This window comes from Barbus barbus (genome assembly GCF_936440315.1).
Source record: "Barbus barbus genome assembly, chromosome: 26".
In the NCBI taxonomy this organism is placed as follows: Eukaryota; Metazoa; Chordata; class Actinopteri; order Cypriniformes; family Cyprinidae; genus Barbus; species Barbus barbus.
The window spans coordinates 18,181,412-18,325,590 of NC_136754.1; the positions used below are offsets into that span (position 1 = coordinate 18,181,412).

A 144,179-nucleotide genomic window follows, 5' to 3' on the forward strand; every position below is an offset into this window, starting at 1 on the left:
CAGATGCAGCTCAAGTCTTGGGGCAAAAACACCACCGCTTGACCCAATTCCAGTTGACTTTATCGTCAAATACACTAGAAAATATAATGCATTGTACAATGTTTTGTGTGTAATGATTATCAATTGGCCTGAAAGTAGTAGTTGTAGGTGGTGATGTGGTGGGTCAGCATTAAATGGAAGCATTTTCTTTCCTGCTGTGATGTATATCTGAGTGAAACAGCTCCTCAAATCAGGAAAAATATTGTGTGGGATTTGATTTTGTCCATCTTGGATTGGATCATTGTCGTTTACTAATTGCTGTGATTTTATTGAAGTGACAGGTTGCTGGGGGGAGGGATTATTGTCTCACACACATCATCAGAGAAGAGATGTCATCAGGTGAGGAGTTAACATTTTTGATTAAAGATTATGAGTGCTCCTCAATCGGAAGGGTGCATTTCTCAGCTGCCATGTCATCAAGCGCTGTTTGAAGGATCTTTAGTAGGCAGTCTTCATTTTGTGTCCTTCGTTTCACCTGTTTTGAAGGATGCATCAGGTGTCCTTCAGATACCCACAAACCTTTGCACACATTCAGATCCATGAAAAATAATAAGTTAAAAATGAAACGGCACTGATCTTTTCCAGTGTAATGCATGAAGCCATTGTTTTCTGTTGTTTTGTTGTAAATAAATCACATAATACTAAACAGTGCATAATGGGAGACCACAGACAATTGCTTTAATAGAAATGTTATTGCAGTAGAAATGCTTTAATTTACATTTAAATTACATTATTTAGCAGACACTTTGATCCAAAGCGACTTACAAATGAGGACAGAAGCAATCAAACTAACCATTAATAGTAAATATAAAACTTATTCTTCAGATTGTAATTTTTTCGTAACAGCCATTACTAGACTGTCTCATTCTAGTGTTTAATGTTGAGCAGGACTCTAGCCTTGAAACCTCAGAAGGACTGGACTAGGAAGGATGCATCCTCACTAGGATGCACCCTCCTGTTTGAGAAGCACCCAATGAGGGCACATGGAAATTAAAGATGTGCTTGGATAAATCGTTTATAACAATCACTGCAATATCCAAAACTAAGAATGGTTGGTTCTGATTTCATGGTGACTTTGTTTGTAGCTATATACAGGTCTGTTGCCTCTATTATCTGTGCACTCAAATCTACACTAAATAGATTCATTAGGCTTAACAGCATAATGCGATTGCATAAAAATTAAATGTTTGACAAATACAGTACAAATAAACTACTGCATAGCCTACTTGGTGCATGAGCTGGATACATCAAATATAGTCTATTAATAATAATTTGTGATAATGTCAAATAAAAAGGTATATGGGTCAGAACATTTTTGCTACCCACTGGAGCCACACAAGTACAGTTTGGGTCAGATTACTTTCTTTTAGTTATTTTAATGCAATGAATAGGTTTAAAACTGTCCTCCTTTATGGATGCATTGAAATAAACTGGCAGTGGCACGCCTGTAAGAATCTCAGTGTCAATGCACATACTCACACTGAGGTGTTCATGAGTCAAACACAGGATTTTAAAGGGTTGGGTTGTGTTGTAGTGAGAGGATTAGCTCGCTAAACATAGACAGATAATAACTTACCCGGTCAACTACTAGAGCAAAGCATGAATGAACTTCCACTGATCCTTAGGGAAGAATCATTATATGAAATAAACATTTTATGTGGAGCCCTCACACCTATAGGAGGTCTGTTAGACAAAACCCTCATCTTTTAACATGAGAGTGTTATTTTTAGGAAATTACTATTAATGTTGCACGCTATAGCCTATATCCTATTGTATGAATTTGAAAGAGATGATTAGATTTAATTTAATTTGATATGATTAGACTACAAGCATTGCAAGTCTTACCAGGATGCCACAGACTGTTTATATTTGGACTAAGCCGTTCACTTGGTTGATTAGTGTTACCTAAGCGTTCCAGGTAGCGAGAAAAATCGCTTCCAAGTGTCTGATTCAGGGCACAGGCGAACAGCGACCTCAGCACGATGGAAAATTGACAGACAGTCCATTTCAGCATCGTGTGTTCTTCTCATGCGAAACAAGACTGATGGAAGAGACTGTGAAGATGACAAATCATAAAATCGGGTAGCGGAAGTTGGTCGATCGATCAGAGTAAATCAGTTTGCTAGCCGAGGAATTTAATGTGGGCTGTTCAATTGTAGTTGTTTCCCTGATTGCCTATTTACGTTTCGGCGAACCTGTTTCTGATTTAATTCATCTGGACTTTCGTCGGAGAAATGAGCTACGTAATGTTAGTGTTGTTCGTGGGGTGTTTATGTAGGCAGCTTCAACCAGTGAAGTTGCAGCGTTTTGTGCTCGGGTCAAACAAACATGCGAGACGTGAACGTGTTTGAGCGCTCCTCCGTGTTCACCGCGGAGATGATGGAGGTGTTTGATCGGACTCCCACGGAAAAAGAGCTCGTCTCTCAGTCCAGGGAACTCTGTAGAGCCTTCATTCACTCCAGAATCGTAAGGGAAGGACTGAGTTGGTCAAAAGTCGAGTTTGATCTGCCCGAGCCACACGGAGCTCTTGTAGATATATCTGTGGTGCTGCTAAAACTGGGTAAGAAAACCAGGAGTGAGTGTGAATTGATGCTCTTAACGGGTGTGATGCTATTTCAGAATGTATCATCCAGATAAATCAGGACTATTTCATAACACAACTCAAAATCAAAAGTCAGCCTTCTTTCTTTTGAATCTTTCATAAACCTATATTGTGATTTATAGCAACTGTGTATTAATGCAGTAACCACATATTGAGAGGACCAAATGTTGATTCTATCATTGAAAAAAGCATTTTGGTTGACTACTAAATATAGGAAGTTTGGGGGAACATATACACTCAAAAGACAGTGAGAGGGACATTTAAAGAGTTTTACAGGTGTAGTTTTGTTTTACAGGTGATGAACTGGAGTGTATGCGCCCGTATGTGTATCGTAATATCGCAAAGCAGCTGAACATCAGTGTAGCAGTGGAGGCTGTGGTGTCAGATGCATTTCTCTCTGTAGCAACTGAGATCCTAGTCATGGGTAAGTGATCTGGAAGATATTTTAAAATGTGTTTTATAGGCAGTGTTTGTGAGCGTGACCTCACTGTCCCTGCATTGTTTTAAAAAATTAACAAACAAAATGAATAAACATTTAAGTATTTTTTTTTTCTCTAGGTATCTTGTTGTTGTTGTTATTGCTAATTCAGTACCTAATTGGCTATTTTGAGACCAAAAAAAAAAAAACCCACTGCATATGAGGACATCACTACTATAAATGGAGTGAATTTGCAGATGTGGGATTTGTTCCAAATGTAAATGAAGCGATGTTAGTCTGAGCAGGGTTTGAGGTTTAAAAAAAACATTTCAAGATATTAATTTAATTATATTTTTATTAAATGACAGTAAAATTGTAATCTAAAACTGGAAGAGCTATTGACTTTAGCCTATTATTGGATTTCAGTGGTGTGTTTGAGAGGGGCACTTTGATCATCAGTTTAATGACAAGTTCTTCAGTGGTCTTTTTTCGGAACATGGAAAAAACCCTAAAAAGGACATACCCACATTCTTTCCTTTGCACATATTTGGTCACATATTTTATCTGGGTTCTGCTTCTATTGATGTACATGGTGGTTGCAGTAGTCCTAAACCATGGCAGTATGGTTCCACTCTGCCTGATGATCTTCTCATAGACCTTACTACAGAGGATAGAAAGTTGGAAGATTTTTGAGGAGGTATCCTAAATGAATGCTGAATATGAAGGAACATAAACAATTGGAATAGTCCCTGACTCATGCATTATTAATGAAGCATGGCAGTGTGTCATGTCAGATTTAAAGGTGTGAAAGAAGACATGGCCAATTTAGGACTTGCAACCTCATGGAATTCTCATTATAACCTGTTATCTGAAACACTGTATGATTATGATTAATGCAAAAGTGTTTGAGCTGCTAAAAATGGATGGCTCCGTTTTCTAGTTCTTCTTGTGGAATTGCTTTTACTTTCAAGGGATCACATGGGGCAAAGTGGTGGCCATCTACGCTGTAGCAGCCGGGCTGGCGGTGGACTGTGTGCGTCAGGGCCATCCAGTCATGGTGCACACCATAGTGGACAGTCTGGGAGAATTTGTACGTAGGAACTTGGTCCCATGGCTCAAAAAGAGAGGAGGATGGGTAAGTGTTCATTCTCTTTATTGCCACCTTCATGAACCAAGACTGGTCCTGACCTCTAGAGGCTATGTGAGGAATGAAGTATTGTTACCCATCTGTAGCCGTGCTGTGTTAGTGCATTTAATTATTTTCTTTGTGCTACTGCAATTCCATACTGTAAATGTTTTTTAAAAGAAACTGTTACTTTTATTCAGCAAGGACTCATTAAATTGATCCAAAGTGACGGTCAAGACATTTATAATGTTACAAAATATTTCTGTTTCAAATAGATGTTCTTGGTTTGTATCATAGATTACACAAATATTAAGCAGCAATGTTTTCAGCAATGATGATAGTAATAAGAAATGTTTCTTGAGCAGCAAATCAGCATAGTAGAATGATTTCTGAAGGATCATGTGACACTGAAGTAATGGCTGCTGAAAATTCAGCTTTGCATCACAGGAATAAATTGCAATTTAAAATATATTAAAGCTTACAAAACAGCCATTTTAAATTGTAGTAATGTTTTAGAATTTTATAGTTTTTACTGTATTTTCTGATCAAATAAATGCAGCCCTGGTGAGATTCTTTTTAAAAATATTATTGACCCCAAACTATGTGAACTATGTGATAGCATGTCAGATGTTTCCTTTTCATCTGTCTTTCCAGGGGGACATTTTAAAATGTGTGGTGAACATGGACTCTAAAGCTCGTGCCCACTGGTTATCAACAGCTGTGTTCACATGGAGGCAGTTCTTAAAGACCATGTACATCTACCTGACGAAGTAGCCTTGTGCAGGAAATCATCCTGTTGACTGACAACTGAATCTTTCCCTCCCAGAACTATTTGAATGGTCCATTGTACTGTTTGTGGAGTAAACAGCCTCTCACAAAGGTCATAACACGTCACCCGGGTTCAACTGCACCTTAATCCTCTTTTACCTTTCATTATTTCTTTAAAATATACTATGTATAGACTGAAACAAATACTATGAGCTGACATTGTTGGGGGTGGCACTGTGAAGGAATATGTGGTATATTCATTACTGGAGCATATAATATCTGTGTTCCTTAGTTTAAACTGACCCAGAAATATGGTATGCAGGTACTGGAGCTCCTTTTGTGCTGACACACTGCGTGGATTCATTCCACTGAGATTTTATACTGGCTATATGTGGTGATGAGTGAAACATTTTAATGTTTGACAAGCTTCAGATTTTTATTTTTACAAAATTGCTCAAAATTATGTTTGGAGTGTCACTTTGCACTTTCAGTTGTACAGTTTGTGGTGTGCGTGTGAAACACTGTTGTCACCAGCTGTATACATCTTAAAATAAAGATTTTCATGTGTGAACTGAGAGAGAAGTTGAACATTTATAAACAGAAAGGGTTCCAGTGGTCATGGAAAACATGGAAATATGAAGAAAATTATAATCTTCAGTGTCACGTGATCCTTTAGAAATCATTCTAATATGCCGATTTGGTGCTGATGAAACATTTCCTATTATTATCAAATAATTGTGCTGTGTAATATCTTTTGGGAAACAGCGATTCATTTTTTTTCAGGACTTCTTGATAGAAATAAATTTCAAAAGAACAGCATGTATTTGCAATATTTTTGTATTTGTAACAATGTAAAATTCTTCACTGTCACTTGATCAATTTAAAGTATTATTTTTTTCAAAAAACACATGGTTAACGGCAAACTTTTGAATTATAGTGTAGATTTGACTTCACTGACTCTAAATCCATAATTTTGAGTGCAATCTCTATTAAACGATTTCTTTAAAAATCTTTTCCTTTTTTTCATGATTACTAAAAAAGCCACAATGAATTCAACAAAAGGTAGGGACCTTTGTTTCTATTAGTGAATGAATGTATCTCCAATGAAATACCATTAAACATAAACACTAAAAGCTTCTTGAGTTATGATTGGAGAAAAAAATTATTTTGTTCAAAGAGTTTGCCATGAAAGACAATTTGAAAAGACAATTTTATATTTTTATTGTAGTTGCTCTATATTATACAAAATGACCCGTTTATATATTGTAACAATATTTGCAAAGCTTGTTTTGTTGAGAAGACAGGTCAGATCACATCTATTTCTTACTCACAGATATATTACCATCACCCACAGGTTGCTATATATAAACCATCAATATTTTGTGTCAGATGAGTACATTAGTACAAGTGCTTTTCACAAACACGTCTTCCTCCCACATGACAGCCAGTTAATCAGTCCTGCGATAAGTGATGTGCAAATGCTGCGTCAGAGGCTGTCCTTCCAGTGCCATAGAGATCGTCTGTTCCAGCCTTCCATCCGGCTTCAGCTGGATGTGCCTGGAGATCTGAACACAAATCTAAATTATTAGTGGAACATTTATTCTAATTATGCTAGTTCAGCAATATTAAAGACATTTTCTTTATGAAAATATCGCTACATAAGAGCTTTTTGTTTCATTAATCTGACATGGTGCACATTTTGTGTTACGAGACCTGTTGAACATAAGGCTGCTTAGCAAAAGATGTTCTAGCCAGGGCAGTACTGTGCAGAGTCAGCTGCTGTCCAGTGAGTTCCCCCTCCTCAATCTCTACAAGACCTGGAAGAGGTAGAGACAGCTGATTTAAAAAATGCATGGTACTATATAGTATAGACAGTGCTGGGTAGATTACTTTCAAATTTGTAGTTTGTTAATGATTACAAATGCCATTGCAACAATTGTAGTTAGTAACGCAATCTATTAGATTACACATTTTAGGTAAAGCACTCTTGACTACTTTTTGATTACTTTAAGAATCCGTTCGAATAGGATTATTCATATCAGAAAATTGTATTATAATGTATATAAAAAAACTAGAAACGAATCATATAAAATTATATAGTTATATACACTACCAGTCAAAAGATTCATTTGGACAGTAAGAATTTGAATGTTTTTTTTAAAGAATTCTCTTCTGCTCACCAAGCCTGCATTTATTTGATCCAAAATACAGCAAAAGCAGTAATATTGTGAAATACTGTTACTATTTAAAATAACTTATTTCTATTTGTATATATTTTAAAATGTAATTGATTTCTGTGATTTCAAAGCTGAATTTTTAGCATCATTGCTCCAGTCATGTGATTCTTCAGTATAATAAAGTATAATAAAATTATAAAGAAAGAAAATATATTGCATTTTTTTCAACATCAAGGACCCTAAACTGGATGTTGTGCAGGAAAAGAAGAGGGTTCATAAGTTAATGAAAAGCTAATCATTAATATAAATGAGTAGATGTAATATATTCATAAAATGTAAATAAATAAAAACACTAAAATGAAATATTTTATTTGTCTGCATGCATGTCAAGTGAGCATTAACAGAGAACCGATTATGAATAGTGTTCTCCTATTGTGTAAATACTATGTAATAATTTAATCAATAAAAAGTAGCTGTAGTCTGATTATGAGTATATTAAGTAACAATCCAATTACAAGCACTTCATTTTTGGAATCTGATTATAAGAAATGCTAAAAAACAAATCAAACACCTGAGTTCTGTGCAATGATGAAGGCCACCCTGTTGGTGCCTGGCTGAATCCTGATGAATCCACACTCCCTGTGAAGTGGCTTTTTGCTCTCAGCATGGAATGCATTAAACCTGAAATAAATTAAATAATTTCTGACTGTCTGCCTGTGGGTCAGCACATGGCATAAAGTAAAAAAAAAAGCCTCTGGGTTGTTTTGTTACTTACATAAAATTGATCACGGGTTGTCCTACATGTGAGAAATGAAGACCCTCTGTGTAGCGAAAAGGCGTGATGGAGGGGAAGGATCCCTCTCCTGGCTCATCGGACTGCCAGGTTCCCAGGAGCCAGTCCAGCGGCAGCACTGCGGGGTTCAGCTCCGCTGTGGAAACACGGACAGCAGGGGAAATAAGGTCGAAGCACGCTTGTTCGTGATGTAAAATATCTTCACGATCACATTCTGATGCACCTGCGGTTTATTAAATGCATGTTTAATTTTAATTGTAATACATTTGACGTTTGACCTACAGAATACAGCTCGGAAATAATAAGCCATTAGAAATAAAACAAAGGTGTTTATGAATTTAAATAGAATCATCATATTTTCCTACCAGAGTGATTGAATGGGCATGACATTCCGCTTGAATATTTTCAAGTAACCACGAATTTGATCTATTTAGGTGACACAAAATTTATTTCACACTGCTGTTGAACTACTATCTGTTTGCCATCGCAGTGCGTGTCTACTTCCAGATTAGACACTAGGAATTCTGGGAAATGTAGTTATTAGGCGCTCTAACGATACACGCGGAAAAAAACTGAAAGACGAAGAATATAACACTTTTGCTCCACTACTCCTTTTACTGTAGGCTATAGCTCATTGATATATATGTATAAAAATGTATATTTAGATATTATATCAAGTTAACACAAAAATTAATACAGGCTCGTCTGCAAATAGCTGAAATTGCAAATAATAATAGCTTTATGAATGAAAAGACTAATACAACCCAAATGAATAGAGCTACTCAGTCATGATGTTAATATGTAGGCTAACCCGGAAGGCTACTGTTCACTTTTTATGTTTTGAGTATGGACTAGAGTATATAGATTAATTTAATACTCATTTAGTCATTACATCGACTAAAACATAAAAATACACTCAGAGAGAACTAAAACAAAATGCTACATTTTATTTTCAGTGAATTTACTTTACTTTTTACTTTTATAAAAGCCTACTTTTACTTTTATTTTTGAACACAGATGTAACGACACCCATAAAAAATAAAAACATAATATTAAACAAAATAAAAAGAAATTAAAGCTGCTGAAGTGTTGTTTTTAGTAAAATGAATATATGCCTACATAACAACACATAGTAACATAGTAAGTTCATTGTACATTGTTTATTGTCAAACTGTGAGAATCCACAGACACATGATTTAAAAACATTGTAATATTTAAATTTTTATTTGATATAATTTTACTTCAATATATAATTTCACTACTATATATATATAATTTAAATTTTTGTAAACATTTTTATACATGTACATGCCATTTTATTTCTGCAGAATGATTTTATGATCCATATAATTAAACATTTAATTTCATTAAAGCTGTTGAAGTGTTTATTATAGAAAAAATACAATGCCTATAAAAAGTATTCATACCCCTTCATTTTTCTCTCTCTCACATTTTACGTTGCTGCTTTATGTTAAATATCAATCTACACTCCATACACCCTAATGGCAAAGTAAAAAACAGGTTTTTAACATCTTTGAAAATTTATTAAAAATAAAAACTGAAACAAGTACATTTCGTAAGTATTAGAGCTGGGAATCTTTGGGTAGACAGTGAATTGATTCGATTCATGTTTCATAGGTTTTCGATTAGATTGAAGAATGATTTTTGCAATTTGATTCGATACACAATTAAATTCGATTCAATTCGATTAACGATTCGATTCTGCATTCTTTAAGTGCATTCACAGGGTTATTTAAATGCTTCCCCTAAATTCTTTAAATGCTTAGTCAGGGGGCAAATTACACAGCATGGTTTAGAGAACCATAAAGAACCATACTTTTGTCTATTGTTAGATGCTAGTTTAATGATGCAATGGCATGACATGACATATGTAGAAATTTATGTAAGCCAAGACTTCAAAAAAGAGCTTTTGAAAGTATTATGTATAGGCTAACATTTTGTCACACCAGTTACGCAGCCATCATTTCAGAAGTGACAGAAATGTCAAATACAATACTTTTATGTATATATAGGCTATATATGTAGGCTATGTATTATTTATTATTATTATTATTATTTATTTATTTTTTTTACAAAAATTATTTTCTTATCTCTTACTTTGAATTTGCTTTAAGAAATCAAATACACTGCTGGACAATAATCAATCATTTGTTATTATAATTTTTTTCCTCATGGCAATTTTATGATTGTTTTATATACTACAAACAATTATTTCAATTTTCTGCACAGAATAAGGTAGAAAATATACTTTATAGCTTCTGTACTGTAATAAATGATATGTCAATAAGCACTGCATCATTCATTAATTGTATTTATTTATTGTGTTTATTGTTTTAACATTTTACCAGTTCATTCTTCTTTTTATTCAGCTTAGCTGCAGCTGCCTTTGTCCATGTTAGGCATTTCCTGGCATGTCTTAAGTTTAAATTTTACACTTTTATCCACTAAATGAGCTCATTTCAAATTTGATGCCTGCTACAGGTCTCAAAAAAGTTGGCACAGGGGCACCAAAGGGCTGAAAAAGCAAGACATTTTGAAAAGAACATCTAGCAACTAATTAAATTAATTGACATTGGGTCTTTAGCATGATTAGCTATAAAAGGGATATCTTAGAGAGGCAGAGTCCCTCAGAAGTAAAGATGGGCAGAGGCTCTCCAATCTGTGAAAGAGTGCGTAAAAAGATTGTTGAATACTTTAAAGACAACGTTCCTCAACGTCAAATTGCAAAGGCTTTGCAAATCTCATCGTCTACAGTGCATTACATCATCAAAAGATTCAGAGAAACTGGAGAAATCTCTGTGTGTAAGGGACAAGGACGAAGATCTTTGTTGGATGCCCGTGGTCTTCGGGCCCTCAGACGATACTGCATGACTCATCGGCATGATTCTGTCATGGACATTACTAAATGGGCCCAGGAATACTTCCAGAAACCACTGTCGGTGAACACAATCCACCGTGCCATCTGCAGATGCCAACTAAAGCTCTATCATGCAAAAAGGAAGCCATATGTGAACATGGTCCAGAAGCGACATTGTGTCATGTGGGCCAATGCTCATTTAAAATGGACTGTTTCAAAGTGGAAAAGTGTTCTATGGTCAGATTAGTCCAAATTTTACATTCTTGTTGAAATAAAGAGGAGGGAGACCTTCCAGCGTGTTATCAGCATTCAGTACAAAAGCCAGCATCTCTGATGGTATGGGGGTGCATAAGTGTATATGGTATGGGCAGCTTGCATGTATTGGAAGGGACTATGAATGCTGAAAGGTATATAAAACTTTTAGAGCAACATATGCTCCCCTCCCCTCCATATGCTCCCCTCCAGATCTTTCACCTATAGAGAACATTTGGTGCATCATTAAACGAAAAATAAAAAGACGACCACGAATTCTTCAGCACCTGGAAACCTATATCAGGCAAGAATGGGACCAAATTCCAACACCAAAACTCCAGAAACTCATAACCTCGATGCCCAGATGTCTTCAAACTGTTTTGAAAAGAAGTGGAGATGCTACACCATGGTAAACATGCCCCCATCTCAACTACTCTGTGACCTGTTAGTAGCAGGCATCAAATTTGAAATGAGCTAATTTTGTGCATAAAATTGAAAAATTTCTCAGTTTAAACATGTGTTATGTTATCTATGCTCTATTGTGAATAAAATAGTGTATTTGTAATTAGAACATTGATATAAATATATTACATTAGACATGACAGAGGACAGATAAATGAAAAAAAGATGAAATACAGTAAAATGTAAAAGATTTTAGAATATAGGAGGGAAAAAACAATGGCAAAAGCACAAAGTAATGCACTTGTTGAAACCAGCGAATGCCAAAATCTGCCTTTATTAAAACAGACAAGCATTTAAACAGAAAACAGCACAGAACAGACAAGCATTTACCAGACAACTGACAATTTGTTTACAAAGTTGAAAAGTGAAGTGAAGTGACATACTGCCAAGTATGGTGACCCATACTCAGAATTCATGCTCTGCATTTAACCCATCCAACGTGCACACACACAGCAGTGAACACACACACATCGTGAACACACACCCGGAGCAGTGGGCAGCCATTTATGCTGCGGCGCCCGGGGAGCAGTTGGGGGTTCGGTGCCTTGCTCAAGGGCACCTCAGTCGTGGTATTGAGGGTGGAGAGAGCGCTGGACATTCACTCGTCCCACCTACAATCCCTGCCGGCCTGAGACTCGAACCCGCAACCTTTGGATTACGAGTCCGACTCTCTAACCATTAGGCCACGACTTCCCAAAAGTTAATGATACAATGATTTTTGCCTTAAAGCTTTCCGTCAGCTTTTGAATGTGGTCACATTATGTTTCATACAACAGCCTGTGGATGAATCATAAGACTAATGCCAATAACTAGCAATTATCAAAGGTCAAATACTGTGACTTTTTAGTTAGGTCAAATGAAATGAAAATAACATTTTTGGTTATGTTATACAATATTGTGTATACAAGTTGACAGTTTATTTTGAATAAACAAGTGTTTTATTTGAAATGCTCATGCTGTAGTTACTGCTAAAAATACCTAGAGACTGGACACACTTTTACAAATCAGCAGGTCATATTAAAGTAGTAACACCATGTAATACGGTCCCTGTGCGAAAGTAATTTTTTTTCACATTTTGTTTTGTTTCTGCCTTATGTTAACTGCTTTAACCCCCCCCCCCCCCCCCCCCCCCCCGCATCAATCTACACTCCATACACCATGATTGTAAAGCAAAAAACTGGTTTTTAGCATCTTTGCAAATTTATTAAAAATACAAAACTAAAATGATTCCATAGCATAAGTATTCATACCCTTATCTGAGACAGCTGAAATTTAGCTCAGGAGCATTCGTATTGCTTGTATATGTTACTATACTTCAAGTGAAGTTAACCTGTGGCAAATTCAATTGAATGGGTATGATTTAGAAAGACACACACATCCTAATAAAAGGTCTAACAGCTGATAATGCATATCAGAGCAAAAACCAAGCCCTGAGGTCTTTTTTAGAGTTGCTGTAAAGGATTCTTGACACATTTAACACTACGTTGTGTAAGGATGTTCTTGGTTTAACACTGAATGTGAATGACAAAAAGAAAAGTTGTTATATGTTGGCAAAGAGCTATCAATTTTGAAAAGGCTGAACTATATTTTGAGATTTAATATTTTACAAATATTGGAAAATTGCTTTGTAAATATCACATGAAATAAGATTTTTAAGACTGACAAAATTTTCAGAAATTAATGATAAAAGTTTTTGTCTCTGTCTTTTTTTTTACCCCACAGTGTTCTTTTAGCCGTTGGGTTAGTAGTTTTAATTAGCTTTATATAAAGATACAAGTCTATGATAGCTGTAATACACTTTAAGATGTTTACTTCTGTCTTAAAAATATATCAACCTTACAGAAAATCAGCAATTAGTTTGACTCTTTTTTTCCTCCTCTCTTCTCCATTCTCCGTTAACTGATGAAAATGTTTTGGGCTCAACCAAGCAAATCAGCTGCATCATGTCAATTATAGTTGTGGCAAAAGTTTATTATAATTTGAAATAAACAGCAAATTATTTACAATGATTAGCTGTTGAATCTTAAGCACCTTTGACACTCCCTGTGTCACACACCTTATCTGGCCAAGTCACCCATATTACATTCATTACAAAACACTTAACACATTTTAACTGCAAATATCTTCAGAATTCAAAAAGATTACTTCAGTTCATCAGTGCAAGGCATTACATAGGTCTGACATAACTGACAAGAAATGTTTTTTTTTTCGTTGATTAAATTTGTTGTTGTTCTCCTCTCATTCTCTGGAGGTGACAGTCTTCATCTGCCCCACTGCGCTGGGCTGAGGCATTGTAAGCATAGCCATCTCTCGTATCAGTGTTGCTAAAATAGAACATGCTAGTTAGCTTACAACCCATCAACCTAATATGTGTCACAGAACATCTGTTTAGATAGATAGATAGATAGATAGATAGATAGATAGATAGATAGATAGATAGATAGAAGGTCTGTGTTGGAGTGAAACTTACATTTGCATTGTTTTGAATGCGATGCATTTCAAAATTCCTCCCAAAAGTAACAATGCTCCACCTACCCAGGCTATATAGAGGGCAGGACCAAATGTGTACCTGACCATTCAAAACAAAGAAAGAGATAACAGGATTCAGCACTTAACAGACTCCTGTGAATCATATGTGAGTGAAAAATCTTTTTTTTTCTTCTTACCTGGAAGCAAATGAATCAGTTCCTTCCATGCCCCCCATACCCATGTCTGCACCCATGCCTGCGCCCATGCCCTCGCCCATGCCTGCGCACATGCCTGTGCCTATGCCTGTGCCCATGCCCGCGCACATGCCTGTGCCCATGCCCGCGCCCATGCCCGCGCACATGCCTGTGCCCATGCCATTTCCATAATCTATTCCTCCTTTCTGTCCTTGCTTTTGATTGTATTGGGTTGGGTATTGCATCATGAAACTAGGCACTATTTGATCAGCATACACTGATGATCCAGAAATATCAAAAATCCCTGAAAAGAACAAAGATGATGTGGACCATATTGAGAATTATTGTAGCAATAACAGTTTGTAAACATAATAGAAACAAATTGAAAGATCAGTGGGGTTTAGTTTAGATACTGAGTAATAATAAGCTTTTGTTTACCAGCAATGATAAACAAAATCCCTGCGCTTAGCACCAGTTTGCCCTTGGTCAGTAGATCCATTCTTCTCATATTGAAGCACTTTAGGCAGAAGATTCCGATGAACACTGCAGTCACACCTACTAAAATCGCCATTATCATCAGAGCTCTTGTAGCCCGAAGGATTCCTGAAAAAATACAGGGATATAGAATATTAATGCTTTTGAATCAATGCTTTTGTTTTATTTCATCTTTCATCTTTATTTCATAAACTTATTATTAAAGTGATAGTTCACCCAAACATGAAAATTCTGTCATTTATTCAGTCTCATGTCATTACAAACATGCATGACTTTCTTTTTTTTCTGTGGAACACAAAACAAGATATTTTGAAATTTTGGTTCCTATTGACTTTGATTATATGGTAAAAAAATATAATGGAAGTCAATGGGAATTAAAACAGTTTGATTACGAATATTTTTTAAATATATTTTTTGTTCCATACAGTGATGGTGAATAAATGCTGACAGAATTGTCATTTTTGGATGAAAAATGGACCTCAGCAGATGACAACTCCTCCTCAACGACATGGAAAAACTTTATATACCATTATTTTTTAGACTAGAAATGTTTAGTGAGAAATATCATTTCCAGCACAATTTTCAAATTTTAGGTTCAGAAATAAACTTGGTTGTCATTATTGGGTTTGTACACAGAAAAACACATTATGTTAACCTACTTGAGTAGCTCAGGTAGCCGTTGAGAGGTTGGCACTCGGTGAATCCAGTCTGGGACACCTCGCAGTCCTTCCACAGGCCCGTATAATGGTGGATGGAGGTTGCCTCGTGCTCCTGCTGGTCTTCGGTGCACCACACATCCATGACCGTGGCAGCAAGAACTCCAACTGTACCGATGGCTCCTGATACAAAACCTGTGGTCTGTAGTGCTGTGGCACTCATTCTGCCTCTGTCTTCGTTTCTCGTCTAGGATCTGGTGAAGTTGGTGGTGAGAAGTGTTGAGGCTGACTGAGGCTGGACAGGGTCACACTGTTTTTATAGTGTGAAGGCTCACATGCACACTCATAAAATGATGCTTGATATGCATTGGGTTGTCATAGTTCCACCTACTTTCAACAAAAATATAAAAGGAGTAATAAAAGGAGTCATCATAAGCAACATCTCTCTGATACTCACTTGATGTGTAATATCTTAGAACAGTTCAGACAGGCCTTACAATGCACACCTAATTACTGGATCATTTTGACTTAGTGAGTAAACATTACACTCGAGACAAAGTCTTGTCTTTGCCTTTTCTTCACCTCTGATTGTTCCTCTGCTTAATACTTGACAATTACTGATGCATGAAGAATCAGCAGAGGCTGAAAAGAGTCTGCTAACAATGAGTAATTAATGACATTTGTGAGGAAAGCCAAGAAAACATGAGCCCTTGTGGATTGAGCAAGGATTCAAAAATAGCATTTAATTGCATTAAGGTGCATGTGATAAGATGTATAGTACTGTACATCATCCAATAAATTATGAAAAAAACAATGAACACCTTTATGATTATGCATGATATCATACAGTTGTAGCTTGTTCATTGTAGTTAATCATTTGGATATGTAGAATATGTGTGTGTGTGTATAGTGCTTTAGAGAGAAATTAGAAATGTTAGATGAACTGTATATATATATATATATATATATAGAGAGAGAGAGAGAGAGAGAGAGAGAGAGGAGAATGACACTATTTCGACACACTATTTCCCCGTCTAAATACTGTAAAGCTGATATAAAGCCACCCAGCTTTATATCAAGCTGATGTAAAGCTGCTTTGACAAAATTTGCATTGTTAAAAGTGCTATACAAATAATAGACTTGACTTGACTTGATATATATATATATATATACACACTTTTTTCAGACCTGTAGCAGGCATCAAATTTGAAATGAGCTCATTTAGTGGATAAAAGTGTAAAATTTCTCTGTTTAACTATTTGTTATGTTCTCTGTGTTCTATTGTGGATAAAATATTGGCTCATGTGATTTGAAAGTTTTCATTTTATTCAAGTTTTAAAAATGTCCCAACATTTCCGGAATTCAGGTTGTACTCTGCAGGCGATGAGCAGAGCTGGTTTCCTTCAAACATGATGCTTAGAACTGAGGTTCATCAGACCAGAGAATCTTGTTTATCACAGTCTGAGGGTCCTTTAGGTGCTTTTTTTTTTTTTTTTGCAAATTCCAAGTGTGTTTTCATGTGCCTTCACTGAGGATAGGATTGAGTTTGGCCACACCGCCATAAAGCCCAGATTTGTGGAGTGTTGCAGTGATGTTTGTCCTTCTGTAAGTTTCTCTGATTTGCATATATGATCATGGAGCTCAACTAGAGTGACCATCAGGTTCTTGGTCACCAGTCTAACCAAAGCCCTTCTCCATCAGTTGCTCAGTTTGGCAAGGAGACCAGCTCTAGGAAGAGTCCTGGTTGTTTCAAACTTCTTGCATTAAGTATAACAGAGACTACATGATTCTGTGAACCTTCAATGAAGCAGATTTTTTTCCTTCCCCAGATGTGTAGCTTGATGCAATCCTGTTTCTGAGCTCCACAGTTAGTATTTTGACCTCTAGGCTTGGTTTTTGCTCTGATATGCGTTTTCATCTGTTAGACCTTCTATTAAGATGTGTGTGCCTTTCCAAATCAAACCAATTCAATTGAATTTGCCAAAGGTTAGCTTCACTCAAAAGTGTAGTAACATCTACAAGCAATATGAATACTCTTGAGCTAAATTTCAATTGTCCCAGATAAGGAGCTTGCAATGGAAAATCATTTAAGTGCAATGGAATCATTTAAGTTTTTTATTTTAAAAAAATTTGCAAAGATGTTAAAAAAGTTTTTCTTTGTTATTATGGTGTATGGAGTGCACATTGATGTGGGAAAACAAGTAATTTAAAGCAGTGTAACATAAGGCAGCAACCTAACAAAATGTGAAAAAATGAAGGTGTATGAATACTTTTTATAGGCACTGTAAATACAGCGCAACACAAGACATCAGCTATTCTTTGTCATTTTTTTATTGTCAAACTGTGAGAATTCATTAACTTGATTTCAATTTGATATGTTATATTTGCATTTTCATTTGAGATCTTTATTTGAATTTAACTCTAAAATCATCAGCTACTTTCTAACTAAAAATAAAACCTTAAATCTAAACAATCTCTTCCCTCTTCCTTCAGTAATCTTGTGAGGTCATAGGCCATCAGGGCAATCAATCAGCAATGAGAGCGAGTTCAAACACCTTAAACTCATCATGGCTACTGGTCTTGGCGAGTTTCTCCGCATTTTAAGACGAGGCCTTGAGAAAGGTGAACAAAATTCAACTGCGCGTGGAGACACTTTGGAACGCCTATTCGATAATGACACACTTCATATAGCTAGACTGAAAGTTTCTTTTTGATTTGTCATAGGTGGAGAGATCATGAACTTTGCGCAAAGGGCAGCCATGGAAATGATATGGAGAGGCAAGTTAATGCACGTGTAAATATTTAAGTTTGCATAAGATGTATATTATTGCATATCATACAGCAAAGCTGTACTGCATGTTATTAGTCCATCTTAGATTGCCTTCTGAGATCATCTTGAAGATCCTTTCCTTTCTGGATGCCTCCTCTCTGTTCAACATCAGCTTTATCAACAAGCGGTTTCATGATCTGGCTAACGGCAAGTGAGTTCATGATATAAATATTTTGAATAAGGAATCTTATATATTAGCATGGACGTCCAGTGCCCTGTGGTCTGTGTTGTATGCTTCTGAGATTGAAAAGAAAGTGTGGAGACCCCAAGTAAGCATGATTAAAGAAGTCGTGAGCGGTACAATTGTGGAGGAGAAGCCTGCTGGATACTGGAAGAAGCTGCTGCTCAAGGAGATGGCTACAAGGACACCATGTGGAAAACCGAGCTAAAACACAAGAACCTGAGCACGGGCATGCCAACTCTGACGGAGCATGTTCTCAGGTAGAACATAAGTGCTCACTGCTTATGATTAGTTCTACACAAAAGCATTTTTCATTACTTGCGTAATGTGTATTTTATCTTACTGAGAACTGCAGTAGACCATATAAGTAATTGAGCCCTTTAGCAAAACCAAAAATGTATGAATGCATCAAAATATCAACCGAAGAGACATTTAATTAAAAAGAAAAAACAATGCATTTCAATCAAAGCATTTATGAAACTATTTGTATTATTCAAAATTGAGTTGAGATTAATATACTTTTTTTTTTTTCTGTCTGATACAGATGATTTTTATATTTATGTGTTTTATGTTTGTTCAATAACAAATATAAAGAACCAATTTGCAAAATACACTGCCCGTCCAAAAAAAAAGTCACCACCTAGATTTAACTAAGCAAATAGGTAAGATCCTCCCATTGGATTATTACTGCATGGATGATTGTTATGTGCCCAAAGAATGAGGTCAGTTGACTACCTGAATGACCAGGATATGATTTTTTTTTCTTCCCTGATGGCACAATGACAATGCCAGGATTCATCGGGCTCAAATTGTGAAAGAGTGGTTCAGGGAGCACGAGCCATCATTTTCACACATGGATTGGCCACCATAGAGTCCAGATGTATAACATTTTTGTGAAGCCATTTTTACATTTATTCCCCTCCGTACTGATTTTCATCAAATTATGAACAACTTTTTGATATTTATATTATACGATGTGAATAATATGAATGTTCTTGGGCTTCACAGTGATGTCACAAGGGGAATTTGTGCAGTTAATCGCCATTGATTTCGCCAATGTATCCGAGCACGTGCCTGTGGCGAAGATCAGTCTTCCGTGGCAAGCAGAGGGATTTCAGGGAGAAGTTGAGGTACCTATGATTCTATTCCTGATTCTTATGCTCATTGGACACTTTATTTAGACTTCATTTCTCCCTGGAAATGACTGGTTAGTCAGTGCTGGCATGCTATTCTTAGGACACTGTCTATATAAATAGATTGGTAGGTATGGGGAACATAAACAAGGCCAAATACTGAAAGTCTGAAGTTAAATGCACTTTATGTGCAGCTTTGAGTTGATAACTGGATTTACAACCTGAGAATGTAGCAATGTCTGAAAATATGCTGCCATGCTGTTTATTGTGTACTTTATTTAGATATGCATGTCCTTAACTTGCTTCTTTTATCAATGAATAATTAAAAACAGCAATGTTGAAACTGTTGCAATGCCTAGCTGGTTAATGTTTAGAAAAGTTGAAATTATTCTGGCAGTGCTTTGAGTTGTATATATTCAAAGATGACTTTGAAATATTTGTTCATTTTTCAAGCTTATTTGTTTCTTGTTCATGTAAATTAGCGTTTTGGCAGTTTAATGTAGATGTCTGAAATGCTTTGTCGAGTTTCAGAGGCATTGAAGTTTTGCTTTTTTCTTTTGTTTTTCTGGAAATGCCAAAGCACTAGGCCTATTTTTATTTCAATTTAAATTTGGTAAATGTTGTCACAGTTTATTTTTGCATTATGTTTCTCCTATTTAGTCAAGTAATTTCCAAAAGGAGAATAAATAACACAATGGTTTGAACATCCTGTGTACTGTGTAACTCAACTCACATTGTGAACCCAAATGCTGAAATTATATTAATGATTTATTAGTAATGTTTTTATAAATGTCATTCAAGTGCTGGAGTGATGCTTGTCGAAACTTTAAAAAGGACATTGAGAAATGTGTTCAAAACAGCTGGTTTTTGGTTCAATGGGAGGCATAATGCACAATTTCTAATCGGCTAAAATTCTTCCTCATTATACCAACCATTATGAAACTTCATATATAATAACTCTTAGTGTGTAATTTTCGCACTACAAGCATCACCATTTGAAACTGCAAAAAATATACAGGTCAACAGTAGCCTTCAGGCTTTGGACTTTCGACACTGCTTTAAAGCGTCTTCCAGAGCGCCAAGAGCCATTGCAGCATTGGCTTTGTTGCAGTTGTATCCCATGAGCCCAATCCGCAATACCTAGAAAACAGTTGAGTGGATGATTATTCAGTCATGTAGTTGAATGCATTATCATGTTTCGTTGACAAGCTTTTACTCACCATGCCAACAGAGGGCCCTAGACCTCCTGTAAACTCGATTTGGTGATTCTTCATGATATAAGCCAGCAATTCTTTCCAGTTATACCCTTCAGGGATGGCAATGGTGGTGACGGAGGGTAATCTCAGATCCTTCGGGAATGGATATGTATTTTAATTGCTTTCTCTTTTAGGTTATATTATTGTTCTGACAATTAATAAAGTGAAGTCACCAATAGTTACCTTGTCCTTGATAAACAGCTTCAAGCCCAGGTCTTCCAAGCCCTTCCAGAGATACTCTGCAACGTCTGTATGGTGCCTCCATGAGTTCTCAAGACCCTTGAGCATACATTTTAGAATTATTAGACATCTGTCATTTAAAAAAAACAAAACGAGTATAGTACTTGCCTAATAGTAGACATACTATGAATACACTTGTAATGGATATACACTATCATTCAAAAGTTTGTGGCAAGACTTCATACATGCATACACACTTTTATTGAGCAATAATGCTTTATATTGATCAAGAGTGACCTTAAAGATAGTTATATAATTACAAAAGATTTTAATTTCAGTTGTTACAAAAGAAATTCAGCTTTGCCATTACAGGAATAAATTACATTTAAAATAGTTGAAATAGAATTTATTTTAAAGTGCAGTAATATTTCACAAAAACAAAAAAAGGGAAGTCGTGGCCTAATGGTCGAGTCGGACTCGTAACCCAAAGTTCGTGAGGTCGAGTCTCAGGTCCGGCAGGGATTGTAGGTGGGGGGAGTGAATGTCCAGCGCTCTCTCCACCCTTAATACCACGACTGAGGTGCCCTTGAGCAAGGCACCGAACCCCGAACTGCTCCCTGGGCGCCGAAGCAAAAATGGCTGCCCACTGCACCGGGAGTGTGTTCATGGCGTGTGTGTTCACTGCTGTGTGTGTGCACTTTGGATGGGAAAAATGCAGAGCACGAATTCCAAGTATGGGTTACCGTACTTGGCCACATGCCACATCACTTTCTTTCACTTCCACAATGTCAGTGTTTTACTGTATTTTTAATTGAACAAATGTAGCCTTGGTGAGCATACGAAGAAAAATACAAAACTTTTGAATGCCAGTGTATGTGACATCACAGATTTGTATAAACACCCGACTTGTTATAGTCTTATAATAGTAGACGTTGGGACCAAAATGTTAACCATCATAGAGTGAATTATAATGACGAACAAGGTGTTAAATGTTTACTTTGAGTAAAAAATATACACATCTAGCCAATACCGTTTCAGCAAGGATGGCTAGACTTTCCCTCAGAGCAAAGAAACCAGACACAGGTCCTGTGTGATGGTATCTGAAACACAGGTTAGTTAACTTTAGACGATCCTTAACACAGCTCTCTACAACAGGTCTCACAAGAGCAACAGTTTGCATTTACAGTACTTACATTCTTTCTGGCTTGCCGTCATTGCCCCAGTAATTGGATAAGTGGGTCATATCAAGGAGGTAGGATACTGGCTTTGTTTTCCTGTTAAACATCTTGTGGCTATATCACATTTGAGAAGAAACTGATAACGTTAGTGGATTTCACTAACTGTTTGAATGATTTAATGTATGCAAGCACATACACAAATATTTCTTCTCACCATGCTCTTTCACTGAATGAAATTGGTGCTGTGCCGGGTGGAGCATTCAAGGCCTTTTGGGAACCAGTATAGAGAATATCAATATCTATGAAGGAAAAAGGTTTGAACAGTTGAAGTCAATCCACAAGCTTTTGCACTGAGATTTAGAATATGGACTTGGTAAATAACATTGTGGTTTCATGCTCATAAAATTTCATATTTAAATAACTTCATGCTTTGATCCACTCACTTTGTTGGTCCATTAAAAGCGGTGCAGCTCCCAGTGACGCCACTGAATCCACTAAGAGCAAACAGTTGTATCTGTAGAGACAAAACCATGCAAGAGAGGTATATGAAGTTAAGGAAAGCTTGAAAAGAGGATTTGGGGGAGCAGTAGACAATGTATATGTGTAAAATACTAGATTACTGGTAATGAAAAATATGTAATATAAAATAACAGTAATACTGTGTACTTGTAATGTAGAAATTAACCTTTTATTTTACCCTTATGTTCTTAACCTTTTGCTTGAATATGTTTATTTATTTTTAACAAATAATCAATTGACAGAAGTGTATCTGTACAGTTAGCACCAATCAAAGATTTGACAAAAAAAAGCATTTAGTCTCATAGTAACTTGTGCAACAGTGATTGTAGAATATTCTTACTTGTGACAGATATCACCAACGCCGTCCACAGGGTGCACCAGACCAGCTGATGACTCTCCATGTGTGAGAAAGAAGAGAACTGGCTTATGTTTAGCCAGAGCCTGTAGAATGTAAAATGTTATAGAGCAGAGTTTACTTTACTAGTGATACCAACTTACAGTGGCATATGGAATTGAAATGTATATATCACTAATAGTATAGTTATGTAGTTTCACCTGTTCAATTTCTGCATTTGTAAAATGTCCTCCAGGTGTTTTAACCAAGGTGTGAACCTTTGCACCTGGGAAAACAGAAAGATGTTAAAGAGTAAGCATACTCTCATACTCAATAAGGGTGAATTTCTAGAGAATGCCTGTGGGCTGGTATACCCATCCGCTCAGCAATGTCTGCAACTCGTTCTCCCCAGATTCCATTGATGGCAACGAGAACACTTTCTCCAGGCTCCACAATGTTGAATACTGCACACTCCATCGCTGTGTGTCCAGAGCCACTCATGGTCAGTGTCATGTTGTTACTGGTCTGAAAAGCGTACTGGATTCCCTTCTTGATATCATTCATAATCTATGACAAAATATGTGCAGTGACTGTTCCAAACATCCAAAATTGCAGTTCTGATACCAAAATTACACCGTCAATATATTATGCTTTTTGTAGATCTATTAATCAATTATTCCAGCATTTGATAAAAAAAAGTTTATTTAATTTTTTTTTTTTTTTTTTAAATATAAATAAAAAATGAAGCTATTTGGAGATTCTGCTGCTGTTATAAAATGTCATGAGTTGTTTGACATGATCAAATTTATTTCTTAAAAAATAAGCAGTGAAGTGCTTTGTTTTAAGATCTTATAGCATTAAAATGTAAAGTATTTAAATTATTTCTAAAATATTGTTGAATACTTAAACTTTACTAAAAATAGCTTTTTTTATAGAAAGGCACGTTTTGAATATAAATATTTAAAGAATAGCCAAGGCCTAAGCATTTAAAGATGATGTTTTTGAGAAGCTTTTTTTTTCAAGCTTTTTGTAGCCTAACTTTTTGCCTGGCTAAACTACAGATCTTTAAATGTATTTTGATCATTAAATTATTGTTTTAAAGCTATTTTAATGAAGCCAACAAGAATGCAAGGATTGGATTCTTAACATTCAACGTGTGTGTTTTAAACTAGATTTTCTTAGAAAACGTTATTTGCCTTCGATCCGTATTAAAATAGTAAAATGCATTTGTGCGTAAAAATGTAGCGTGAGATTTACCCCGAACATTTCCGAGTGCATGTGACCTATTATAGGTCTCCCTCCTGCTGCTAAAACGCGAGGCGGCACATTGGAGGGTCCTGGTCCAAACAGGTACCGGAATGGAGCCTGGAGCGGCCGGAGCATGCACGCTGGTGGCGGGATGGTGACAGAGGACATCCCGCGGTGGACGCTGTGTTTAGTGGACCGCGCGCTTTCCAAAGGCATCTGCTGCGTCAAGCGCGCACACCTGGATAGGACGCTCCTCGGCATCATGTTTCCTCTCTCTGCTGTTCGTTAGAAAGACAAAACTTTATGTTTTTTCAACATTTTAAACAAACGAGTCTTTGACCCCTGGAACACAGAGTATCATGCGTCATGCTTTTGGCACAAAATGCCCCCGCCCTTCATTTTCCAAAGAAGGTAACGGTCCAGAGGTGGATATGAGAGATGTTGATGAATGAACGGGATTACAAAATAGAAAAAGCCTAAAGCTAGAGAGGGTGTCCTGTATTATTATGTAAGGCTCTATGTTTTTGTTTTCTCTTTAAATCAATATTTTAATCCTTAGTTTCCTGACACCTCACAAAAATACTTACACAGAACACACGTGTTTATCTGAACTTTTTCACAGAGTTGAACTGCCATGTGCCTTTGATTAGTCAAAGGATTTAAATGGAGTATTGTGTATTTTTAATATCCATATTTATCCATATATATATTTTGTTTTTTAGATTTTGTGATACTGTAAATAAGTTTCATAGCCTACTGTTTAAGTTAGCTTAAAAACCTTATAGTAAGGTCTGTCTCTCATCAGGTAAAAAGAAAAATCTTGAAACACATAAGGACTGCATTTGAAAAAATAAATAAAAAAACAATAAATAATCAGACAAATAAACAGACAAAAAGTGAGTTTTGTTTATATCCTGGTGAGGTGCTCTATTGATTCATTCATTCTCCACTTGTTTACCAGCTCAGAGAAGGAGTGTACCTTTCTCAATACAGTTGATTGGCTGATGTGAAGAAACACACACACACACACACACACACACACACACTGATAAGATCAACTCACATTTCATTTGTGCCTTGCATGGTCAGTGCAGCACATTGTATTAAATGTGAGCATGTTAGTGTAGGCATGACTATTGCATTACATTATTTTTTAAATTCTTATATTTCAGTTTACAATCTTTAAGCAGTTTTGTTATTTTAAGGTCATTTGATTCTTATTTTTTTGTAGTTTTAACTGAGTGTTTATAAACAGCTAAATTAAAACTCATTTTTATACTGCTTAAGAAGTAATTTAGGTAATATCTAATATGGAAAACAGGAAGTGCATTTTGCATTTGAATCATTCATTTCTAAGAAAGTCTGTATCTTGTAGTAAGTTTGTATTTTTGTGTGATTTGTTTTGCACCCAAAATTTAAATACACTGTATTCAGGCCATCCAAGATGTAGAAGAGTTTGTCTCTTTATCAGAGCGGATTTGGAGAACTTTAGCATTACATCACTTGCTCACTAATAGATCATCTGCAGTGAATGGGTGCCTTCAGAATGTGAGTCCAAACGGCTGATAAAAACACCACAATAATTCACAAGTAATCCACACCACTCTTCAGTCCATCAATTAATGTCTTGTGAGGCAAAAAGCTGCGTGTTTGTCAGAAACAGTAATTAAGGATTTTAAACTCTAAACTGTCATTTCTATCCTCTATCCAAAATAACACTTTCGCCTGTAAAAACAAAACAAAAACAAAAAAAAGTCCACCATCCAACATTTGTTTAGAACTGTTCTGGACTATCTTGGCTTATAAACAGTACTTGATCTGTGCATATTTCTCTCCTGATTCAGACTAGAATGACTTTTTCACTAGAGAAAGAAATATTATTGGATAAAGGATTCGTATTTTAGCTGGAAGCAATGGTTAAATTATGTTTTGATGATGGGTTTGTTTCTTACAAACACACAGACTTTCACTTCACAAGTCATCAACTGATGGACTGGAGTCGAGTGGTTTACTTGTGGATTATTGTGATGTTTTTATCAGCTGTTCTGATGGCACCCATTCACTGCAGAGGATCAAGTGATGTAAATGCTAAATTTTCCCAATTTGTTTTTATGAATAACCAAACTCATCTAAATTTCGGATGGCCTGTGGGAGACTACATATCATTCTTGAAAAAGAAAAAAATAGTTATTGGATAAACTATTCCTTTTTGTAATATTCAACTATGTTAATTACTCTTACCATATTTATATAACTAACAAAGTCTTGAACATGAACAGATTGTACTGTTCCCATTCAGTTAAAGAATGCTTACTCTGTACAAAAAGTACCTGATCAGAACATAGTGATTCTCTAAAAGCACACTAGTTGTGTGTCATAGGAAGCAGATGCTGATGTCAGAGCAGGGACTTTGACCAGAGCACTGGTCACCATCACTTATCCTGCAGTAAATAATTAGTCTGCACAGTAAATAAGTGGAAACGCAATGTTTACCCTTGTGTGCCCTTTGCACTGTGGTGGGGCTCAAACACCCACTTCACAGGCCAGAGTAAGAGACAGAAGTGGCTCAACTCTTGCCATGCGTTTGTGAAAGACGGGACATGTACCCTGATGTAACGCCAATGGAGCAATGGAGATGTTCAGGCAGACATAGATGACCTTGACCCTATTAAACTACAATTCAAAAACTAATTCAAAAAAGTTTGTTTGTCAGCTACCATTTGAATTGACGTCCTTGTGTAATGTAGTGAGCAGAATGTCAGCTGCCCAGTAGATGGGGCTGTTCTGCTAAATCCATTTTAGTCCATTGAAGTTATAACATTTTTCATTTTTTACTTACTTACTTACTTTAGTACAATATAAATTTATCTTTAAAAAAAAAAGAAGAAAAGAACTTTGTCTTTTTTTTTGTCTTTTTATGGAAGCCTGGTTATGCATCAGAGTGAAAAAATGTAATTGTGTTTTTATATCATATTTTAAACCATCTAAAAAAAAATATTTACCTTTTTAATTTTTGCTTTTAAATTTTAATAAGGTTCCATAAATAATGCAACCGTGATGATTGTTTTCTTTATTATTTTTATTATTATTATTAGTCTAGTTCAGTTTTGTCACCTAATAAGCAGGATGTACCATAAAGGACCTTAATGGACCCTCCTTGTCTTACGACCTGTTTCAGCCTTCCCTGTTGTCCCTGCTTGACACTGTTCCTAGTAGAGTCAATATTCCTTTGTACAGATATCAGTGAAATTTACATGGATGTACAAAAATATTGTTAAGATACTGGTTAAAAGTTTGGGGTTGGTAAATGATTAATGATTTTGAAAGAAGTCACCAAGGTTGCATCTATTTGATAAAAAATTAAGTAAAACACCCCCATCTACATCAATGGAGCTGTAGTAGAGCGTGTGTCGAGTTTCAAGTTCCTTGGCATCCGCATCTCTGATGACCTCACCTGGTCCCTAAACACCTCCACCCTGGTCAAAATGGCGCAGCAGCGTCTTTACTGCTTATGGAGCCTTAAGAAAGTTCACCTGAGTCCCAGGATCCTTGTGGACTTCTACCGCTGTACCATTGAGAGCATACTCACAAACTGCATCTCAGTGTGGTAAAGCAATTGCTCTGCATCAGACTGCAAAGCACTCCAGCGGGTGGTGAAAACTGCGGATCACCGGCACCCAGTTAACTACTATTGAGAACATTTATCACAAGCGCTGCCTGGGCAGTGCAAGGAACATCATCAAGGATGCCTCACACCCCAACCATGGACATTTATCCTCTTTCCATCTGGCAGGCCTTACAGGAGCCTCCGCTCTCACACTAGTAGGCTCAGGAAGAGCTTCTTCCCCAGGCTGTGACCCTTCTAAACTCCACACCACCAATCTAACTTGCACCTGCTCTCTTACTGCATTGGTCACAGTACTTTACAAATATGAATTTGCACTATTCATATTTTGCGTAGATTGTTCAAGCTATTACATTGTACATTCTAATATTGTTACCGTACAAAGCACAGTAAACTATTCCTATAAAAATATTATTGTATTACTGATATTTTGCTTAGACTATACATTGTTTAACAATACTATTGTACACCAACTGCATTTATTAACACTGTTCTTCGTTGCTGCTGTTCATACTGTACATATAACCCTACACAGCACTCCTATTTATATTCTGTACATAATCTGCTTAATAGCAACTCTACTGTACACACTGTAAGTTATAGCTTCACTTACTCTGCACTTATCTGTATATAAAACGTTATATTCTTGCACTTCTGTAGATGCTAACTGCATTTCATGCGCTCTGTACTTGTATTCTGCACAATGACAATAAAGTTGAATCTAATCTAATCTCAAATGTAATCTATTCCAGTCTTCAGTGTCAGATCAAAAGCTGAAAAGAACAGCATTTAAATTTGAATCTTTTGTGAATATCTTCACCATCACTTTTGACCAGTTTAACACAACTTTCCTGAATCAAAAAATACAGACCCCAACTTTTGAACTGTAGTGTACATTTTAGGTCTTTTTTTTTTTTTTTTTTTTTTTTAGTGAACACGACTTGTTTGTCTCCTTGCATAAGCTTAGCTTGCATCCTCAGCCTTCATGATGAGTCCATTGAGAGGGTCTGTGCTGTGCATGCTGAGATACAAACCCTACTGGCTGAGCTTAGAATTTCAATTGAGCTCTTTGTGCTTTTAACACTGTGGTTTGTATTCGTGGACACGGAAGCAAATCCATGAACCGTAGTCTTTTTTAAGAGTGTCCTGTGATGCTGTTAAGAGTGTGTGTGGTTCTCTCAGGCTCCCTTTTCCCCTCTCTCTCTCTCTCTCTCTCTCTCCCTCCGTTCCTCCCTCCCAATCCGTGTGCTGCATCTATGCCGCTATCTCCCACACTGATGATGTCATAATCGACTCACGGCTGATCAGCATCCTTGGCTCCACCATAGAGCCATTTTGTGTTAGGCTGAAGAAACACTGTCTCTCAGCGCTTCCCCACATCCATTAACCCCTCCCTCGGCTTCCTGACGCACCACTGCGTACCAGGCCCTGCAAAACCAGACTCCCTCAGTCTGATGCTCTTGCCAGGGGGGGCTCCACCTGCATTGATGGTGCTGAGCTAAGGAGAGGCTGAGAGCCTATAGGAAAAAATAAAACAACTGGGTGAGGAAGAAGACGGCGGATGGAAGCAGACTTGATGGAATAACCCACTGCTGTCCGCAATCTCTACAGGATATTGCCATCAGGAATCAGGTATGTGAGATCTTGATTGTTGTTTGTGTGATTTATGTGTTTTAAAACCATTGTTTTTCACGTCTCTTGTGAGAATAAGGAGGGTGGTGCACTATGCCTCTGTTGTCCTGTCCGGAAAGTCACAAAGAGGCTGTTGAAATACAAAAGAGTAGGAAGAAAATGGGAAAGATCTTTAAGGAGATTTTATTCTTTTTAAAAAAAGAAAAACTGTCTACACACACAACAAAAATATATATAGAATTATTTAAATTTTATCTTGTACTATCATGCTATTTTAGGATTTATATACTATAAATATATTTATTAGTAGTAGTATTGGTTATCAATAGACATGTAATGTAAAATTGCTTTATTCAGTCTTATTTACATGCATTGACAGTCTTGAAACTGGCTATAGTGCTGAAGGATGCTGTTTATGTTTGCAGGGTGAGGCCGTGTCATGAAATCTGGGCCTTTTTCACAATTAAGATGTTTTCAGTTTCAAAGGCTAGACAGTTTAAATGAATAATTACTGAGGGAAAGGCATAATCTATGAATATATATAGCTTTTTTATTATTAGATGCGTTACTGAGGGTGAATACAGTGCGGATCAGGAAACGATTTACTTATTTAATATCAGAAGTCCTGTATATTTGCCTGTATTCTGCTCTGAACTAAAGATTCTGACCAAATATTGCCATAGTAACAGACGCGTCACACTTCTTTCAAGTCTACGGCGACGCGATAAGTTGAAACGTTCCGAATTCGCGTTTATACAATGTAACTACATGACGAAGATGATATAAATGCGTAGATTTTGTTGATTATATTGGGAGCGTTCCTGCATCCCGCGACGCTGGCAGTGTATATTGGGTGTTGCTGCCGCATCTCAGCTACGCAGAGGCAGCTCTAAATATAAAGAGTTGGTATACATATAACCTTGTTTTGTACGGCGAGTTTGCTTAATAACCGTTGAAACACCTTCATTGCGTTTGTTTTGCCGGCTGAGCTGAAGCTGACGCAAACGCGGGTCCATCACAGCTGATTCATGACTGTAGAGCCTGACGGTCTGAGCAGCCATTTTCAGGAGACTGTGAGGGCTGTATGTGATAAATAAAATTTGCTCAACGCGCCGGTTTGTGTACAAACGTAACTGTGATTTTTTATTTTATTTTTGCTCGTAGGATGGCACTTAGCCCAATCTTTTTTTCTGGAAAGAGATAGTGTATAGACAAGCATTGTCCAAATTCATCAAGCTTGTTAGCCTACATTTTATTTTTAATTCTGAATATTTCACTATGAGTGGGCATCCCATATTAAATTGCCAATAAAAATTAAGAGGAAAAAAAAAAATCAAATTGTAAATGAATTGGAGAATTTTGCATATTAATTGTTGTAATAAATGTATTTCTAAATAATTTTTATTCCTCGTGCCACCTAAAGTAAATTAGTTAATTCTTCTTAGAAAAGAAGAAACTAGGACAGTTTTTTTTTTTTAAATCCATCATCATGTTTAAAACCATGATTTGCAGAATCAAAGAATTTACATATAACTTCCATTTTTCCATTTTTTTCTGACATTCTTTTAAATGGATTACTCTATCCACAGTAGGACAGTTATTAGGTTATGGTGGATATCATAGACTTTGTGCAGAGCTGTTAAATTAAATGTCACTTATTTTTAAGATGTTTTACATCATGCAGGTCATTGTAACAACCATATGCAATTCCCATATTTATAAACAATAACAACCAATGTGTGGTTGAAACCCATATGAAACATTATTTATTGCAAAGTATCTCAGGAGAATGTAAATTTAGTTATTAATTGATTAATGAAATAATATTGTTTTGTGGTACTTTGTGATATAAATTTAGTAAGTATATTACAAACAAGAAAATCTGTAAATTGTGGCATTTTCAGCAGTTTCTGATGTTGTGTCTGGATTGGTTATCAGAGCTCTTAATTTGGTATCATGAAGATCAGGTATCTACAATATAATGAGCATGAGTATGAGGTTCACAGAAGCACATTACCATCAATCTTTTGTTGTGAGATTGTCATGTCCACACACAGATAGAATAGGGAGAGATTTGTACAGTAGATTTGATACAATAGTAGTTTTTAATGATCACATTTTTAAAATATTAGACATCAGTCAAGATATTTAGGAGTATTGCCACTGATACCAAAGGTTCTCTCTGCGAGTCTTAAATAGGCCTGAATTTTGCTGACTAACTGACCTTGCTGTTGGATTCTGATTTGAACAATCAGTTTGTTTGTTCTTTTAATAAATCTGCACATATGAATCCTAAACCTGTTTGTAAGCCTGTTTTAGAGGTTATGAGGTCACATAGCCATATCTGGTGTACAGTAATCTACTGAATGTGATAAAAGTCCTGATGAGTCATGGTCTGGATCTCAGAGAGCTCCATTACCTAAATTAGATTATCAGAGGTGTAACTTAGCCAGTACAATCGCCTGAACAGATTTATAGGGATTTTCTTTAATTATCTCTTGTGAAGATTCAAGATTCAAGATTTTTATTTGTCACATACACAATTATACAGAGTATAACCAGCAGTGAAATGTAGGTCAGGTCCGCTCCAAGGACAGTGCAATTATAAAGTATACAAATATTAAGAAAAAGAATACAAATGTTAAGATAAAATAAAATAAAATAAAGATAAAAAATATAAATATAAATGTGCGGGTCAGTATGTTGTTGACTTAGATAATAATAAGAGGAATGTGCAAAAAGTTGTACAGGGTATGTAAATAGCAGCAGTATGAGGTAGAAAAAATTCTGAAGCTTCTGAAGTGAATTGCTAAGGTACTAAATCTAAAGTGTAGGCCTTAACACATTTCTAGCCTTGTTTTACAGAAGAAGTGCTGATTGTTGATGAATCGTCATACAGCCTTCTTCACTATACACTGTACAAAAGTTTCACAATGCCTTAGAACAGGGGTCACCACACTCGGTCCTGGAGGGCCAGTGTCCTACAGAGTTTAGCTCCAACCCTAATCAAACACTGAAGCAGTTAATCAAGCTCTTACTAGGTATACTTGAAACTTCCAGGCAGGTGTGTTGAGGCAAGTTGGAGCTAAACTCTGCAGGACACTGTCCTTCCAGGATCATGTTTGGTGACCCCTGCCATAGAAGAACCTTTTTTGTCTAAATGGTTCCGTAAAGAACCTTTAAGATCTGAAGAACCTTTCTGTTTCACAAAATGTTCTTTGTGGTGAAAGAAGGTTCTTCAGATTATAAAAAGGTAAGAAACTGAATGAATCTTTTTTTTTTTACCAAAAATGGTTCTTCTATGGTATGGCTGTGAAGATCCTTTTAAGTACTTTTAAGAGTGTACTCTTAATTCTATAGTGAAGTAAAATGCACATATATTCTTTTGAGATTCTAGCATATACAGTAGCATGTCAGTGTTTCTCTCTACAGGTGGCCTCTGATTCCTGGCTGGGCTCCGTCCCATCAGATCCTGTGCAGTAGCAGAGCACCAGCACTCAGACACCATGGCAAGTGCCTCGGTGAAAGTAGCCGTGAGGGTCCGTCCCTTCAATTCACGAGAGATGGGAAAAGAGAGCAAGTGTATCATCCAGATGTCAGGCAACACTACCAGTGAGTGCTCTTTCAAAATACATATTTTCACTTGCTGTCAGAGGTTATTTGAATTCATCTGATTAAAAGGTGATTCTCACTGTTCTGTAGGAATTATTTATGACTCTAATGAAATATTTATTCCCATTGCCTCTCATCAGCACCCCCATGAGCGAGAATATTAGGTCATCTCTAGGCTTACAGGTTTGAAAATATCAAAGAGGTCATCCTTTAGTTTTTAGAAAAGGCTTTTTAATTGATTAGGTGTGCAGCCTGTCACCATCTGACTAATACATTTTTTGACCTCAGCCTTACTGTACATTGATTCTCAAAACAAGTCAAACTATAAAATGATGTGCAATGTTTTACATTAATCCATCAAAACATAATCACTCTGAATCACATTTTTAAAGTTTCACCAAGAGATGGAGACTGGTTCATCTGACAAAATTTTCATTTCATGTGCCATTAGCAAAAGTTTTGGATATGTTCAGAAACAAAGTCCATTTGATGCCAGGAATTCTGTGGCATTTCAAGCCCCCATTTCTAGAGCAGCTCCAAAAACTGTAAACTGCCCTGTTGTTCTGCCTGGGAAAACCGAGTCAGCTGATGCAGAGTGTGAGGTCAGACACACTGCACGGCTTTGTGCTGCTGAGAGGATGCAGGGAGGTTCATGACCTCATTCCAGAACCCAAGGGATGGCATGATTCATGCTTCCTTGGACTCATCTGTCCTGAAACGTGCCTACATATGCATATATTGCCTTATGGTATATTAATAGTGCAGAAAATGCTGTTATGATGACTATATTGAGATAACATTTTTGTCTTTTTTTTGAACATGGCTTATTTATTTAGAATATACACTGTTGTGTAAACATTTTTAAAGTTTTTTTTTTTGTCTCTAATGCTCACCAAGAAAAACACAGTAAAACAGTAATAATGTGAAATATTTTTAGAATTTATCTGAACTGTTTTCTATTTTAGTATATTTGAAAATGTAATTTATTCCTGTGGTGGAAAGCTGAATTTTCAGCAGCCATTAGTCTTCAGTGTCACATGATCCTTCAGAAATCATTCTGATATGCTGATTTGATGCTTCAGAAACTTTTGTTGTTATTGTCATCAATGCTGAAAACAGTTGTGCTGCTTTTTGTGGAAACAGTAATACATGTTTTTCTCAGGATTATTTTAAAAATAAATACTGTTCTTTTGAACTTTTTAAGGGAATCTTTTGGACTGTTATAAATGCCTTTACTGTCATCTTTAATCAATTCAGTATGGCCCTGCTGAATGAAAGTATTAAATTCTTTAAATAAAAGTCTTACTATTATGGTATAAATACATGAATAGTGAAGTTCCTCTGTTTTCATCATGAGGTTTTTAGTATCATCTTTTGCCATGAGATGCTTCAGGTATGAACATGATTGAAATGAAATAATGTGGCTGAAAATAGTTTTATATAGTTTGTTGTTTTCTTCATTAGATTATAGATTTATTCTTATAGACATGTTCTCTTTGCTTTCTAGCAATTTTAAATCCAAAACAGCCAAAGGAGAGCAAGAGCTTCAACTTTGACTATTCGTATTGGTCACATACAACGGTGAGTTTCTTGATATTAACTGGTGAATCTGCATCTTATGCAACTCACTGCTGCTATTTTTAATTCTTCTGTGATCATGATGGCTGTTATTGAGACATTTATGATGATTTCCTTTTGTGCTTTGTGCGTTTCTGTCTTCAACAGCCAGAAGATGTGAACTATGCATGCCAAAAGCAGGTTTATAAAGACATAGGGGATGAAATGCTTCTGCATGCTTTTGAGGGATACAACGTCTGTATCTTTGCCTATGGGCAAACTGGGGCCGGAAAGTCATATACCATGATGGGCAAGCAAGAGAAAGACCAAGAAGGCATCATCCCATTGGTAGTACACTATAATCTTTGATATTGTAGCAAATACTCTAGATGACTTAGATGCTGGCAAGTTTGAGGTAAAACGTTTTTAATGCTGAATCTGTCTGTGACAGCTGTGTGAGGACCTGTTTACCAAGATCACTGACAATAATGACAACAGCATGGCATACTCGGTTGAGGTAAGAGCAGCACCTGCATCATAAATTGCATTCTTACCGTAGAATCAGTATATCAAGTCAAGTGAAAATGTTGTTTTATTCAGGTCAGTTACATGGAGATCTACTGTGAGCGTGTGCGGGACCTTCTGAACCCAAAGAACAAAGGGAATCTGCGTGTGCGAGAGCATCCTCTGATGGGACCATATGTGGAGGACTTATCCAAACTGGCCGTTACTTCCTACAATGACATACAGGACCTGATGGAATCTGGAAACAAAGCAAGGTGAAACAAATTTCTGAATATAGAAGAGGTTAGCCTCTGAATTACACTACCATTCAAAGGTTTGGGGTTGATAAAATTTAAAAAAATGTTTTAGAAAGTATCTTATGCTTACCTATGCTACATTTATTTGATCATAAATAGAATACAATCAGTAATATTGTGCAATATTATTATGGTTTAAAATAAGTATTTAATATTTTTTCACCACTCAGTACTTCAGTCTTATCCTTCAGAAATCATTCTAATATGCTGATTTGGCGCGCAAGAAAATGCTGAAAACAATTGTGCTGCTTGTTTATAGAATTCTTTGATGAATAGAAAGTTCAAAATAACAGCATTTATTTGAAATAGAAATCTTTCGTAACATTATAACTGTCACTTTTAATAAATTTAATGCGTCCTTGCTGAATAAAAGTGATACATTTTTTTTTTTTTTTTAATCTTACTGACCCCAACCTTTTAAACTATAGTGTATGTACCTCTACAAATAATTTTGAAGGAATGGAAACTGGGGGAAGATAGTATTTATCTAAAATAAAGCATAAATTTACATATTTATGTATGTAATAGAAATCAAATCATTCACCACTGTGCATCGGTTTGCTGTTATCAGGACTGTGGCAGCCACCAACATGAATGAGACCAGCAGCCGCTCCCATGCGGTGTTCAACATCATCTTCACACAGAAACGACATGATAGTGACTCAGAAAACACGTCTGAAAAGGTACCGCATTCTCTCCTGCAGCCTTTCCCACCAGACCTCCATGTATGCCAATGTTTAGTGTTGTTCTATATGAGAAAAAGTGACCACCTCTACAGAAATAGACTACAATGCAAAAATAGGTGAGACTCACTGCAGTTCAAACTACACTGATGGATGTTGGCAGTTTGACAGTTGCTGAAGTTGCTGGTATGTGCATTAGAGCGCTTTACCGTTCTTAGACACAACATTTCCATTTGCAAATAGGTCAGCAAAATCAGCTTGGTGGACTTGGCAGGGAGTGAGAGGGCTGATTCTACTGGAGCTAAAGGCACTAGACTCAAGGTGGGTCACTTAGAGTTCAACAGAGTTACATGACAATTTGTCATTTCAGATGAGTGTATCATATAAATATGCGTGCTTTGTACCTTCTAGGAAGGAGCCAATATCAACAAATCTTTAACAACACTAGGCAAAGTTATCTCTGCTCTGGCTGAAATGGTAAAAATTCTTTCAATTTAAATACGAATGTTCTTAAAAGAAAATGAAAAAAAAGGCAAACATTTAAAAAATATATTTATTTTTTTGTTTTTAGGATTCTGCACCAAACAAGGTGAGGATCAATTTAACTATTCTTTAATAATCAAGCATTTTTAGCTTTGATAATTGACACCACTTCTCTTCTTCCTACAGAACAAGAAAAAGAAGAAAGTTGAGAGCTTTATTCCATACAGAGATTCAGTTCTGACATGGCTGCTGAGGGAAAACCTCGGTATGAGGCTTTATGCACCATCCACATACCTTCTTAACAATAAACATTTCTTTCCATCCCATAAAACATTGCATATTACAGTCAATGTGGTCAGTTTAACTGTGATATGGTGCCAAAACATTAAAAAGATTTCCGAAGGTCACAGTGTTTTTCATTTATCAGGAGGAAATTCACGAACGGCTATGGTAGCAGCTCTGAGCCCTGCTGATATTAACTACGATGAGACGCTCAGCACGCTCAGGTATGAACCACCACTGTACTTTAGACTAATAACCTAGGGTCATGTAACACTAAAAATGGTATGTTGGTATGTTAAACGGATAGTTCACCCAAAAATGAAAATTCTGTCATTAATTACTCACCCTCATGTCGGTCCAAACTAGACCATCGTTCATCCTCAAAAGACAAATTAAGAGAGCTTTCTGACCCTGCATAGACCGAAACGCAACTACCGTGTTCAAAGCCCAGAAAGGTTAGTTAAACTAGTCCATGTGACATCAGTGGTTCAACTGTAATGTTATGAAGCTACGATAATTTTTTTTTTGCACACAAAAAGTAAACTTTATTCAACAATTTCTTCTCTTCTATATCAGTCTTCGACGTGGCTTCACGAGAGTACCACGATACATGTTATTATTTTTGGTTTCACTGATGTCACATGGACTATTTCAGTGATGTTCGTACTACCTTTCTGGGCCTTGAACATTGCCGTCTATGCAGGATCAGAAAGCTCTCGGATTTCATCAAAAATATCTAATTTTTGTTCCAAACAAAAGACTTACGTGTTTGAAATGACATGAGGGTGAGTAATTAACAACATAATTTTCATTTTTGGGTGAACTATTCCTTTACTGGCTATGCATTACTATGAAGACTTCATCCATGTCATTAGATGTCATTAGCCTCAGCAGGTAATGTTCTGAATGCTGAACTATTTGGAACATTCTGATACTATTATGGATAGATAATAGCAATATCAATGTCACAGGTATGCTGACCGAGCCAAGCAGATCCGCTGCAACGCCGTCATCAACGAAGACCCCAACAACCGCCTGGTGCGTGAGCTGAAGGAAGAGGTGGCCCGTCTGAAGGATCTGCTCTGTGCTCAGGGTCTTGGAGACATCATTGACAGTGAGTAATCTGTGATGCACTTCAAACTGAGGAGCTACATTTTTTCACTCTACTTAAAATGACAGATTTCCTCTCAGATTCAAATGCTGTGAAGAGAGTTATCCTATGAATAAAACAAACATTTTCTGTACTTATATTATCAGAAGCCAGTGGGTCAGACAGCTCTAGGAATGTGTCTGAAGGACTTGTCTTCTCTCTCTGTTTTTCTCAGCATATCGGGCACAGGCTCCTGGAATATCTGCTCTCAAATGTGTGTATTTTGGCACCTTAAATGCTTCACAGCTTGTGATAACTCAGGGGTCGGCAACTTTTGTTTTTGTCTTTTCTTTTACATGAAATGTAGTTTTTAAATTTTATTTACAGTATATTACAAATCTATTCATAGCAGTTTTATATTGGTAATAAAAATGTATTGTTTAAAAAAAAAAAAGAAAAAAAAGAAAAGGAGTGCCAAAGTGTCACCCATGCAGCACTGTGAACAGAACTGTGTAACTCACAGGACAGGATTTATTTAGGTGACTCACTATTGCGTGGATCAGTTTTTGCTTTGATACATCATGATTTTTCTTTGGTGGCGATCATTCATTAATCTTTTATTGTAATCGTTCACATCACATACCAACATTCACTCTCCAGAGCCTATTTTACTCATATTTGCTTGATGAGTGGTAATTTTGGAATCTGACTTCAACATTTTAAAATAAACAGTTAAAGAATATTACAATCATATAACAATCATACAATAAATCCTCTGTCCTTTTTATGTGTGTGCCAATATTGACCCTTTCTAATGTTGCCGACCCCTGTGATGGCCAAAGCAGAAATCTCTGGACCACCAAAGTCTATGCTGTGCAGTTTCAACTAATCAGTTTAAATAAAACAAATTAGTCTGACAGGCAACACTATTTTTGGACACTGCTTCTTTGATGGTCCAAAGGTGCCTCCATGTGAAGCACAGGCATGTGGTCATCCATGCGGTCTGTGTAGTCACAGATCAGTATTACATTGAGTGTTCAATTCATCTCCATGCTCATTATCTCAAGCATGGTCCAATGAATTTGAGGCGTGAGGGAAAAATCCATTAATAATAATAAAAAAAAGCTGATATTCTAATTTGCTTGAAAAATAAAACCACACAACAGCGTCCTCAAATTGATGCCGTCTGCCCTGCAGCTTTATAACCTTTTTAATTAGCTTTTCAGCTTTGTTTGACACTTTCTACTCTTCCTTCTTCCCCTTCTTTTCTGTTTCCATGGTTTTCCTTTTCTCTTACCAAAATCTTTACCAACCTGTTGTTCCCACGTTTTGCCCAGACTTGTCCAGTTACAAGACTAATCTCAATAGCATCCAGGCTGTCAATCAAAGAGGTGATTTCTCCACAGTGACCAATGCCATGACAGAGATGAGCCCCTCGCCTTCTCTCTCCGCCCTGTCCAGCCGAGCTGGCTCCATCAGCAGCCTGCATGACCGGATCATGTTCAGCCCGGGAAGCGAGGAAGCCATTGAGAGGCTGAAGGTGAGAGAGAGGATGATGGGATGGATGGTTTGATAAATTAATAAGGACCAGTGCTGATCGTTGTAATGTCAACCTCTTTTCCAATTAGGAAACTGAGAAGATAATCGCAGAACTCAATGAAACTTGGGAGGAGAAGCTTCGTCGCACTGAGGCCATTAGAATGGAGAGGTTGGAGACCTGAGAGGGCTTTTATCTTGAAATGAATCTGAAATTTAAGTTGTGTACTTCATTTGTTAAATAAAAATCTCTTCTGTTTTCATTAGGGAGGCACTTTTGGCTGAAATGGGTGTGGCGATGAGGGAAGATGGAGGAACCGTTGGAGTCTTTTCACCAAAGAAGGTTCGAAGATCAAATATGTTTTCTAAAAGGAAGCTAGTGAAGTCATATGCTTCAGTCAACACTTTATGATTTGACTGTTTCAGACACCTCACCTGGTCAACCTCAATGAAGATCCACTGATGTCCGAATGCTTGTTGTACTACATTAAAGATGGAATCACCAAGTAAGAATGTTGATTATTTACAACCAGTATTTTCAACCATGGTCCACAAAGACATTAAATGAACAATACTTCTACAGTGTTTATTGATGGTAATCTCTACATTTACTAAAATATTTTAGATCAAAATCTGAATCTGTTAAGGTAGTTATTCACTGTGAACTAACTTTACTACTGTTGTAAAAATATATTACTCATTGTTAGTTTACTTTATAAATTAGCTAATGTTAACACATTATACCTTTTTGTAAAGTTACAAATTGTAAACATTTAAACAATTTAGCATTTCTGATTATATGACCAAATGATCTGTAACTAATGATCTGTTAAATAAATACACAAAAACTTTTATAATATTAGCTAATTGTAATATTATAGCTATAGATTATAGTTATAGAATTTATTTATTTTATATATTTGTTTTACACCAAAAATTTTTATTTTTGGTATTAAATGATCATCATAATGAAATTTTCAATACTTGTTTTGTATTATTTTTAGTATCTCTATCTGTTTCCCTTCATTCTGACATATAGCCTCCATATATTCCTGCAGGGTCGGCCGCGAGGATGCCAGCAGTCGACAGGACATTGTCCTGAGCGGCCACTTCATTAAAGACGAACACTGTATCTTCACAAGTACTACAAATGTGTCGGGAGAGGGTACGGTGATTCTGGAGCCCTGTGAGGAAGCAGAGACTTACGTTAATGGGAAGAGAGTGACAGAGCCCACTCTACTCAGATCTGGTAGCTCTTCAGTTTCCAGGCTGAAAACAAACCCAGTCTGTTGAAAAACTTTTTTTTGGTGTTTGTAAGACGTTTTGACCCTGTCTGTTATCTATCTTAGGTAACCGTATCATTATGGGCAAGAGCCACGTGTTCCGTTTCAATGACCCTGAGCAAGCACGACAAGAGAGGGAGAGGACCCCATGTGCAGACACACCTGTCGAGCCAGTGGACTGGGCCTTTGCCCAAAGAGAACTACTGGAAAAACAAGGCATTGATATGAAACAAGAGATGGAGCAGAGGTACAGTAGCACTTCTGTCACTAGCCCTCTTGTGTTCCTAAACCAGCAAAAATCAGATCTAGATATGTGGAGCTAGGGGAGGTAGAGGGTTTCAGAACTGCAGGACTATTTAGTATCTAGGTTTTGTGCCTTCATTCTGATGCTTACATCATTTACAGGTTACAGGAGCTGGAGGACCAGTACCGCAAGGAGAGAGAAGAAGCAAGCAACCTTCTGGAACAGCAGAGACTGGTAAACCATTTTAGATTAGTAAGATCTTAAAGGGATAGTTCACCCAAAAATGAAAATTCTGTCATAATTTACTCACCCTCAAGTAGTTCCAAACCTGTATGAATGTCTTTGTTCTGCTGAAGAATGTGGGAAACAGAGCAGAACATTTCTGGGGCACCATTGACTTCCATAGTATTTGTTTCCTACCATGGAAGTCAATGGTGCCCCAAAACAGCCTGGTTACAAACTTTCTTCAAAATATCTTCCTTTGTGTTCGGCAGAACAAAGAAATTGATACAGGCTTGGAACTACTTGAGGGTGAGTAAATTATGACAGAATTTTCATTTCTGGGTGAACTATCCCTTTAAAGTGGAAGTGAAGCAGCCAGTCAAGTTTGCATGATTTAGTAAAGTGATTTCCACTTTAATTAAAAAATATATAACAAACACAATGAAACCATTTTAAAGAAAAAAAGGATGTTTTGTTATAGCTTTTAGAGCAAGGGCACTGCCATTTTTTAGTACCACAGCATGTGACATCACGGGGTTGGTCCTCTCTGTTGGCCATTTAAGTAATATAGGCATTTATTTATTTCTTGAACACGTTCAAATGTTATTTTAAAGGTGACATATCATGAAAACCTGACTTTTTCAGATTTTAAGTGCTATAATCAGGTCCCCAGTGCATCTACCAACCAAGGAAACGTGAAAAAGATTAGCCCAGTAACTTTGTTTTAGTAAGCCTTTTTCTGCAAACTTCTGCAAAAACGAGCGTGTCTGATTTCGCTCCCCTAGTGATGTGGCAAGGGGATCTCATTATAATATTACCGCCCCTTAATCTGTAAATTTCCACCCACTACGCCATCATTTTGATTCGCAAGCGACAGCAGTGTACCAGTTCTAATGCCATGGTGAAAGTTTGAGCAAAACATAACTTTTCTGTCTTTGGCTGACCAGAACAACACTATTTACGTTAGTCCCAGCCTCAGAAAAGACAAGACAGCAGTGGATTTATTTACTGTATGCTGCTGCCATATAAAATAATCACGCGATTTATTTCCCAGCTGTACACAGACATAACTGACTGTTTTTGTAACTCGTGTGTTTTTAACGTAAACTTGTGTGTGAATGAGAACTTAGTTCACTCACATGCTGTGACAGCCGCTTTCTGTCTGTGTGCTACGGATGTGTACACTCAGAAAACCGCATATCAGAAGTTTAAACTAATATGGTTTAAAACGCATGATTTCAGTGCGATAAACATGATAATCAGAACTAAAACAGATGTTTTTAGAGCTGAAATGGCGCAGCTCTATTCTGGAAAGGGGGCGGGAGCAGCAGCTCATTTGGATTTAAAGACACAGGCACCTGTTTTTCAAAATGCATTTTCATTTTGAAAATGATATAATAAATGATCTGTGTGGTATTTTGAGCTGAAACGTCACAGACACAAACCTCTGGGGACACCAGAGACTTATATTGCATATTGTAAAAAGGGGCATAATATGTCTGTCACGGACCACGGTACGCCGTGAAAAGACGAGGTCAGGGTCCAAGTGCAGGTAAGGCTCTTTTAATTCAAAACAAAAAGGCCAACACAGCACAAAACAAAACAGAAAAGGACTGGGATACGAGACGGCACCACAATGCATGTATCCCAGCCCAGAGCAAACACTAGAAACACACCAAGCATATACATGAAAAAACAATTAACGAACCCAGGCAGAGTGGTGAGAGAGGGGAGACTATACAGGTCCTTCTCAAAAAATTAGCATATTGTGATAAAGTTCATTATTTTCTGTAATGTACTGATAAACATTAGACTTTCATATATTTTAGATTCATTACAACACAACTGAAGTAGTTCAAGCCTTTTATTGTTTTAATATTGATGATTTTGGCATACAGCTCATGAAAACCCAAAATTCCTATCTCAAAACATTAGCATATCATGAAAAGGTTCTCTAAACGAGCTATTAACCTAATCATCTGAATCAACTAATTAACTCTAAACACCTGCAAAAGATTCCTGAGGCTTTTAAAAACTCCCAGCTTGGTTCATTACTCAAAACCGCAATCATGGGTAAGACTGCCGACCTGACTGCTGTCCAGAAGGCCATCATTGACACCCTCAAGCAAGAGGGTAAGACACAGAAAGAAATTTCTGAACGAATAGGCTGTTCCCAGAGTGCTGTATCAAGGCACCTCAGTGGGAAGTCTGTGGGAAGGAAAAAGCGTGGCAGAAAACGCAGCACAACGAGAAGAGGTGACCGGACCCTGAGGAAGATTGTGGAGAAGGACCGATTCCAGACCTTGGGGGACCTGCGGAAGCAGTGGACTGAGTCTGGAGTAGAAACATCCAGAGCCACCGTGTACAGGCGTGTGCAGGAAATGGGCTACAGGTTCCGCATTCCCCAGGTCAAGCCACTTTTGAACCAGAAACAGCGGCAGAAGCGCCTGACCTGGGCTACAGAGAAGCAGCACTGGACTGTTGCTCAGTGGTCCAAAGTACTTTTTTCGGATGAAAGCAAATTTTGCATGTCATTCGGAAATCAAGGTGCCAGAGTCTGGAGGAAGACTGGGGAGAGGGAAATGCCAAAATGCCTGAAGTCCAGTGTCAAGTACCCACAGTCAGTGCTGCTGGTGTTGGTCCACTGTGTTTTATCAAGGGCAGGGTCAATGCAGCTAGCTATCAGGAGATTTTGGAGCACTTCATGCTTCCATCTGCTGAAAAGCTTTATGGAGATGAAGATTTCATTTTTCAGCACGACCAGGCACCTGCTCACAGTGCCAAAACCACTGGTAAATGGTTTACTGACCATGGTATTACTGTGCTCAATTGGCCTGCCAACTCTCCTGACCTGAACCCCATAGAGAATCTGTGGGATATTGTGAAGAGAAAGTTGAGAGACGCAAGACCCAACACTCTGGATGAGCTTAAGGCCGCTATCGAAGCATCCTGGGCCTCCATAACACCTCAGCAGTGCCACAGGCTGATTGCCTCCATGCCACGCCGCATTGAAGCAGTCATTTCTGCAAAAGGATTCCCGACCAAGTATTGAGTGCATAACTGAACATAATTATTTGAAGGTTGACTTTTTTTTTTTTTTAAAAACACTTTTCTTTTATTGGTCGGATGAAATATGCTAATTTTTTGAGATAGGAATTTTGGGTTTTCATGAGCTGTACAATAAAAAAACAATAAAAGGCTTGAACTACTTCAGTTGTGTTATAATGAATCTAAAATATATGAAAGTCTAATGTTTATCAGTACATTACAGAAAATAATGAACTTTATCACAATATGCTAATTTTTTGAGAAGGACCTGTATAGTCCGTCAAATGGAGAACAGCTGGGAGTGTGATGAGTGTGACAGGTGTGTGTAATGGTGCGTGTGATGTGGCAGGTGTACGTGATGTGGCAGGTGATCGTGATTACGTGAGGTGAGTCCGGGAGGAAGGGAGATGGTGACCTCTGGTGGCGACAGGGAGAAGTGCAGGGCCTGGACTCGTGACAATGTCGCCTTTAACACATCAATATTTTGGTTTTCACCATAATTTGGATGAATAGTCAACATAAATATCTATGTCAATATCTATATCACATTATCTAGGCCTATTTCACAAAGTTTTGATCATTAAGTTATATCCCAAACATCGTTTTCATAGTGTGAGGCACAACATGATGTAAACAAACAATGCTTCATACACTATCCTTCATGTGGCACCTTGTTATGTCAGACCTTTCAGACATATTTACATTACACTGGCTCGATCACCAGTATTAGTATGTAAAACCTGTGAATATACCTGCTATTAGGAGAATGCAGTGTTTTAACTGATCACCTCTCTGAACGATCGGGCTAGTGCTGCTTTATCATTTATTGTGTTTTAAGCCTTGTCAGTTCAAACATTAAACTGTTTTAAGCCATTTAAATTGCGAGTCAGCACGAAAGATATTTCAAACAGATTGTTTCTTTGCACACACACATGCAAAAAGCACTCGGCTCGGACTGCACGCGAGTACCAAATTGAATCCGCTTTCTTGCCTGTTTAAGCCAATGCAAAGTATATTATTTTAATTGCTGTTTTGATGAGTATCCACATAAACGTGATTTGTTTCCGACCCGCTTTTCACCCCAAACCAGAGCTGATTCACAACTTCTTCCACCCGCAATGGCAGTAATGCTCGGCCCCCTCGCCGTATCGGCTCAAATGCATAAGCAGTTGCATTATTATGGGCTCAACAGCCCTTTCAAGTTCGTCTTCCTCCATTTAAACAAGCGTGTGTACAAAAAGTAAAGAAATGCTTGTATATTACTTAAATGGCCAACGGAGCGAACCAACCCCCGTGACATCACACACGGTGGTACTGCAAGATGGCGGTGCCCTTTAATCGTGTTTGTTATATATTTTATGATTAAAGTGGGAATCACTTTACTAAATATTGCAAACTTGACTCCACTTTAATTAGTTTTTAAGTAGTAGAAACTCGAAGAAGCTTGCAGTGAAACCAAATTTCACACTGATTTTTTGTTTAGGACTATGAGAGTAAGCTGGAAGCTCTTCAGAGGCAGGTCAACTCCAGATATTACCCAGAAACCACAGAGGAAGAGGAGGAACCAGAAGAGGAAGGTGAGTAACATAGTTTAAACCACATATGTCCATATATCAAATGCATAATCACATTATTATATGACTTCATGTTCTTAAAACATGCAGTGTTTACTTGTTTCTTAGACATCTCATTTGTAATGAGTTCATATTTTGGTCCTGCAGTGCCATGGACAAAGCGAGAGACAGAACTGGCCCTCTGGGCTTTCCGGAAATGGCGATTCTATCAGTTCACCTCTCTCAGAGACCTGCTCTGGGGAAATGCAATTTTCCTCAAGGAGGCTAATGCCATTAGCGTGGAGCTAAAGAAAAAGGTACACTAAAATAATTTAGGTCAGCCTAATGATTGGACATGCCTAATGAGTTGGATAAATTGTTCCCCTTTTTCTTTGCAGGTTCAGTTTCAGTTTGTGTTACTAACGGACACACTGTACTCCCCACTGCCTCCTGACCTCCTGCCCCCCAGCATAGCCAAAGACAGGGAGAAAAGGCTGTTCCCTCGCACCATTGTAGCAGTAGAGGTTCAGGACCAGAAAAATGGTGCCACACACTACTGGACCTTGGACAAACTCCGGTACAGCGAGACTAAACATACACAATATGCACAAAATGCCAACAAAGTGAGTCTAGCCCTGAAGTTAACATGAATTTCAAGCCGGAGAGGTATTGATTCCTGTACTGTAAAATGAAAAATCTACTCTTATCAATGCTTAAGCCCTTGAATGATGGCCAGTAGCCTTATATTTACATAACAGTCATGAACCATTATTTGGCATTGCTAATCAAAGGCAGGTGGTATTAGGTGGACGTTTATTCTCATTCTAAAGAGACAAACATTTGGATACACCATATGTAGAATGAACCATGAGTATTTTTGCTGTTTTCCTAGAAGACAAATATTTAGCATTTTAAATGCATGTAGCTGGTAAAAGTTCATGTCACCCTTTAGGAGAAGACAGACCAGCATATTGATGATCTCAAAGCTAATAGGCTAAAGCTAATGGGGTTTAATGCATGTTAGCCGCCTTTTTCTTTTTGGTTTATGCTTAAAAGGTGAGCATGTAAAGAGAACATTGCAGATAACATTACAGAGCATGGTTTGTTACTTATGCTGATGCATTACTATTGTCTCTGCAGACAAAGACTGGATTTGATGAGAGAAATGTATGACAGAGCAGCAGAGGTGCCCAGTACTGCAGTTGAGGACTGTGATCATATGATGTCCGGTGGTGACCCTTTCTATGACCGCTTTCCATGGTTCCGTCTGGTTGGTCGGTGAGTAATCAATCAGTCAAGTTTGTATGCTCTAAAGTGCTAAATGGATGCTGGTATTCTCACTGTACATGACCGGAAACTGCCTATGATTTGCATTGTGCTTTTAACGAGGGTTCCTTCACTGTTTGAGTTGAATGGCTATGTGCAGCCTTGGTTCAATGAGTTTCGCACTAATTTTTCAGTATTCAGACACTTCAAACACTAAAGCTAAGCTTGAACACTCCTCATCGAACACACTAGAAGATCATTAGCCAAACACAAATTGGGAGGCTCGTTTATGCTGACATATTGTACATGTGAGCGAGTGTTTGCAACAGCGTGTGCGCGTGTGGTGTTGTACTAACCTAGTTCCCGTGTTTTCGGCTGCACCAGCACTCCCATTCTCAACACGTGCATGAGCGAGCGCATGAGTGACCTTACCCTCTCCCCCACCCTCTCCGACCCCGACTCTGATATAACCGAGCTTGCCGATGAGCGGCATTATGGGAAAGTCGAGGAGGAGGAGTTGGATGACCTGGACGATGAGATCTTTATGGAGGACCCTGGCTCAGAGCTTGGGAGAGAGGAGGAGGAGGAGGAGGAGGAGGAGGATGGTGTAGGGGAGCACTGCCCAGGTGTCAACGATGGCCAGGACCCCTTTTACGACCGCTGGCCTCTGTTCAGTTTAGTGGGAAGGTTGGTGAGGTTTCAGGAGCATGCTGGCAGAGGAAACTAGCTCTTTCACACTGAGACAGAGATAACAGGATCTATTACTAGAACTTCCTAACAGGGCACCAAATACAGAAAAAGCATCGGTAGGGGTTAGAATATCTATTGCCAAGATAAAGATCAGTTTGGTCATTTCCTAAATGTATACTCATGGATTCGGGTAAAAAAAAATCTACTTTAGTTTTCTGCTAAACAAACGTTACCACCATATTTTCTTCTAGTGTTCTACATTCTAAAGTAAATTTCTTGGATGGCATTTATTATTACTATCAATAAGAATAATAAGGGTTTTGATTTTATTTTTAAATAAATGTTGATGCCATTCTGTTATGTCAAGTGATGGTCCTCACTGCAGAACACAAGATCCAGGGGCCGTGGTTGGATCTAGATCCAACTCCTCCCACCTTACATAAACCTAAACCCACCCATCCCCACCCCTAAACCTACCATCTCCACCCCCTAGATGTGGATCCAACCCCGCCCCCTGGATCTTTGTTCTGCAGTGAGGGGCTACTGTATGTCAATGAAAATATAAAATATAATAAATGTAGTTATGTATATATTAAATGTGTATATATATTGTGTAATTTATAGTAAATTATTATTATTATTATTTGGATTTTTAAAAATAAATCAATATTGATGCTGTTGCATAATGTCAACATAAATATAATAAAATTTGTTACATTCAATAATAATAATAATAATAATCCAAATTTTGATTTTAATAATAAATAAATAAACAAACAATGATGCCATTCTAATATGTCCATATAAATATAATAAATAAAATGTAAAATAATAATAAATTCTTTATAGTCTGGCTTTCAAGATTTATTTAGAAAGTGTGAAACTCTTGACCTGATCTGAAGGCAGTTTTAATGCCTCTTTCTCTATGTTTAAGATGCACAACAAAAAACAATTACTTGCACAACAAACCTTTTACCTTTTTTTATGCATTGATAAATGTTGCATACAGTGTTGAAATGCACAATTTCAGTGGTGTCTGAGGTTTTCAGTAACTGAATGAGAGGAAATGTCAAGATACTGACTGTGAAACACAGTAGATCACTGGTGACAGATCCCTAATGCATGTTTAATGTAACAAAGGGCAACTTTAGAAATTTTAAGGCATTTGAACATGGGTGGCTCTATAGAAGAAATTAGTAGTGTTGCGAATGGCAATCACGTCAATTCTGCCCTGTTTTGAAAGATACGGCATTGTATGGCAGCATAATACGTTTTTGTCTGCTCTTCTCTGAAATGAAATTAGTGTCCTCTGCAGAATTACGTTGTTTCTGTGATTTAGTATAAATCGGTTGATTGTTTTGTCTGAAAAGCTACAGCGCTCAAGATGAAAGAGCTGGTTTCGACTACAGCAGTCTCAATCAGGCATGCCAGAATTAAAATTTGTACAACAGTTTTGGATTGGCTCCCACACTCTCACTTCCCTACGCACATGCAACATACAAGATTTGTGACGTGTGTTGACTGATTTATCATTTAAGTTGATGGGGGTCAAATTCATGTATGTTAATGTCATTTCAATTTTTTGCTTTCCAGTTTGCATATGGCCCAACAAGCCAAATTTGGATTTTTTTTCACTAAACATTTTGTTTATCTGAGCATGCTGTATTTACGCCTCACCAATCTTGTCGAAAGCTCCTCCCCTCTGGCCACACCTCCTGCCACTCTTGAACCCTGCCTGTCAAGCTTCGTCCAGCAACACATTGGGATCAAGAGGGTAGATCTGAATTGAATGAACGTATTTTTCTGAACGTAGACAAGACGTAGGCCAATCTGTCACCAAACTTACCTGCATTCGATATCTATTCAATGTCTTGTTCAGGGATTTCATAGACGCATATCTGAGACATGGAATTGTAATTAAACCTTTACTCAGTTACTGAAACATCAATTAAAATCAAATGTGTGACAATGCATTTCCATATCTTCATCTATGTTTATGGCTAAATAATTTTTATCAGTCAGTCAAAAGTTATAGTGTAAAATAGCTTGTAGTGCAGTTCTCTTCTACATGCATGTTCTTGAAACACTTTCACCAACCACCACAGAGACCAAAATCCTCGCTACCATCACTTTCTGTATCATTTTATGATAATGGAGGCTCTAATAGAGTATTCACAGATGAACCACAGACTTTTTGGCTTTCACTGGAGCAGCTTCTTGTTTGGTTGCTTTTTTTGTCTGATGTTGTGTTGTCTAGTGGCTGTGTGGCTGAGTTGATCTTCACTGACATTTTCCCATTTAAACTGTTAAAAACTGTTACTCTTTTTTTTCTTCTTCTTTTTTTTCACCCCATCAACTGTCTCAAATCCCTCTTCTTTCTTCGTCTCTCCTCCTTTTTCCCCATCATCCTCTCCTTCTTCTCCCATAGGGCATTTGTGTATCTGAGTAATCTGCTGTACCCTGTGCCATTAGTGCACCGTGTGGCTATTGTAAGTGAGAAAGGCGAGGTCAAGGGGTTCCTCCGTGTGGCAGTACAAGCCATATCAGGTAAATTCATCTTCATGATGCTTTCACAAACCTATTTTGAGCAGATTCCAGAGCTAACCTGCATGGTGCATCACTTTACATAAATTTTTGTCACTTTACATAAAGGATTGTTTGATATTTTTTTTGTAATAGTATAGGAGTACCACACGGCTCAGTATTCAGACCAATTATGTTTTCATATTTCATTGGTAAATTCTCTTGTTTTATGAATAAAATTTAGATATATGCATGTATGTACTGCATGTATTTTCTTCCTTTCTCTGATTATGTTTAGAATTGTTTTGTGCACGCTTAAATATAATGAAATCTTAAATTGTTGCCATAATCTTTAATTTCTTATCACAGCTGATGAAGAGGCTCCTGATTATGGCTCAGGTGTGAGACAATCAGGAACTGCCAAGATCTCATTTGAGGATCAACAGTTTGAGAAGGTTGGTTGTTTCACTCATTTCATGTAATTGATTCTGTTTTATCTTGGCAAATTAATTCTCATAGTTATTATCTCAGAAGTTGAGCTGGGCTTTTTAGGTATTAAATTGTTTTTGTTGAAGGTGAGACACCATCAAGAATTGTTTTTCTCTCTGCTCAGTTCCAGACAGAAACATGCACCGGTGGGATGTCTCACACAAACACATCTCAAGAGGAGTTGCGCATTGTAGAAGGAGAAGGACAAAACTCAGAGATGGGCCTCAGTGCTGATGAGGTCAACAACAACAACTGTGCAGGTAATATGCTTTTTTGAAAAATAAATAAATAAAATAAACATTACTGGTGGCCTCATTTATTTATTCATAAGTGACTAAAATAAATTTTGCACAAGAAGAATTTATACATGCCACAACAAAATAATTTGCCTAGTAATCATGCTGTGATATTTTTACTATTAAAGTAGTTGTAAATGGTAATATAAGTGACTTACACAAGAGTTAGACAGTATTTGTATTCTAATCTGATCTGATATGCATTGCTGCGTCTAGCCTCTCCTGATGTTCCTAACAGTCCTCTGAAGGGTGATCTGGAATTTCCTCTTGAAGTGACTCAGGAAAATTCACTCCAGCATTTGAAAATAGGCAGCAACTTCACCTTCAGGGTCACAGTGCTTCAGGCCTCTAGCATCTCTGCTGAGTATGCAGATATCTTCTGCCAGTTCAAGTGAGTAGATGCTTCTCATTCATAGATTTATCAGGATGGATTTTCCATAAAAACTGTGCTGTGCATCTGACAGATTTTAGGGGTTAGGCAAATACTTATGCACGTTATGTATTTCAGCCACAGTGTTTTAGATGAACATTGTTTTCATGCTGATAAATTTTTTGAAAGTTGCCACTCGAAAACATTGTGCCCCTCTGTTTGAATGACACCTCTGCAAACGCTCATCCAGGATGCTCATAAGACATCTGAAGCAGTCTCATCTCAGTTGACCTGTGTCTTTTTCCAGCTTTATTCACAGGCATGACGAGGCATTTTCCACTGAGCCATTAAAGAATACCGGCCGAGGTCCTCCACTGGGATTCTACCATGTACAAAATGTAATCAACCTTTGTGACATTTACTAATGAAGTAGTTCAACCATGTTTTAGATGTTAAATCAAACAAAAATTATCTGTGCGGTTTGCTGCTATTGCAGATAACCGTGGAGGTCACCAAGTCTTTTGTGGAATACATCAAGAGTCAGCCAATTGTTTTTGAGGTGTTTGGCCACTACCAGAAGCAGCCTTTCCCTCTGCTCTGTAAGGACTTAATTAGGTGAGCAACTTTTTATATTTTTTATTATCATACATTTTGTCACCTACAATGTCAAATAAAATGTTCTTTCCCTATAGTTCATTACGTCCAACAAGAAGGCAGTTCCCTAGAGTTATGCCTTTGTCAAAGCCAGGTGAGGTGATGATTTGTCTCATTTCTTGACCAGTACATACAGTGCTTGTGGTCTGTCTGTGTCTGAACTCTGTCTCCCCCCAGTGCCCGCCACTAAACTGAATACGCTGACACGCTCAACTGCTGGCACCTGTCACTGCAAATATGATCTTATGGCATTCTTTGAGATCTGTGAGCTGGAGGCCAACGGAGAGTGAGTATCTGATAAACACATTGTGGTATATCAGTTCCTAGTAAGTTACTCATTGAAGCCTGTATGTATGGTAGGGTATTCATATATAATGTAACCCTTGTACCTGTTTGTGTACTTTTTAGCTACATCCCAGCTGTTGTTGATCACAGGGGTGGAATGCCCTGCCACGGTACATTCCTGTTGCACCAGGTAAACATGAATCCATCAGTCCCTATCAACCCATTAAATGATAAAAGTTGGGGGTTGCTTTATTTTTAAGATTTATTAATGTTTTTGAAATAGGTCTTTAATGTTCACTATTTATTTGATAAAAAATAATAAAGTATAAACAGTTAAATTGTGAACATTATTACAATAGTATTTCTTTTCTATTTTTGTACATTTTAAAATGTATTTTTTCTAGTGCTGTCAAATGATTAATCGCGATTAATCGCATCCAAAATAAAAGTTTTTGTGTACATAATGTGTGTGTACTGTGTATATTTATCTATATCTAAATACACACTCATACAGTATATATTTTGAAAATATTTACATGTATTTAGATGTACATATTTATATTATATATAAATATTTAATATACAAATATAATTGTTTTCTTAAATGTATACCTGCATGATTGTGTATTTATATATACGTAATAAATATACACAGTACACACACATATATATTATGTAAAAATCACGATTAATCGTTTGACAGCTGAATTTTCAGCATCTATTACTCCTGTCTTCTGTGTCACATAATACTTCAGAAATTATTCTAGTATGCTCATTTGGTGCTCAAGAAACATTTCATTGTTATCAATGTAAAAAAACAAACATGGTGTTGCTTAATATTTTGTGGAAACCGTGATACATTTTGTTAGGATTCTTTGATAAATTTATTTAAAATAGTTTGTAACATTACTTTTGTAACATTATAAATATCTTTACTGTCACTTTTGATTACTTTAATATTTCCTTTCTGAATAAAGGTATTAATTTCTGTGAAAAAAGGTTTTTACAGACCCCAAAATTTTAAACTGTAGTGTAAATTGAGATAAAAAATGGGGGTTTTGGATTTTCACCTTTGAAATATTGTCCGCAGGGCATCCAAAGAAGAATTACAGTGACTATTGCCCATGAAACTGGCAATGATATTGAGTGGAAGGAGGTTAAAGAGCTTGTCATAGGTTAGTGCTATTTTTTCTCTCAAAAATACTTTATGCTAGTTAGCACTTAATGTTATGGAAGCCAGAGATTCTGATAGAGGACAAATGGAGATGTTATGTCGAATGTTCAGGCAAAGTTTCAGATGACTCAGCATTTCTTCTGTTCTTTTTTAGGGCGTATCCGTAACACACCCGAGGCGGATGAGACTATCATCGACCCCAACATCCTGTCCCTCAACATCCTGTCTTCAGGCTACATACGACCATCTTATGATGACAGGTACACCACTGATCTTTCCTCCAGTACCTCTCAATAACACAATGCTTTTAAAAGATGTTTTTGCTATTTGCAATATGACTACTGTCAGTACTGCGTCATAATAAAACAGCAATGTTAGCAATAACAAAGTATTTACATGCATGACATACATTCAGATTATTTGTGACCCTGGACCACAAAACCAGTCATAAGTAGCACGGGTATATTTGTAGCAATAGCCAACAATACATTGTATAGGTCAAAATTATCGATTTTTCTTTTATGCCAAATATCATTAGGATATTAAGTAAAGATCATGTTCCATGAAGAAATTTTGTAAATTTCCTACCGTAAATATATCAAAACTTAATTTTTGATTAGTAATATGCAATGCTAAGGACTTAATTTGGACAACTTCAAACAGCAATATATATATATATATATTTTTTTTTTGCATGCTCAGATTCCAGATTTTCAAATAGTTGTATCTCGGACAATTATTGTCCAATTCTAACAAACCATAAATCCAGTGGCATAGCGCAAATCCGAGGAAATTATTGGTGGAGCAAATTAATTGTAATATTAATTTAATAATAAAAGCAACCTAATAATAATAGCCAGGATGTAACAGGCCTACATTAATTGGAAATTAATTTAATGTTAAATTAATTTAGTGTTAAATTAATTTAATTTAGTATTAATTTATACTCTTAATAATGACCATATTTAATGCTTTTGACAATATCTCTGCTCTGCTTATCGTCGATACATGATCATCGTCTTTCAACGCACATCATCATGTTATTGTGGGCCCCCCCCACAGTACGTGCCTTGCAAGCCCGTCCGCTACGCCACTGCATACATCAATGGAAACTTATTTATTCAGCTTTTAGATGATGTATAAATCTCAATTTAAAAAAATGGACCCTTATGACTGGTTTTGTGGTCCAGAGTCAAATTTGTTTTATGTATATATAATGTCAATTAATTAATATATATTAATCAATTACTCTAAAACCTCATAACTAATTCACATAGATGTATTTAAGTGTTGTTAGCACACATTTTAATTAATATTAAATTTAATTATTTTCTTAATATTATAATAATTTTCTTAATATTATAATTTAATAACATAATTAAAATTAGTGAGTTTTAATTCACTAACATGGTAGTTTCTTTGTGTCCTGTCAGAGTGTCATTGGGAATTGACCATAGGTATGTTTTTTCGTAAGCATACAGATTTTTAAAATTAATTACTTTTTTTTTGTTGTTGTTGTCATTGTTGTAACCCACCTTACAACCCACCTTGTACAAATAAAGGAAAAATATAAGCAGTGATATAATTCTCAAAGCTGTTTGCAACTTTTCAGGACATTTTACCGCTTTGAGGCTGCATGGGACAGCTCCATGCACAACTCCCTCCTGCTGAATCGTGTCACTCCATATGGAGAGAAAATTTACATCACCCTCTCTGCCTATCTTGAGGTGAGGAAGACCAAACTAAAGTGATCAGATTATGACATTTTATTAATGTGGGAGATACTGGAACAAATCAGAAGCAGTATAAACCAAGTAACAGTAAATTCAAGCGACACAGTCAGAGGTTTAGCTTTGAATTTGATTATATGATGTTCCACTAACTTGCTGCTGTAATGTTTAGATGGAGAACTGCACTCAGCCCACTGTCATCACTAAGGACTTTTGCATGGTGTTCTACTCAAGAGATGCTAAACTTCCTGCATCACGTTCCATTCGAAACCTTTTCAGCACTGGTGCCTTTAGGCCCTCTGAGAGGTGAGGAAAGTTTGCTGGCCTCTTTTTGCAGTCAAATAAATTGATTTTGAGTTAATCAATGCACTATTTCTAATCTTTTATGCTCAGAACTTGATATCTAATATCACTTGGACTGTCATTGTAATTGGTTTGTCTTTTGTGTCTCAGTAACCGTGTGACTGGAGTGTATGAATTAAGCCTTTGCCATTTGGCTGACATTGGAAGTCCTGGTAAGTTATCATGTATAAATTCAAATGTACAAATGATCTTTATCACATAAATATGCATATTGAATCGTTTTGTTGATTTGCTATGATGGTGCAGGTATGCAAAGGAGGCGCAGACGGGTGCTGGACACCTCAGTGGCATATGTGCGAGGAGAAGAGAACCTTGCGGGTTGGAGGCCTCGCAGCGACAGCCTCATCCTGGACCATCAGTGGGAATTGGAAAAACTTAGCCTTCTACAAGAGGTAAAATATGGTGCATCTGAATGTTTAAGAGCTTTTATTTTTGGATATAGTCTGATTTTTGTCTTCAGTCAAGTAAATGATTGTGAGCTGTTTGCTTACAGGTGGAGAAGACCAGACATTACCTTCTGCTGAGAGAGAAGCTGGAAGCATCTCTGCTGCTGGGACAGGGCTCTTTCTGTAGCAAAGACCTGATGGACTCACCTAAGGCCTCCAGCCCCATGATCAACCCAGTAGTCAGTCTGGATCTGGACAGTCCCAACGAGAGGCAGAGGGAGCTGGCTGCCAAGGTGAATGTTGCCGCTTTATGTCCACATACAGTAACATGACACTAATAGCCTATTCCCATTAAGTCTAGTTTGACAAAACCAAACAAAATGTAATATTTGCACAAAAACAAATCTGCAAAAATCTTAATTAGTATTGTTTCTCAGTAACACCGTGTCTACACCGGACACGAGCGATGTGACAAAATACAATATAACCTAATATGCTGTTTATACAGGATGCAGCGCGGTGCGACACGACAAATCCCCAACAGTAAATTGATGCCGCGTTCTATTTATGACGTACTGACATAATGTTCAGATGATTTTGTAACGGTCACTTTGTCGTGTCCAGTGTAGGCAAGGCGCGCTGTCATATCCGGTGCAGACACAGTGTAAAAATATCATCCTTAAGACAAGATCAATTTTATTTATTTTATTTACTTTCATATAAGATATCTTTAAATATGTAATTAATTTATAGTTAATGCTGTTACGGGGTTGACGAGACGTGAGACATGCGGATCCATATGCGAGGCTTTATTACAAAACATGGTCAGAAACAGGCAGGGTCAGACATCGGCAAACAGGTATGGTGGAGGCAAGACAGAGCAATCCGTGGAGCAAGCGTGGGTCAACGATCAGCGAACAATATCCAAAGGGGCAAGGCAGAGAGATAATCCAGAGACGAGAGCAATAATCCAAACAGGGAGCGAACAGAGTCCAAACGGCAGAGGCAAAGGGGTAAATCCAGTAAACAAAGGCAGGGTCAGACACGGCAAGGTAAACAAGGCAAGGCAAGACAAGACTAAGACTATGGCTCTGTAAAGTAGCTATCGCTTGGGGAGTGATAAATGCTAAACAATACTCGGACCTGAGCAAGAGCAAGTCCCAGGCTTATATGGTGTGTGGTGGTGATTGGAAAATGGTGATCAGGTGTGTGTGATGTGTGAATGGTGACAGCTGTGATCTGTGCAATGGATTGTGGGAAATGGAGTCCAATGTGCTGTGAGTGTAAAAGTCACTGTGGTGAACGGGTGACCTCTAGTGGTGGTTGACAGGGAGAGCATGGACCAGATTCGTGACATAGCCCCCCCCCAAGGAGCGGCTTCCAGACGCTCTTATATAGTCCAGGAGGGCGGTGGAGCGGAGGCGGAACAGGGGGAGGGACGGAGGGCCAGGTCCATGAGGAAGTGGGAAGACCGGGGACTGAGGCAGAACCGGCAGAGCAGGACACCCAGGCGGAACCGGAGACCAGGACAGAGCAAGAGCCCACCAGGGCGGAGCAGACGGACCAGGAGCCCACCAGGGCGGAGTAGATGACCATCAGACCGGAGTAGAAGACCACCACGGCGGAGCAGACGACCACCAGACCCGAGCAGAAGACCCCCACGGCGGAGCAGACGACCACCAGACCCGAGCAGAAGACCACCATGGCGGGGCAGACGACCACCAGACCCGAGCTAGAGCCCACCAGGGCGGAGTAGACGGACCAGGAGCCCACCAGACCGGAGTAGAAGACCACCACGGCGGAGCAGACGACCACCAGACCCGAGCAGAAGACCACCATGGCGGGGCAGAGGACCACCAGACCTGAGCAGAAGACCCTCGCCAGGAAGCAGACTGGGCAGGAAACCATGGCAGAGTCTGAGATCTGGGGGAAACAGAGACAGACAACACAGGGAGAGCAGAGACAGACAATACAGGGAGAGCATTCATGATCTCAGGGGGCGTGGCAGGGCAGGACGAGGATTCATAGACTGCGTTTATAGCCGTGACAGGACAAGGCGTGAGCTCACAGACGGCATCTTTAGCCGTGACAGGACAGGGCGAGAGCTCACAGACGGCCTCTTTAGCCGTGACAGGACAGGGCGAGAGCTCACAGACGGCCTCTTTAGCCGTGACAGGACAGGGCGAGAGCTCACAGACGGCCTCTTTAGCCGTGACAGGACAGGGCGAGAGCTCACAGACGGCCTCTTTAGCCGTGACAGGACAGGGCGAGAGCTCACAGACGGCCTCTTTAGCCGTGACAGGACAGGGCGAGAGCTCACAGACGGCCTCTTTAGCCGTGACAGGACAGGGCGAGAGCTCACAGTTGGCCTCTTTGGCCGTGACAGGACAGGGCGAGAGCTCACAGACAGCAAAGCATAGTCCATAAATTTACTGAGAGATGAACGGGGACCCTCGCGGATTAACTGAGACTTGAGCGGCTGATTAATGCCCTCACAAAAAAAGTCTATTAGTGCATAGTCTGGCAGATCAGAAAAATAGGCGAGGTCTAAGTACTCCTGTATGTATTCCTCGAGCGGTCTCAAACCCTGCTCGAGGGTTAACAACAGTCGTGCAGTGTCCATACCTGGCCAATGTCCTCTGGAAAAGCTGCTGGATCCTTGTGTGGCCGAGTATTCTGTTACGGGGTTGACGAGACGTGAGACATGCGGATCCATATGCGAGGCTTTATTACAAAACATGGTCAGAAACAGGCAGGGTCAGACATCGGCAAACAGGTATGGTGGAGGCAAGACAGAGCAATCCGTGGAGCAAGCGTGGGTCAACGATCAGCGAACAATATCCAAAGGGGCAAGGCAGAGAGATAATCCAGAGACGAGAGCAATAATCCAAACAGGGAGCGAACAGAGTCCAAACGGCAGAGGCAAAGGGGTAAATCCAGTAAACAAAGGCAGGGTCAGACACGGCAAGGTAAACAAGGCAAGGCAAGGCAAGACAAGACTAAGGCTCTGTAAAGTAGCTATCGCTTGGGGAGTGATAAATGCTAAACAATACTCGGACCTGAGCAAGAGCAAGTCCCAGGCTTATATGGTGTGTGGTGGTGATTGGAAAATGGTGATCAGGTGTGTGTGATGTGTGAATGGTGACAGCTGTGATCTGTGCAATGGATTGTGGGAAATGGAGTCCAATGTGCTGTGAGTGTAAAAGTCACTGTGGTGAACGGGTGACCTCTAGTGGTGGTTGACAGGGAGAGCATGGACCAGATTCGTGACAAATGCATATGTATAAATAAAATTTTGTTCAAAACAAAGAAAAAGCCAATTGGGTAGGCAAATTAAAATTAATTCAAGAAATATTCTTAAGTTTTTTTTTTTACACAGTTGCTTCTCAATTAGTTATAATGAATAAGAATTTGCCGTTTTGTTAAGGAGTACCACAAGGCTCAATATTCAGACCTATATGCAATTCAGTTTTTCAAATCATGTCCCTATGTTAAAATTTGGCCCTGGTGAGATTAAGTCATACATCTTTATTACTGTTAACTGCTCTTGTATTAAATTGAAATCCGCCACTCTGAAATTATACAACTTTTATTTTTATGTATTTTATTCCATTTTCCTACGTTTTTTTTCTCTTTTCAGTGTGTGCGACTGCTTATGCACACCTTCAACAGGCAGTACAGCCAGGTGAGCAGCAGTCTCAGTGAGAGCAAGGTGAGCCTTTACTGCCCTAGTGTCCATCCAGACCTTGTCTCATTCTCTTGCCCATGCAGACCAGATATCTCTCTCTCACTCTTTCTTTCTTCTTATGTCATATTAGCTGTCTTTTTCTTTTAACTGTTTAAACTTCACTTCTCTCATTCACTCATTTAGAGTAGAGCAGCATGATTAGTGTAATAGATGCTTTAAAGGATTAGTTCAATTTCAAATGAAAATTTCCTTATTTACTCACATAAACATCTTGGATGACATGGGGGTATTTCTTTCTTCATTCGAAAAGAAATTAAGGTTTTTGATGAAAACATTCCAGGATTTTTATCCATATAGTTAGTCTCAATGGACTCCAAACGGTTGAAGGTCAAAATTACAGTTTCAGTGCAGCTTCAAAGGGCTATAAACGATACCAGACGATGAATAAGGCTCTTATCTAGCGAAACAATCGGTCATTTAAAAAAAATAAAATGTATATGGTTTATAAACACAAATGCTCGCCTGTTCTGCGATACGTGGTAATGACGTTGAAAAGGTCACGCCTGACGTAGACTGCATCTCATCTTCAAAATCGTCCGACATCATTGTTTTACCTTGTAAACTCGTTGCGTAGTAACTCCATTTTTTTTGTAAACGGTGTTTGACTTCGTTTTGCACGTTCAAATTGTAAACACTGTCTCTGTGCTTCCACCTATGTCAAGCGTGACCTTTTCAACGTCATTACGTCATGACCGCGTATCGCAGAGGAGGCGAGCATTTGTGTTTATAAAGCATATACATTTTATTTTTTTTAAATGACCGATTGTTTCGCTAGATAAGAGCCTTATTCATCGTCTGGTATCGTTTATAGCCCTTTGAAGCTGCACTGAAACTGTAATTTTGACCTTCAACCGTATGGAGTCCATTGAGACTAACTATATGGATAAAAATCCTGGAATGTTTTAATCAAAAACCTTAATTTCTTTTTGACTGAAGAAAGAAATGCATAAACATCTTGGATGACATAGGGTAAATTATAAGGAAATTTTAATTTAAAAGTGAACTAATCCTTTAAGGGTAAGCATGGCATTTTCTGGAATATGATGAATGAAACCCTTTTAATGCGTTGCCAGCTTTATCATCCTGTGGTGCTCTTTTTTTTTTTAGTTGTCAGAGATGTCTGCATCGCTTTTAAGAGACAGTTCTTCTTCCCATCTGAGCACTTTAACACCCTCCTCCACCTGCCCGTCACTGGTGGATGGTCACTATGGCAGTCCAGACCTCAGGTCAGTGAATTTTCAATACAGAACACAAAAGTTCCTGTTAGTATGATAATACTAGTTCTCTAGAATCAGCCTATACGGCCTCAGAACACCTCAAATACTTTACAACTAACAGTACTTTCATGTTCTATGTGATTTTTACAGAGGTGCTGAAGCAAACTCTGGTTCCTCTAGCCCTGATCTCGACCCCTTCAGCCCTATAGAGAGAAAACCCAGGAGCTGCACCTTCATCCCGAACATCCAGGAGATTCGCGTCAGGTAGCATCCCAAACTGTCCCGGAAATTTACCACCTCAACTCAATTTTGACTTTAAAAGTGCACTAAAGCTTTGTGTAAGCGGGCAGCAAAAAAACTGACTTTTTGGTGTGTTTAAATGAATGTTTTGTATAACATTGCATCCACACCACTAGGTGTCAGTATAACATTCAAGACCACTGTTGAATATCTCCTGTCCTTAATACATTAAACATCCTAATGTATCCTGTTATTGATTACCCTGTAAATAATGCAGTATATATCTGTTATATTCCTGACTACAGCCCCATTGTGTCAAAGAAAGGCTATCTACACTTTCTCGAGCCACACACCAATGGCTGGGTGAAGCGGTACATTATGGTGCGGCGGCCATATGTCTACCTGTACCGCAGTGAGAGAGACTGCGTGGAGAGAGCCGTCATCAACCTGTCCTCTGCTCAGGTGGAGTACAGTGAAGATCAGCACTCCATGCTGAGGGTGAGGCCATTTATTTATACCCCGTCCAATGACAAACACATAATTACTGAGGAAAGAGTTCTGCTAGCAATAGTTGTCCACTGATTTTGTTAACCCATGTGATGTTTGGTTTCCAGGCTCCTAACACTTTTGCAGTGTGCACTGAGCACCGCAACATTCTCCTCCAAGCAGCCAATGACAAAGAAATGCATGACTGGCTGTACGCATTCAACCCACTTCTGGCAGGAACTATCAGGTATTTAAAATAAAATTATCCTTTTATTTTATTTCAGCATTTCACCACACAAAAACTGTGGTTGCAACAAACCGGCCAATCTCTTTGAATTTGTTTTTATATTTTATTTTATCACATTGCACGCATAGTTGACACATAGTTTGTGTTAAAATAATTAAATATAACTTAATTAAAGCTGAAATAAAATAAAATACAAATATTAGAACGATATCAGCACATTTTCACCACTGGATAAGGGAGAATTTATTTAGGTTATATAACATTTTAAAAAGTAAAATTAAAACAAATTTCAATGAAAATATAAAAATAAAAGCTGATTCAAAATAAAAATGTAATAGTATATAAATAATACTCAAATAACACTCTTGTGTTGGCATCTGCCTAATTCTACCAGTAATTTGAACCAAAATGTCATAGAGTTAGACCATCGTTGTCAAAACAGACTCTGGACCACTTTTTTTTTTGAGTTTCAGCTCAGCAGTTGAGAACCACAGCCTTAACTGGTCATGGTCACTGATATTGCTGAATTTCTCCTAATCTCTCTCCCTACCAACAGGTCTAAGCTTTCCAGGAGAAAATCAGGACAGATGAGGATGTGAAAGCATTTTTTCTCTGGCTGAAACCACAAACAGATAGCTAACAGGCCGTTGTGATGTAATTAGGTCATGTGATCATAAGTGCCCTATCCCCATGTCATCACAGCTGCCTCTTGCCTGCCCATCCCAGCATTCCCCTCTCAGTCTGTACATGCCAACCATAGACTGTGGGCCTGGCTTCACAGAGTATGTGTGTGTTTATGTGTGTGTGTCAGGCCATATTTAGTGTAAATTTACAACATTGAAATATATTCAGCACTTCCCGCTAACATAGCTAAAAGCTAGAATGGCAAAACAGCATCTTAGACACGGCCCTACTCATAGTTCATTTGTAAATACGACTCAACGCTCTGTTTGTGTATGTGCTTCTGCAGAGTAGATGTCAAGTGCTTTTACCTGGGCTTCAGTAGTTGCCTCTTGGTTTTGATCTGTCATGATCATTGTGCTTTATGAAGGGATGCAGAACTTAATTCGAGGTCACCTTTTATGCAGTGGATGACAGAAGATTGCAATGGATTTTAGACTAAAATAGAGGACAAAAAAATGTCCGATATTTTGACAAAAATCAGCATTGGAAAAGTGCAAAACGTCTACCATACAGAGGTTTTTGTTTTTATTTTCATCCGTAAAGTCTTTTTTACATTACATCTTTACGTTTACTTATTTATTAAGCATTGTATGTTTTATAAACAATTTATTAAGAGGTCACTATTTGTAGTGTGCTCCGAAATAATCTTTCACCTTGCACTTTTGATAATGAGCTTTATATTTACCAGGTTCATTTTGGTTTGTTTGCACAAGAGCTCTGCTGCTACAAGAATTAGCTTCTTTAATCTTTCTTTATTTACAACTTTTCATTTTTTTGCGCACAGAATTTGAGAGCCGTGATGCTAAATGACCTGATACTGATACACTGAACGCAAATACATTAGAGCACATTAAATTCTGTTAAATCACATATTTCAAATAACATTATGCAGGAAGTTTCTGTAGCTTAATTGCATCGTAGTTCCTTATTTGTAACTGCTATGTTCAGCTCATCCTAGCCTTACATGTTATATATTGAATATCTGTATTCAGACCTCTTACACAGTGTTTCCTAGTGAAGCAGCAATAAGATCAAGTCTTGTAAGAGATCCAGTTTAAGTGTTCCAATATATAAGTCTGATGGCTTTTACCAAACCAATAGAGTCATTTTTATTTAGCTTAGCTAAACGGTTCATTATTTTGTGAGATGCATCAGTTATAAACAAATACACATACACCTGGTTTTTGCTCCACCCTTTGCCTTGAAACTAAGTATAGTAAACTGTCCTGACAGTTACATCTTAGAGGTATTACCTGAGGCCGTGTATGAATCTCTCGTTTGGCTTGGTTTAAGCTCATGCTATTGGTTAATAAGCCATTTAGCATGTTGCTCATGTTATTGTTACAGATATCATGAAAGAGGATTGATGTTTTGTGCCATGGGCCAGCCAACCCAAAGAGCACAATGTAGCAGCAACATCTAGTTGTGAACGTAGCCAAGAGAGTTCAGCAGTTCTGGTCTTTACCGTTCAAAATGGTTTCTTCATAAGCAACAGTATAAGTATGCCTTGATAGACTCTTACGTGCAATATGGATCTGAAATGTAAATTAGAGACATGTTTAGGTTTTGGACAATGTTGACAGTCATACAGTATCTCCCAGTGCCCTGACATTTTTATCCATTCCTGTCTTTGATAATGCTATGTATATGATAGCATGCTGTACATATTTATTCAGCTTTTAAATGAAATGTATCAAACGAATCTCATTTACCTCCATACAGTATAAGAGTAGCATTTACATAAAGATAATAGATTAGATAGTCGTATTATTTTACCAAATTGAAGGATCACAGTCGACTATGAGCATGTGGTGTTCACATTGACATGGTGCCCTGAAAACAAACCATTCAACAAGACTCTGTCAGCATACATATATATTGCAGATAAACAAGATTTTTAAGGTTTGTAGTTGATAATGCGTCTCTCTTTTTCTCTCTTGTGTTACCATGTCTTTCCGAGCATCATTTCAAATAAACATGTTTCATCCATCCAAATATTCCAAATTTAAGAAAAGAAGGAACTCAATATAAACTAAGTGTACCTACTGTAATTGCTTCAATATTTCTGTTGATTTGCTCTGTATATAAACCCAAGTGTGGTCTAGCACATGGCTGTAACCACTTTATACCATAATGAATGGGCTGTAGTGTACTCAGTGCTCAAGTTCTTTGAGTGTTGGACCTGTGTCTTCTAATGTCTGTGGACACTTAACACTTTGTCAGGTGTGAAATAAATGTGAAATATGTGCAACGTTGCTCGAGTCTGGATTATTTTTTAAGTCAGTGGTGCCCCAACTTTTTAATATGGCCAAAACTAGGGCCACAACTTAGATTCAGGGCCATGGTCTGCATGTACAATAAATGCTGCATTAAATCTCTATTACAGTATATTAAAAAAAATAATTTGAATAATAAAAAAAATCATCACAGGCCAACTTTGGCTCACAGACCCTAGTTTGGTCAACTCTGATCTAGATGTCTAATTCAAAATATGTTGTAATAGAATATCTAATAGTATTCAAGCCTCTTACATGGTGTTTTCCGAGCAAGGTGCCAATCAGATAATGTCTTGAGAGAACATCCAGTTTTGGCATCTCTGATCTAAATGATAAAGTAATTTAAGATATGAATCATTCTTGCATAAATCTGGACAAAAAAAAAGCATTTTAGTCAAAAATTACTACCTGTTTCCTTGATCTCTTATGGCCTTTCTAACTTTTCAAAGTAAATGGGAATATAAGCAGATGTATATTATCACATGAGGGCTCTTTTTATACTTCTAATTATAGCTTAGTATCTCATGATCTCAATTAAAAAAAAAAAAAAAAACAATCTCATAATTGTGATTTACCAAAGCATTCATTTTTTTGTCACATAAGCTTCCAAAGAAAGAGGGCTATTTAATAGTTGTTGCATATGTATGCTATTCAGATTTTATTAATCAGCTCATCCTAAACAGTCTTCTCTCATATACAATGTAAAAGGAAAGTCTGATTGATTCTATAATAAATCGATTTATCTGCAACTCTTTTCGTTCTCTGAGCATGCGAAAGTCTGGTTCATTCTTGTGAATCAGTTCATTTGGATGATTCGTGTAAATGAACCGATTAAAAAATTATTCACAAGCCCTGGTTTTGGCATCTCTAATCTAAATGATCTATTCTAAATATATGATATTAAATACATTTAAAATATGATCACTTGCATCATTTAAGGATAAAAAATTAGCAATTTATTCAAAAATTACTTCCAGCTTCCTTGTTCACTTACGATCTTTCTAACTTTTCAAAGTAATACATTGCTATTGTATCAGGGAATATAAGCAGATGTATGTTTTCACATGAGGGCTCTAGTTACATTTCTGGCTCAGTGCTTATACACCCCTTCATCTCTCCCATGGACATCTGTCAGCAAGCTCAGGTATCATTTTAGAGAGGGAGCGAGGGCCGAGAGAGATAGTTGGATACAGCCCAAGGACCCCCACCACTTCTGTTCTGACTGGCCGAGGTCTAGCATGGTGCTCCACAGGGCCATTCAGGCTGCTCGTGATGGGGATGTGGAGGCTCTGAGGGCCCTGCATGAGTCCGGATGTCTCAGTCCGACCATCACAGATACCCAGGGAGCTTCTCCTGTCCACCACGCCGCCCGCTGCGGGCAATTGGACTGCCTAGATTTTCTGGTGAACGAAGGGTGTTTCCCCTGCCACACTCGAACGAAGAACGGCGCCACGGCCGCCCATGATGCTGCTGCCACTGGGCACGTGCGAGAGCTGCAGTGGCTGCTGAGACAGAAGAAGTGTGGGATTGAGGTGAGTGCCATGATATATCGAGAGATAAATGACATTTGACAGCTGGCTTGATGGTGCTTTTTAGGATGGGCTGCTGTGTCAGTTTCCTTTACTGTCAATTAAACAGGTCATTGATGATGGATGTACAATGTGAGTAAAGAAGCACCTCTTTTATTAATGTCACTGATGGTATAATAGCGTATCAGTATATTGAAAGGTCATTGTGATGTACTACTTACTATGCCCATAATTCAGAAGCCTTCAAACTGGGTACTGGATGCTAATGTTCATCTTCGTGTCCATCTCTGGCCTACAGGATCGTGATGGCGAGGGTGCGACGGCCCTGCACCTGGCTGCCAGGTTTGGCCATGCGGAGGCAGTACAGTGGCTGTTGTTTGAGGGGGGAAACATAGAGGCAGAGACGGATTGTGGAGCTCGACCTGTCCATTACGCTGCAGCCAGTGGAGATCTCACTTCCCTCAAACTGCTCATGTCCTGCTCCCCACGGTAAACCACACAGACAGCTATGCCATCCTGATTGGCTAAATAATTATTCATTCCCTTTTAGTGCAATTCACAAGACCAGTGTACTTTTAGCCTCTAGCTTGTCAAGTTAGAAGCTACTCATAATTTCAAGTAGTTGAACTGCTCTTTAAAAAAGTGTCTGGCTGCAAATTACTGACAACTTACTATGTTTAGGCAATTTAAAGGGATAATTCACCCTAAAATGAAAATTCTGTCATCATTCTTTCACCCACCTGTATGACCTGACTTCTTCTGTGGAGCAAGAAGAAGAAGATATTTTGTATATCGTAGTAAAGATCAGCAGCATATAAATAAAAAAAAAGAAGTAAATAGTTGTTTTTTTTGTTCAGTTCATTTACATGAACTGCGTTGCTTCTGTTAAATGTGCCAGTGCTACATGTGATAGTCATGTGTGTTTACATGAGTCCACCTTGAGTTATGCTTAGCAAAGTATACATAAAGACAGCAGCTTAGAGTCATGTTGCCATTTCTTGAGAGCTGCTGCTCATCAGGGAGGCTAGGGAAAGGTCATCTGACACGTCAAACTCGCCATCTGGGCTCTGTCCTCTATAATACATGAAGAGACACTTGCCTGCCACATGTTCCCACCTGTGGGTTTACTGTACATCTACACTTACTTGATGATGCAATAAAGCTAATACCTCCCGCTAGCTACATTAACATGATGCAACCAAATAATCCATAAGAAATCGGATTGAAGGGTCTTCTTGTAAACACCTCAATCGATCTTACTTAAGTGAAATTTTAATGGGATAGGAAGGGGTGGTGTAGATATGAAATATTTTGATTAAGTATATTTAAGTGCTTGACTCAATTGGATTTAAAATACTATTTTAAATTGGATTCAAAAATACCTTTTGCACATGTGCAGTGCCCTGATCCATATATTTACATACGTTTTACATTGTAAGGGTCGGTCACACTACACTTTTTGTTCAGCTTTTCTTTTTAATAGTTAAATATAACTATTTTAAATTATACCAAGTTGATTACTCACTAAAACTCCCAGAGATCATGATTTCAGGCCATTTTAAGTCTTATTTTGATGTAACAAAGTGGTTATATCTAAGTTATATATATATATATATATATATATATTTATATAAGTTATATATGTTTTTACTTACTTTTTTAAAATTAGTCTTCCCATTAAAGGGATAGTTCACCCAAAAATGAAAATTCTGTCATTAATTACTCACCCTCATGTCATTCCAAACCTGTATGACCTTTGTTCATCTTCGGAACACAAGTTAAGATATTTGTGATGCATTCCGAGAGCTCTCTGAACCTCCATAGACAGCAAGGATCCTAACAAGATCAAGGCTCAGAAATGTAGCAAGGAGATCATTAAAATAATTCATATGACATCAGTGGTTCAACCATAATTTTATGAAACTACGAGAATACTTTTTGTATGCAAAGAAAACTAAAATAATGACTTTATTCAACAATTTGTCTCCTCCACGTCACCCTAAAGTACTATTTTGGAGAGTATCACACACATGCATGCTGTTCTGTGTCAGCAGCACCGTATGCGGATACACTGTTTACTTTGTTTACGTTTTGATTTGAACGTAACATATCCATGTACATATACGTTGCATACGTTGTTTATGTATGTGATACTCTCTCTTACGTATGTGATACTCTCCAAAACGGCGCATAGTGTGCTTTTTTAAAATAAGGAAAACAAACAGGTTGCGCTTTCTGCCGTCTCGGTCTTGAACAGGAGCGCTTTGCAAAAATGAACCGAAACTCAGCGAATATTTGCCTCACAGACATGATAAATATATAGGAAGCTTTAAATTGCTTTAAAATTAAAAAAATCCCCTAGTTTTAATCCAGTCCTCTTTTTTTATTATAACTCTTGAATAAGACGAAACACTGTCTACTTGCGTTGTAACCCAAATAAGGTCTTTTACCTTGTTTAAATTAAAAGAATGGTTATTTTGTGCTTCATTGATTTATATCTTTTTTTTTAAAAAACAGCAACAATAAAGACAAACACTTATATTAAGCAAATAAAACAAAAGTTGAGATTTGGATCCGCCATCATCGTGTAAGTGTTTTCACATCACTCTCGTCCCGTGCACCCATCACGCCCACCCCCTCACCCCGGTTTTATTTCTCAGCCCCCCCCCAGCTCAAAATACGTTCCCGTGGCTATGGTCAGAGAGCTCTTAAGGGCATGGACTCCCACTTTATGTTTACACTTTTTTATTAAAGGGCTACTCAACCCCAAAATGAAGATTTTGTCATTAATCACTTAACCCCATGTCGTTCCAAACCCGTAAAAGCATTGTTCGTCTTCAGAGCACAATTTAAGATATTTTGGATGAAAACCGGGAGGCTTGTGACTGTGCCGTTGACTGCCAAACAATTAACACTGTCAAGGTCCAGAAAAGTATGAAAGACATCATCAGCCATTTTGGCAATAAAGCTCTTTCTGATTCTGATTCAGAATAGTCCATCTGCCATCAGTGGTTCAACTGTAACTTTATGAAGCTACGAGAATACTTTTTGTACATAAAAAAAATTTTAAATAACGAATAACTGCCTCCCTTGCCTCCTTCGAGGAAATACCCCTGATGTAAACATTCCTTACACTTCACTGAAATGAGCTGTAAACTTAAAGTGGCTTGATAATTAATGTAGGTTTGAGAAGGGATGTATGTTATGTTGTTAGTTTAAAGATGCAAAGTCTAAAATGTATTATTGGTGCAGGTGTGTGGACTGCCAGACAGGAACTGGGGCCACTCCACTGTATTTGGCTTGTCAGGAGGGACATCTACATTTGGTTGAATACCTGGTGAAGGACTGCGGTGCAAACGTCCATGTGCAGGCCAAAGATGGCATGAGTGTGTTGCATGCAGCTGCCCACATGGGACACTATGCCCTGGTGGTCTGGCTGGTGAGTTACAGCTCCTTCAGTCACTTTGTCATTTCTCTCAGGTTTTATTGAATATGTAAGTTAAATCTAACTCTCTGATATGGATCTTCAGGCCTCCTTTACAGACCTGGATCTGTCCTGTCAGGATAAAGATGGAGCCACAGCACTGCACTTCGCCGCTAGCGAGGGCCACCATCGCATTGTGGAGCGTCTTTTACTCATGGGAGCAAAAGTCCTGAAAGACCTCTGGGGTGGGACCCCCCTGCATGATGCAGCAGAGAATGGAGAACTGGAGGTGTCTGTCACCGTTCCTTTAGTTCCAATCACAAATCCTTACCATGAATGCTCAGAGGGTTATACAGTAGTGTTTGAAATGCTTTCATGACAGCTCTAATCTCTCGTTCCCTCAGTGCTGCCGAGTGCTGCTGAATAATCACATCAGTCCACTGGAGAGAGATTCAGATGGGTTTACTTCAGTGGATTTGGCAGAATACAATGGCTATCATGACTGTGCCAACTTCCTCCGTGATGCTGATGCTCATGTAAGATAATTAGTACTTTCTTCAGCACAACTTATTTAACTGAAAGCACATTTTTAATTAGATGTTTTTATTTTCACTAATTTACATAGTTCTCTTCATTTTCATGCAATTTCTTGAATATACTATATACACACTCACATTCAAATTTTTTGGGGTCAGTAAGATTTTGGTTTAATTTTTATTTATTTTTTAAAGAAATTAATACTTACAGCAAAGATGAATTAAATTGATCAAAAGTGACATTGACACATTTAGAATATTCCAAAAATAATTCCTGTTCTTTTAAACTTTCTATTCATCAAAGTATCCTGAAAAACGTATCATGGTTTCCACAAAAACTATTATCACTTCAATAATAAAAATAAGATAAAATTATAAGAAATGATAATAAGAACTATTTAAGCACCAAATCAGAATTATTTCTGATGGATCATGTGAAACTAAAAACTGGAATAATGGCTGCTGACAATTCAGCACTGCATCGCTGGAATAAATGACATTTTAAAATATATTATCCTAGAAAAAAAACTTTTTAAAATGGTAATATTTTACAATATAACTGTATTTTTGATCACATAAGTGCAGCCTTTGTAAGACATTTTTCAAAACCATTAAAAAATTGTACCCTCCACAAACAAAAGGTATTGAGTATGTGTATATGTGTACGTGAAATTGTGTGAAAATTTAAAGAAAAGGGAAAAAAGAAAAATATTATACAGACAAAAGTACAGAGAAATTCAACTTAAAGGGATAGTTCACCCAAAATTTAAAATTCTGTCATTAATTACTGACCCACATGTCGTTCCAAACCTGTAAGACCTTCGATCATCTTCAGAACACAATTGGTCATACGGGTTTGGAATGATATGAGGGTGAGTAATTAATGACAAAAGTTTCATTTTTGGGTGAACTTTACGGTAAATCCCTTTAAGGTAAATTATGGTTACTGTGTCAGTGTTACACATTTAAAAGTCAAATTTACCCAACTTGGGTGAAAGTAAAAGTTTTTCCACATTTAAAAATAGTATAGCCTACTTAAGCATAGCAATTAAGTACTTTACAACCCATGAATATTGCATACATTGACAGCTGATGATAGGGATTTTGGTAATAATAGCAAACTATTACTGCCACCTACTGGCAAGCACTCTACTTCTCTAGCATGAATATATTTGAGCTATTGAAATAACAGCTCATATTGGCTGAGTCATGCTACAAAATAGAGGACAAGGCACAAATATTAAAATGCATTTATTAAACCACACACTGCAACCAACTGAGTCATTCCCGCTGAAGAACCTCTCCATTATTTATCAGATATGGGACAGGATAATTCTTCACAGGAACATCCTATTCAGGAGGCTGAACAGATACCACTAATCCCTTAATAATGAAGGCATTAATAATTTGATTATAATTTGATCCACATCTGCTGGTAGTAAAAGTGTTGATAAGTATTTGTTTATTCTTGCAGAGAATGCTGTCATATGGGACAATTAGAAAAAAAAGTTTAATTTAATGAACTCTAATGATTTTAGTTGTACATGCCTAGTCCTTTTCATGCATTTTTAGAATGAATATTTAGAGTGTGGATGGACTCAAATGGATCATTTTATGCTTCCCCCTAATGTCATCCAAAGTGAGATGGACAAAAGTTCAGAAGTCCAGTCGTGAAAATTCAATGCACAAGATGTCTGATACCATATGAAACACCAATACGCTATACATAATTTGCTAAATACTTATATTTCAGCTCCGCCTCCACTGTCACTCCAATGCAAAAGGGCATCAGATACATCATTGGTTCATAAATGAAGTGGAAACTATGCAAGCGTCAGCCTTGATTTTGATAGCATAACTACGATGGCATATTAAAATGTTATGGTTGGACTAATTAGCAAGACACTTAGTACAGTCTGGTTGGCGCATGAAGGACCTATCAGCTATCACTCACACCCCTCTCAGCGTGAGCTCCAGAGCTCCAGGGGCGAGGACGATATGCGATCCTTCATCTCAGATGTCAGAGGCCCATAAACGCAGTCAGTGTGTTTGTCAGAGGGCATTTTACTCCAGTGTGTTTGGAGTGGCTCATGCTCTGTCAATCCATCTCAAAGCCAACGAGAGAGAGAGAGATGTGGTGTTCTCACCAGTTTTGTTTGTTTATGCTGACATGGCATTGCTTGTTTTGTTTTGAGTGTATGGGTCTCCCCAAAGGAAATTTTGAGCAGCACAGTGGGGGTTCTTGACAAGAATTATTTTTACAGGGGGAATAATTACATAAGATTAGTTTAATTATTACCACAGAAACTGGATGAAGAAAAATGCAGACATAATTCAAAATAGACTGGTTATGCTAATATAAAAAGGAACGGATTTTCAAAAATCATTACATTGACTCTAAAAGTCTGTCTTTGTAAAAGCTTAATTTGGCATAATATTAAAATGATAATGTAATACAAATATTATAAAATGTTTGTATAATATTGCTTTATCTATTCCAACATTATATTCATATATATACACATATATATGTTCATAAATCAAAAATTTACATACATGGAGAAAAATCATATTAGTATAATTAAACTGTTTCCATATTTAATAATACAATTTAAATATAAAGTTTTATAATATAATTGTCACGATTGCAAACTGTGGCAAAGCAAGGAATAAAGAGACGGGGGTAAAACTCAAAGAAACAGTCTTTAATCTTCTCAAAACAGGGTAACAAGACAGGCAGAGACACAAAGGAACACAACAGAGACGTTAATACCAGACACTCGAAACAGTGAAGCACAGGGCTTAAATACTGGAGAGTAAACTAGATAATTACACACAGCTGGGAACAGAATTAACTAAATGGAAACAGGAACAGAATCAAATACAAGAGGCAAAACTAGGACATGGGGAGCATATGGACAGAAAACACAACACGAACATAAGCCTGACATTTCTCCACTCTGGAGGCCTCTAAGGACAGGCTATCACAGGATGGAAGGCCTCCAGGGCGGTACCAGCTCCAGGACCCATGGCGATCCTCGGCCCGGCCACTACGGCCGGATCCCTTTAGCCCCCCCAAAAAATAACTTGGGGAGAATCTCGGCTCTAGAGGCCCTCCCTGGGCTGGATTCGGGAACTGGAGCTCTCCCCGGGCTGGATCAAAGACTATAGAATACCCAAGATGTGTCACTCGTATAGTTTTGAATAGGGAAAAATGCAACAATTAATTTGGCCGCTCAATCGCAGGAAGCCCCACCATCTGAATGAAAGAGCCAATCGCTAATCGGTAAAGTCAGCGCGTCACTGCAGCTGCAGTTAGAAGTCCCAGTTGCTATAGAAACAGTCAGCGCTCTGAGACGCGCGCTCAGGACTGCGCATGTGCGTTGGCTGATCTAGCCTGAAAATAAGCTTCTTATAACGCTATTTGAGCAAAAGAAACAACATTTATGACACAGTTGTTGTCCGATTTCATTGGTGATTTCAAATATGAAATTTAATCGTAAGCTTAGTGAACAGTTTTGGAGAATTTGATGTTTCCCCATACAAAGTGATAGGAGCTGCTCTTGGATGCCCGAGAGGCGTTTCAAAGATGGCCGCCAAGTGACATGACTTGTCTTAAAGAGACTTTGCTGGATTCAGGAACAGGAGCCCTCCGTGGGCTAAACTCAGGAACAGGAGCCCTCCTTGGGCTAAACTCAAGAATAGCAGCCCTCCGTGGGCTAAACTCAGGAACAGGAGCCCTCCTTGGGCTAAACTCAAGAATAGCAGCCCTCCGTGGGCTAAACTCAGGAACAGGAGCCCTCCTTGGGCTAAACTCAGGAACAGGAGCCCTCTGTGGGATAAACTCAGGAACAGGAGCCCTCCGTGGGCTAAACTCAGGAACAGGAGCCCTCTGTGGGCTAAACTCAGGAACAGGAGCACTCTGTGGGCTAAACTCAGGAACAGGAGCCCTCCGTGGGCTAAACTCAGGAACAGGAGCCCTCTGTGGGTTAAACTCAGGAACAGGAGCCCTTCTTAGGCTAGGCTTGGAATCTGAGGCCCTTCTCTGGGCCTGACGTGAGCACAACAGCCCTCCTTGGACTAGACGTGGAGTCAGGGGCCAGTGGCTTGGGAATGGCATCCGTGGCCATGACAAGAGAAGCCACCTGCCCCAGAAGAGCCTCTATGGATAAGACTGACTAGACCAACTGGAACTGTTCCTAAGGACATGACAAGACTTTCAAATATAGCTTCAGGGGACATGACTTGACTCTCAGGGCTGGAGCCAACACTGGAGCGAAGTCTGGGGCTGGAGCCGACACTGAAGCGAACTCTGGGGCTGGAGCCGACACTGGTGGGCTTGAGTGAGTCCTTGCCACGATCTCGCCGAATTCCCACGCTCACTCTCTGCGAGCGGTGATTTTAATGCCGCTGGGGAAAAAAAAACAGAAAACAAAAGACTTTCAAAACCGACAAAACAAAATGAGGAGATTTGGCGCCACTTACTGTTTTGATCCAGTATTCTGTCATGATGGCAAACTATGACAAAACGAGGAATAAGGAGACGAGGGTAAAACTGAAAGAAACAGTCTTTAATCTTCTCAAAACGGGGTAATACAAGACAGGCATAGACACACAGGAACACAACATCGACGGTAATACCAGACACTTGAGACAGGGAAACACAGGGCTTAAATACTGGAGAGTAAACTGGATAATTAATTAGCTGGAAACAAAATTAACTAAATGGGAACAGGAACAGAACCAAATACAAGAGGCAAAACTAGGACATGGGGAGCACATGGACAGAAAACGCAACACAACACGAGCATAAGCCTGACAATAATATAATATAATATAATATAATATAATATAATATAATATAATATAATATAGCCTGCAAATTAATAGAAATGGTGTGATCAGATGTATAAAACTGCTTGATCTATTCCACCATTCCACCATATATATACAGTTGGTACGGAAAGTATTCAGACCCCCTTAAATTTTTCACTCTTTGTTATATTGCAGCCATTTGCTAAAATCATTTAAGTTCATTTTTTTCCTCAATGTACACACAGCACCCCATATTGACAGAAAAACACAGAATTGTTGACATTTTTGCAGATTTATTAAAAAAGAAAAACTGAAATATCACATGGTCTACAAGTATTCAGACCCTTTGCTGTGACACTCATATATTTAACTCAGGTGCTGTCAATTTCTTCGGATCATCCTTGAGATGGTTCTACACCTTCATTTGAGTCCAGCTGTGTTTATACTGACTGGACTTGATTAGGAAAGCCACACACCTGTCTATATAAGACCTTACAGCTCACAGTGCATGTCAGAGCAAATGAGAATCAAGAGGTCAAAGGAACTGCCTGAAGAGCTCAGAGACAGAATTGTGGCAAGGCACAGATCTGGCCAAGGTTACAAAAAAATTTCTGCTGCACTTAAGGTTCCTAAGAGCACAGTGGCCTCCATAATCCTTAAATGAATGACGTTTGGGACGACCAGAACCCTTCTTAGAGCTGGCCGTCCGGCCAAACTGAGCTATCAGGGGAGAAAAGCCTTGGTGAGAGAGGTAAAGAAGAACCCAAAGATCACTGTGGCTGACCTCCAGAGATGCAGTCGGGAGATGGGAGAAAGTTGTAGAAAGTCAACCATCACTGCAGCCCTCTACCAGTCGGGGCTTTATGGCAGAGTGGCCCGACGGAAGCCTCTCCTCAGTGCAAGACACATGAAAGCCAGCATGGAGTTTGCTAAAAAACACCTGAAGATTCTCTGGTTTGATGAGACCAAGATAGAACTTTTTGGCCTTAATTCTAAGTGGTATGTGTGGAGAAAACCAGGCACTGCTCATCACCTGTCCAATACAGTCCCAACAGTGAAGCATGGTGGTGGCAGCATCATGCTGTGGGGGTGTTTTTCAGCTGCAGGGACAGGACGACTGGTTGCAATCGAGGGAAAGATGAATGCGGCCAAGTACAGGGATATCCTGGACGAAAATCTTCTCCGGAGTGCTCAGGACCTCAGACTGGGCCGAAGGTTTACCATCCGACAATGACTCTAAGCACACAGCTAAAATAACGAAGGAGTGGCTTCACAACAACTCCGTGACTGTTCTTGAATGGCCCAGCCAGAGCCCTGACTTAAACCCAATTGAGCATCTCTGGAGAGACCTAAAAATGGCTGTCCACCAACGTTTACCATCCAACCTGACAGAACTGGAGAGGATCTGCAAGGAGAAATGGCAGAGGATCCCCAAATCCAGGTGTGAAAAACTTGTTGCATCTTTCCCAAAAAGACTCATGGCTGTATTCGATCAAAAGGGTGCTTCTACTAAATACTGAGCAAAGGGTCTGAATACTTAGGACCATGTGATATTTCAGTTTTTCTTTTTTAATAAATCTGCAAAAAAGTTGTTTTTTCAACTTTTTCAACAATTCTGTGTTTTTCTGTCAATATGGGGTGCTGTGTGTACATTAATGAGGAAAAAAAATTAACAAATGATTTTAGCAAATGGCTGCAATATAACAAAGAGTGAAACATTTAAGGGGGTCTGAATACTTTCCATACCCACTGTATATAGAGGAAATTGTCTAAAAATGGAGAAAATTCTGTTCAAATATTTACAAATTTAAAAGCAAAATGTACATATCTGGGAGAAAATCATACCTGAGTAAGTCAAATGTGACCATATTCATTCATAATACTTAAAGAGATAGTTCACCCAAAAATGAAAATTCTGTCATTAATTACTCATTGTCATGTCGTTCCAAACCTGTAAGATCTTTGTACATTGAAGACTGACATAGAATAGAAGAAATTGTTGAATAAAGTAATTATTTTTGTGTTCTTTGCGCACAAAAAGTATTCCCGAAGTTTCATAAAATTACGGTTGAACCGCTGATGTCACATGGACTATTTTACAGATGTCCTTACTAACTTTCTGGGCCTTGATCGTGGTAGTTGCGTTGCTGTTTATTGAGGTTCTGAAAGCTCTCGGATTTCAGCAAAAATCTTAATTTGTGTTCCGAAGATGAACGAAGGTCTTATGGGTTCAGAATGATTACTTAATGACAGAATTTTTTTGGGGGGGTGAACTATCCTTTTAAATATAATATAAAATAATATAAGAGCCTGCATGAACTGCCTGTACACGAATACAATTGTTGTGATCTAATGCTTAGCTGGAGTGGCCTGATCTGTTTCTGCTGCATATCTAATGGTCTGTGTAACTGATGTGTGTTGACCTCTTTGCTCCACGGTCGGTTGAGGTGCATGTGACAGATAGAGAGGTATTAAGTGAAGCTCATTTAAATTTACGTTACGGCAAATCAGTTAGGGTTGGATGCTAATGTGACACCTCAACAGAGATTAGAACTGTCTGTTCATGTACCTGTATCGATTCACCATCAAGCCCTGTTCTTTAATCTTTGCCCTTTTGTGGAATTGAAGTAATTCTCTAACCACAGTCCAAGACATTCAGAACAGAAAATAGCATTTTGTGACTGTAGTGTTGTTTCAATGTGAGAAACACAAAAGTGAGGAACGTGTGGCAGCCTTTAGATGTTTAAACTTGTAAAGACAAACGGTTCACCTAATCCCACCCTTTAATTATTCATACTTTACTATGAAGACCTCACTGTAGTGTGCTGATCCTTAAGCATTTGGCCACTGGATGGCTGGAGCTCTGATGTGATTGTGGCTGCTCTCATTACACTCAGCTGTTAGACTTGTGAAGACCTAACTGGAAGACCTAACAAGGCATGTACTGTAAGTTATTTCAGATTACTTTATAAAAAAATATAAATATCATTTTTACTTTAGTGAAAAAAATAAAATAAAATCTGCAGCATTGCATGGGTTTGTTTTATTGATGTGAAATGTATTAATTAAATATGTATATAAATTGGTAGAAAAAACTCTGCCTAGAAAAAGATCTTTGAAATAGATAATATTCAAAATAACTACAGTATAGTGTATTGCTTCTTGGTTCGAGGATTCATATGCTTCAAGAGTTTCTCCTGGGTGTGTAAAACTAAAACTCTAAAACTGTAAAATATATATCAGGTAAATACAACTACCTTATTGGGAAAATATTGAGCATATATAAAATTATTTTCCTTTTTTTTTCTTATAGAATAAGAAACAAGTTTCAAATTGAATGTTGTTATAAAAGACCATATAAAAAGTATGACTAAAACTATTTTGTCATTACAGTGCGAGCAAGTAATGAGTTAATTGATTGAAACACACAGACTGACACATTCATCATGTTTAGCTCTGAGAACTAAATTTCATTTTGTTAAAATAAATAAATTACACTCTAAATGTCACACTTTACACAGAAAATGCATAACCGATAGTGTGTGAAGCCTCATTTAGTATTTGAAGTAAGCTTGTGCAGAATTAGCCGTCTTTGTGATGCTGCTCTTAAGTTCTACACTCAACGCACACATGCTTTATCTTTGCATTACTAAATGTTACTACTTTAGTAACACTACTGATACACTATTAACACTACTACTAATACGATCCAAACATGTTTTATGGTCTTCTGATATATGGATGTACTCTACTGTTCAAAAGTTTGGGATTTTTTAAATGTTTTTGAGTCTCTTATGCTCACTATATGACTGCGTTTATTTGATTCAAAAACAGTTATATTATTAAACATTATTACAATTTTAAAAACACATTATCTATTTTAATATATATATATTTTTTTTAATTTGTGAGGGCAATTTACAGTCTTCCGTGTCACATGATACTTAAAATATTATTTTAATACTGTATGCTGATTTTCTTATTATTTATAGTGAAAACAGTGCTGCTTATTTAAAAAATAATAATAATAATACTTAAAATATAATTATTTTCAAATATTATAAATGAGTATTTTGATCTTTACTGAATATTTAATATTTAAAAAAAAACTCTTATTGACCCCAAACTTTTGAATGGCAGTGTATGAATACATGTGTACATACGGTATGACAAGGTTAAAGTATGTTCTAATTTTCTGCTGTTGCAATGTATGGCACATGTTCTTATTAATGTTTAAAAAGAACTTAGAAAAACATAGAACAGCAAGAACAGAGTTCACAAGTGGCCATAAGAGAAGTCAATCACTGCAATTGCAGGTATGGGTCATTTGAACCACCCGATCAGATGACTGAACTCTATAGGCAGTTTTCCTTTGTAAACTAAGTGGGAGGTCTGCTATACTAAACAGTTTGAGCTCCTGTTTCACTTTTCTCATGACTTTTTCCCTCACTGGGGGCTGTTCACAGATCAGGGTGTACTGTACATTGTGCTTCAAGTATTTTGTACCTGTATTTTGTGCCAATTACTAGAAGGACATTGAGTTTAAATTTAGGAAATCACTGTGTTCTCTTATTGCTTTACTTCAGCAGTCTGCAGATATTGTTCTCATAGAGGAGGAAAGGACCTTGTTTAGCACAACCGACCCATACCAGGATATTAAGGACATGTCCTGTGAACTTGGACGTAGTGGCAGGATGGAAAATAGCAAGGTGATGATTTTTAATTATGAACTGATTTTAAGCAAATGTGACAGGACGTGCTTGTTCTTAATCTCTTTGGCTGTTTTGGTGTTCCTAGCAGCCGGTGAACGAAGTCCCTCCCCAGCCTCGTCCCTCTCCAGCATACCCCGATAACTCATCCGCATTACCGGCCTCCTCACAGGATAAGAGAGCTGGAGCTGGAACCATTCAGCACATGCAAGTGGCCTCCACAGGTGAGAGTGCATGACCCTGCATGTGTTCGGCTCAGGCGAGAGTATGTATCAGGGGTCACCAAACTTGATCCTGGAGGGCTGGTGTCCTGCAGATTTTAGCTCCAAATTGCCTCAACACACCTGTCTGTATAACTAGTAAGATATTAATTAGGTGGTTCAGGTGTGTTTAATTAGGGTTGGAGCTAAACTCTGCAGGACACCAGCCCTTCAGGACCGAGTCTGGTGACCCCTGGTATATATGATCTTTTGTCTGTAACCGTTACGGATTTCTAACAGATAAAAAGGTCAACATCCATAACACAAATGAATTAAATATTTAAGTTAACTAATTTTCTCTGTCTTTGGTGTATAGTTGCAACTTCATTCAACATGAGGAAACACCTTGAGGAAGAAGAAACAGTTTTGTCCCATAAGTCTATGAGGTCGATGAGACAAGCAGGAATCACAGCGGTCTTCACTGGACAAACAATAAATGTATGCGCTAGCTTCAATATTAAAAAAAGTAATCCTGAAATCACAATTGACCCTATTTATCTTTCAGGTCTTGTGCTCATATCATCAGTGTATGTTATTCCAAAGAAAACAAGTTTCTTCATAATTTATCATATTGACTTGATCTGCCAGACGCCCATTTCTACCAGAATTACAAGAAAAAAGTCAGAATCGAGAGATAAATAAACTTGCAATTTTGAGAAAACAAGCCATTCAGGATGTTAACTCAAAATTTCGAGATATAAACTGCGAAAAATAAAGTTTGTCTGACAAAATTGTGAGAAAGAGCTGAAATATCCTTTTATCACCCCCTGCCCAGTACCTATAGACTGATTGGTTGTTGTAGGTTAAGCGGCCTTTTAAAAGCTTGCCAATAGTAATGTAATTCAGTGCTGATTAATACAATAAAAGTTGCAACAATCATATCAAAAAATTATAAATTTGAAAAAGGAGCATTACCTCTGGATTCTTTTTTTTTTGCTTGTTTACATTTATTTTTACATTTTAGACAAAAATATAATTTCAGTTAATAAGATTATGTAAAATTAAAGCAAATATTTATCATTTTATATATTAATTAAAAAATGCATTTGTTGTGAAACCTGAGCTCATAAATCTCTTTGTTAATGCTGAAATCATAAGATATCAAATAACTCTTCATCAATTAACATTTTATCATTTTTATCAGTAATTGTATTTACAAGATTAACACTGTTTGAGGCACTGTTGTTAACTTGCCCTTCCTAAAAAAAGTGTTTTGGTGGTGTTTTGGGGAGAGTGTTAAATTTTCATTCAGGTTTGCAATGATATTTATTTTGATTTGATGTGAATGTGTTTATTTGCAACTGAGATGATATGGCAATATTGATTTCTATGGGTTTGTATTAATCTTTTTACAGAAAGGACAGAATGGAATTGTTCCACTTGAAGCATTGGAGGCAAATCTTGCTGACATTGATTCTCTGATCCCAACTCATGACGAGAACGGGAGGCCCATTGCTGAATGGAAGAGGCAGGTTATGGTGCGCAAGCTTCAGGCTCGGCTGCATGACGAAGATGTCCACAGCAGAAAAGTAAACTTCTCAACCCCAACTTCCAACATAAAAGTCCTTGCATAATGTCATACAACATTACAATAAGAATTGTTTTCTTACACAGGACAACAGTGACCCAGACATTGAGATGGATGGTTGGAGGTATTCCCAAGTCCACAATGTCATTTTGGGCCCCTTTGGAGAACTGCTTACTGAAGATGACTTGGTCTACTTGGAGGGACAGATTGAAACTATCTCCCTTCAGAAACGATGCCAGGCCTATGAACTAGAGCTTGCTCGACTGGCAGGGGAACTCAGGACCATCCTTCCTGCTCCCATCGTTAATATCACCGTCAACACCCAGTGCCAGCAGCTCCCAAACATTGAGGAATCTCTGCCTCTTCCTGTGTGGTACAATCGTATCTCAAATATACTAAAGAGCATGTCACTGCTCCTGACAAACCTCTCCGAAACAAACAGTGAGGATGGGATCAGTAAGATGCCAAACACAGATCTGGCATCGGTATTCACATACCAGCCAGAGAGGCAAAGTTCAATCAGGGGACGAAGGCAAAAGGTGGAAATGGAGATCCAGCAATCAGGAGTTTCTGTGAGAAATCTGAGGTCCAACTTTGAGGGTCAGATAGGAAACATCTACCCATTTTCTGGGCTTTTAAACAACACATCAGACGCAAGGCAGCAAAAACTGACTACATCAACAAATTGTAAGGAGCAGCCAACTCAAAGCACTGATATAAATCACATTAATGACAGTGCCATAAAGTACCAGCAGGCACCAGGCAAAGATGCAAATAAAGTGATGGAGACCACCTACTTGCGAAAGGAACGTATCGTTGTCCTCTTTTTGAGCCACTGGAAAAGGTCTGCGTATGCAATATCAATGCGAGCCAAGATGAAACAAGAGCTTGGCACTCTTACAGGAGAAGGAATAACAGCGCCAGTCTCCAAGCCAGGAAACAGATCACTGTATCATCTTTACAGGCAAAGAACCGCAATAGAGAAGATGATTGGCAACTGGAAACGCATCGCCTCAGGGGTCCCATCACGACAGATCCGGAGCCTCCAAAGGAAGCACATGACCTACTCACCCGAGCAGTTCCTTCCTCGTGTGGACGGGGCTCCTGTTGCTTATGACAGCTTGACCCTGGACTTGTTCATGCTTGGCTATTTTCACATTCTTGAGCAGGACCTCCCAGCTGAGGAGCGCAAGATGAGGCACCTGCTATGCTTTGAGGTGTTTGACCACGTGGGGAACTTTCCCTGGGAGATGGTCCGAGACTTCCACTGGGCTGTCCTCAGGGAGATTGAGGCTGGGAGACGTGAGTGGAAAGATGGTTTTGAGGACATCAAATTGCAATACTTTGGGAAAAGACAAAATGGGATATATAAGGAATCCGCAAAGAATTCTAAAGCCGTGCCAGAGGTTATCATCGAGAATACCGTATCAAATGATGGAGGACATCCCAGCAGAGATGGAAGCAGTGATTTCTCGGTGTTTAGTAATGATGAAATTTGTAAATATATTGATCGCAGTTTCACCTTCTGGAAAGAGAAAGAAGCAGAGTTGTTTGATTTTTGAGGTTTCTGAATGCAGTGATGGTTTATACTGTATCTGAAGACTATATAATTGATAATTATTTTGAATGCAAAATAATTTTGAGGCTTTTGAATAATTTAATAACAAAAAAGATGTTTGTTACATAATAACGTATGTTAATTAAGTGCTTTGTAATGCAGCATTAGGTAAAATGTACCTTATATAAATAAATACCATGATTACACAATGAATCTGGCCAAAAGAGTCTTACAGCCATGCATTCCACAAATTTTTAAGTTTGCCTGTTCTCTTTTATAAATAAACCATTGTTTTGTTTGAAAATGATTAATCATTCCTGAGTCCCTTATAACTTCCTGTTACACTTTTTTTTGCACAAGAAACAAACCGACATTGAGTTCAGTACATACAGTGAGGAAAAAAATTATTTGATCCCCTGCTTATTTTGTACGTTTGCCCACTGACAAAGAAATTATCAGTCTATAATTTTAATGGTAGGTTTATTTGAACAGGGAGAGACAGAATAACAATAAAAAAAACCCAGAAAAACGCATTTCAAAAAAGTTATAAATTGAGTTGCATTTTAATGAGTGAAATAAGTATTTGACCCCTACGGAAAACATGACTTGGTGGCAAAACCCTTGCTGGCAATCAAAGAGGTCAGCTGTTTCTTGTAGTTGGCCACCAGGTTTGCACACATCTCAGGAGGGATTTTGTCCCACTTCTCTTTGCAGATCCTCTCCAAGTCAGAAAGGTTTCGAGGCTAACGTTTGGCAACTCTAACCTTCAGCTCCCTCCACAGACTGGGTTAATGTCAGGAGACTGGCTAGGCCACCCCAGGACCTTAATGTGCTTCTTCTTGAGTCACTCCTTTGTTGCCTTGGCCGTGTGTTTTGGGTCATTGTCATGCTGGAATACCCATCCACGACCCATTTTCAATGCCCTGGCACTGATGGTACATGGCCCCGTCCATCGTCCGTTTGATGTGGTGCAGTTGTCCTGTCCCCTTAGCAGAAAAACACCCCAAAGAATAATGTTTCCACCTCCATGTTTGACGCTGGGGATGGTGTTCTTGGAGTCATAGGCAGCATTCCTCCTCCTCCAAACACGGCGAGCTGAGTTGATGCAATAGAGCTCGATTTTGGTCTCAACTGACCACAACACTTTCACCCAGTTCACCCCTCTGAATCATTCAGATGTTCATTGGCAAACTTCTGACGGGCCTGTACATGTGCTTTCTTGAGCAGAGGGACCTTGCGGGCGCTGCAGGATTTCAGTCCAAGAATTGTTTTCTTGGTGACTATGGTCCCAGCTGACTTGAGATCATTGACAAGATCCTCCCGTGTAGTTCTGGGCTGATTCCTCACCGTTCTCATGATCATTGAAACTCCACGAGGTGAGATCTTGCATGGAGCCCCCGACCGAGGGAGACTGAAAGATAATTTATGTTTCTTCCATTTGCGAATAATCGCACCAACTGTTGTCACCTTCTCACCAAGCTGCTTGGCGATGGTCTTGTAACCCAGTCCATCCTTTTGTAGGTCTACAATCTTGTCCCTGACATCCTTGGACAGCTCTTTGGTCTTGGCCATGGTGGAGAGTTTGGAATCTGATTGATTGATTGCTTCTGTGGACAGGTGGCTTTTATACAGGTAACAAACTGAGATTAGGAGCACATCCCTTCAAGAGAGTGCTCCTAATCTCAGCTCCTTACCTGTATAAAAGACACCTGGAAGCCAGAAATCTTGCTGACTGATAGGGAATCAAATACTTATTGCACTCATTAAAATGCAAATCAGTTTATAACTTTTTTTGAAAGTGTTTTTCTGGATTTTTTGTTGTTATTCTGTCTCTCACTGTTCAAATAAACCTACCATTAAAATTATAGACTGATCATTTCTTTGTCAGTGGGCAAACGTACAAAATCAGCAGGGAATCAAATAATTTTTTCCCTCACTGTAAATATACATGTATGGCAGTGGGTGAAATGTGAGTGTGACCTGCAGGGGTGTTCAAACCACCCTGAGGGGCTGTTATATTGCTGTAGTGCTATAGTATAGTCCAAACCAGAAAAACACTGAACACCTAAGATAACACATCTCCAGTATATAAAAACAACAAATCACTCAATACATTTTAGCAGGAAGGAAATTATGTTTATATTATAACACCTTCAGGTAGCTTGGTTTCTCTACTGTGCTAAACACACAAACACGTTACACAAACAAGGAAACCTTAACTTGAGCTAAGGAAATGACTCTTGCTATGGCATGCTAATGCTAATCTAGCCTGCAAACACCATTCTCCTTCTTGACATCAAAGTAAATGCTGAATTGAAGAAACCATTTACTTCATGGATTTTCAAGATCTGTTACCTTACTAACAGTACAAAATAGAGGTAAATACACACAAATTTGAACATAGGCCTATTCTATTTTCTTATATGCTGTGATTAGCTGCTTTCATTTAAGGACTATCAGCAACAGTATTTCAAACACATCTCCTTGTTCATATCAAAATGTTAATGTTTTATATAATACTTTTATATAATACTATTTCATATAAGCTACATATTATTTATGCTTAAAGTACAGTAATCTGATTGTATACCTGGACTTTTATCCTTCAGTCAGTATACAGACTCTACTTGTGTAATGTGTTCCCATACCAAGAGATTGCTTAGTAAATAAAACTACTAAACAAGTTATTTTATACATTTTGAGGGATGTTTTTGTGATTTTTTGTCAACGTTATCTCCAGTAAACATAGCTTAGTTTTCTTGTCTATTTTTTTAGCCCCAGGCTGTAGATTATGAAGAAGTCTGCAGACAAACAGACTTGTCAGGATATATAACATGCGTTGAAGTTTCCAGGACACAGTAATGATCTCACCACTAATATTAGACACATAGTCTACTATTTGATTTGGATACATTTTAATGTCATTCTCAGTTGCATGAGATTTTTCTTCTGTTTTCATTTGGTCATTTATTGTTTTGCTGAACAAAATAAAAATCAACATCAAATACCTCTGTACTCTGAAACAATGCTCCTTATTTAACATCTCATCAGACTAGGACACAATGTGCTGGAGGAGAATGATTTATAGATTTATGTCCAATAGGTCAAAAGGGCATGCTTGGATAGTGCTTGGTGATATTATTTGCATATTCTACTGACACATTATGCCAATTGTGTACTTAAAGGGATGCTGGTTGAACTGTGAATCTCTCTCCCGTAATTTTCCAGTCTGATAACACCATATTGAGCAACTATAGACCAATATCAAATCTTCCTTTTATAGGCAAGATTATTGAAAAGGTAGTTTTCAATCAGCTGAACAACTACTTAAATTAAAATGGATACTTGGGACAATTTTCAATCTGGTTTCTGACCGCATAGCACAGAGACAGCGCTCATTAAAATAATAAATGATATTCGCTTTAATTCTGATTCTGGTAAAATATCAGTGCTGGTACTACTAGATCTTAGTGCTCCATTTGACACTGTTGATCATAACATACTTCTAGAGAAACTGGAAAACTGGGTTGGGCTTTTTGGGATGGTACTCAAATGGTTCAGGTCTTAGAAGGGAGAGGATATTATGTGAGTAGAACATAAGTCTAAGTGGACGTCCATGGCATGTGGAGTCCCACAAGGCTCAATTCTTGCACCACTCTTTTTAGCCTGTATATGCTCCCACTAAGTTAAATAATGAGAAAGAACCAAATTGCCTATCACATGCAGATGACACCTAGATTTACCTAGCCTTATCGCCAAATAACTACAGCCCCATTGATTCCCTCTGCCAGTGCATTGATGAGATTAACAGTTGGATGTGCCAGAACTTTCTTCAGTTAAACAAGGAGAAAACTGAAGTAATTGCATTTGGAAACAAAAATGAAGTTCTCAAGGTGAATGCATACATTGACTCTAGGGGTCAAACAACTAAAAATCAAGTCAAGAATCTTGGTGTGATTCTGGAGACAGACCTTCATTTTAGTAGTCATTTCAAAGCAGTAACGAAATCAGCATACTATCATCTCAAAAACATTGCAAGAATTAGGTGTTTGGTTTCCAGTCAAGACTTGGAGAAACTTGCTCATGCCTTTATCACAAGAAGGAGGGATTATTGTAATGGTCTCCTCACCGGCCTTCCCAAGAAGACCATTTGTCTAATTTGTTTGCAGCTCATCCAGAATGCTGCTGCCAGGATTCTGACTAGAACCAGAAAATCTGAGCATATCACACCAGTCCTCAGGTCCTTGCACTGGCTTCCAGTTATATTTAGGAATGATTTTAAAGTACATTTACTCGTTTATAAATCACTCAATGATTTAGCTATTATGCCACCCACAGTTGGAATCAGCTTCCATAAGAGATCAGATGTGCTAAGACATTCAAAACTCATCTGTTTAGCTGCGTGTGCTTTTGTTGAATGAGCACTGTGCTACCTCTGAACTGACTGCACTGTATTTTATGTATAATAATTTTTAATTTCTAACTGTTCTAAATTGATTTTAAGTCAGTTTTTAAATCATTTAAATCAAAATGTTTTTAAATTACTTGTTTTACTTCCTTTAATTTAAAGCACTTTGAATTACCATTGTGTATGAAATGTACTATATAAATAAACTTGCCTTGCCTTGCCCACAGATAACTAAAAATATTCTCCTCATTTAATTGATCGTACTATATTAGTTACTCTGCAAGTTTCTGTATATAAGGAACCTATATTAGTTACTGTATAATACTATAAAATTACATATAATATCAAATTTGTATTATAATGTGCACACAGACAGGGTTTGCAACATTTTGTTTAAAACTCTCCATTCAATTATTATTTACAGGATGTATTCACTTGTAGGCTAACACAGAAAGGTCTAAATGCAGTCTTGGGTGTCTGCAAAAGACACAAATAAGCGTCAAAAGTATATAAATGTGTTGCACTTTGAGACGCAGATGCAAACATTGCTGCACGGATGCTTGGCCTGCGGTTTAGTGTGCAAAGAGTTTACTAGGGACGTTTCCGTAAACACACAGTGATATCAGACGGGCGTATCGCCTCCGCTGCGCATGCGCACAGGGCTGGAGAATTGACATCGCGGAGCAGCACTGCAATATCCATCGATTCGGGACCGAAGATTATCCATCTGCATTCTCGCAAGACTGGTGCCACCTGTACATATTAATCCATACCAACTGTGTCATTAAAGCAATCATGTCCATGGGAAGTGACTTTGGGAACCCTTTACGGAAATTCAAACTTGTTTTTTTAGGGGAGCAAAGCGGTGAGTCTTTGGGTTTGCCACGACTGGGTTTAGACGAACCCATTAACCTTTCGACACATGCATGAAGTACATTAGTATGTTTTTAGTAGTCTTTTGTGTATCCGCTTGTTTGTGGTGTTATTTCAAAGGATGTTACCTCTCGATCGATTCCCTGTCAAACAAGTCGGTTGCATATGTTTAATTTTTGATTAGTCATGAAAATGTATAGCTATGCAGCGACATTAGACTACTAAACACCCATTTGTGAATATAACGTGATATAATCGTTATTTCTACAACTCTTGTCACCTGCATTTTCCTTTGGAAGCAGAAGGCTGATAATATTATTGATCGCTGTTATTCTAGCGCAGTCTAAATCGCTCAAAACAAATGATATGAAATAATTCAATCGAAAGACATGTATATGGCCGTGTTTGTATGTATCTTCCTGTAAACATCCACTGGTTTAATGCCACGAAACAGAAAAGCGCAGAGGCTTTGCATTTCCCGTGTGTCTACTGGAGACACACCCAGGTTGGCAGTCAGTGTCTGTGGGATTATTCAGCACAGCAAAAAATAATAATCTCATGCATCATTTTATGAGCATAAGATCAGCCTGTGTAATATGAATAGATATCGTGGTTTATTCATTTGGCCGGATGATGGTTTTATCAGTGTCACTGTCGGTGTTTGTGAAGACGTAATCAGACGGGCATTTGAGATCATGTCTGTCATTTGATGACTGGACATCCAAATATTGGAAATAATAACACTAAACATGGCGTCACCGTAAAGTTCACGTGTTCTTCAGATATTTTTGTCTTACATTTTCCAGTAATGCTTATAGCTCCTAATACAGTGGTGATCTATTCATCATTCACTGTTCCTATGGAAAAAAAATGGGCAGGATGTCAGACAGAGGGCCCTCTGTACTGTATAAAACAGCATTAGATTGTGATAAGTGATAGTTGCAAATGAAGTCTAAATGAGCTTTGACAGCTGTCTGCATCTTGTCTAAATAATATATCGTATGCAGCCTGAATATGACGATGGATAATATCACACCTGCATAGAAAAACATTTATTTTTCCATTTAATGCCAGCTTCTGAAAATTCTGTCATCGTTTCCTCACCTTCATGTTGTTCCAAACCATCTTTCTTCTATGCAACACAAAAGGAGATGTTAGAAAGAACAACATCCTCTCAGTCAACACTTATCTTTGTTTTCACCCATATAATGAAAGTGAATCGTGACTGAAGAAAGGAAGTCATGCAGGTTTGGAGCAACATGAGAGTAACTGATGACGTGGTTTGCGTGGACTGTCCTGACTATCATCAGAAGACCTTGTATTCTGCTGTCCATGGTCCTGAAGCTCTCTGCTGGTCAGATTTGGTTGATCTTGTCTCAAGACATCAGCAGAACAACCAGTGAAGTCACAAGAATGGGACCATTATGCCCTTTCGTTCTATGAGCTCCAGTATAACTATGGCATTGTGCCGCTTGGTGATTTTAGTATCTCGGCTCAGCCTGACAAACAGGCTTGACCAGACTGGCCTGAAAAGAGCAGTCCTCTAGTTTATGAAATGTGTACTTGGGAATTCTGCTGTCACAGTGGCTCCATGCACTGCCACATTTTTAAGTCATTTTTCCCTGTCGCATAACTCTAAATGACAGTGAAGTTCAAATGACATTCTCTGTGTAATCACTTAAGAAATGTACTGTCATTTGAAGGACGGATGTAGTGTAATTCAATTACTAGAAACACAGTGTATGGGGTTGGTCAGGACAAACAAGTTATTAATCACTTCCATGCATGTGATTCATCAAAATCTGAACCTTTTCCTGGTTTTGTTGGTTTGTTTTACAGTTGGGAAAACATCGCTGATAACAAGGTTCATGTATGACAGTTTTGACAACACTTATCAGGTATGCTATTGGTTCTTTTAGTACAGACACCACAGAGTTTTCCAGATAAGTCTATGTTATTTTGTATCTTACTTTGAATCTTATTATCATTACAGGCAACCATTGGAATTGACTTTTTATCAAAAACCATGTATCTGGAGGACCGAACTGTAAGAAGCTCTGGAACTAATTATAATTAATTATTATATTTAATATATAAAAATATAAAAATCTATCATTATTTCTACATATGCCTGGTGCGTTTTTCTTGCAGGTGAGGTTACAGCTATGGGACACTGCAGGGCAGGAGCGTTTTAGGAGTCTTATCCCGAGCTACATTAGAGACTCCACAGTGGCTGTGGTGGTGTATGATATCACAAGTGAGCATCTTAAACACACACGTTGACCGATGAAGTGGTGTAGAAGCAACTGGTTTTGTGTCGCCATCGATGAAATAGGCATTTAACAAAACTGACCTTTTCTTCTTCCAGATGTCAATTCATTCCAGCTAACCTCCAAATGGATTGATGATGTCAGAACAGAGAGGGGAAGTGATGTTATTATCATGCTGGTGGGCAATAAAACAGACCTAGAAGAAAAGAGGTGGAGTCTAAATTTAATATAATACTTTGTGCTAGAAGTCTTAATTTGTGTCACTATAGTATCAAGTTTTCATTTTTATACTTTTCTTTTTTTCAATTAATTTACTGAAAATTGCCATTTAAATTGAATTAAAAATGTAACGCATTATGTTGGGATTTGCTCTGATAGGCAAATCACTATAGAGGAGGGCGAGCAGCGGGCCAAAGAACTGAATGTGATGTTTATCGAGACTAGTGCAAAGACGGGCAGCAATGTTAAACAGGTGAGTCTAAAAGCACTACAATGTCTGATCAATGGCAAATGGACTTGATCCAATCGAGTAATTTAATTGAGATCATGCCCTGTAACATGACACATGGAAAGCTCTAAAAAGATTTGATTTAGCCAGAGTTGTTGCCCATAGGGCTTTAACGGTACCAGTCCACTCTGGAAAAAAATCAGATTTCATTCTCTTTCTGTTTGGTTTAATAGTTGTTTCGGCGAGTGGCTGCTGCTTTGCCCGGAATGGAGAGCCTGGATGATAACAACAAAGAAGGAAGTATCCTTTAATGCATGACATTTAAAGCAGATAAGTGTCAATTTTGAAAATGTGTCCCAGGTTAATATGCAGAGACAAAATTAGTAAATTAAATAATTAAGCCATATGTACGTTGATAAACACAGTGACTGTGGTTCTATCAAAACTTTTAAGCATCCTGTCCACCTAGACTCTGGAACATCATCTCAGCCAATACTGTGAGTTTGGGGCGGGACTATCTGTAGGTACGACCAATGACAGATGGAGAGTGTTTATAAAGCCGAAAACAATAGTTATTTTCCCATTCACATTTCCACTAGTAAAACAGAAATTACAGAAAGTCATCATAATATCAAAATAGCCCAAAATGAACTCAAGTTCCTAGTCTTAATGTGCATGATTTATAGCCATACATACATTTCCAAAAACACAGACTTTTCATGACATTTGTTTTTCTTTCTGATTATGCTTTTTCACCTAAAGTATGAATATAAAATAAAATTTAGATTTAATCAAATAAATGTATTAAGAGATAACAATAATACTGGGAAGCTGAGCTGAATACTTTAATAAGGCAACACTATTTTCTTGATTTCCTTGACACACAACCCTTCTCCAGTGATTGACATTAAGCTGGACAAACAACCAGATCCTCCGGCCACTGAAAGTGGGTGCTCCTGTTAGTAGAGAGCGGTTCGGACCTTCATTAACACCACATGCTTGTTCTGTTGCTTCCTATGGGTCCACATTCAGTTGAACTTTATGATCGGATATAGGCTTTTTACATCTGAATGGGTCTAAAATTATATTCCTCAGTTGCAAGAACAAAAAAAAAAAACTACACTGTCTGTTTAATTGCCAAAATAATATCATAGGTAATTCAAAGTGACTAGCTAACAGATTCATATAAGACAGGAAGTGGCATGTGTACCATCTTCGGACAAACAACATTCAGAGTGGATTATTGGTTGTTATGTTTTGTATTTTTGTACATTACAAAAAGCACTAAATGATGCCTTCACAAAAAAATGAGTTTAAGATTCAAGACGGGTGACAGAGTAACTGTCTTTCGTCCATAGCATGCATGTAAGACAACTTTTAGAATCTGTCCTTTGGTCCATACACATCGATAGTAACGAAACAAAGAACTCAGAATTAATGAAAAAAAGAAAAAAGAGAGAGGTCCTGTTCAAAGTCTTAGTGTGGGTCTGTGTATACAGTACATCCTACATGCTAATCCAGTACCAGCCTCCATGAGAGGTGTGTACTAACCCGGTTAACCTTTAAAGTGCCGTGGCACTGTTGCAAACAACCAATGGATTTTTCTGCTAGCTTCATGCATACACTTTAGATCCACCAGGCGGTACTGTATTGTATATAGTATTTATATTATTGTGAACATCCATCATTTAGACGTGGTTTATGTTCACTTGTACAAATGTAATCTTTTGTTTTCTTTTTTTTTTTTTATATGACAAGGGCTTCACTTTTATTTTCTCGGTCTCACCTGTAGCCATACACTGGTAGTAAAGTATTACTTATGGTTTGGGCATTTTGCTGTTGCCTTATACTGTTTTACTCATCCACCAATTTTTTTTTTTTCCCTGAAAGAATACATTATTCCTGTTAAACCCCTTTCGGATGTTTTACAGAAATATGTGTTGATTTTTATTTTTTAATTATAATTTTGTATTTTGCAGCCAACCAGAACTAAAAAGAATGAGATAAGTGTCATTCATTGGGTTGGGGTGAGAAAGGCGACTTTGAGGTGAGCATTAGGAAACAACAGATTTTCATTTCAAATGCATGCACTTTCTTCTGGGTTCTGACAAGCAAATGTATGGTTCACCACATCCTAAAGTAATGAAACAGACAAATGATTGTCGTATCCTCTGTAGTAAAGCTCTCGTGGTTGAATGGATGTGTAGATTAAAATTCAAAATGCTAGTTGTAGGCGAACACTTTCATCCTAAAACATCAAGACCTTTTAAAACAGCACTGAGCTGAGAGAGAATGTACCCTCCTGTCGTCCACTCACAATATTCTGGTTATCGCAACAGTACATTCAAGAAATGTGAGTTGTTTACGAATCTCTGGAAACATAGTATCTTTAATATTTAATGTATTTGTTTTTGTTTTCTATTTTGAATTGTTTACATAAATGCACTGATTAACACCACTGATTGTATAGAGATTAATTTAGGCTATATTAGGTATTTATAATATATTTAATGTTAGTGCAAGTTTCTTTCTGGTGCCAATAATTCTATTAACTGAAACAAAAGTGGACATGAGGAATAACTGTGACTGAATTGTTGGTACTAGGCTTGACTTCAGCTTCTGGGGTAATTTAAGGGGCCACTGATATTAACTGTGGGGAGGGACTGAGGTTAATGAGTTTTGCATTGACAGGGCACAGAATATGTCATCTATCACATTCACATCTCTCAAGCCTCCGTTTCCTCTTGTTAGCTTTGTCATCTTTCACTTTTGTACACTAGTTGTGCCTTCTGTTATTGTGGCATCACAATGCAAAGCTTTCATTGTATGGCTACCTGAGAACACATACGTTACAGAACGGTGGTCACTGACTGGTCGGCCAGACAACTGACGGATTTATGATGAAATTGTTGTATTCACACCATCTAGCCAATTCACAGCAGTTGAGAAAAATTGCAAAACAGTCCCGTGCAAGCGGAAGGTTGTATGTAAAACAGGAAGTTGCTGCTGATAGTGTGAGGAGATTGAATCTGTCAGAGTTGTTGCCATAGGGTTGTGTAGAGCAGTGTAGTTGGCTCTTTATTCACTCTGTAAGGACATTTATGAGCATGACATCTGTCTGAAAAAAATCAATAAAATCCATGTCTTAATACCAAGCTGTCTACTGCTACAATGCTGAGTGTGATATTATTTTATACAGAAGTTTAAGAAACTAAAAACTGTATTTTTTGTGTGTGTGTGTAAATTGTGTACTTTTTCAACCAAGCAGAAAGTTCAGTTTTGTTTTTTTTCAAAACTCACTATTTTTTATTACAATTTAAGACAAACGTTATGTTAAAGGTTTCAGCTGAAAGTTGAAAGCAATGAACAATTTTCACAGGCTGTGATGGCGAATTTCCACAGTTGTTAACATTGTAAATCTAGCATTTTTATTCTTAAAAATTTTAATGTACATCTTCAACATTATACATGGTGTTTTCTTACCTTGGTCTTTAATTACATAAAACGAGTTATCCCTGTTATGTGAGTGTTTCTAATAATAAGACAATAATAATAACACATTTGACATCTTTCTCTCTTTTGACCAACATAATCAATCTCTTTAGTTTTTTTTACTGCTTTTGGAAAGTCATAGAAACTTTAAGGTGATTTTTTTTCTTTTGCTATTGGTGCAAATGCGAAGACAAAATATATTTGTTGTAGTTTCCATTGATAGACGTTACCCAAACTATGATGACTTTCGTTTCTCAGAAGCTTGGAAATGGGAAAAAGTTCCATTATAGTTTGAGTATAACCTTGTTGGAAAATCTCAAAGACATTAATAATTCCCACGCAACATTACAAATGCTGCATTAATGGCTAATCCAGTGCATTTATTGTGATGCACAGAGACTGGGATTCACCTTGGCGTGGAAACTATAGTCCTCAGGAGAGACAGGTGACTGAAAGTAGAGGCTCACATGATTGAGAAATCGTTTCTTGCCCAACTGTGGACTTTCCAAGCAATACCGCACAAATGAGCATAAATGCGAACAAATAAGGGGCAGGTATTTTTAACCGGCCTACAAGGTGCAAGTTAGTGTTTTAACTGTAAATAGAAATTCAATGTCACCACTTATCACAGCAGTCTTATGAATCAATGGCCCCTAGAGGCTCCAAGAGCACAAGAGTCATTTGTCCACCAGTCACAAAAAAGCCATGCCAATCACTGACAGCCATCACATCAAATAATAGGAAACCAGCTAGGAGATTACAGGTATCTCTAGTCCTCATCACCTTCATCTGTTGTAAGTACTATGTTAATTTTTTAGCATGTTTAACATCAGGAAACTAATCAATATGTACCATTATTTCTAAAGGTTGAATGATGACTGATAGTCTTTAATTATTAAGGTTTAGAGTCTTTGACCATCAGGGGGTCTGCGGCAGTACTGACAATTACTGGTTGATCCCTAACTGATTTTTGACAAACATAAAAAGGATAAACCAAAATTCAGCAATTATTAATAGACGTTAATTTCAATCAAAACTAAAGCTCAGCTAAATATTTGTTGCTTCATTAAATATATTTTAAATAAAAAATGAATGACTTTTTTTTTTTTACTTTGTTTACATTATTTTAATGAATAGTAATGTAAGCTAAATATGTAAATACATGAAAATGGTACTATACGCCTGTTACTGTATTATAGGTCTAGTTTAAAGTGCAACATTCAATTTTATGTAATATATAACAAGGGATCCCTTCTCTAAAAAAGACAGAAGACCTCTAATTTGTTTACGTACTATTTATGCGCATGATAAAACAATTGAATCCTATTTAATTAATATCTGAAGATATATTTAGTGCGCTCAGAACAGAACACCAGAGCCAGAATGTCAGTGTAAATTTAGTTTGTGATCTATATGCAGGACTCTTGAGGAAGCATGTCTAGGGTGGAAGGTTACGGAGAGTCTGACCTGCGCTCACAGCTACGAGCATGTAGGACTGAGATCGCTATGGCAATCCATGACCCTTTCCCACTGCTGTATGGGCTGGCTGATCACGACGTCATCTCTGAACAGATCCTAAGGGTGAACATTTTCATAAAAATTACATTCCTCAGCATAATTATAAATATGCGTAATCTTAGTTCATTAAATGCTCAAACAAGAAACTAATACTATTACCGATTAACACTTAAGGAGACTTTAGAGCGAAAGAAAAAGGACGGGATACACAAAGCTGTCTACTCACTGCTCACTTTGATACTGGACCAGGATGCCACAATTCTCCAGGGCTTCTGGAGCAATCTCTGTAAAGAGTACAATAAGGAGTGTTACCCAAAACTGGAATCCCTGTTTATGAACCTTCCCAAAGGTACAGTGCACAGGTCTGGCAAACAGAAGTAGGTTGGAGGATAAAAATTACAGTTTAAGTGATGATAATCTGATTTGGCAGGGTTAAAGCAGGTGGCCAGACATGCAGGGAACCCCAGGCTTGAGCTGCAGGTCCGAAACCAGTCAGGCAAGAAGAGAGGGGTGGCCGAAAAACAAATGACCCACCGGCCACATCACACCAAGAAAGTCTTGACCTCCAGCTCAGGTAGACACTGGCACACAGAGATATTCATAATTCATATTTTTATATTCAAAAATATGTTCTAAGGACATATTCCCATTACGTTATGGAAACGTTATATTTGAGTGTTCTCTGTACATTCAATAGGTCAATTAAAAAAAATGTTTAGAAACATTTTTCTTGGTTATGTAAACTTTAAAGATAACATTAAAGGGATAGTTCACCCAAAAATGCAAATTCTGTCATCATTTACTCAACAACATACCCTCAAGTTGCTCAAACTACAACTAGCCTAGTACAACTACAACTACTGCTTCAGAAACACATTTCATAAATAAAGCATAATGTATTAAAAAACAGCTAACTTTGTTAATAGACGTTCTATTAACATTATTGGAAGAATGTTTGTTCATAACTTTGAGAGAACATTGCTAGAACGTTCTTCATTGTTCTGAGAATAGCTGGGCTGGAGAAAATAGTTTATTTATTTTTTTTATTTTTATATTTTTTGCTTTCCTGACACTTATTTCTACGACCTTGTGATGTGACAGTCAAGTTAGGTAGTTTTCATTTAGTATAAGCCAAACAAAATAGCAACCGATTACTATTTATTAAAAACTGCTTACGTTTTAGGTGTATTACTAGGCCTAATGTACCATTTTTACATTTCCGGTGATTTCAGAAGCGGAAGTCATAATAGTTGTGATAAATGAAAACTACAATAAAGTTATTTTGCATTCCCAAAAAACAAAATATAAAATCTACAATAGTGTTTCTATATAGCCATCCAAAAGAGGAAAAATTTCAAGATTGATTACAGTGGCCAGCCGTTTACAGTTTTCTGTAGCCTAAATTAATGCCAGTATTACAACACAATAACAAAATAGTACTATAAATGTGTCTACATTTTTTCACAGAAAAGATTCCAAAAAGTGCGATTTGTGATGTTTGAATAATTTAACAGTACACGATTCATTCTTTTACCATTCATGTGCTACGTAATATGTCACTTAAATACAATAAATTGAAATAATTAGCTTTGTACATGCAAGGTTAAACTGCACCTTCCTCTCTGTTTTGTGAATGAGAGTAACGTTAGGCTAGTTCTTCAGTAAAAAGTTTGCCCTACTGTTTTCATCACGATGCACCTACAAATGATCCGCTGAACAAAGGGGTAATGTTTACTTAGACTAAGACTAACATTTAAATGCATATAAAATAAAAATCTCATAAAAATACTAAAGCTACTTAGCAGTGTTGTCTCAACAAATTGTAAGAAAACCACGAACCACGTGATATTTTTACACTCAAAAAGGTGAATTAGGATTTATAATCTGAGGGAACACGTGTCAGTTTGTATTGCCGTGATGGGATGCTTCTATGTGCAAACATGATAGTCCTGATAATTCAATGTCTTCACTGTTCCAGGAAGCAAAGGCAAGCCGATGAGAAAGACAGATGGTGCAGCACTTTCTCAAGTCTCAGTGGGAAACGGTAATCACATGTTTGTGTAAAGTGTGTCATTAGAAGACTATGCATTATAGTAAATGAATGAGATTGCAGATAAATAAATATATGATTCCCAAACTGCAGGGGTTCAGGCTATATCTACCTCAGTCCAGAGGGCCGTGACTGTGTCTGCCAGTGAGCATCCCACTGGCTGCGGGACAGTGGAGGGGATTCTGATCCAGCAGGTCATTGAGTCTGGTGAGCTCAGCACACTAATACAGTATTGACAGACTGTGATGAAAGCCTTTACTTAGCTAATGCTTTAGCTCTTAGTGTGTGTTTTGATAGTGTAACATTGCCGTGTAAACGCTTTGGCGGTTCACTTTGGCAGCACAGATGTCTCAGCTGCTCTCTCCTGCAGGAGGTGCCAAAAAATGCATCAAGGTGGGAGGAGAATTCTACTCTTCTGGCAAACTGGATGAGACAGCTGGAGTGCACAAGGCACAGACTGCACAAAACTATATTCACCAGCAGGGAGAGCCAAGCACCAGAGTCATGGATGTAAGTGATCGAAATTCGTTCGTCTCATGGAAAATTACAGATGTTGAAGATGTAGAAAAACCTACTTGAAAAAAAATTCTGTAGGCATAAGCGGTCATGATTTTAACCTGGTACAATAGGTAAATCACATTGATGATGCATACTTTATGTCCAGGTCGAGCATAATGATGATGAATGCACCGTATGTAAAGACGGTGGGGAGCTCATCTGCTGTGATGGATGTCCTCGCGCCTTCCATCTCACCTGCCTAGTGCCCCCCCTTACCTCCATACCCAGGTACAGATTAGTCATGTGACGCACAGGCCACTGACCCTACCAAACATAGAGCTGATCTATGACTGCGCTCATCATTATTCTTTAGTTGTGCCCAGCTTAAATCGGTGTTGAAAATCTACATAGAAGGATACAATAAAAAATAATAATAATAAAATGAAATTATTGGTATAATCATTGAAATTAAATATGAAATAATTTTGTCACAAATTTGCAATTAATTTTCAATGTCACAGACTTACTTGTGACAAGATTTATGTTTATTTCCAAGTTTAAATAAGATTTAAAATAACAGTTTAGTGTGGTTTTCAGACTTTTAGATGGGTCTCAACCAGAGATCCAGTACCCACTAGGGGGCCTCAGCAAACTTTCACTGGAACAGTGGGATAATTTACAATTAATCTGAGTTATATTATTAATTAATCTGTAATATTATTAATACATCCTTAAAATTACAGACTAATATTATTCATTTGTGATCCTGGACCACAAAACCAGTCTTAAGTCTCTGGGGTATATTTGTAGCAAAAGCCAAAAATACATAGTATGGGTCAAAATGATCCATTTTTCTCTTATGCCAAAATTCATTAGGATATTAAGTAAAGATCATGTGCCATGAAGGTATTTTGTAAATTTCTTACCGTAAATATATCAAAACTTCATTTTTTATTAGTAATATGCATTGCTGAAAACTTCATTTGGACAACTTTAAAGGCGATTTTCACAATATTTTTTTATTTTTTGCACCCTCAGATTCCAGATTTTCAAATAGTTGTATCTCGGCCAAATATTGTCCTATTCTAACAAACCATATATCAATGGAAAGCTTATTATGAAAGTTTCATATGTATAAACATTTACACTTAAGACTGGTTTTGTGGTCCAGGGTCACATTTGTCTGTAATTTTAAGAATGATGCCAAATTTTTCAAATTAATATATTTTTATTGATACAACTTTTTTAAATAAAATACAGTAATTCATTTAATAAAATTATTTAAAAAAAAGCATAAAATCATGCATAAAATAAAAAGAATGTGTTAAATAACTGTTGTTTCTGTTTGGTTTTGTTATAATTATATAAAATAGAGATGAAAATATCTTAACATTTATGGTGGTGGGGTTTGAAGATTGCTTTGCACAATGGGGGGCCTTCGAGTCAAAACAGTTGAGAATCAGTTGTGTTTGTTTTCAGTGGTACCTGGCGCTGTCAGCTATGCCAAAGCAACAGAGCGAAAGACAGAACATACACCTCTTTGCAGGTAAAACATGACAAGAGTAACATTAAATCTACTGAAAACAACATTTCCCTTCTAATTGAAGTCGCATTACAGACAATCACACATATATGAACCGTCATGACTAGTGATGGAAGATTATTAGTAGTCATTGCAGTAACATCTCTGCTCTTATTTTTAGCCTGCAGTTCAACCTCCAGTGACAGAGACAAGCTCCAGCTCTGCTGTGGACTTCTCTTTCTTCTCGTCTTTGTCCTCCACTTCACTCTCCACAGTCACAGGAGGCAAAAGTGTTCAGCCCATGGGTCTCCAGGTAAAACTTCCATGTGACTCAGTGAGACACAGTGACTGAGTACATGAGAGCACCACATGTTCACACCAAGGATGATAGCTATAACGATAAATGTAAGTTAAGTATAACATTTTAATAATCGCTGGAATCACTCTCAGAAGGATTTTTATAGAGCTGATGAACAATAAAAACATGGACAGCCAATAAGAATCCACCCGATATTAAACAGCTCAAGCATTTAAAGCAGTAGACGACATTACTGTGGTGTGCTTAACTGAATGTTACCATACGTTAGTGGGGATGCTAATATAGTTGTTATAGTTATCTTTATAGTTATCGTTCTTTGTCTAAACACGCCTCTATGAGAATAATAAACTCCACACCACAAATATAATGAAAATGACACAGAAAAACAGTGTCACTGGAATTACTTTCAGTTTTTTCCAATTGATGAACAATTAAAAGCATTGACAGTCAATCAGAATCTGCATGATTTTAAAGAGGTCAAGCCTTTAAAGCAGCAGATGACAAAACTGCAGCACATTAAACGGAAGTTATTGTGCATTGGTGTAGATGCTAATACAGTTATCATTACAGTTTTTGGTATGAACGTGTCTTTACTATGTGTGGGGAAGTAATTCATCCAAAAAAAGAAGATGTGAAATCTTATATACACACCCTCGTGTCATTTCAGTTGTCTAAAACATCTATATCTCTGACATGTGGCAGGATTGTGGTAATATTCAGCTATTTATATTTTTAATCTCTGTTAGTCTTCAGATGGTGAAATGGTTGGGATGAGGATGGCTTGTGGAATTTGCCACCTTACCCGAGGAGAGCTGATCACGTGCCCACAGTGCCTGCAGAGTTATCATGCCCTCTGCAATTTTTCAAAGTACTGATGTTATGTATAATAGAATAACTGTGAGTTCTATTATGCTTTGTATCTCAGTCACTCCTTCTCTCTTCCCCTATTTGTCTTTTCAGTGGAAGGTCAAAATGTAGAAATTGCTGCAGGTCTTGGGGCCCTGAAAGTGAAACATCTTCAAGGAGTCTTCAGGTAATCCATATACACTAAAACAACACTTTAGGGCCAGCTGACCTCACATGTTATTAGTCTGGTTTATTCCCACAGGTGAGCCAACACATGACTGATCAGGGCTTAACGCCATCAGAGCAACTGCTCATCAAAGATGAAATGGATTCTATAATGGGGGAGGTGAGGTCATGTTTTTCTATAGTATAAAGTGGGGGGAAAAGTATTTGATCAGAAAAACGCATTTCAAAAAATTTATAAATTGATTTGCATTTTAATGAGTGAAATAAGTATTTGACCCCTTCGCAAAACATGACTTAGTACTTGGTGGCAAAACCCTTGCTGGCAATCACAGAGGTCAGCTGTTTCTTGTAGTTGGCCACCAGGTTTGCACACATCTCAGGAGGGATTTTGTCCCACTTCTCTTTGCAGATTCTCTCCAAGTCAGAAAGGTTTCGAGGCTGATGTTTGGCAACTCGAACCTTCAGCTCCCTCCACAGACCGGATTAACGCCAGGATACTGGCTAGGCCACTCCAGGACCTTAATGTGCTTCTTCTTGAGCCACTCCTTTGTTGCCTTGGCCATGTGTTTTGGGTCATTGTCATGCTGGAATAACCATCCACGACCTATTTTCAATGACCTGGACCTGACGTTACATGGCCCAGTCCATCGTCCCTTTGATGCGGTGCAGCTGTCCTGTCCCCTTAGCAGAAAAACACCCCCAAAGCATAATGTTTCCACCTCCATGTTTGAAGGTGGGGATGGTGTTCTTGGGGTCATAGGCAGCATTCCTCCTCTACCAAACATGGCGAGTTGAGTTGATGCCAAAGAGCTCGATATTGGTCTCATCTGACCACAACACTTTCACCCAGTTCTCCTCTGAATCATTTAGATGTTCACTGGCAAACTTCAGACGGGCCTGTACATGTGCTTTCTTGCTGCAGGATTTCAGTCCTTTACGTCGTAGTGTGTTACCAATTGTTTTCTTGGTGACTATGGTCCCAGCTGCCTTGAGACCATTGACAAGATCCTCCCGTGTAGTTCTGGGCTGATTCCTCACCGTTCTCATGATCATTGAAACTCCACGAGGTGAGATCTTGCATGGAGCCCCAGTCCGAGGGAGACTGACAGTCATTTTGTGTTTCTTCCATTTGTGAATAAACTGTTGTCACCTTCTCACCAAGCTGCTTGGCGATGGTCTTGTAACCCATCTCAGCCTTGTGTAGGTCTGCAATCTTGTCCCTGACATCCTTGGACAGCTCTTTGGTCTTGGCCATGGTGGAGAGTTTGGAATCTGATTGATTGATTGCTTCTGTGGACAGGTGTCCTAATCTCAGCTCTTAACCGGTATAAAAGACACCTGGGAGCCAGAAACCTTGCTCATTGATAGGGGATCAAATACTTATTTGACTCATTAAAATGCGAATCAATTTATAACTTTTTTGAAATGCATTTATGGATTTTTTGTTGTTATTCTGTCTCTCACTGTTCAAATAAACCTACCATTAAAATTATAGACTGATCATTTCTTTGTCAGTGGGCAAACGTACAAAAACAGCAGGGGATCAAATAATTTCCCCCCCTACTGTACAAATAAATTAATAAATGCATGTGAGTGATGGAAACTGTATATACATGAAGCCACAGATGAGATGCCTAACAGGATATTTGTCTTGATGAATGCAGAGCTCTATAGATGGGCTCCTGCAGTGGGCTTTCCACAACATGTCACGTCCTCTTTCTGAGTCTCAAGGCTATTTCCAGTGATTCAGTGAGTCCACTGGTTCATCTCTGCTGTGCCCAAACATCACATTTCAGTATAGAGGTTCCTCCTCAGTGGTAGCTGGTCTAATAGAGCATACAGATTCAATAATGTGAAAAAAAAAATAATGCTTATCCATTTCACAGGTTATTTTTAGTTTTTATAATCTATAGATCACAAACGGTTGTTGCTATACAGGGTTTCCACCAATTATTGTTTTATTTGAAACTAATATTTGGGAAAAATAAAATATATACAATACAAAATATATTAAGATAACTTCACCCAAAAGGTAATGTTCAGCTAAATGTTTAATTTTCCCTCCCACATTAAACTGTATTAAATACAATAAAAATGTAAGTATATGTACATCAATGGTATTAGACGGATGTTATTATAGACCTTAAACAGGGTATACAAAACACTGTATTGAATTCTACACAGATGAAAATGAGGCTGTTAGAAAGAAATAGAACGTTGCTTGTGAGTATACCGTGTCGTAACATTCTAGACAATGTAATGTAATGTTTTTGTCTACTGAGAGTCTTTTGGAAAGATGTTTGGTCAGCTGAACAATTGACATATCGTTATACAACAGTTCAATACACTGACCACACACTGTTCTCTAGTCCCTCACGGTCTTGATTTCATTCATGTCAAAAATGAAATAAGCCAGCAAGGTCTATAGAGGTCCCTACTATCCACCAAGGGGTCCATTGGCCTTGGTTGAAGACACTTGGTCTAGGTAATAATGAAACCTGGATTTTGATGAAATATACAACAAGGACTTAATGTTCTGTAATGTCAACATGCATGTGATAACCTCCAGATATAAAACAATGGCAAGAATAGATGAATATATTTCTGTTTCTGCCTAGCAAACATGAAAAACGTGTTCCCATTTTTATTAAAGACCCATGTATTCACCACTTTCTTCTAAATGCGCAAGTGTGCTTTTGTGTGTACCTGTTAATACCTACGTTATGGGGACCTAATGTCCCCACAAGGACACTAGTAAATTTTTACCTTGTGGGGACATTTTTTGGTCCCCATGAGGAAACAAGCTTATAACAGAAGGATCTTTTTGAAAATCTAAAAATGCAGAACGAGTGGTAGATTTAGGGATAGGATTTGGTAGGATTTAAGGGGACAGAAAAAATACAGTTTGTATAGTATAAAAACCATTACATCCCCATAAAACATGGAAACCTATCATATGTAAGTATGTGTGTGTGTGTGTGTGTGTGTGTGTGTGTGTGTGTGTGTGTGTGTGTGTGTGTCAAAGTGCCCCTATGTGGGCCTTCTGTGCTCTTCTGAGAATGATTTTGACACATCCCATGGAATGCATGGTCCAGAGCCAAAGCTGTCAGTTTTCCTTTTTGGCCTCCTCAGGAGACAAAAGAGAGTGGGAAAAAGAGAGAGGAAGAGAAGACGCGAGAAAGAGAGCACTTGGAATGTTAATGAGAACCATGTGGGATTCCTGGAAATGTGCTGTTGTTAATGTCAAAGCATCATGTATGTCAACAAAGAGCAAAACTTCTTGTTTGCTTTCATAAGGCTTCGTACAACAACAGTGAAGTGATCCGTGCAGTGGGAATTTATCAGAAGTCTGTTTATAAATGTTTTCTTCTACCTCAGTCTTTAAAGTGTGTGAATGCTCGCTCTAGGGCAGATGGTGTTGTGACAGGCCAGGGGCCAGACGTTGTTGGAATGTTGCGGGGTTGCTATGGATACCTGTCCTTTAAGGCCCAACAAATAAGGAGCGGGGAATGTATTACGGTGGACCTTAAGTCTCAGTGGAGCATGAAGGAAAATGTTTTTATACGAGAAGAGATTTGGCAATGCAGACAGCATGCATCAATGAGACAGGATACACCACAGGCTGGTTCTGTTTTATCTCCTGCAATGCCAAGACACTTCATGTTTATGATGTGCTAGTCTAAGCTTTCAGGCAGCTTTTATATATCAAAGAGATTCTATATTCTTTATGTCCTGTCGTTGATTTGTAAAGTCTGAAACTGATGCCAAAAGTCTGCCTAAAAGCAATACAAGTAGTATATGAAGGAAATAAAGAAGGGCACAAGCATTTGTCAAATGAACCTAAACTATGATATTTCTTAGCTTCCATTCTAATGACAAGAAACATTTGTGAAACGTAAAAAATGTGAATGTAAAATTAGTTTAGTTTCTGATTGAAAATTAAAGTGTAAATTTTTCAGTGTTAAAATATCCTATTCCAGCCTTAGATGCAGAGACAGCTACTGTATGCATTATTTGTATCCCTGTGAAAACTCTGTTTTACATGCATCCATGACCAGCTCGACACACAGCAACACTGGTCCAACCACTGGTGTGAGTTTGGGGCCAGACTATCTGTTTGTTCAACCAAAAGAAGACTGGGGCAGAGTTCAGGAAACAAGTTTGAAAACAGTCCTTGGCCACACATGAATATGCATATTTCCCTACTATATAGAATCCATAAAACAGTAGGTGAAAAGCACCTGAATGACGACCTACTTCTGGCGATTCTGAAGTGCACAACCAAAAATTGGACAGTTTACTACAAATGTAGTACATATAGTATGATGTCCAGATTACATCATACTATATGCATTCATACTATACAATCTTTTGTTGACCGGCGTAAAGTAATTTCTTACTCAAAATAAGTACCTACTTAAAGAGTATGCAATTTTAGATGCAGTCCTTATTTTTCCATTTGCTTCTAGTTTTATAAACATTGCGCTTCAGCTTTAAAAGCAATTGGATTTTTTTTTTATTTGCTTAACACTCATTTATAGTGAAGCTTCTGTGGCACTTAAACCTTGTTTGAGTGATTGATGTGCACCTCTGAATCTGCAAAGTGAGATTTCACTGCTGAGGTAAAATCATTAAAGACACTATGAGTGGCACATGCACAGTGATGTTCTAGATTAACATAAAAGGTCTTTTTTAGTCACCCGCTTAAGTTCTCGGATGAGTGATCCTTATCCTTCAAATTCTGGAACATGGCTGAGACCTGCCCAGAGGAATTAACTGTGTTAGACTATGCACTTTTATTACACTTCTGCAAATCCACATTGTTCATTTACCTGACCTACAAATTCCAATTATCCTTCAGTCACTGTCAAACTGTCAGTCTTATCGGCAACCCCATCCAGATTCACAACGGGAGTGTTTGAGTGTAAAAATTAATCATTGGTTAGAAGCAATGATGCACCTGATGCTCTTCTTTTTTTTTGCTGCCACCATAAATTAAGTTTTGAGTCTTTTCCATGCTGAAACAGTTCCTTTGATTCATGCATACATTTCAAGACAAGTTCTTTCAGGTTTTTTTTCTATTTGAAAAGAAGGCATGACCTCAGACCTTAAGAGCTCTCTTTCTCAAATGTTGCTCAAGCTTCTCTGATTCACCCGCTATGGCTTGTACCCAGGCCCTTTTCCATTCATAATTACTGCAATACAGAATATTGCACAGTCCTGCACATCTATTCCAGCTGGAAAGATAATTATTGGAGTCTAGGCACATCAGCATGAAAAACCCAAGCTATCCCTAATAAAAGCATAGAACTTCTGCTCCCGGATCTGCATTTACTGGAATGACTCCCTAAATAATGTCAAGTAGTTCACCTGTTTTAAATTTGCTTGAAACCCCATGATCAAACTGCCTGTTGGAATAAGAAAGTGAAGATTGGTTGCAATGCATAGCAATAATCCCAGTGTGAGCTGCATCTCATCTCTGACAAATGTTGCGCAAATCCGCATTGAGGAATGCGAATAGATCTATAAAAGTTTAGGAGGTATGTATTCTGCATACCTTCAAATGAATGGTACCACAATTATGCAAAAACAAACAATGTATTATCAGGAACCACATGCTTGTCATTTCTCCATATACTTGTCATGTGTTTGCTTGAAATAAGCCAGAGTTACTCAGTATATGTTCTTTATATAACTGTTTTAATTGATTCAGATTTGACGCTTTTCTAAGAGACATTTATGTTTTTATATGTCAGAGTCTTAGCATGTTTTTGTTTAGTTTAACCAAATAAATTGACACTGGTGATTAGTGGGCATTTTTGAAAGGCACAGATGTTATTATCACTTTTAGATACTTTTTCAAAGTTGATGTTTTGTTACCCTTCTTGTCCTCGCCGGATGCGCACTGTGAGTTTCCCGTGATATGCTGTTGGTCATGCCCTTCACATTCCTGCCGTAATTCCCACGCTATTGCTCACACAAATACTCAAAACACATATTTGTTTCAGCCTTTGCTAAATATTTGCAGTGTCCTTTGGCTGATTTGATTGTGCTGATGTTTTGAACAGTTCCTATTGTTGTGAAGAGGATGTTATAATTCAGTGGAACTATGGCTAAAACGGATATAATGAAGGCTAAAAGAATAGTTTACACAAAAATCAAAGTCCTATTTACTCACCTTCATGTGCTTCTAAACTCGTATCACTATTTTTTTGTGGAACAAAAACAGGAAATTTCCAAGGAATCTCCTGCTCAATATAATGAAATTGAATGAGGTGCTGTCAAGCTTCATAATGACAAAAAGCACCCTAAAAGTATCATAAAAGTAGTTAAGACACATAATACTACAATAATTACTAATACTAGGAAGTCTTGCAATGTGATGAATGTAACATTCTTTTGAGTTGAATCTTTTTTAGATCATTCATTTGGAACATTTGATTAGCTAGTTCAAAACTTATCTAAATGATTCATTTACATATTGGATTGAATCAGTTCTCAAGTTCAACTCACTGATTCAGTGTGATCGAAAAGAGTATGAATAAAAGCCCAGTGGAGTGGAAGATTGAATTACAACATCTGTCCTTCAGCAGATTATAGGACACAATTCTTTAGAAAATACTTTTATTAATTATTAACACTTTGATGGTGTTTTGCATCCTTTTTAAAGTTTTCTTGGTTTTGAACAACACAAGTGTGAGTAAATAATGACAGAGATTTTTCATTTTTGTGTGAGCAAAACTAAAGGTAATAGAGAAGAATATACTAACAATACAATTTGCTCACATGTTCATCTGTTCATGAAATAATGCTAATTCAGCAGATGTTTCACAACCTTCAGAGATTCGACAAAGTTTTGACAAAGAGTTTATATTGTAATAATTTGAAGGTGTCTTGCAGGTTTTTCTTCTTTAGTTGATGTATTGTATCAGGCCTATTTCCTTAGATCCCTTCTGTTTTCTGTTACAAGATGAATGACTCTGTTTTACTTCCATATAACCTCTGTTATATAATGGCAGACTGGTCAATATCAGCCTGCATGAAATGCCTGTATTTGTGCCTCTTATTCACTGAAGTGTAACAGGACACAGAGAACTAGGCTGGCTCCATGTAAACAGAGCCTTTGCTCACATAACTTCACCCAGTTGAACAGCATCTCCCCAGTGGAAAAAAAAGCTGGGTATATTCTCAAACAAATGTTTTGGCAACAAGTCAGACAGCACGCACTTGCACAATACAATCTGGGTCCAGATAATTACCAGAAACTATGTTTCTGATAAACTATATATAGTTTATAATATATATATATATAGTTGTGGATCAGATTTATTACATTACAAAAAGCCAATATAATGTAGGAAAAACTAGATTATCAAAGCATGTTTGTATTATCCCACACATTATCTTATATTGAGTTAAAATGGTTTGTATTTAAGGAGATTCTTCCACAGTGGTAAAAATAGTCTGCTTGTGTGCCTTCTACACAATGACTCTTTTTCAGTGGGACAAAAACTATTTTAAGGTCACTCAGCTGACAGTTTCTCAGCAATAAAGAAGCTAATGTGCATTTTTGTGGTATTTTATATTATGTTTGCACACTGAGTACAAAACAGCTGAGTTTAGACACCATTTGAAGCAGTTTCGGACATGACATTCCGTCACACACACACACACACACACACACACACACACATCTGCATTATTTGTCCACTATCTTATCAGCATGCAAGCACCATTAAAGATAAAAAGATGATTCATGTAGTGCTGAACACTACAAGAAACTCACCTGTAAACACTGAACAACTTTCATTGGCAAATTTTGTGGAGTATGTAACGTAGCTTATGTCATGCCCAGGAGGTAATAAAACTACAATTAAAAAATATTAATTAAAAATGAAAACTTACTGATTCTTAACGTTTAAATACTGTATATATGTTTGTTTGTTTTTTGGAAAGAAAATAATACTTTTATTCAGCGAGGGTTCATTAAATTGATCAAAAGTGGCAGCTAAGACATTTATAATGTTACAAAAATGTACTTTTAAATAAATACTGTTGCTTTGAACTCTGTATACATCAAATAATCCTGAATAATATAGGCCTATGTATCACAATTTCAATACTGAAAATAACAACAAGTGTTTTATGAGCAGAAAATCAGCATATCAGAATGATTTCTAAAGGATCATGTGACACTGAAAACTGGAGTAATGGCTGTTATCCCATCACAAGAATAAATTACATTAAAAAAGTAAAGTAATTACATTACTAAATAAATGACATTTACAAAAGAAATATATATACTTCTGTGTATATATAAAAATGTATATATACACTTGGTGAGTTGAATAAGAAAATAGTCAGCTAAATACATTTTAAAGAGAGATTTAGACTTTTTTTTTCAGTCTAGTAAACTTCATCGCTACTAGTACATCTATTTTTTAAAGTTAGACAGATTGTTCACTCAAACCCATATTTAATTTAAATTTTTTACAGTGTGTATTTGTGCTATTTATTTTGTTATAATTGTGTTACATTTAGTCAAATGTGCACAGTAGCTGTTCATAAACCTTTAGGGTCTACTCTATAAATATCCTTCTTCCTCTTGTCCTCCATCACCTTGGTGGGCAAAACCACTGAGTGTGAGCTATGTGCTGGATCAGCAGGAGTGGGGGCAGCTATTTGCTCAGGGGCACATGGCCGGTTAAAGCAGGGACTCACATGAATAAACGGCATTCTCCTGATCCAGTCCAAAACTATTTAGGGGATCTGCACCAACTCCATCTGTAATTGTGTTATATGGCTTTTCACTTCCCATGTCATGTATTTTCATTCAATTGCAAGTCCCTATTGGATTTTATGGAGCAATTCGTAATTCTCAAGAAAAATCAGAGTATGAACCTACAGGTGCATCTCAATAAATTAGAATGTCATGGAAAAGTTAATTTATTTCAGTAATTCAACTCAAATTGTGAAACTCGTGTATTAAATAAATTCATTGCACACAGACTGAAGTAGTTTAACTCTTTGGTTCTTTTAATTGTGACGATTTAGGCTCACATTTAACAAAAACCCACCAATTCACTATCTCAACAAATTAGAATACTTCATAAAACCAATAAAGAAATAAAAAAAAATTTATTAATTGTTGGTCTTCTGGAAAGTATGTTCATTTACTGTATATGTACTCAATACTTGGTAGGGGGCTCCTTTTGCTTTAATTACTGCCTCAATTCGGCGTGGCATGGAGGTGATCAGTTTGTGGCACTGCTGAGGTGGTATGGAAGCCCAGGTTGCTTTGATAGCGGCCTTCAGGTCATCTGAACCTGATTGGGTCTGGTGTCTCTCATCTTCCTCTTGACAAAAGCATGAAGCGCTCTAAAATTTCCTGGTAGATGGCTGCGTTGACTGTGGACTTCTGAAAACACAATGGACCAACACCAGCAGATTCTGCTCTCCCGAACAAACAAGGACTTTTCTAACTCTGCTGCTCTGTGTTTCATGGAAACCTTGCTGAATGGCGACATACCGGACAGCGTGTTACATCTGCCTAATTACCAGCTGATCAGAGCAGATCGGGACGCAAGAATCAACGGGGAAATCGCGCGGCGGCGGGACGTGCTTTTACATCAATGAGAGGTGGTGTACAGATGTAACTGTGTTAAAGAAGATGTGCTGTTCAGATCTAGAAATGCTCTTCATTAACTGCAAGCCGTTCTATTCGCCGCAGGAGTTCTGCTCGTTCATTCTCGTGAGTGTTTACATTCCACCACAAGTGTACATGAGCACAGCTTTACAGAAACTCGCTGATATGATCACAGAGAGTGAGCAACAACACCCGGACTCTGTTTTAATAATTCTCGGGGACTTTAATAAAGCAAATCTCTCCCGCGAACTGCCAAAATACAGACAGCACATCACATGTCCCACCAGAGACAGTAATATATTGGATCACTGTTACACAGTGATAAAGGACGCATATCACTCGGTTCCACGAGCAGCTTTAGGACTCTCTGATCACTGTTTGGTTCATCTTATTCTGTCCTACAGGCAGAAACTTAAGTCTGCAAAGCCTGTATTAAGATCTGTTAAAAGATGGACTAACGAAACAGAGCGGGATCTACAAGCCTGTTTCGACCTCACTGATTGGACTGTTTTTGAAGCCGCTGCCATCGATCTGGACGAGCTCACAGAGACTGTAACATCTTATATCAGTTTCTGTGAGGATATATGCATTCCTAACAGGACTCATCTAATCTACAACAATGACAAACCATGGTTCACTGCAAAACTCAGACAGCTCCGTCAGACCAAAGAAGATGCTTACAGAAAGGGGGATAAAGTCTTGTAAAAACAGGCCAAATACACACTGGAAAAGGAGATCAGAGTGGCAAAGAGGAATTATTCTGACAAGCTCAGGAAAAAAATATCTTCCAGTGATCCTGTTTCAGTGTGGAGAGGAATGAAGGATATCACCAGTTACAAGTCACCATCCCCCAGCACTCCGGAGAATCAACACCTGGCAGACGACCTGAACGACTTTTATTGTCGTTTTGAAAGATCACCCCACACCCGCCCTGAACACCTCTCCACACAACCATTCACACCTCCAGCAACCCCTCTCTCCCCCACACCTACGATTCAAATCAGCGAAGAAGATGTGTGCCAGGTCTTCAGGAAGAACAAAAGAAGGAAAGCACCAGGCCCAGATGGTGTGTCACCAGCTTGCCTAAAAACCTGTGCTGATCAGCTGGCCCCCATCTTCACACAGATGTTCAACAGATCACTGGAGCTATGCAAAGTCCCCTCTTGCTTCAAACGCTCCACCATCATCCCGTCCCAAATACACCCAAAATTACTGGCCTTAATGACTACAGACCTGTGGCCCTAATGTCTGTAGCCATGAAATCATTTGAAAGACTGGTTTTGGCTGAAGGATATCACTGGACCCTTACTGGACCCCCTGCAGTTTGCCTACAGAGCAAACAGGTCTGTGGATGATGCAGTCAACATGGGACTGCACTTCATCCTGCAGCATCTGGACAGACCAGGGACTTATGTGAGGATCCTGTTTGTGGACTTCAGCTCTGCTTTTAACACCATTATCCCGGAAACCCTTCAAAATAAACTAACTCAGCTCTCCGTCCCCACCTCTGTCTGTCAGTGGATCAACAGCTTCCTGACAGACAGACAGCAGCTAGTAAAGCTTGGTAAATTCACATCCAGCACTCGTACCATCAGCACTGGAGCTCCTCAGGGCTGCGTTCTCTCCCCACTGCTCTTCTCCCTCTACACCTATGACTGCACATCTAAAGACCCCTCTGTCAAGCTCATGAAGTTCGCAGACGACACCACACTGATCGGCCTCATCCTGGATGGTGACGAGTCTGCTTACAGACAGGAGTTTGGGGAGCTGTCTGTCTGGTGCAGTCTTTACAACCTGGAGCTTAACACGCTCAAAACTGTGGAGATGATAGTGGACTTCAGGAGAAAACCCCCTGCACTCACCATCAGGAACAGCACCGTGACTGCAGTGGAGTCATTCAGATTCCTGGGCACCACCATCTCTCAGGACCTGAAGTGGGAGATTCACATTGACTCCATTGTCAGGAAGGCCCAGCAGAGGCTGTACTTTCTTCGCCAGCTGAGGAAGTTCAACCTGCCACAGGAGCTGCTGAAACAGTTCTACTCTGCCATCAATGAATCCATCCTCTGCACTTCTATAACTGTCTGGTTCAGCTCAGCTACCAAATCTGACCTCAGAAGACTATGGAGGGTAGTCTGGACTGCTGAGCGAATCATTGGTACAACCCTCCCCACTCTCCAAGAACTGTACTTATCCAGAGTGAGCAAAAGGGCTGGTAAAATCACTCTGGACCCCTCACACCCAGTACGCTCTCTCTTTGATCTGTTACCGTCTGGTCGACGCTACAGAGCTCTGTGCACCAGAACGAACAGACACGTGAACAGTTTCTTCCCTCAGGAAATCCATCTCATGAACACTCCACAATAAACGTGGAACACACAACTATAATACACTATCCATTCACCACACTCACTAATTTTATTTTCTCATTTCTAATTTGCACATACTTGACCTGTACATACATAGTTGTCTATATTATATATTGTGTTTTTGCTGCCTTGTACATTGCCTTTTGGTTAATTGTTGTTATTCTTTTATTATCTGTGTCCTCCTGTCCTGTTGCTGTCTTTCTGTTGCACTGTGGAGCTTCTGTCACTACAAGAAATTCCTTGTATGTGTAAACATACTTGGCCAATAAAGCCCATTCTGATTCTGATTCTGATTCTGAGATGACATGGTAGCCCATATCATCACTGACTGTGGAAACTTCACACTGGGCTTCAAGCAACATGGATTCTGTACCTCTCCACTCTTCTTCCAGACTCTGGGACCTTGATTTCCAAATTAAATGCAAAATTTACTTTCATATGAAAAGAGGACTTTGGACCACTGAGCAACAGTCCAGTTCTTTTTCTCCACAGCCCAGGTAAGATGCTTCTGACATTGTCTCTGGTTCAGACGTTGTTTCCTGAAGATGTCTGAGCATGGTGACTCTTGATGCACTGACTCCAGCTTCAGTCCACTCCTTGTGAAGCTCTCACAAGTGTTTGAATCAGCTTTGCTTGACAGTATTCTCAAGCTTGCAGTCATCCCTGTTGTTCCTACCCAAATTCTTCCTTCCAGTCAACTTTGCATTTAATATGCTTTGATACAGCACTCTGTAAACAGCCACACCTTTCAGTAATGACCCTCTGTGACTTACCCTCTAGGTGGAGGGTGTCAATGTTCGTCTTCTGGATCATTGCCAAGTCAGCAGTCTTCTCCATTATTGTGGTTTTAAAGAACAAGAGATACCCGGAATTTATAATGTAGGAATGGTCATTAATTGAAACTCAAATGTAAATATTCTAATATTTTGAGATACTGATTTTTGACTTTCATGAGCTGTAAACTCTAATCATCAAAATTAAAACAAAAAACTTTTGAAATGTTTTACTTTACATGCAGTGAATCTAAAATATATGAAATTTTCACTTTTTGAAATAACTTACAAGAAAAAACATTTTCACAACATTCTAATTTATTGAGATGCACCTGTATGTGTGGAATGAACAAGCGGTCTTGCTGCTCATTCCATATTTATGGCTTGTCAGCGAGTCATGAGAAGAATTTTAACGTGGGACACCAGAGGTGAGGAATGTTGTAGATAAGACTAATTGTGTCTAATGACACTGTGAGAGAGGGTGCAAATGATCCCATTCACACAAAGACATACTGAAATATTATCACCACCACCAACTGACGAATCCCCTGCTGATTTTGTACGTTTGCCCACTGACAAAAAAATGATCAGTCTATGATTTTTATGGTATTTTTATTTGAACAGTGAGAGACAGAATAACAAAAAAAAAAAAAAAACATTTAAAAATATTTATAAATTGATTTGCATTTTAATGAGTAAAATAAGTATTTGATCCCCTATCAATCAGCAAGATTTCTGGCTTCCAGGTGTCTTTTATACAGGTAAGGAGCAGAGATTAGGAGCACTCTCTTAAAGGGATGTGCTCCTAATCTCAGTTTGTTACCTGTATAAAAGCCACCTGTCCACAGAAGCAATCAATCAATCAGATTCCAAACTCTCCACCATGGCCAAGACCAAAGAGCTGTCCAAGGATGTCAGGGACAAGATTGTAGACCTACACAAGGATGGAATGGGCTACAAGACCATCACCAAGCAGCTTGGTGAGAAGGGGACAACAGTTGGTGCGATTATTCGCAAATGGAAGAAACACAAAATAACTGTCAGTCTCCCTCGGACTGGGGCTCCATGCAAGATCTCACCTCGTGGAGTTTCAATGATCATGAGAATGGTGAGGAATCAGCCCAGAACTACACGGGAGGATCTTGTCAATGATCTCAAGGCAGCTGGGACCATAGTCACCAAGAAAACAATTGGTAACACACTAGACCGTGAAGGACTGAAATCCTGCAGCGCCCGCAAGGTCCACCAGCTCATCTGCATCACCGTAGTGCCATTTTGGAGAATATCCGCTGGACGCAAATAGTGCATGCTGTTCTGTGTCAGCCGCACCACACAGATACGCTGTTTTTGTTCAAATCAAAGTGTAAAAGAACAAAGAAGAACACATTTATTTTCTTCGCATACAAAAAGTATTCTTGTCGCTTCATAAAGTTCAGATTCAACCACTGATGGCAGATGGACTATTTTGACGATGCCTTTCATACTTTTCTGGGCCTTCACAGTGTTATTTACTTGGCAGTCAATGGGACAGTCACAAGCCTCCCCACAAGCCTCCCGACAGTCACAAGCCTTTTCATCCAAAATATCTTAAATTGTGTTCCGAAGACGAATGAAGCTTTTTGTTTGGTTTGGAACGACATGGGATTAAGTGATTAATGACAAAATTTTCATTTTGGGGTGGAGCAACGCTTTAAGGTCCTGGAGTGGCCTAGCCAGTCTCCAGACCTTAATCCCACAGAAAATCTGTGGAGGGAGCTGAAGGTTCGAGTTGCTAAACATCAGCCTCAAAACCTTAATGACTTGGAGAGGATCTGCAAAAAGGAGTGGGACAAAATCCCTCCTGAGATGTGTGCAAACCTGGTGACCAATGACAAGAAACGTCTGAACTGTGATTGTCAGCAAGGGTTTTGCCACCAAGTACTAAGGCATGTTTTGCGAAGGGGTCAAATACTTATTTCACTCATTAAAGTGATATTTCAACTTTTTTTCATCCTGCCATTAAAATTATAGACTGATAATTTCTTTGTCAGTGGGCAAATCAGCAGGGGCTCAAATATTTTTTCCCTCCATGTATAAGGTTCTGTGATTTCTTTTATACAAATCCTGGGCAGAATTTATTCTGTTCTTTTGTTAGTTTTGTGTTTGTATAAAACACTCCATCTTCTAAAGCAGCATGTCTATTTATTTCTCATTCCCAGTCAGCCTCATACATTCACAGTACCACAGATTGTTGTGAAAATCTGTGTGAATAGTAAGTGAACCACTGAATCAGATATAAATGATTCTTCCAAAAATTATGATTAATTCAGGAATTTAAAAAAAAAAACTTTCTTACCATTGAATCATTCACTCCACCAATTTGTTTAAAAACACAGAATCAAGAGAGCTAAAACTACACTTTTCATTCCCTTGACTTCCAATCATACACATGCAAATTACATGTTTATATACGAATTTTGCTGCATTCCAAAGTTTGGTGAATGCTGACCTGCAAATTCGCATCACATGAAGTTGTGTGACCAACAGAAGACTGATACTTCATGTATAGCTGAATTAAAAGACAGGAAACTTTAAATCTGCAGATTTGCAGTGTTGCAGTAAAGCACATTGTTACATTTTGGATATATTACATAGGTTTAAAAAAAGTCAGAGTTTGACGACATCTTACAACCGCTGCAGTATTTAAATAAATTTTGCATGCTCCAAGTCTAATGTGACCATGAATTTATCCTGGAAGCAAACAGTGTTTTGAAAATAGTGATTGTATAAAAGCTGTATCACACAATTATGCTGCCTCCTTGTTACTCTAGTAACTTTTCAATATTGCCCAAGACGTCATTGCTAGTTCGGTTATGAAATTTAGAAAATTAATAATCGAGACTGGAGGCTTGTAGCTACACATATTTTTAACTAACAGCAGAACCAGTGACATAGGAAAAAACTTACACACTAGCTCCAGGACCAGCTTAAACCAGCTCAAACCAGAATGCTTCAAAACTAACCAGCATATGCTGTTTTTTTTTTGTTTTGTTTTTTTAACAGGGTAGCTAAATGGGGACATTTTTGTTTTTATATCAGGTTAATGATATTTTCTACATCCTAACCCAACCCTTAAACCTAACCCTCACAGAAACATGCATATATATATATATATGCACATTATTAGATTTAAATCTAATCATGATTTTTCCGATTTATGAGCTAGTGAGGACTAGTGAGGACACATACAATGTTCCTGTTAATGTGTTTAAATAGATCAGGTTAATAAATTATTTAAAAAAAAATATTCGGTTGTCTTTGAAGACATATTTATACTGATATCAAAGGCTTGTCTTAATAGAGTTCTAGATAAAGTGGCCTGGAGCAGTGGAGGTCTGTAAACAACTTAGTTCATTGTAGGCTGTCTCAGTGGCTCATGCTTCAATCGCATCTTAAATCACAAATGCACCATGAAAATATGCCAGGCCATTTGGGGCCAATAAAGGCAGAATTGTGATGAGAATAGAGCATCCTCTCTAGTCCCCCATACCAAGAGCCTGCTATGAATGACCCAAACAACCACATCTGATCCCTGTTGTGCTGAGTTTAATTCTGTCTGTATTTTCTTCTTTCAGTTGTCTTCTATTCTAAGTCTTGTGATTCTTCTAAAAAGCCCATATGGTAGTTTATAACTCTGAGGTTTAAGATATCAGGGTGGAGGTTGAAGGAATGGAGATATTCCAGTTTGGCTCCCAAAGGCGTTGTTGGAGAAAAACAAAGCAGGTTGGCTTTTACTGAGGAGTGTCAGATGGAGGTGCTTTGATGTCTTCCCATTTTGTTTGAATGATTTTGAGGAAGACTAAAATTTTGATAGATTTGTACAGACTTGCCAGTGACTGCTTCCTTCATTCACACCTGCAATCAAGTAGTCACATGTCCAACACATGCCTTTTTCCCATTGACTCACTGTCTGAGAGTGTCTGGTTGGAAATACCCTGCTATCAGTTTAATCAAGAGGGGAATGTGTATAAAGGATTGCTCAATATCATAACCTAAGAGCAAATGAAGTTTTCCTGGTTATTTTAAACATCATGTTCTTTGCCTTGTGCCCTTCCATCAGAAATCTGCTGCTTGATCTCAACATACAGTCTAACCCGACTGATTAAACAATTCCTGCTGTTCACTCTGTGGAATTCCACCCATGCCCATTTATTATGGCTTTAGTTAAGATGAATCTAAGGATTCATAGATAATAGATAATAGCCATAGCAGGGTGTTACCTCTCTGTTTCCTGCTGGTGACTTGTTTTAGACTATTGAAATAAACTAGAGGTGACCAAGGTGAAGGTACACTGTTCTATTTTGGGACAGTAGATGATTTAATTTTTTTGGCCTTCCACGTTTGCTCATGATATTTCTTAAAAACTACAGATTAAAAAAACATTAATGTTGTGAAAGGCTAATATTATAATTGAAAATAACTCTTTTCTAATTGAACTGATTTTTTTTTTTTTTTAAGTAGGCTACTTAATTCTGTGATGGCAAAGCTTACTTTTCAGTACAAAGAAAAGACAGAACAGACACATTAAAACTGTGAAGGTAAAAACGTAAGTGAAAACTTAGCTAACATACAAAGATCTTGTGTCAACACGTTTGCATACCTTTCAGATTGGGTCACACCTTTTGACACCTTTTCTCTGTTAATGTGACATCACTGCTCAGCTTCTCTGTAGTAAAACAAGGCTTTATGTTGCCATGGATTTACTTCGACCACAAATGGGCCGTTTTCTTAAATTACAGGACTTTCAGTGAAAACCACGGTGAAAACCTGAGCGCTCGTAGCTGCTGTAAGAGCCCCGGTGGATGTAAACGGAACTGCAGCTGCTGGGTTAAATGGCTCTTTTTCTCTCTTTTCACTTTTGATCCCTGAGCTCACACATTCCGATCATTCCAGGCGCGCTCAGTTATTTATATGAGAGCAGAGCGCGCGCCTACTAGCTCATAACCCAACCAGACCTGAACACAACTAGGAGATAAAACACACACAGAAGACATTAGTTGGATTACTTGGATTATTACACATGCCATTAACAGAATCCGTGTGGAATGAAAGTTTTAGTTGGTAAGTTAATCGTTAATGTTCATTCTACAGTTTAATAATCAATAGCAGCGCGCGAGTTCAGTAGTGCCTTAATCGGCAGCAAAGCGAATATATGAAACTTAATGTGTAACAAACAACGATTAATCCGAATAGAGTTGGGGACGATACATTGTTGCTGAGTAAAAGTTAGACAAAATTGTATCAAGTTTATTGCGTTTAATTCGCTCGGGACGGGACGTATTAATAGGAATAATGACGATTTCACATTGAGCTTCTGTGAGCGTGCTGCATGTCTGGATGATCTTTTTTTTTTTTTTTTTTTTTGAATAGTTGTTGGTAAATGGAATGTGTTGTTTTGGTTTTATTTTGGAATTGCTATTATTCTTTATATTTTTTGTAATTATTTGACGTAATTATTTATATAGTTGTTTACATTATTATTATGATTATTATTATTGCGGTTGTTGTTGTTCTTCTTCTTTTTAATTTTAACTATATGGTACAAAGTGGATATGGCTGACCTGTCCCTATCATAGGTGAAAGTTAATTTAGTTGGTTTATTAAAATATATTGTCATTAAATATTTGCTTATTATTTGATTTAAGCAAACTTAAAACATGTTGCCAAATTAAGATAATTTTTGGTGACAAAATTTTTACAGTGTAAAGATGGCTTAGATTTATTTTATTTTATCTTATCTTATTTTTATCTTTTTATACTGTTGCTTAATATGACACTTTCTCTAAACTGATGATAATAGTCTATTATAATAAAATAATAGAGCATTTAAAAAATATAAAAAAATATAATACAGCTCTTAAACCTTTATTACTATCTATCTATCATAATCTTTTCTTGGCTCGGTCTCTTGCCCTCCAGGTCCAGTTCAGATCATAAATACTCGTCTCCATTAAATAAAATGAGAGGTGAAGAAGCATCTGGCACTGTCCTGCACAGACTAATCCAAGAGCAGCTTCGCTATGGAAACCCCACAGATGCCCACACACTCCTGGCCATCCAGCAGCAGGCCCTGCAACGAGGAGGTGTTGGGGGTGGCAGCGGAGGGGCTGGTTCTTCACAATCTTCATCTGAGAGCCTCAGCCAGGAGGAGCCCCAGTCTCCTCAGCTCTCTGCGCGCCAAGAACCCCAAGGTCAAGAGCATCAGGTCGACTATCAGCACTCTGAGAACTACACAACATACCCACACTGCGGAGAGGAGCTGCCCACCTATGAACAGGCCAAGGCTCAGTCTCAGTTTTTGGCCTCCCAGTGGTGCCAACCACACAGGGGCTACTCACTACAGGATAGTGAAACCATGCCGAAGCCCTGTGAGGAGGAAGACAGCTGGGACCCGAAGCGAGGCCATGTACGGTCACTCAGTGAGCGGCTTCTGCAGTTTTCAGTAGATCGCAATAAAATGCCTGCAACATGTTCTGCCAGTTACCCTCAGATGCATGGATATCATGCAAACCAGCACTTACAATACAGCCAGCAAGGACTGGAGTACAATAAGCAGGTTCCTTATACCGAATACCCCTTTCCTGCACAACAAGCAGCGGAGTATGAACATTACTACAAAGCACCACCACCATTTAATTCCCAGCACAACAGGTAACAACTGCAAAATTTACACTTAACCACAGCTGACATTTGATTTGGTAACACAGTATATGCATTTCCTCCAGTTCTGACGTACTTTAAAGGATGTGTCATTATGACTAACTGTCTGTTGGCTGATGCTATGGCTGAGTATGCAGTATGTGCTGATGTAGTTTGTTATCCAACTACACTAATGTACTAAGATTAACTGAATCTGATAGTTTAGTTTTTTTATCTAACATGATGATTATTACCTTGTGCAGACTTCAAACACCAGAGACTTGCCATAGACTCTCCACATCTCCCCCTGCTGGCAGGGAGGTCACGGCTTGCAGTCGAAATCAACTGGAAATGCTCATGAATGAGAATAAAAGACTGAAACAGGAGCTAGAGGGACACACCGAGAAGGCCCTCAGAATTCAGAAGGTAAAAGCACATGACTCTGAAATGTACTTTTTGTGAACAAATTTGGAAAATGACTATATGGGTCTTATAACAGGTTATAGGTACCCCTCAGTGGACCAAAGCTCAGACAACACACAGAATTACCAAATTTTGACATAAGTTAAATATATTAATAATAAATGTATTATATAATATATAATTATATAATTATAAATAAATATATTAAGGTTCTGCAATATATAAATATATTGTGGAAACTTAATTTCCTGTAGAGCTGCTTACACAGGTTTGAGCGCTTACCCATCAGGCCATTGCCTTGTGTAAACATGCCTGGGATGATAGAGTCATGGTTAATGCCATCCTGGTCTTTCTGTATGGGACTCCTGAACACCACCTCTGTTCTGTGCTCTTAAAGTGATAGTTCACCCAAAAATGAAAATTCTGTCATCGTTTACTCACCCTCAAGTAGTTCTAAACCTGTATGAATTTCTTTGTTCTGCTGAACACAAAGGAAGATATTCTGAAGAATGTAAGGAGCGGTCATATTTACAATTGCTTGATGAAACTTTCAAGAGCCGAAACCTGTCCAATAGGAATCTCCAGTTTCAAATGATGATGAAAAAGTTCAGTACATAGATTTTGCTAGTTTTCAAAATGGTTTGGTAAATTTGCATGCTGACTAACAGAAAGCAGACAGTTTTAAAAGTGACTTCTGTGACTTCCGTTATGCATTTCTACACAATTGACAATAGACCTTTTTTTTGCCCACAAAATTTCACTAATGCAACTGTGCCTTTAATCATAACCAGCAACACTGATTGCTCACCATCTTTAAGTATTTCTGAGGTTGTCATTGTTAGATTGACACATCTGACTTGCTATTTACAGTAATTGTCTTTTCTTTTCCCTCCAGCTGGAACAAGAGATCCAAAGGATCTCAGAGGCCTACGACACTCTGATGAAGGGCTGTGCTAAAAGAGAAACTCTAGAGCAAGAGCTAAGAAACAAGCTGATGGCTGAGATCAAGAGGCTGCAGCATTCAAGCATTCAAGCGGCAAAAGAAGCTGAAGCTGCTGACCAGAACCAGCATGTTATTGAGAAGCTCCTTCTGCAGAGTGAGTTCACGAACACGACCAAATTAAACCTCATTTCTGCTTCCCATGCTCTGGATACTCCTTAATCCAGAGTTGCACTCCAAATGTGAAGATCTGTTTTTCTGTTGAGTCATTTTGCTTAAAGAGGGAACGTGTTTCCAATTAGAACATTCCAATGCAGGAATTTCAGTCACATAACAGCGCCTTAGCTGATCTGAACAGTCAGAAAAGAGGATTAAATGTCAGATGTGACTTTAGCTTTGGATGAGACAGATAACCACTGTCACTGCTCTTGTCTGCTTCACATGGACAATTAATGAAATGTTCTGCTCAGCGATCACTTGCTGTTCGCAAAGAGTGGGAAGATGATGATGAGTTTTCCAGTGACTGATGGGAAATAAGCAAAATAGTCTGACGCTCCGGGATGTGGGTCAAAGTGAGAGTGGGTCACTGATTCTTCTTCCCTCTGCATTCCTTAAGCGCTTGCGTAAATGAGGCGCTCTGGATTTTGCGATTGAATTCCTGAGCAGGAAGTCAACGGGGAGTGGTGCTGGAGAGGGCCTGCATAAACATTCCTTCAGCTTCTTTCTCACGTTCTCACATAAATCTCTATGCTTGTTATGACTGGACATCATTGATTAGTATGTACTGAAAACATGTATGCTTTTGGCAGATGCTTTTATCCAAAGCAACATACTTTTCCTTTGTACACATTTCATCAGTTCTTGCATTTGAACCTGACTACAAGCTACAAAGACTGTCCAAAGGTCACCATCACTTAAGAAATTCCTCACAACAGAGAATAATATAATATAATACAATACAGACCAATGGTTGCAGAACCATTTAGCTTTAACTTTAATTTATTTTAGCTTTAATTTATTTTTATTTTATTAGTTAGTTGCCTGTACTAATCTGTATATTTTTCTTAATTTCAGTTGTATTTCAATCAATGAAAACAATTTTAATAGTTTAGTTAACAATTTCAATTAATTACTTAAATTTACCCTACAAGAATGGTTTGGAACTGAACCAATACTTTGCTAGTTTAATACATTACATAGTTATTTATCAAAACAGAAATCATGTATAAATTTAAATATTAAATATAAAAAAAATAGATGAGCCATATTGTGACATCACAGCCAAAATGCCACTATCCATGCCACTTTTTAAATATCAAATAGCACCCATGAACGTGCCTAAACTTGGCATGGTGGCTTTCAAAGCAATGGACCTGTTAATATCCATTTAATTTACAAACAAACATCTAAATTTTTCAATGTTTCTCAATCTTCTCTGACAGATAAAGAGCAACAGCTTCAGTGTGCACATCTGGAGCAGGAGGTTCAGCATCTGCGTAACGAAGTGGAGAACCATCAGCGCAGAAGCGAGGCCCTGGAGACAGCACTGAGGTCCACACAGACACGCAGCCAGCAGCTGTGGACGGAGCTGCAGAGGAAGAGAGCGTATGTGGAGAAGGTTGAGCGTCTGCAGGGGGCTCTAACTCAGCTGCAGGCGACCTGTGAGAAAAGAGAAGGGCTTGAAATACGCCTGAGGACACGGCTGGAGCAGGAACTGCGGAGCCTCCGAAATCAGCAGGTACTGAGACAAAACGTTGCTTTGTTTTTGTTTTTAATTGTTCAGATGTTTCTTGTATTTCAGGGCTGTTTCCTTCTGGTGAAGCTAAGAATAGCTTGAGACTTCAGATCAGGACATCGCAGCAATCTTACACTTTATTTGCTCTTCTTTGCCCACAGCGGCAGCCGCAGCCAGTCTGCAGCGCGTCCCACGTGAGTGTCTCCACACTGCAAGAGCTTCTGCGGGAGAAAGAAGAACGCATACTGTCGCTGGAGGCCGACAAGATGCGCTGGGAACAGAAATACTTGGAGGAGAAGACCATGAGGGAGTTTGCAATGGATGCCGCTGCCACTGCTGCAGCTCAGAGGTAAAAAAAGGAGATCGGTGTCAAAATCTTCAGAGCATATTGTGCTTTTTAAACCAATTTCTAATTGCTTTCTTCCTAAACTTTTCAGAGACAATACCATCATCAACCATTCGCCCTGCCATTCCTTTATTGAGGTGCTCCCATCATCTGAGTACAGGAACCAGGAGGTAGAAAACAGGTAAGAGAACCACCTTCAATGCACTTAAAAATACATTTCAGTTGGGTTTAATGATCCATTTTGGATTTTAAGATTGTATAGGACTCATAAGTTTAATATGTTTTCAGGATCCGTGCCCTGTATGCCCAAATCCTGCAGAAGGACACAGTGATTAGCATCCTGAAGCAGAAGCTGCAGCAGGAGCAGAAGAGAGAGTCAGGTGCTGAGCCCTCCATCACCATCGCTCATTCAACGGTCACCCACATTGCCCAGGCCAAAGGTTAGTGTCAATGCTAAGTAGCATTTACTAGCCAAGACTTTACCAAACTAGTGTTTCACTAAAATTAGCATTAGTGTTCTCTGCTAATTTATGCTTACTGCTTAAGATTCGGTAGTTGTTGCCTGACTAACATTACCATTAGTGCTTACTGTTAATTAGTGTTAACTAGTTAAACATTTACTAGATACGTTATTAAGATTTACTAGTTGCTAGCTAAGTTAACTTATATTGTGACTAACTTTAGCATTAACGTTCACTGCTAGTTAGTAGTTACTAGTTAAGTTAGTGTTTAACTAACATTAGCATTGATGTTTACTAATAATTAACTTTTACTAGTTAGGTTAGTGTTCACTGATAATCAGTGTTTATTTAAGCCTTTACTAGTTACTATCTAAGCTTTTACTAGCTAAATTATAGTTTGACTAACATTAGCATTAGTGTTCACTCCTTATTGGTAAAGTTAGTATCAAAGTTACTATCATTGGTGTTCACTGCTAAGTATTTCTGAGAATAACAAGAAATTAGCTGAGAAAAATTGTTACAAATTCTTATGGATCTTTTTCCAGGGAAGAGTCATTCCAATGACCAGGTGACTGGTACGTCCCATTTGGCACTCGCTACGATAGCAGCTCCGGGACAACCTAAACCAGTTCTGTTAGAGAAACAGACAACAGATCAAACCTCCCAGACAGAGACCAGCTCTGGTGAGTCAACTTTTAGCCATTTCTGGGTGATATGAGATACGAGAAAGTAACTGAAAATATTACACACTAATTGAGAGACAAAGATTAAAAGTTATTTGTTAAAAAGTCATTTGGGATCTTTTTAAATAGGTCTACCATTGATGGCTTTTTTCTGATGTAATCCATCATTTTGTGATAAGTGATTAATATTTGTTAAAAATTTTCATAGATAACATCCAGAAAGCACGATCTGCTGTGGACCTTTTCAAGGGTCTGGATGAAGTGACGGCTGATGCAGTGGAGATCTTCATTTAATGAAGAACACTTGGACAAACTGCCCTGCAAAAATAAATGTTGAGGAGCTCTGGGAGAGATTAAATGACACCACATCACTATACTGTTGTGAAGCAAGAGTCCAGATAAACAGCAGAGCTGCTCAAAAATCTCATGTGAAAGAGGGAGCTGAGCTCTTCTCTTAAAACTACATCTCCAGTCTGCCATGTTTTGACATAAGGCAGTAAACTGAATTACAGAGACTTTTGCTGCTGGTGAGAATCCTATATGTTTTGGTATTTACAGCCGTCCCGTACAGGAGTGTGGACTCAAACTTCTAAATTGTCCTCACTATTACATTGTCCCTCCTCTCAGAAAACCTGTGGTAACTTCACCACATTCCAGTTCAATTGAGACTGAAGCTCTTGCATGTATCTTTTCCACCCCACCTTTATCGATTGTTATCACATTTGTCTCATGTTTTTCTATTTATGACTGCTACGCCCTTCAGCAAAGTTATTCTTTTACATTGGTTTTCTAGGATCGGCATGCTTAACACTGTCACGTTGTGCGAGACAAAAACATTGTATAGACCTAGTAGTCTAAAAGAACTGTTAGAGAGGAAACCAATTGTATTATGATTTGCTTTCTTGTATTTTCTTTTTGAACATGTTCGCTCTTAAATGGCACATTTGCTGGTCAAGGTGTCATTCAAAGTAAATATTAATATATATTTTGTACAATTGTTTTGTTGTGTTGGAATGTAATGCCGAGGAACTGATGCCAAAGAGCACTTCAGTAAAGTTCATGTGTTCAAAACACATGGCCAAGGGTTGACCTCTTCTATTTAATCAGTGAAAGATGTGAATGTTCTGAAACATTTCATACATTTACAATAAAGCTATTAATATATAATACCATGTTTTGCTTGGTTTGTGAAGCCCTTGGGAAATTTTTGTTGGTTCCAGCAAGCACCATCTACTGGATTTCAGCCCGTTTCACACATTCCAGGTTTTCTCTTACACGTACAGTCCGAGAAAGATGAGTAATTATAAGCGAATGCCAGTGAGGGGCATTCCAGCTCTCATATTTCACCAGAGAAAACCTCACGTTATTTCCCTCAGGCTCACCTTTAGCCACATTTTATACTCCTGAGGCATTCAGACAAACATTTGCACTGCATTTGAGAGAGAACAATGGATAGCTCGCTCAAAGCTGACTTACCCAACACTGACTAACCTATCGGGCCTCCGAATACTACTGTCACTGACAAAGCCAACTCAAAATTTCTTAGTGTAGTCACATGCTTTGAAAAATGGTATTGATGTCACACTCTGTTTCCAAATATAGAACAAGGCTACATCTGTATTAGATGTGATGTTTAGCTTTTAACTATTGATCTTTGTGACCGTAATGAGAGGCATCTTAGACTCGCATTGCTCATGAGGAAGTTGTTTGTGGGTGATCTTACTGTAAGTCAGTTGTTTACATAGTACAAGGTACTCAACTGTGTAAAAACTGGGCAGCTCACACATGCCCAACATGCAATCCTGCTACATTTTGTATGTGTTTTATTTCCTTGTTTTTAAGTCCAAATATCTGAACATGTCATGAAAACACACGGAATCTTTGGAATTCAAAACTTTATTAAAATCTGGAGATAAAGTTTTATAATGATTAAAAAAAGTCTGTTTTATTTAAGAAAATATTTGAGATTCTGCACAAACATTTTGCTGAAAACTTAACTTGATGATATAACTTGTCACATGCTTAAACGGCTGATAATATACATTGAACAAAATTATAAATGCAAGACTTTTGTTTTTGCCCCCATTTTTCATGAGCAGAACTCAAAGATCTAAGACTTTTTCTATGTACACAGAAGGCCTATTTCTCTCAAATATTGTTCACAAATCAGAACAGAATTCAGAACACATCTCCTTCGCATAGAGTTGATTAGGTTGTCCACTCCTCTTCAATGGCTGTGCAAAGTTGCTGGATATTGGCAGGAACTGGAACACGCTGTTGTATATGCCAATCCAGAGCATCCCAAACATGCTCAACTGGCCATGCAAGAACTGGGATGTTTTCAGCTTTCAGGAATTGTGTACAGATCCTTGCAACATGGGGCCGTGCATTATCAAGCTGCAACATGAGGTGATGGTCGTGGATGAATGACAGAACAATGGGCCTCAGGATCTCGTCACGCGATCTCTGTGCATTCAATATGCCATCAATAAAATGCACCTGTGTTCGTTGTCCAAAACATACGCGGCCTGCCCATACCATAACCCCACTGCCACCATGGGCCACTTGATCCACAACGTTGATATCAGCAAACCGCTCACCTACATGATGCCATACACACTGTCTGCCATCTGCCCTGTACAGTGAAAACCGTGATTCATCCGTGAAGAGAACACCTCTCCAAAGTGCCAGACGCCATCGAATGTGAGCATTTTCCCACTCAAGTCGGTTATGACGACGAACTGCAGTCAGGTCGAGACCCCGATGAGGACGACGAGCATGCAGATGAGCTTCCCTGACACGGTTTCTGACAGTTTGTGCAGAAATTGTTTAGTTATACAAAGTGATTGTTGCAGCAACTCTCTGGGTGGCTGGTCTCAGACAATCTTGGAGGTGAAGATGCAGGATATGGAGGTTCTCTCCAAATTCTCTGAAACGCCTTTGGAGACGGCTTATGGTAGAGGGAAGTCGTGGCCTAATGGTTAGAGAGTCGTAATCGAAAGGTTGCGGGTTCGAGTCCCCGGCCGGCAGGGATTGTAGGTGGGGGGAGTGAATGTACAGCGCTCTCTCCACCCTCAATACCACGACTGAGGTGCCCTTGAGCAAGGCACCGAACCCCCAACTGCTCCCCGGGCGCCGCAGCATGGCTGCCCACTGCTCCGGGTGTGTGTTCACGGTGTGTGTGTGCATTTGTTCACTACTCACTGCTGTGTGTGTGCACTTGGATGGGTTAAACGCAGAGCACCAATTTCGAGTATGGGTCACCATACTTGACAATACGTCACAACTTTACTTTTACTTTACTTTAGAGAAATGAACATTCAATTCACGGTCAACAGCTCTGGTGGGCATTCCTGCTGTCAGCATGCCAATTGCACGTTCCCTCAAAACTTGCGACACCTGTGGCATTGTGCTGTGTGATAAAATTGCACATTTTAGAGTGGCCTTTTATTGTGGCCAGCCTAAGATACACCTGTGCAATAATCATGCTGTCTAATCAGCATCTTGATATGCCACACCTGTGAGGTGGATAGATTATCTCGGCATAGATTATGCTCTCTAACACAGATTTAGACAGATTTGCGAACAATATTTGAGAGAAATAGGCCTTTTGTGTACATAGAAAAAGTCTTAGATCTTTGAAAATAATTAAAAAAATAATAAATAATAAATACAAATAAATAATAAAATAATAAACAAATGGAAGAATTTTCCCTTGTGTTCTCAGAATTTAAAACTGCACTGTGCATTAAAACCTCTCAAAACTAACCTGTAAGAGGTGTGTAAATAAACCAATTAATGTTTTGTAATACAAGGTGCATAAATAAACCAATTTATGATTTCATTACTAATAAATCTTTAAATACATTTTCTTAAAGGGGAAGGTGTAGTTTATGGTTTTATTTATGCTTAATTATATCCCCAGTGAAGACCTCAACTTAAAATACAATAAAACTAAAAAACTAAATGAAAAGAAAATAACTAAAAATATAATAAAATAACTAACTACATAATACTATTATTGTTAGAAATTGCAACAATATAAAAATAGAAATAAAATACATTTATACATTTTTAATTTTAATTAAAACAATAAGTAAACAATAAATAAACAATAATATCCTGGCCAGAGGAGAATCTGTATTGTAGCTCTATATAAATAAAGGTTACTTGACTTGACTTGACTTAACTATACTTGGGTGAAATGAAGAAGTCAATGGGAGGTCCATAACATTAGGGTACAATGGGACAACACATTTTTGCTGTCATCTATGGTAAGTAAGCTAAAGCATGCTAGGATGCTTCACTATTTATGGTATTTCACAGACAAAAGTTTGATTGATGAAGGAATCTCAGGAATTCAGGTCTCAGTTGTAACAAGAGTGAACAACGCTTGTTATTGAAAATAAGACGGCCACGTCTTGCATATTTACTACACTAGTAATGCTCCATTGTTAATTTTTGCATTTATGCATAAATTAAAAACATGTTCCCAAATAGACAATGTCCCCATAAAACTTGAAAACTGTAACTTGGCACGTTACAAACTACTAATCAAAAAGATTCTAACTAAAGGTAGCTACTGAAGCTTTATTTGTGGAAAATATCTGTCAAATTTTATATTTTTAGATTTACTTTACTGATTAAAAACAGTATTTATCTGGCAAAAGAAATAGATGACATCAGGATGTCAACATCAAACCAAGTTAATGTATACTACAGACAAACAACAAAGCAAACTAACAAAAGTGCATCATGATCTCTTGCACTATATATATATACACTCTATACATACACGTATATCTGTTTTGTTTTATTTAACTGGTTTGCACTCTATCTGCCATGTGCCTTATGCCACTTTATCTATCTCTTTCTTTATTTTTCTACAATGTCCTCATTTGTATATCTGTATAGTTGTATGTACATATGTTTAAACTGTATTGATCTGTATTTGAACGTCTACTGTCAGTGTCTTAAATGTTAACTGTATGCACCAAGGGTCTGAGAGTAACACAATTTCAATTCTCTGTATGTATGTGCCGTACATGTGGAAGAATTGACAATAAAGCAGACTTGACTTGACTTGAACAAATTAACACAGTTAATTTCATTTCCAACAATGAAAACTCAAGGAAATTCCTGTAAAATTTCATCCAAAACTACCCTAACTCACAGGACTGCCATACCTACATAAAAAAGTTAAAAAAAATCAAGTTTGTCAGACAACAGAAAGTATGAATTGTCAGTAAGACATAAGGCGGGAATTGTAAGTTAAAGGGGTGGTTGACTGTTTTTTTTTCTAGGCTTGATTGTGTTTATGGATGAGGTTCGGAGGGCGCTAAAGAAAGTGAAAGTCAGGAAAGCAGCCGGACCTGATGGGATAACCGGCCGTGTTCTGAGGTCCTGCGCCGATCAGCTTGCTGGTTTGTTCACGTCTATCTTTAATGAGTCCCTTGCTACCTCCGTGGGTTCCCACCTCATTCAAAAAATCTGTCATCATCCCTGTGCCAAAGAACAATAAACCCTCTTGCCTGAATGACTATCGCCCAGTTTCCCTCACATCTATAGTCATGAAGGTTTTTGAGAAACTTGTAAAGAGCCACATCTGCTCCTCCATACCTGATACTCTGGACCCTCTTCAGTTTGCCTATCGCCCAAACAGATCTACTGACGATGCCATCTCTCACGTCCTCCACTCTTCCCTCACAAACTTGGACAGCAACAATGGGAATTATGTAAGGCTGCTATTCATTGACTATAGCTCAGCTTTCAACACTATAGTCCCCATCAAGCTGGCTTCTAAACTCACAGACATCGGCCTAAACTCCTCACTCTGTGACTGGATTCAAGACTTCCTCACCGGTAGACCTCAAGTGGTGAAAGTTGGCCAGTTCACCTCAAACCCCATCACCCTGAACATAGGAGCCCCACAGGGCTGTGTCCTGAGTCCCCCCCTCTCTCTACACGCATGACTGCGTGTCGTCTCACAGCTCTACATCTATTGTCAAATTCGCTGATGATACTATGGTTCTGGGCCTCATCTCCAACAACAATGAGACCGCTTACTTGGACGAGGTAGAGAGACTCACATCATGGTGCCAGGACAACTGTCTCTCTCTGAATGTGAGCAAAACTAAAGAGCTGATCATGGACTTTAGGAAGAGACAGCAGCAGCCCTACACTCCTCTTATGATCAGTGGGACCCCTGTGGAGAGGGTGAGTAACTTCAAGTACCACGGTGTAAACATCTCCGAGAACCTGACTTGGACTACACACATCCAAACACAGGTTAAGAAAGCCAGGCAAAGACTGTACCATCTGCGACAGCTGAGGAAATTCAGGGTCTCACCAGCAATCCAGAAAACTTTCTATTCAGGGACCATAGAAAGTGTATTGACTCAGTGCATCTCAGTGTGGTATGGAAACAGCTCCAATCAGGACTGCAAAGCACTACAGAGAGTTGTGCGCTTAGCTGAGCGCATCTCAGGGTCTGCTCTCCCCTCTCTGCAGGACATCTACCTCAAACGCTGCAAAAGTAGAGCTGTCAAAAACATCAAGGACTCAAATCACCCTGGTAACCATCTATTCACTTTGCTTCCATCTGGCAAGCGCTTCCGTAGCCTGATGGCAAAAACTGAGAGACATAGGAGGAGCTTCTTCCCCCAGGCCGTCAGGCTCCTAAATTCTAACTCCATGTCATAACATCACATGACTCCATGTAAATATCACCATATCAATAGCTATTCATAATTTTTCTCTACCTCATATTGCAGCTATTTAAATACCCTGTACAACTTTTTGCACATTCCTCATATTACTATTTAAGTCAACAACATACTGACCTGTACTGACCTGCACATTTATATTTATATTTTTTATCTTTTTTTTTTTTTTTATTCTCTTATTTTTTCTACTTTTCTTTTTCTTAATATTTGTATACTTTATAATTGCACTGTCCTTGGAGCGGACCTGACCTACATTTCACTGCTGGTTATACCCTGTATAATTGTGTATGTGAGAAATAAAAATCTTGAATCTTGAGTGCAGCAAAACATGTGTTAATGCTTCGTTTGTTAAAAAACGCATTATTTTTCACATAATTTACCTTTATTCCACACCGCACTGTCCCTTCTCTGATAAACGCGCTGATAATTTCCTGCTTTTATGAAGCCCCTCCCTCAGAAATATGTGATGGGTGATGTCAGATTGGCTAGCTGGCCCAGTGTGTTGTGATTGGCTAGTGTCTCTAGTGCGCCTCTGAACGTCCCGCCCCTCAGCTTAGCGGCATGTGCTCCGGTTGTATTGTAAACAATGGTGTGGCCGTGGTCTATATTGCTTATCGATTTGAACCCGATTGAGACACAGAGGATATTAGAGAAGAGGGTTGCGCAGAACCTGTGCAAGCACAGCTTTTAATGGTTGGCCTAAGTTTTTTGTTTGTTGTTGTCTCAAAATGTTACATATACGCTGTTATATGCTACTGCTTCTGTTAGCTTTTAATATACGGTTTTATTCGGATCCATGTATAACGCTTCTCATAGCTACAGTATGTGAAAATAAGTGTATTCACTGAGTTGATGATCTGAGACAGAGAGAGAGAGAGAGAGAGAGAGATGCAGACCGTGTGCAGAGGAACAGTATTAAGAACGCTGCTTTAGAACATTGATTTTGAAACTTGTGAAGTTTCAAAGACAGTTCTAGTTTTAGAAGAGAGAATCGCGATTCATATATGAATAGATTTTTATGTGCACCCCTAGTTTTCTTCCCCTTCACTAAAGCAGCAGAATATGGCCTCGCCCCCTTCGTTGCGTGTTCTCGGGGGGTGGGGTTTATCTGGGTTCGTGGCGTAACAGACCCGGGAAGTAACTCGTTGTAGTCCCTTACCAGTCGTTTTTGTAGGCATTAAACTGCCAGAATTTTAAAAGATGATATCTTCGTTTGCACTGACCTTTCAGCTTTGTAATTTTGCAGATATTGTTTATGCTCAAACAGCAACATTACACACTAAGTAATGTTAAAAAAGTGAAATCGCAATCAACCACCCCTTTAAATGGCAATTCAAATGAATCTTTGAATAATTTTTTGGTTGGGGGGCGAACACATTTTTAAGCACATTTAAAGCTTTCAAATGCAGTTCTTGAAGCAGACATTCAACATAGATCACTGTCACTTAGGGACGACATATAAGATCAGTCTTTATATATAAAAAAAAAATAAGCGACACTACATACAGTAATGGATTATCTTGACTCAGTATCAGAACATTTTAAGTACAGTTTATAAATCATAACAGCATTGCCATTTAAACTGATAACAGAAAATAAGAGGGAATAGCTCTTCATCATGTCGGGGGAGTTTATGACCTCGGCTATATACACCGACAATATTCACATGTACTTTCAATATTTGCAATAAACCATCTTTAACCAAATAACATTTTAACAGGCAAATATGATGACGACACTGTGGCACTGGATCTTCATACCAACACAAGAACAAACTTAGCTCCAGGTGAGCTTATGTAAGCTGACAAAATCCTCTTGGTTGGAATGAAAAGGTTTAGTATTTTTATTGCGGTTACAGCCTGTATGGGAACCAGGAAACGTGCGATTCACTGCAATTCATCTTGTTTATAAGCGCAGTGGAGGCCTTTTCCTCCTCACAGAGAGAAATGCTGCCAACATTCTTTCGACTTTTGAGAAGCACTTGACATTTTTTACCCTCGGGTTTCTTCCTCAACATGAACAAAATGGAGGGCCGTCGTAGAGCATTTGAAGGTTAAAGGGCACATTCCTGAAGCTTGAAATGTGGAACGCCAGCAAATATGAATTTTTCTATCCGTTTGAGCAAGGGTGCAGTAATCTGCTTTACAAATCAAAATTAAAGCAGTTGGGAACATTGGTGTTTGTTGAAAAACAACATTAGATTAGATGTTAGATGAATGTTGGGTCAGCACAATCAGAACCAAACAATTTTCAAACGAATCCCGCATGAATTAGGTCGGCTTGCTGTCCTGGCACATGCTGGTTGGATGTGCTGTGCTCTCAGAGAGTAGATTGATTACTTCAGCCGCACACATTTCCAGCATTGATTGATGACTGGATGGAATAAGCTTCAATTTGGACTCTCTCTGAATGATAGATCTGAAACATGCCTCAAGGGGAATAAATTAATGCAACCTTGCCTTCATATTTTTAAACTATACCACAATCCAAACCATACCTTATGACTGCAGTAATGCAAGTGCAATGATGAAGGGGCGTAAAACCACACATACCCCATCCATGACTAAAGCTTTCCCATTGTGTGTTTTAATGGTTAGGAATGACGGCATTTCAAATGCTAGTCACGTGCACGGCTGCAATTTCAGAGCTGCTGTTTGAAAGTCTCAGCACTTGGCCATGATTGCCTTTGCTAGGCTATTTATTTAGAGGAATGCATTAAAGTATTCCTGATCAATTAATTGGCATGAGTAATGTGACAGTTCAGAACACAATGGAAAGCTTTCCAAAAAAACTGCTTGTGTGAGTCTCAAAACAAAACAGACTTTTTAATTAAACTGAGCGATAAAGTAATACACATAAAGATAATTCATATGGGGCTTTGAAAAAAGACAGGATATGAAAAAGTACAAAATTTAGGGCCATTAAAGGTTAAAAATTTACGCCAGCTATAAACTAAATGCATTTATTTCAATAAAAAAAAAAATAATGCATTAATGTCTTTCAAAAAAAAAGGTCAAACATTTACTATGTCACAAAAATTCAACACAGATGATAAAAATAAATTACTCTTGATCGCCAAATCAGCATATTAGAATGATTTCTGAAAAATTATGTGACACTGAAGACTGAAGTAGGCTGCTATAATTCAGGAATAAATTACATTTATAAAATATATTAAAACAGATAATTGGGACTTTTTTTGTCTAGTCATCTCAGTGGTAAAAAGTGTACTTAATTATATGTAGGTAGTGCTGATAGTATTTGTTTCTTATCTCTGTTTTGTTTGGTTCTGGTCTATTTTTTGCGTTGTTGTTTTGAAAATATAATAAAAAGGAAATAAAAATAGTGTCCCCAATTCCCCTGAATTTACCCCTATACTTACTTTTCCAAGAAATAGTTTTTATTCTGTAAATCCTTTATTTACAAGGTCTGTTGACTGATACAATTGATCTATAACTGTTCAAAGACAGCTGTGTTTGTAATAAAAAACCCTACTTTTTAGCATCCACCGGCATCCTATGGTTTCAACAGAAAAATAGCTCCAGACTTGGGTTAGTAAGGCTCCATGACGTTGTGGTATCAAGAACATGTTTCTAATAACATGAGGCTCATGTCGGTAAGACAAAATGAGGCTCAGGGCTGAGGAGAAATGGATACATTTCACTTTTAGGCTTGACATGAATGAAATGGTTTTTGGAGTCCCCCACAGTGAAGTGTTGTGTTTCTGACTTCTCCCACTCCTGCCCAGGGTCCCGTGTTATTATTTGGTAATAGTGAGCACATGGCAAAGTGTGCGTCAGGGCCAAAAATGTGCTCTACAGTTGATTACCATGATTGCTGCGAAGCATTCATGCTGGATTTTCCAGTTTTAGCACAAGGCTTTCTTTCAGTTTCATGGAACGGCTGAATTGCTGGTCAAGAGGCCAGGGGTTGAGAGAGGCACGCTGGGATATTTTTGGATTAGTGGAAGAATTAAACAGTAAGAGAGGCTGTGAAAATCCCAAAAGTCCTAAAAGAAAATCCAGCTTTGCCAGCACAGGAATAAATTACATTTTAAAATATAGTAAAACAAACAAAAAAATTATTTCAAATTATCTATATTTCTGAAGACTTCTTTAAAAAACATTCAACAAAAATTTTACCGACCCAACATTTTTGAACAATGGTGTATAATGCATTATATATCAGTTTAGGACATGAAGAGTTAAATATATCATATCAATATATTATAACCAAACTGCAAATACTAAACTAAATGTACAATTATAATGAATGAAATGTGTAAAACAAGTCAAATTTAAATTGTGGAATATTATCATTGATTAAAAATTGTTCCACTAGTCATCATTCATTCAAAATTAAATTCAGAGCCATTTTGATTTTTACATTTTATTGTTAAATATGGTTCCATCAAAGCAGCATTAGATAGATTAGAATTAAACTGTAAAAATACTGCCACCTAGTGTAACATTGCAATGCAAAGTCAATGAGATCGTGGACTACTGAAATAAAAATAAATACTCAAGCCTATAATTTTATTTTTTGAAATATGCACATAGAAGTAGCAACAAGCAAAAACATTATGATTTCTTTATGATGATCTTAAAACAGATTTCTGACAGCAGTTATTCAAAATTTTTTTATCCTCTGCAGTATACCAAAAATTACATTCACAAATTCATAGTATAATTATTATGGTAAAGATCTAAAAAAGAAATGCCACAAAAAAAAAAACAATCCAACTACATGTTGATCCTCCTTGTTTTCCGCACTTTTGGGATCTCATTCAGATACATGTCCTTGTAAGAGGACAGGAGATCGCTTATTCTGTAACCCTGCAAGACACAAACAGTCAAAGAGGATATTAGCGTATGCACAGGTGTGACACTTGCTATAGTTATGTGTGTGTGTGTGTGTGTGCGCTATATTTACCATAGAAGTCTCACAGAGCAGAGTGTTGCCCTGCACTAGGCTGCCTATGGTCAAGTGAAAATAGGTGGTTCCACTAGACCAGGAAGTGATCTTACTGAACAGATGCATCACAAGCACCTCCTGCAGGCAAGCCAGCCAAAACATGCGTTAACTTCACAAACTACACAATGCTGAGGTGAGCTATATATTAGAGGTGTATACTGACAGATTTGTACCTTTGTCTTAGGGTTGATGATACTAACTCCTTGCTTGCTGACTGATAGTGTAACAACACTGGGGTAACTCTTCTCTGAGGTTTGCTGTGAGAAAAAAGACAGTCAGAGTCAAGAAAACAACCCCTCCTTCTTAGCAATTAGGGTTATTTTTTAGAGTTGTCCAGGTTACCTTTACTTCAAAGAAAACACATCCGAAGGTAGGCCACTGTGAGACCGTCTTCAGGAACTGGAGTTTGGCTTCATCTATACTTATGCCTGCCTGCTTATTGTACGCGTTGATAATGTGCTGCAAACCAAAGACCAGAGCAATTCTGTCATTCACCGTAATGTTAGGGCCAGGGGCTACTAAAATATATTATATTAATAATAATGCCTCATGCATTCTCAAAAAAAGTCTCTTATGTTCACCAAGGCTGCATTTAACATTAAAACACTAATATAGTGAAAAATGATTACACGTTCAAATAATGGTTTTATTTGAATATATTTTAAAATGTGAATTTTCAGCATCATTACTCCAGTCTTCTGTGTCACATGATCCTTCAGAAATCATTCTAATAAGTTGATTTGCTGCTCATTTCTTAAAGGGATAGTTCACCCAAAAATGAAACTTCTGTCATTAATTACTCATCCTCATGTCGTTCCAAACCTGTAAGCCCTTTGTTCATCTTCAGAACACGAAAATATTTTTTTTTTTTGATGACATCCGAGAGCTTTCTGACCCTGCATAGACAGCAAAGGTACTACTACGATCAAGGTCCATGTGACATCAGTGGTTCAGCCGTAATTTTATGAAGTTACAAGAATACTTTTTGTGCACAAAAAATGGAAATATAATAAAAATAATATAATAAATATCTTAATTTGTGTTCTGAAGAAGGAACGACATGAGGGTGAGTGAACTATCCCTTTAATATTATCACTGGTTTAAACAGTTGTGATGATTCATAGTTTTGTGGAGCCTGTGATACATATATATAGGCTATATATAATTTTTTTTTTTTTTTAGAAAGTTTAAAAAAAATAATGATTACATTATGAATAAACAAAAACAACTGACACCAAATTTTTGAACAGTAGTGTGTCTATGCAAGGTTGAGGATCACCTTTTTCCAGTCATCAACAGTCATGATCTTCTGCTGATCAGCTGGTACCAGATCTTTCAGCATTCTAGGGATCATGACAAACTGTGATTTATCCGAATCAATCTGAATACGCAACAGCAGTCCTGACAGACTGATCATGTCCTCTTTAGATACACTATGGTAACCCCGCAAATACTTTGGCAATTCCTGGGAAAATAAAAGCACAGTTAAGCAAAGTTGCACAGAATAATAGAGTGTCACAGGAAAAAGTCCTAAAACTCAGAAATTAGTTGGCATTTTTACACTTCTGGTTTTATTGCATGGTTTTATTCCCATTTTATCAAAATGGTTTGAAATGGGTTATGGTTAAATGGGTTCACAAATGTTAAATGTCACAAAAAGATTTTTTCACGTTTTATTCTACTACATAAAATACATCGGTAATACCCCATCCTGATTTTTTAACTCTTTACTTATGAAAAAGGTGGTGGCTAACAAGTGGATAAATGGGACCTTGGCTAAATGGTAGGTTGGAGACCTTTAATGTCATCACGCCAAATAGGTAAAATCTGAGTCTGATTTTAAATAAAAGTTGAAACTGCTGTCGGAAGCTTATAGTGGTGGTGATATTGAAATTGTGTGACTATGTTGTAGTTTGTATATAGCCTAACTTTTACTTTTTATATCTGCAGTTGTATTTAGGATTGTATTTAATCTTCATTTGATTATCTTGAATAAAACTTGTATGAATCATAACTTTGGTTGGTCCCAGAGTTTATTTTCTGCAATAATCCAAAAGCCATTGGAAAAATCCTATTGGATTTTTGTAGAGGGGGAACCAGGGTGATGCTAACTTCTAGTTTGGTCTACAAAAATGTTATCCCTGCAGCACTCTATTCATTTATACAAACATTTGATACACTGTAAAGGCCATTACACACTGAGTCCGAAATTTTCGACCGAAATTTCGCACATTGAAAAATAAAGGTCGTACCTCATGTTGTGTCAATCACGTTTACACACTGCCTCCGAAACTTTCGTCCGTCATAAAAAACTCAGGATCAGGTTTGGTTTTCTGCGTTTTCACATCCGTAACAAGCTTTTTGATAGGAAAGGATGACGAATACGAAAAAAATTGAAAAAAACGCATACGAAACTTTCGGACTCAGTGTGCAATGCCCTATAAGGCAGGTTAAAATGATGATGTTCAAGAATTCAGACAGTACTTGGCTTGACCAGATAAGGAATGATGATTAGATACCTGGGGAAAGTGGAAGTTTAGGTCAGCAGTTATGTCTTTTCCTGGGATCACATTAAACCAGAGCTTCCTCATGAAGAGCACCAGGTAAGGGACAATAATTGGAGTAGCTGCATTCAGGATCAATAATTTTTATAGTGAGTGAGAGTTGGATTATAATGCACCTACTGAATAAAATGTTGGGTTAATTACAGTAGTTAGTATGTTATACAGCTCACCCTCTTTGACTTTTTTTCCCTTCTTGACAACATCTGTGAGTTGCCTGAGGTTGTCAAAAAAGTACTCTTTAGATTCCATACTTACTACCTGAAAGAATCAGACCAATGAAGATTAGCATGGACCTAAAGCAACACCATCAGGAAAAACAAAATGAATGAAAGGAATCATGTCTGAAACCTTTGTGGATGTTTTAACAAACAGACTGTATCCATCTGATGAGGAGAGCTGGAGGTCTTTGGCAATGTTGCGGCATAAGTCTTTGATCCTCGTGGTGGTGGTCACCTCAAATATCTAAAATAAAAAAGGAATGTTTTTTAAAATGGATGGAAAAAAAGAATGATTAAAATGGTTAAAACAATTTGTAATGTCACTTCTTACTTCAGATGTATCATTGGGAAAATGAACTTTATGGAAGATCTGAGTGCTGTTATTCTGAATGGCGTCCACTTCCACCTGGTGAGGAGGCAACTTCCTTCCCTCGATACTTTATGAGACAATAAACATTGCATTTTAGATTGATTTTAGCCCTCATGTTCTGTTCAAGTTGGCATCTAATGTCTAAATCACACTACACCGATAGACAAGCACCAACAGACACATTTGTTGAGTTTCACATTTGTTGGACCAGTGTTAACGCTGTGGATGCAGTAAAATTGGCTGTAGGAGTGAGAGTGTGTGTGTGAGTGTATCCCAGCACTGGGGTTGCACGAGGTAGGGTCTCTGGCATAAAACCTGTGTCAAATAGCTGTGCGGATCATTTTGCTGTGGCGACCCCTAACAAGAGCAGTTGAAGGAGAGAGTCAGAGTGTGTGTTACACCTGTCTGCGTCTGTTGCTGTTGGTCGGTGCTTGTGTTTGCAGACTGAGCAACTGAATTGTTTGTCATGTCCTGAGAAGTGACATATAGGCCAAGTTCACACAGCAGCATAAAACGGTTGTCAGTTCTGTATTTGAGTCATTAATATAGTTGTTTACATGCATTACAGTTATTTACAGGAGTGACAAACGCATTCTATAATCTAACTCAAACCTGTAAATTTTCAGGACTCAAAACCATATTTTCAGCAAATCCCTGCTCTGAATGGAAGTGTACTAAACAACTAGTGGTACAACGGATCACAAAACTCACGGTTCTGATCATATTACGGATTTTGAGTCATGGATCGGATAATTTTTCGGATCAGCAAAAAATAAACAAACAAAAAAAGTTTTTATTAATTACTGAAAGCTTTCTTTAATTAAGTACTTCTATACCACAGCAAAAACTACTAGCTGTAAGTAATAAAACATGAACAATTACACAAGTGACAAGTGTAGATTAATACAACATGAAGTTACTAATAAAGTCAGTAACACTAGTATTCAGGTGCAGGAATGTAATAATTGTAAAATAGCACAATGGTGCTCTTTACTGCAGGTATTTATAGGCTGCTGTCTTTTTAAGACCAAATGCACATACCTAATACTGACACACATCCGGTTTCTTTCTCAGCTGTTTCGGTCACTTAAAGGGGTCATCGGATGCCCCTTTTCCACAAGTTGATATGATTCTTTAGGGTCTTAATGAAAAGTCTATAATATATTTTGGATAAAAAAATTCTCACTGGTAGTGTAAAAACTTTTTTTTTACCCTGTCAAAATCAGCTCTGTTTTTAGCAAGCCATTCTAGTCCATGTAGCTTTAAATGCTAATGAGCTCAGCTGACCCCACCCCTGTCTTCCGTGGGGTGACGAGCAGTACTGTTTACTTTAGCCACGAAACTTGCTAACTAGCACCTTATTAGGAAAGGCGATTTGCAACGATTCATAAAAAAACCCTTATACTCACTTCTTTTGTAGATGAAGCTGGATCACAAATGATTTGCGCGAACATAGACGCATTAAGGCAGATCGGGGATAGGCACATTCCCTTCAAAATGAAAGTAACGTTAATCCTCCGTGTCTTCAGTGGCTTAGATGTCGAGAGTTAATGACGACTGCTATATTCATTATTACATCCAACAACTAAACACTTCAATCGCTTAATCTGAGACATCTTGTCTTCCCCTGCCCTGGAGTTGGCCCAATGGCGGACGGTTCTCAGCTCACTCAGGGCGGGTCTAAGGTTACACGGCCTTGTCAATCAACTATCGTGGGAGCAGTCTGTGCAGAACTATGTCGTTCTGAAAGGAATCTCAGAACAGTCTGATTTGAGAAAGGGGAATTTAAAATAGTTTTTTTTTTTTTTTTAAACACTGGATGGATTTTTATCATTATAGGATGGATGTGTACACACACTTCCAACACACATTTATGTTCAAACAACTTGTAAAGTGAATTTAGCATCCAATGACCCCTTTAAGACACAACTGACTGTGTTTACCAGAATACTTGCCAAAATGGGTATTTAAACATAACTTTGTGTGTATGTTTCTGTTCAAATAGAAGAGAAAGAGGAATCAATCTGTGAATTGCGTATACTGAATCTCGCCCCTCTCTCTCTCTTTCTCTCTCTTTCTCTCTCTTTCTCTCTCTCTCTCTTTCTCTCTCTCTCTCTCTCTCTCTCCGTATATGTTCGCTATGGATGTGTGCGGCAGAGGTAATAAAATAGCGCACGCGTTCTCTGTTGCTTGAATGGTTTAAAATTGTTTGAATGGGTAAATTGGCAAGACATGTGCAAATGATAAACTTTCACTCTATGATGGTTAAACTTAACAGTTAACCCGCAAATCACATGTGTGCTGAACCGTGGGGTCTGGTCCGTACGGATCCCCTATAAACAACTAAATGCTCTGTGTCCTGTTTAGAACATTTACGTCACTTCCTGTTTCCCGTGGTTCTTGTAGTCAATTTGTAGTCCGTTTGTTCATTGGCTTCCATTGATTAGTCTCCTCAGGTGTGTCTTGTTAACTTGTTAAGCTAGTTAGCGGCCTGTATATAGCTCTAATGTTTCTCTTGTTCCTTGTCAGTTGTTGTATGTAATGTTGTTGTTTTTACACATATTTCCTGTTACTTGCATTCCTTGACTTTTGTTTACTTTGTTACTTTAATAAATTTTTCTCTACTAAAATGTTTTCCAGAAAGATGTTTCATCAGCTGAACAATGTTGTTAAACAACAGTATAATCCATTGAACAAACTGTACTTCTATCCCTCACAGACTCATTTTCATTCCTGTCAAAAATTAAATATGATCTATACAGGCTCGCCTTTCGTTGCACGTTCTTACACAAGTATTCAAGCCTCTATTATAAGCTGCTGTTTGAACAGTAGGGGTAAGAGATATGACCAAAATCATATCACAAGTAATTTTATTTCATAGTAATGATGTTTATCACAATATAGTTATTTTTGCTTTAAATAAGGTCTTTATGATATCAAAATGTTAGACACCATAGAAGTTTCATAATTCTTGTCACCAGTGTCAATATCACTAATACTAAAAAGCTAATACTAGCTTAAATAAAAAATAAAAAAAACTTCAAGCTCACTTAAGACAAGTGAACAGTCAGTGATTAAATAAGAACAAACCCATTGCATATTCTTCACGGTGTAAATGAAATATATATTTATTATTTTACAAATGTGATTTAGTCAAGAGCGGTGAGAGATTTTCTCTCTTTTGTTGTTTGATTAACATGAATGACAGACAGCAGGAATATTATACTGCTGTCACTTTAAGAGCTGCCCGGATCTAATATACTGTTATACATACAATCTTTCTCAGCTGTTTGCTTTCACTTAAGACCTAAATAACTGTGTTTATGAGGATACTTGTAAAGACAGCCATTTTGACACATAACAAGTGTGTATATTTAACCGTTCAAAGTCTATAAAGTGGCAAAAATAACTCAGTTGGTTCAATACTCCCGTGCTCTATGAGCACCGTTTTCAGCGTTCAGAAACAGTCTCTCTGACAGTGCACACTTATAGTCCCTGATAG

At 38.0% G+C, this 144,179-nt stretch overlaps 8 protein-coding genes and 1 pseudogene across 9 annotated transcripts in view; 6 read left to right on the top strand and 3 right to left on the bottom strand.

Annotated features, from left to right (window-relative positions):
• The first annotated feature begins 1,591 nt into the window (after positions 1-1,591).
• On the top strand, positions 1,592-5,957 carry LOC306846317 (bcl-2-related ovarian killer protein homolog B). Its single transcript, XM_079379607.1, has 4 exons — positions 1,592-2,599; positions 2,937-3,065; positions 4,031-4,194; positions 4,840-5,957. Exons 1-4 carry the CDS (start codon positions 2,368-2,370, stop codon positions 4,957-4,959), a joined length of 645 nt encoding a protein of 214 aa, XP_079235733.1. The 5' UTR covers positions 1,592-2,367; the 3' UTR covers positions 4,960-5,957.
• On the bottom strand, positions 5,374-8,449 carry LOC306846318 (peroxynitrite isomerase THAP4-like). The gene is made up of 5 exons (XM_079379608.1): positions 8,289-8,449; positions 7,906-8,059; positions 7,702-7,811; positions 6,667-6,770; positions 5,374-6,518 (listed from the first exon to the last, which is right to left on the bottom strand). The coding sequence occupies exons 1-5, from the start codon at positions 8,311-8,313 to the stop codon at positions 6,402-6,404; spliced, it is 510 nt and encodes a 169-aa protein (XP_079235734.1). The 5' UTR covers positions 8,314-8,449; the 3' UTR covers positions 5,374-6,401.
• Positions 8,450-20,223: 11,774 nt separating this feature from the next.
• LOC306846358 (alanine--glyoxylate aminotransferase-like) lies at positions 20,224-24,503 on the bottom strand. Its single transcript, XM_079379680.1, has 11 exons — positions 24,198-24,503; positions 23,315-23,507; positions 23,162-23,226; positions 22,947-23,047; positions 22,531-22,601; positions 22,302-22,386; positions 22,103-22,201; positions 21,940-22,009; positions 20,913-21,008; positions 20,694-20,822; positions 20,224-20,613 (listed from the first exon to the last, which is right to left on the bottom strand). The coding sequence occupies exons 1-11, from the start codon at positions 24,450-24,452 to the stop codon at positions 20,506-20,508; spliced, it is 1,272 nt and encodes a 423-aa protein (XP_079235806.1). The 5' UTR covers positions 24,453-24,503; the 3' UTR covers positions 20,224-20,505.
• Positions 24,504-29,139: 4,636 nt separating this feature from the next.
• On the top strand, positions 29,140-64,962 carry LOC306846533 (kinesin-like protein KIF1A). The gene is made up of 48 exons (XM_079379970.1): positions 29,140-29,445; positions 32,878-33,057; positions 34,565-34,638; positions 34,783-34,962; positions 35,066-35,131; positions 35,215-35,393; positions 36,007-36,118; positions 36,362-36,439; positions 36,530-36,595; positions 36,690-36,707; positions 36,788-36,866; positions 37,029-37,107; positions 37,855-37,997; positions 38,209-38,247; positions 39,311-39,513; positions 39,602-39,681; positions 39,777-39,852; positions 39,936-40,015; positions 40,568-40,758; positions 40,859-41,039; positions 41,198-41,270; positions 45,790-45,883; positions 46,028-46,176; positions 46,258-46,436; positions 47,000-47,137; positions 47,510-47,812; positions 50,244-50,362; positions 50,708-50,793; positions 50,952-51,087; positions 51,340-51,514; positions 51,801-51,891; positions 51,990-52,108; positions 52,186-52,241; positions 52,325-52,433; positions 52,556-52,622; positions 53,523-53,607; positions 53,761-53,866; positions 55,219-55,333; positions 55,509-55,642; positions 55,790-55,851; positions 55,946-56,091; positions 56,193-56,378; positions 59,726-59,797; positions 60,941-61,059; positions 61,201-61,314; positions 61,596-61,788; positions 61,905-62,023; positions 62,580-64,962. Exons 2-48 carry the CDS (start codon positions 32,952-32,954, stop codon positions 62,620-62,622), a joined length of 5,418 nt encoding a protein of 1,805 aa, XP_079236096.1. The 5' UTR covers positions 29,140-29,445; positions 32,878-32,951; the 3' UTR covers positions 62,623-64,962.
• Positions 64,963-66,221: 1,259 nt separating this feature from the next.
• Positions 66,222-83,346, top strand: LOC306846728 (espin-like protein; the record flags this gene model as incomplete). Its single annotated transcript, XM_079380311.1, has 10 exons — positions 66,222-66,515; positions 66,811-67,001; positions 69,765-69,951; positions 70,043-70,225; positions 70,341-70,472; positions 79,874-79,996; positions 80,088-80,220; positions 80,573-80,694; positions 81,612-81,785; positions 81,871-83,346. The coding sequence occupies 10 exons, from the start codon at positions 66,222-66,224 to the stop codon at positions 83,344-83,346; spliced, it is 3,015 nt and encodes a 1,004-aa protein (XP_079236437.1).
• Positions 83,347-88,404: 5,058 nt separating this feature from the next.
• Positions 88,405-94,508, top strand: LOC306846632 (ras-related protein Rab-6B-like). The gene is made up of 8 exons (XM_079380128.1): positions 88,405-88,615; positions 90,463-90,521; positions 90,617-90,670; positions 90,775-90,880; positions 90,992-91,103; positions 91,272-91,365; positions 91,575-91,641; positions 92,240-94,508. The coding sequence occupies exons 1-8, from the start codon at positions 88,546-88,548 to the stop codon at positions 92,302-92,304; spliced, it is 627 nt and encodes a 208-aa protein (XP_079236254.1). The 5' UTR covers positions 88,405-88,545; the 3' UTR covers positions 92,305-94,508.
• Positions 94,509-96,267: 1,759 nt separating this feature from the next.
• On the top strand, positions 96,268-103,517 carry LOC306845829 (autoimmune regulator-like; the record flags this gene model as incomplete). The annotated part of the gene is made up of 13 exons (XM_079378806.1): positions 96,268-96,414; positions 96,526-96,700; positions 96,782-96,925; positions 98,330-98,395; positions 98,495-98,608; positions 98,772-98,911; positions 99,066-99,187; positions 100,379-100,445; positions 100,615-100,734; positions 101,487-101,608; positions 101,701-101,773; positions 101,849-101,932; positions 103,437-103,517. 13 exons carry the CDS (start codon positions 96,268-96,270, stop codon positions 103,515-103,517), a joined length of 1,455 nt encoding a protein of 484 aa, XP_079234932.1.
• Positions 103,518-119,490: 15,973 nt separating this feature from the next.
• On the top strand, positions 119,491-126,997 carry LOC306845671 (angiomotin-like 2b). Its single transcript, XM_079378598.1, has 10 exons — positions 119,491-119,660; positions 120,519-121,250; positions 121,502-121,664; positions 122,557-122,758; positions 124,044-124,339; positions 124,498-124,685; positions 124,774-124,863; positions 124,971-125,122; positions 125,689-125,826; positions 126,035-126,997. The coding sequence occupies exons 1-10, from the start codon at positions 119,620-119,622 to the stop codon at positions 126,118-126,120; spliced, it is 2,088 nt and encodes a 695-aa protein (XP_079234724.1). The 5' UTR covers positions 119,491-119,619; the 3' UTR covers positions 126,121-126,997.
• Positions 126,998-136,935: 9,938 nt separating this feature from the next.
• Positions 136,936-144,179, bottom strand: part of LOC306845830 (unconventional myosin-VIIb-like) — a 23,561-nt pseudogene continuing 16,317 nt past the window's right edge. The window contains exons 39-47 of the transcript in view: positions 140,639-140,744; positions 140,438-140,551; positions 140,260-140,347; positions 140,045-140,151; positions 138,805-138,990; positions 137,868-137,984; positions 137,699-137,782; positions 137,484-137,603; positions 136,936-137,386 (exon numbers count right to left, since the gene is read on the bottom strand). The product of the transcript in view is annotated as an unconventional myosin-VIIb-like (transcript). The remainder of the gene's footprint in view (positions 137,387-137,483; positions 137,604-137,698; positions 137,783-137,867; positions 137,985-138,804; positions 138,991-140,044; positions 140,152-140,259; positions 140,348-140,437; positions 140,552-140,638; positions 140,745-144,179) is intronic.

Coding starts and splice junctions, on each gene's coding strand:
- LOC306846317 (XM_079379607.1), top strand. CDS start 2,368: ATGCGAGACGTGAACGTGTTTGAGCGCTCCTCCGTGTTCACCGCGGAG. Junction 3,066..4,030: donor AACTGAGATCCTAGTCATGG/GTAAGTGATCTG, acceptor TTTACTTTCAAG/GGATCACATGGGGCAAAGTG. Junction 4,195..4,839: donor TCAAAAAGAGAGGAGGATGG/GTAAGTGTTCAT, acceptor CTGTCTTTCCAG/GGGGACATTTTAAAATGTGT.
- LOC306846318 (XM_079379608.1), bottom strand. CDS start 8,313: ATGTCATGCCCATTCAATCACTCTG. Junction 7,812..7,905: donor CAACCCGTGATCAATTTTAT/GTAAGTAACAAA, acceptor AATTTATTTCAG/GTTTAATGCATTCCATGCTG. Junction 6,519..6,666: donor AGCAGCCTTATGTTCAACAG/GTCTCGTAACAC, acceptor ATTTGTGTTCAG/ATCTCCAGGCACATCCAGCT.
- LOC306846358 (XM_079379680.1), bottom strand. CDS start 24,452: ATGATGCCGAGGAGCGTCCTATCCAGGTGTGCGCGCTTGACGCAGCAG. Junction 23,508..24,197: donor TGCACTCGGAAATGTTCGGG/GTAAATCTCACG, acceptor ATTTTGTCATAG/ATTATGAATGATATCAAGAA. Junction 23,227..23,314: donor AGACATTGCTGAGCGGATGG/GTATACCAGCCC, acceptor CTGTTTTCCCAG/GTGCAAAGGTTCACACCTTG.
- LOC306846533 (XM_079379970.1), top strand. CDS start 32,952: ATGGCAAGTGCCTCGGTGAAAGTAGCCGTGAGGGTCCGTCCCTTCAAT. Junction 46,177..46,257: donor GCGTGGAGCTAAAGAAAAAG/GTACACTAAAAT, acceptor TTTTCTTTGCAG/GTTCAGTTTCAGTTTGTGTT. Junction 50,363..50,707: donor GGCAGTACAAGCCATATCAG/GTAAATTCATCT, acceptor TTCTTATCACAG/CTGATGAAGAGGCTCCTGAT.
- LOC306846632 (XM_079380128.1), top strand. CDS start 88,546: ATGTCCATGGGAAGTGACTTTGGGAACCCTTTACGGAAATTCAAACTT. Junction 90,522..90,616: donor GTTTTGACAACACTTATCAG/GTATGCTATTGG, acceptor TTATCATTACAG/GCAACCATTGGAATTGACTT. Junction 90,671..90,774: donor TGTATCTGGAGGACCGAACT/GTAAGAAGCTCT, acceptor TTTTTCTTGCAG/GTGAGGTTACAGCTATGGGA.
- LOC306845671 (XM_079378598.1), top strand. CDS start 119,620: ATGCCATTAACAGAATCCGTGTGGAATGAAAGTTTTAGTTG. Junction 119,661..120,518: donor TGGAATGAAAGTTTTAGTTG/GTAAGTTAATCG, acceptor CTTGCCCTCCAG/GTCCAGTTCAGATCATAAAT. Junction 124,340..124,497: donor GGAGCCTCCGAAATCAGCAG/GTACTGAGACAA, acceptor CTTTGCCCACAG/CGGCAGCCGCAGCCAGTCTG.